Below are 107,310 nucleotides of genomic sequence, written 5' to 3' on the forward strand. Positions count from 1 at the left end.
AAAATATCATTAGATAAATAACAATATACATGTTTATTAGAACAATTAAATTGCTAAGGACCCTAAGGGAACCCCTACTCTTTCTCTTTGCTTGGGGCCACATGCTAGACCAAAGAGGCCCATCAAACCAGCCCTATACCAAACCTGCGATGAAGGACCACTTTGGTTAAGATAGTTATCCCTGCAAAGCGACCCACCCCCTTGGGGACTCAGCAATTCAATAGTTAATCTAGGCCATGAGTAAACATGTCATCTTCTGCAAAGGAGATTGAGGACCCAGTCTTGCAGATTTTGCAGGACTATGCACAGTCAAAGCAGATTCAGGACATATTAACTGTGCATGATCCTGCAAGGTCTGTGCTGGCAAATTTACAGAAGAGTATCCAAACAAAGTGGAAATTGGTGACTTTGAACTTCACTGAGTAAGTCTGCAGATTTACTGCAATTCGCCACACAGGGACACTTTAAAAAAGAAAAGCTATTGTGGGGAGGGAGCATGGGGGGGGGCAGTAGATGGAGCTGAGGATGGACTAGGGTTGGGTTCTCTTAACACAACATCACCTGGGCTTTGTGAAACATCGACATTCGACAAGGGGAATTTGAGCAGCTATAGCTGCAACACTAATTTCTACACAGAAACGTCCTTTTAAGCCTTGATGCAGAAAAGGCGTTTGACAAAATACTCTGGCCTTTCCTATTTCAGATATTACAACATAGGTACTTAGGCAACATTTTTGGAACATACATATGTAATCTATATACGAATGCACAGACTAGACTACTGATAAATGGAACCATAACAGACCCCATAAACATACATAGAGGCACTAGATCTTTAGAGGTATCAAAATAGGAGAACATGAAATGAAACTCACAGCCTTTGCGGATGATCTTCTCCTATGCAAATCCTAAGCAAGCACTACCAAAATGGTGGCGTTCCCTAAGCTATTATACAGACTACAAAGCCTCCCCCTATTAATCAAGGACAGGGACATCCAAGCACTCTATAAACTATTTAGGAACTTTATATGGAATGGGGAATTAGCCTTAAAAAACTTTAGCAAAACACTTTAAATGGAGGCCTAAATTTTCCCAATATTTGGCAATATAACATGGCAGCTACAATGAGGCACTTAAATGACTGGATTCACAACTCAGACATTTACACGAACACGTTTCAAGAACAACAGTTTATCCCCCATATGAAATCACAGACAACCCCTTATTATAAATCAACATTTCGAAAGAGAAAAATGTGAGTGTCCCCCAAAACAATGAATCAATCGGTTAAAAAGTGAAAAATTTATTAGGACATCAGAGCAAGACCTATCGCGTTTCGTGCCTGCTGGGGCACTTACTCATAGGTGAATTACTGATTAGTTTTGTGGTAGTACCTATATAGATTTTTTGGCACCAACAAAAACCATATTATTATTAACCCCTTATTATACTCTACATGGCAAACATGTAGAAAACAAAACAACCTAAACAGCATTCACTCTCTACATTTACCCTTTTTATTGAATACAGACTTCCAGAGTGGGCGGACACGAGCAATATATCAAAATTGGAGACAAGAGGGGGTGACGATGGTACGCTGAAGATAGCAATCGCAAACCTTTAACACTTACACAATTTCAAACCAAATTTCCATTCCTACAGCACAATACATTTGCCTTCCTACAAGCTCAGATGTATACCAGCAGGAGCATAAGACTCTTAACAGACAAAGACTGGAATAATTCTTTGGACAGATTCCTCTTAAGAACCAACTCCGCTAGAGGAGCTATATCTCAGAATTACAAATTTTTACAGGACGACATTGAATATAATAGTTTACCTACAGGACCCGAACAATTGACAATAGCTATACCGGAATTAACAATGGAAGACTTATTCAAGATGTACAAACAACTATGGTATACCCTACCTTCAAGTATATACCGGTATAGAGAAATGTTTCTAAATCTGCTACACAGAGCATATCTGAGTCCGGAAATACTTTTTAAAATGAATAGGAGGGAAAGTAGCGATTGCCCGAAATGTGGACAAACCAAAGCTAATCTCATACACTGTCTATGGGCCTGTCCATTTATCAGAAGGTTCTGGAATCAGATACGTGATTATGCAACAAGACACTTGGTTAACTATATTCCACTGTCAGCGGCCTGGGCACTCTGGGGCATAACCCCGAACATTCATACCAAAATTACACAAAATTGCATCTAAAAGAAAAACGTAGATACTGCACCTTATACATAAGCAGAAAAAAAACAGCTCCCCTGGAATGTAAAATGGCTTTGCACTGCCCATGTAAATCTGCAACTAGCATCTCCATTAAAAACAAGCATATGAACCTTATTGCTGCATTTATGTAGCTCCCATTCAGTGCAAAATCATATATCCCAACTGTAAATGCAGTCAACAGAAAGAATAGCCCCAAGAATGGCAATAACAAAAGCTGTCATAAAATCACCGTGGGAAAAAGCAGTAAAATTACTTACACACTAGGTAATGAATTCACTCTATACATAAACAGAATAAATCAGCTATTTAAAATTGGATCTCACTTGCTTCAATCATCTGCCTGTTAATCTCCTCTCTGACAAATGCTGCTTGTCAGTCTTGCTCTTTCCCTGTGCATTTAGCATGGCAGTTATAAACGGTCACTATTGCACGCAGCATCCCATAATATTACACACAACATCCCATAATATTACACACAACATCCCATAACTGGCACTTACCAGCATACATAATTAAAAATGTGCCTATTTGCTGGATTATCCCATCTCAGAAATCTTCCCTGACAAATGAAATGGCTTTTATTGCCCATGTGTAACTAGCCTCTTGTCCAATAACACAGATTTCTATGATTGGTGTGCTTTATGTATTTAGTTAATCAAACCAAGTCTCCCATTTACTGACAAATGCAGACTTAGTCCAGAAAAAGAACTTTTCTCAAAACATGTCAAAACAAAAAGCTGCTGCAAAATCACAGAACAAAATATAGCTAATTAACAAGAAAAAACCACCATATGCATAAAATCAGCTTTTTGAAATTGGATCTTACTTGCTTCACTCTCCTGCCTGCTCTTCTGCTTCGATTATTTCTTGATAATCTCGCTTTTCTGCCTAACGTTCTCCCCTTCTTTGCCATCTTCTCTCTTTTCTCTACGTTTTTCAGTTTTTTGAGGGCTCTTTCCTCTCCTTTTTCCAATTTTTGAGGGCTCAGGTCCAAAAGTGCTGAGGAGATACACCACATGATAGTCTGCTTACCAACTGACTTAACTGACAGAAAATGGCAGTTGGCTACAACTGGGTCATCTGACCCTGGGTCATGTGATCATGGCTAAGACTATTTCTTTACAGTTTATATCCTCAGATATTTTTAATTCAAAGTACACACTGTTAATCAGCAGGTATACCCCCTTCCAAGCCATGGCTCAGACTCCTGGCATCTCAACAGAAAGTTCCCGGGAAGTCTCTTAGTCAATATATTTTATCCCTGGTTCTGACAGAGAAATGTCAGTTGGAGCTCAGAGAAATGGCAGTTGGACCATGTGACCACTGGTCATGTGATCATGGCAACTTTTATCTCACTTAAAAGTTTAAATACATGGATGTTTTTAATCCAAGGTACCTGATGTTAGATTGCAGGTATAGTCCCCTTCCAAGCCATGGCTCAGGTGCCTGAATAATGTCATTCAGCCAGTTCAATAAAGACATATTCGGTCACATGACATTGTTTGACCACTGAGCTGCACAACTCCCGACTGCACTCCACGACAGCCAGCCTGTTGCACCCTTACTTAGTTTTACCTTTATATATTTGTTTTAGGCTTTAGGCAAATGATTTTGCTACAGGATCAAGTTACTATCTAGTTTCAACACTCACTGTTTCAAAATCCATATTTCACTCACTTTTCACTAAAGTGAATTGTTCCAGGGTAATTCGGCTTCAGCTATCGCATGTCCTCTAGTGGATACAGCCGGTACCGCCACCCAAGAACTCCACAACTTTATGGTAAGAGCGCAGGACTGGCCTTTCTTGGGCGGAGCGTGTGAGACTGCCGGTCACGTGAGGCCTGTGTACTTTCTGGCGCTGGCGGGAAGAAATGATGGATGTGGAAATGGTAGAAAGCTCTGCCGGGGAATCGGGCAGTAAACAGGCTGCCTCGGCAAGCAAGGGCCTGGCCGCAACTTATGAACTTCCTTGGTGACCTACTTGGGAAGTTTCTCACTCTTTGGGGATACTTACAAGGTATTGTCCACAAATAGGTTCAGCGTTACGTTATGCTGTATTGCTTTAGTACGTTACGTTATGCTGTATTGCTTTAGTACGTTACGTTGTGTTACGTTATGCTGTGAGCTGTAGTTCTGGTATAGCTTGCATATATGTGATAGGGCATCAGAGGGTAAAGTGAGATCAGATGCATTGTGGGAATTCAGAGGGCTAGCTGCCATTTAGCCTGATACTGTCCCTTCCATTTAGTATTATGTAGGTCTGGACTGGGATTCAAAACAGGGACACAGAGGCCCTAACAGCCCCCCAGCAGTCCACTAAATACTGACTATGGCAATTTACAGCAGCCCCTCTGGCATTTGCCAGAACCCACAGATTGCCAGTCCGGGCCTGGTATTGTGACATTGGCGCATGGATGGAGCAGCCAGGCTGCTATATAAGGTGGATGTGTTTGTGCCATTCTCTCTTATAGTGCAGACACAATCTGTGGCAGTAATATTGTAGTTGGTAATGTCTAATGAAGTTGGGAGTTGTAGTTCATACCTCCCAACATTTTAGAAGTAAAAAGAGGGACAAAAATGTTTTTCACACGTAGAACAGCAAAATGTCTTGACCACGCCCCTTTATGTGGCCACACCCCCTACTTACCATATTCGTTTTACAAAATTTGGCAGGTTATGAGAGTTTGAAAATATTTCTCCTTATCTAAACTGTTTTTGTTACGTCTCAAAATTGTGGTCTCCTGACTCCTTACTGTACACACACACACACACACACACACACACACACACACCTGAGGCGGAAGTCACACGTAGCGCTCTTTTACTGCCAAAGAAGCGACATCTACATAAACAGGAAGAGCTAAAGAGCCACTGGGAAGTGGGATATTGAGCCCACAACCCGGGACAGCGGGACAGGCAGCTTAAGGCGGGAATGTCCCGCGAAAAATGGGACAGTTGGGGGGTATGGTTGTAGTTCAACCACAACTTGTGCGGCCCTCATACTAAAAGTCAGGATATTTCATAGCAAAAAAAAAATAAACTGGGGTTGTTTGGTCAATTACTCACAGGCACTTTACTTTTTTATTATAAGGACTGTACCACTGCTATCATGATGTAACGCAGGGTTCTGGGCCCTGATTGGCCACTGTAGCTCACCAGGGGTTGGTTCCATGTGCTTGTGGAAAGGGCAGCTCAGTCTTTTGCTGGGGGCTCGAATTAGTCTGACCTGTCCCAATTATACCTAAGTCCTTAGTGCAGCACCAAGCTTAGAAATCATTTGCCAATTGTGTTCTTTTTTTCTTCTTTTTTTTTTTTAATCTCCCCCACAGGGTAGAAAAATACAGACTGTTAAAGCTAAATGAGATTGACGGAAATGAAGAAACAGTCAGTCGCCTAGAAGTTAGTAGTAGAACTTTTTATCAGTGGTTTTTATATTCTGGTATTTCTTGTTTCCTAAATACTGTCTTGTGGCTTTAAAGGGATTCTGTTATGGGAAAACATGTTTTGTTTTGGTTTTTTTCAAAAGTGCTGCTCCAGCAGAATTCTGGAATGAAATCCGTTTTGAAATCCGCAAACAGATTTTTTAATATTTCATATTGGTGTCTGGGGGACATGGGGCTAGACATATTGTCAGTTTCCCAGGTGCCCCCAGACATGTGCTCTGATAAATTTCAGTCACTCTTAACTGCTGCACAGCGAGTTGGAGTGATATGATTCAGGCATCGGAGTTCACAGGCGCTTCGATAATCTTCAGAATGAGAAGTTGTTGCAAAACAGAAAATTGCACCATCTGCACATGCGCCGCCAAGTTGGTCTGATTCCGAAGAGAAGAAGATGTCGTCCGTGAACTCTGATGCCTGAATCTGCACTGAGGGGTAAGTAAAACCTTAGGGGCATTTGCCCACTGTAACACTTAGTCTGGAGGGAGGGGGGTCTATGTAGGGTAAGGGAGTAGGGTTTTTTTTTTTTAACTTTAGGGTTGCATTCTGCTTTAAGGTGTGAGCTGTGTTTGTGCCACACATTTTGGCCCAAATATTCTGTTGCTCTCATCTAACCACAAATTTTATTTCTAAAATTGCAGCTGGGTAACTAATGTTATGTACCAAATCCTAGATGTGCTTTCATGTTTTATAATAATGAGTTCTTATGTGCCCTCCCACAAAGGCCATTGTTATGCAGGGTTCTTTGTATTGTTGTCTGGTGCACATTTAGGGTAATGGCACACAGGACATTTTATTGCCCTTGCAAATTAGCCTTTCACGCGGGTGACAAAATGCCCAACATATACTGTACCTATGCATTCAAAAGAATGAATGTCACCAGATGACTGGCTAATACTGGTCATATACTCTTCTCTACATATAAAGAGACAATCCCAGAAATTTCCAGAGATTATTTGGCGTCTAGAGGTTAGTTTCTCACCTTTGCCCCCTGGCTGAAACTGCACTGTCCGTTCTTTCTTTTCCTTGTGACATAAAAAATTGCATCGAGTGCTTTCAAATTAAAATATTACAGAAAATGCAATTTTATGGTAGAACTTGTAATTCAGTAAACGAGAGAACTGGTCAAGAGGCAGAATAATTTAGCAAAATGCTGTACATTGTACAGAGAAATGCAAACACCTACCTAACACTAAAGTTGCCTTATATATTAAATATGTTTTAGAGGTTCCAAGTAATGCAAAATCTTCTTTATTTAGGTCTTTGCAAGAGAAGGAAATATTCCAAATAGCAGAATTGTGGTAAGTGTTTCTACTACAGCTATGGGATCCGCTATCCAGAAACCTGTTATCCAGAAAGTTCAGTGTTACAGAAAGACCATCTACCATAGACTCCATTATAATCAAATAATCCAAATTTTAAAAAATGATTTCGCCTTTCTCTGTAATAATAAAACAGTATCTTGTACTTGATCACAAAATAAGATATAATTAATCCTTATTGGAAGCAAAAGCAGCCTGTTGGGCTTATTTAATGTTTACATGATTTTCTAGTAGACGTATGAAGATCCAAATTATGGAAAGATCTGTTATCCGGAAAACCCGAACATTCTGGATAAAAGAATATATATATATATATATATATATATATATATATATATATATATATATATATATATATATATATATATATATATATATATATATATATATATATATATATATATATATATATATATATATATATATATATAAAAAAAAACAACAAGTATTTTGTGTTTGGAACGTGCACTTCTGGGTCCCACCATGAAAGAGTCTGTCTTAGAGCTCAACGCCTCAAATGACCGTTCTGTTTTTCTGCTTGTTATAAATAAATATTTGCATAAATTAGTTTACAAGATTTTAAGCCCTGATATGAATTGCAAACCATTAGGCACAGTTGGAAAGTTTTAAAACTGGGGGCAGTGGCATTGGAAGTTCACTATAGATCATCTTTGCCAGCAGCTTTTATTTGCAGGAAAAATGCAGCATGTTGCTTCTTAACCTGCGTTCGGCGTCTACATGCGCCTGTGTGAGTTCAGCCCCGTTGGAAAAAACGTAATGAGTCTTTGTTTGTTTTATTCAAGTTGCCTTTATGTGGTTTATAGTTATGCAAAGTCAATAATTTGCTTCATTTTTCTTCTTAGAGGCATTGATGTAATGAGAAACAAAATTAAAATGTTTGCTCAGCAGAAGGTCACCCTTCCAAAAGGGCGTCACAAAATGATCATATTGGATGAAGCTGACAGGTATTTATATTCCCAGTTATTAAAGTTTACCATATACAAAAGAATGGGCAAGAATAAAAACACGATGTCTAATAATAACCCTGGTTTTGTGGGTTTGATCCGGAGATCTGCACTTCTGCACCTCCAACAATAAGTTACAGAGTAGATTCTGATAATCTTTATTGTTGATTCTTTTAGTAAATTAGCCTTATAGTTAGACTAAACTAACATGGGCACAGATCCTAAATGGCAACAGAACTTGTGTAAGATCTGGCTGTTCTTTAGTTCACTGTGTAGCGATTGCAAAAATATAGAAATTTTTTCATACTCACCGTAATTTCTATTTCCAAGTCACTTCCATGGCAGCATTCACCAACATGGGTTAATCCCGCCTATCAGGTCACTGGACAGGAAAGAGTTAACGATTGGTATAAATACCTTGCTCCTCCCAGCAATCCTCGTCTAGTAACAAGCTCCAGAAGAAGGGAGGGAAGTTGGTGAATGCTGCCATGGAAGTGACTTGGAAATAGAAATTACGGTGAGTATGAAAAAATTTCTATATTTCCCAAGTCACCCATGGCAGACAATTCACCAACATGGGATTTCCCCAAGCTTAAAGAAGGGAGGGATCATTATCGATCAACCAAAAAACTTTATTTAGCATGAACAACAGATTGCAAAATCTTTCTTCCAAACTTTGCATCTTGAGACAACATCACATTCAGTCTGTAATGACGAATGAAGGTACAAGAAGATGTCCACCTCGCAGCCTTGCAGATGAGGTCTGGCGGGGCCTTGGCTTCCGCCGCCCAGGAAGTAGCCATGGCTCTTGTAGAGTGAGCCCTCAGGTCCTTAGGAATCTCATTGCCTGTCAACCGATAAGCTAGAGCAATGCAGGAGACAATCCAGCGGCCAATCGTAGATTTAGCTGGTGCCATACCCTTTCTAGGGCCCCTCGGAATCAGGAATAACTTGTCAGATTTTCGCCAATCCTTCGTTCGCGTCAGATAATGCGAAACGGCCCTCACCAAGTCCAAAGTATGCCATTCTCGCTCCTTGTTAGACTTTGGAGACGGGCAGAAAGAAGGTAGTGTAATTTCCAAATCGGCATGAAATTGGGAGATTACTTTTGGAAGAAACTCAAAAGATGGTCTCATAATCACTTTGTCCGGATAGACAACTGTGTCTGGCTCTTTTGCTGACAAAGCAGAAATCTCACCAACCCTGCAAGCTGAGGTAATAGCGACCAGAAACAGGACTTTCAACGTCGCATGCCAGTCCGAGGCTTTCCGCAAAGGCTCAAAAGGTGAAGACATTAAGGCTCGTAAGACAATCGTAAGGTCCCAAGGTGGAACTCTGGATTTCTTGAAAGGACACACCCTTCTCATTGCGTTGAAGAACCGGTTAACCAGAGGCTCCTCCGCCCAGGAATGACCACACAATGCAGATAATGCGGAGACTTGACCTCGCAGGGTGCTTGTGCTAAGTTTTCTCTGGAAACCCACAAACAGGAACTGAATCACCTGTTGGACAGTAGGATCTTTTGGGTCAAACTTGTGTTGTACTGCAAATTCTGCGAAACACTTCCAGACCCTGTAATATTGAGCCGAGGTAGAAGCCCTCCGAGCCTTCAATAAGAAATTCACCAGATCTTCCTGGAAACCATATTCTGCTAGCCTCTGCCTTTCAATTTCCATGCCGTCAGTGACAGGGAATCCACTCCCTCGTAGACCACTGGGCCCTGGGATAACAAATCCGGCTGAAGAGGCAGTCTCAGAGGTGGCTCCACTGCCAAACTCTGCAGGAGCGGAAACCAAGGGCGTCTCGGCCAATACGGAATTATGGCTATGACCAAGGCTTTTTCGACATCCACCTTTTTCAACACCCTCCAAATCATTGGAAAGGGCGGAAAAACATAACCAAATATCCTGCTCCAATCCTGGAGGAGTGCATCCACTGCTTCTGCCAGAGGACATGGTGCCCTGGAGAAGAACCTGCTGCACTTGTGGTTTTTGTCCGTGGCCATAAGATCGATTTCTGGCCTTCGGAACCTCTGTACTACGCCTTGAAAGGTTAGCAGACATAAACTCCATTCTCCTGGTTGCAAGGTGTTGCGACTGAGAAAGTCTGCCTCCGTATTCTGACTGCCTGGAATATGTAAGGCTGTCAGCCCTTCTAGATTTTCCTCTGCCCACGTCATTATTGGGGCCAGTTCTTTTAGCAGTCGGGCGCTTCTGGTGCCACCTTGCTTCTGCACATAAGACACAGTTGTAACATTGTCTGACTGAATCTTTACCCAGGCATGTAGAATCTTTTCTGAAAAGGCCAGCAATGCCTCTTTCACGGCCCGTAGTTCCAGAATGTTTGAGGAGACAACCTGCAGGTTCCAATGACCTTGAACACTGCGGCCTTCCAGTACTGCACCCCAGCCTCTCTCTGAAGCGTCTGTCGTGATCACCACATACGGGGGGTTTGCGAGGACCATCCCCTGAGTCAAATTTCCTACAACCAGCCACCAACTTAAACTGTCTTTGGCGTCCTCTGAAACTACAATTCGTGAATTTAGTTTCAACTGTCTTGAAGCATTCTCCCTCAGGAAGAATTGTTGGAGAGGCCTCATGTGCCACCTGGCCCACTTCACCATCTGGATCGTAGATGCCATGAGACCTAGGACCGACATGCATGATCTTACTGAGACTCTTTGTTGTTCTTTGAACTGTCTTATTTGTCTCAATATATGCTGTATCTTTTCTTGAGGAAGTGAAACTATTCCTTCCTGCGTATCCAGGTGTGCACCCAAGAAGACCATCCTTTGTGACGGAAGTAAGCTGCTCTTCTCCCAGTTTATTACCCAACCGAACTGTTGGAGTACCAGGATTGTTCTGTCCCTGAATTTCAGAGCTTCCTCTCTTGATGAAGCCACCAACAGAATGTCGTCCAGGTAATGAAATATAGGCACACCTTCTACTCTTAGAAAAGCCACGACCGTGACCAGGACTTTCGTAAACGTTCTTGGGGACGTTGAGAGGCCAAAGGGAAGGCAGGTAAACTGGACATGTTGACCTCTGAAAGCAAATCGAAGATACTTCCGGTGTGTCTTGTGCACTGGTACATGGAAATATGCGTCCTTCAAGTCCAGATTTATTAGCCATGATTGTGGAGGAACTGCTTGTAGGATGGACGTCAGTGATTCCATTTTGAAGCGCCTGCAGTTGACAAACTGATTCAGAGGGCGTAAATCCAGTACCGGTCTGAATGCCCCCGAGGCCTTCCGGACTAGAAAGAGCTTCGAATAGAAACCTAAGCCCTGTTGGGACTTCGGAACCCATTCGACTGCCCCCGAGTTCAGGAGTTGATCTACATACTCCTGTAACACTTGGTCCGAACCTGGTACCTGCGGGACTGAAGACATCTTGAACACATTGCGAGACGGCACCCTGTGGAACTCCAACTGATATCCTTCCTGAATCACCCTCAGGACCCATTGGTCTCTGATTTTTGAGGCCCAGACCGCATAAAAGGATGTTAGACGTGCCCCCACTCTGCTGGTCTGAGCCGGCCTGATCTCATTGCTTCTTCTCCGTATGGCTTGAGCTGAAAGTAGAACTTCTCCTATTGGGAGGCCTACTTTCCCCCCTTGTAGGCTTCCAATTCGTCTGTCTTCCGGCAGTCCTTCCATATCTAGGCTGTCTTGAACCCCGAAAGGACCTGTTAATGGGGGAACTAGGCCTCCCCCCTTGACGCCTGAATCTCTTCTCCTGCGGCAAAAATACACTCTTGCCCCCGGAAGCTTTCTTAATGATGGAATCGAGTTTCTCACCGAAGAGCATCTCTCCCTCAAACGGCAACTGACATAAATTCCCCTTAGAGGCTGAATCCGCCAGCCATGGCTTCAACCACAAAGCCCTTCTTGAGGACACCGAAAGTGCCATAGTTCTTGAAGCTAGATGTACCAGATCTAGAGAGGTATCTGTCATGAAATCCACCGCTAGTTTCAATTCAGACAACATTTCACGTAACCCAGACCTTTTGACATTAGAAGAAATAGCATCTTCCAGGTTATTCAACCACACCTTCATAGCTCTTGATGTGGAGGTCATAGCTACTGCCGGTCTACAAGTTGCTCCTGCCGCTATAAACGTCTTCTTGAGGTTGGTTTCGATCCGTTTCTCCATTGGATCACGGAAAGCTGCTGCATCATCCACCGGCAGCGTCGTCTTTCTTGCCAACCTTACCACCGCAGCGTCGACTTTAGGCGGATTGTCCCACAATTTAGAGAGAGACTCCTCCACCGGATACTTTTTTGCAAACTTCCCCTGGATAACAAACTTTTTCTCTGTTCTCTTCCATTCAGAGCTGATGATTTCCTTAATTGAACCATGCACCGGGAAAGTCACCTGTCTTTTCCTGACCGATGGGAAGAATTTATCTGCTGAACTAGACTTAGGTAGCTCTTCCGAAAGACATAGCGTCTTCCTTACTGCCTTTACCAGATTCTCTATCGCTGTAGGATCAAATGCAATCTCTTCCTCAGAAAACACTTCTCCCTCCTCTGAGAGTTCTGAATGTGCGTCCCCTGGAGAATACAATTCTTCATCTGACACATCCGATAGAGACTCATATGGCAAATCTCTGACCCTCTTAGCTTTCCTCTGTACCCCAGAGGTAGAAGCAGTAGCCTCTTGCATGCCTTGTACTACAGCTTGCTTGATGATGGAGACCAGAGCATCCAATTGTGGGGCTCCTGAAGGCTGAGGGTCTGCAGACGCTACTGGGTCCGTAGCTGAAGCCGCTTTCTTTGAGAGAGTAGGCTCCCCTTTCTGCAATTCAGTTGACATATGTAGGCTGAAAATGGAAAAGACAACCATCAGCCACTAATTATCGTTCTCTCTCATTACATCCATATATCCACAGCCAGCTTACCTAGGACCTTTGGGCTGAGATCCTTTTCCAGAGCCAGGCTGATCCATAGTAACCTGTAACACATTATTCCATAAGCATAAATTCAATTACAAAAGCAAGATTCCACTGGAAAGGCACTCACAGTCTGTAGCCGAGTGAACCAACGCTCTCCAACTTCCGGCGAAGTGTACTATCACATCCAGCCAAAACGCCAGCCTTGCCCAGCGTCTTCTTATTGCGTCACTTCCTGACGCCGTTTTCCCGCGCGTCAGTCCGGTCGCGCGTCACTTCCGGGCGCGCGCGTCCATTTCCGGGCGCGCGTCTTCTTTGAGCGCGCGTCTTCCGCGTGCGTCACTTCCGGCACGCGTCACTCCGTTCGCGTCAACTCAGGCGCGCGTCTTACACGCGCTTCCGCGTCCGTACTCGACGCGCGTCCGCGTCAGTATTGGCGCGTGTGCTCTTCCATGGAACAAAAACACTTTACCCAGCCTCGAATCCATCTGAAACGGCTGATCCTCTGGACTGCTTCATCCTCCTCTCTACCTTTAGGAGGGAATTCTTACAGCAGCTCCAGCACACAACCCTGCCCAACGGGTTCTTCTCACCACAACCCGTATAGGGTGCACTTGGAGGCATCAGAGGGGAGAGAGAGAGAGAGACCCACTCTGGTATGGTAAGCTTAGCAGCCTTTTAGCCATCTGTAGCAGCCTGTAGCAGTCTGTAGCAGCCTGTCGTGACCTGGACAGGAAAAAAGACGAGGATTGCTGGGAGGAGCAAGGTATTTATACCAATCGTTAACTCTTTCCTGTCCAGTGACCTGATAGGCGGGATTAACCCATGTTGGTGAATTGTCTGCCATGGGTGACTTGGGAAATTATAACTTCTCCCATTCTTGTGCAAATGTATTTTGTGGACATTAGAATTTTTCTTATTTACTTGTTTAAAAGAACGTATACCAACAACCTTTTCATACATTTTTTTTTTTTAAAAAAATCAGGCACTTTTTTTTAACATTTTGGGCCATATTTAGACAACATTCAAATTTAGCAATTTTTTTGCATTAAAGGGGTTGTTCACCTTCCAAACACTTTTTTTAAATTCAGTTGTTTTTAGATTGTTCCCCAGAAATAAAGACTTTTTTCAATTACTTTCCATTATTTATTTTTTTTAAATTTTTTCCAAAATCTAAGTGTAAAGTTGAATGTCCCTGTCTCTGGTGTTTGAGTCTGGCAGCTCAGTAATTCAGGTGCAGATTCTGAACTGTTACAATTTTGCAACATTTAGTTGATACATTTCTCAGCAGCATCTCTGGAGTATTAGCAACTATTGTATCAAGTCTAAGAGCTGCCTGTAATGAAACCCAGAGATTCTGCTCAGAAGGGACAAAGATAAGAAATGTATCAACTAAATGTATCCATTTGGAACAGTTTACAGGATCGGCGACCCCCCCTCCCAGAGCTGCTTTAGAAGGTGAAAAATGACACTTTACACTTCAATATTAGAAAAACTGTGACACATAGAAAATAGAAAGTCATTGGAAAAAGTCGTTATTTTTGGTGATCTATCTGAAACCAACTAGTTGTTTGAAGGTGAACAACCCCTTTAATTTTTTCCCAGCATGACAGATGGAGCCCAGCAAGCTTTGAGAAGAACTATGGAATCCAATTCCAAGACGACACGCTTTGCTCCGGCATGTAATGCTTCAGACAAGATTATTGGTATTTTCCTCTTCACAGCATTCCAGATTTTGAACTTATTGGTCAAGGTGACTGCCATAATTCTTTTCTATTTTATGTAGAGCCCATCCAGTCCCGATGTGCAGGGCTTCGTTACACAAAACTGACAGACGCTCAAGTCCTTGCAAGGCTGATAGAGGTTGTTGAGAAGGAGAAAGTTCAGTGTACAGATGATGGGCTTGAGGCTATAGTGTTCACTGCACAGGGAGATATGAGACAGGTACTGGTGTCTAAAGACATACGTTTTACCCTGTACATTGTGGAATCAGCGGTGCTAAAGCTGACCATGACCAGATGTAAAGATTTTTAAAAGATCCAATCCTCATCGTGAGATCACGATTATCTCGGAATGATCATATGAATTTTCCATCAACTAAAAAGACCAATTTGCCAGGAAAACAAAGGGGAGCTGCCTGCTTGGCCCTGCAAACATAGATAGATTGCACTGGGACCGATAAAGATTTTTTTAACCTGGCCGATCAATATCCTGACAGATGTCGGCCGAAAAATCATAAGGTTTACGATCGTTCGAATCCCACTAACTTCACGATAATTTTGAAGAATTGGTCGGACTTCGGCAAAATCGGTCATTCGGAAAGAAAAATCTTTGCGTCTATGGGGAGCTTAACACTCAAATACCTGTGCCACAGATGCTGTATGTACTTGTATTGGTACATGTACTTGTGTTCTGTGTGAAAAACACATTGCATAGCAACTGCAGCAGATAGCACTAAAAGAGTTAAATATAAGTCTTCTCATTTTACTTAGTGATAGTTTTGAACAGTGTAATGGTAATATTTATTACATTTATAGTGAATTGTTAAAAAATCTCTGCTAAAGCTTGACTGTCGATAAACTTTTTTGAGTCTAATAGAAGTAATAAAAAAAAAAAAACTGGACTTGCTGAGTAATTATTGAAGATGTTTCACTACTCATCCGAGCAGCTTCTTCTGTTCAACTGACTGGTGTGGGAAGTTCTCGGCATACAGGCTCTTCACTTATCCAATCACAACGGCATATTGTAACTCTTCAGAGAGGTGACATCTGAATTCACAGAGGTGTTGGTTCTGCGTAGTTACTGTGATAGGATTATCCAATGTGTCATGCAACTCCTAGAAACAGATGTTACTTGTGAGAGTTGCATGAATGGATGTGTGAAGTGTTCTGATACCGCCGACGTACAGACCTTTTTTGAGGTTCCCCTAATGTAGACACCATCCCCTTTAATACACTGAAGTTTCTTTTTTCAACAGAAGTTAAAATTAGTAATACACCACAATCATTTAGGGGGTTATTTATCAAAATCTGAAATGTTCTCACTATTTTCTGAAAACCACTCAGACCATATCTGCAGACAGGTTTCCTCTATTTATCAACTGCGATGGGCGACTCTGTCCCATTTCACTTTGACAAAAAATCAGCGTAATGGCGAAAAGATAGCGAAACGCATTGAAGTCAATTGGCATCAAAATAATTTTGACAATTTTTTACGTGTGCAACAATTTTTATATGGGCGACTTTTGTCCAAATGCATAAAAGTCAATGGGTGTCAAAATTATTTTAACGTTCGACAATTTTTACATGCGCAACTTTTTTTCCGGTGGTTAATTTTTGCATTACTTTCCTGAAAAAAATGCTAGTGCAAATCCATGCCTGGCAAATAAATTCACTCATCACTATCGATAAAATTTCTTGTGAGGGAAAAAAACTTGATGAAAACATGAAGTCCAAATTTTAAGCTTTTTTCGGATTTGTCGCTAAAAACTGCAACTTTTTTGGAATTGATGCCTGTAACTTTATTTATTGAACAAAACCCCAAAGTCTTCGGATTATTGAAGTAAACCCAGCACAGATCAGGATTTCTTCAAAATGTCAGCAGGACATCTGCCATTGATTTCTAAATGAACTCGTCAGGTCTGAGATGGAGTATTTTTTAAATCTGACTTTTAACACAATCTGAGTTTAATACATTTTTTAAAATTAGAGGTTTTTTTCATGAAAAAATTGTGTTTTTACCGTTTAAAAGTCTCACCGAAAAAATCTGACTTTAATAAATAACCCCCTTAATGTTACGATCTCTGTACACAAATACAAAGGAAAGCTAAATAATGAAGGCATATGGGATCTATAGCAATAAAATTCATCTTTTGGAAATCCAAGTGAAAGGTGTACCCCATGGTCAGTGTTTTCTGGGTATGCAGTTCTAAATCGAACTAGATTCTGTTCTTCTCTGAACTGAATAACCTGCAGTCCACTTGTGCTGGATTTGGCTTTGTAAATAGCACAAATGTATTTAAGCAGTGAACATGTTACATTTTTTCTTTAATATTATGGTGGAGTAAGAACTGATGTGCAAGTGCTATGTTTGCTACAATATGTAGTAATGGCACAGTATACATTTTGTTGTGATAAATAAAGCATTAGAACATACAAGTTCCTTGCTTTATCGCTGCTGGATTAATTATGACTCCCTTCTTCCAGGTGTGTGATGAGCCTCATCCTTTATTAGTCAAAGAAATGTTACAGCGCTGTGTCAATGCCAACATTTAACAATTCACCATCAGCTAAATGTCGCCGAAGCCCATTAAAGTCTATGGGCGTCCAAAAATTGTTGCGCGGCAAAATTTGACGCACGTCTTTCTCTTGTCTAGATTGGGGGACACAGGCACCATGGGGATGAAGATCCTGTTGCTTGGAGAAAGGACACTAAAAGGTTAAAGTGGCTCCTCCTCCTCCTGCATTGGGCTTCATCCCCGCCTACCTCCTCAATCCTCAGTTTTCTTTTAGTGTCCTCAGAAGGAGGATGGACACTTCGTGGCTGGGAGCAATGGTACAGATTTATTCAGTATCATTCCACTACTAGGGGTCAGTGTTTCTCTTCCAGAACCCCTCCAGCCAAGGACTTCTGATCTGAAGATGCTCTATAGCCTTCCCGCTCTACGGAGGCTGCAGGCTGGGGAGCTCCCCCCCACACTACCCTGGGCACTGGTTCCCGCTCTCCGGAGGCTGCACCAGTAGCCACGACAGAGGGTATACCTTTTATTGAGCATTCCTGGCTGGCACAAGGAGGTAAGTCAATTCCCTCCTCCATCCCCCCATTACATGCTGCCTGTCAGCTCTGCAGAAAGGCATTTAGTTTCACTTTCACCCACCAATGCAAGATGGATTAGGTCAACAATCTTGAAGGCCTATGAGGTACGCGGTAAGGCCACACCCTTCCGGGTTCAGCTCATTCTACTTCTTCACTCAGCACTTCTTGGGTGGTTCGCCTCCAGGCTTCAGCAGAACAGGTCTGTAGGGCTGCAGTGTGGTCATCCACGCACACCTTTTCCAAATTCTACAAGGTGCATACATTCGCCTCAGCCGAAGGGGGCTTCGGCAGGAAAGTGTTGCAGGTGGTTATTCCCTGAACACTAGGGGTAAAAAGTCCCGCCCTCATGGGTAGCTTTGGGACGTCCCCATGGTGCCTGTGTCCCCCAATCTAGACAAGAGAAAAATATATTTTTGTACTTGCCGTTAAATCCTTTTCTCTTGTCCTACATTGGGGGACACAGGCCTTCCCTCCCTGTATTAGTTCAATTTAATGTTGATCAGGTAATATCTTATACAATTTTAATTGTTCAAATACCAACAAGTTCAAACAGCAGGTGGTTCATACCGTGCTTAGTTTGCATTGGGGAGGTGCACCTTCTCTTCACATGGGCAGTTGGTAGGGCTCGTCATCTCTTCTTCGGTCAGAAAACTGAGGATTGAGGAGGTAGGCGGGAGAAGCCCAGTGCAGGAGGAGCCACTTTAACCTTTTAGTGTCCTTTCTCCAAGCAACAGGATCTTCATCCCCATGGTGCCTGTGTCCCCCAATGTAGGACAAGAGAAAAGGATTTAACGGTAAGTACAAAAATCTATTTTTTTGGGGTTTTTTTTTTTTTGACGCACAACTCCATACAAGTCTATGGGCATAATTTTTGCGGCGAAATTCACCCATCCCTTGTATCCGGGACTATGGCTACACTGTGCACCTTGTGCAGAGTAAAACACTTTTGCCCATAAGGTAGCCACGTACCTAATAAAGAATGAAACTATGGGAGCAACTTTAAGCCCCTTCCAAAAACCTCCATCCCTAACTGCACCGCCGGAGTCTTTCAGCAACAGCTGCTGTACTGATATTAATCAACAATTATTATTTATAGTAGATCTTTTTATTTGGGGGAAAAGAATTCTATGAACTTCTGTTAACTGAAGATACCGTTTAATTTTACATTCTTATACTTTTTTTCCAGTCCCTGCATTCTCATAAACTCCTGATATATTAATAGTAGGAAATGTTTTTTATTAAATATTGAGCCATAATAAAGACAAGCCAGGCATATTGCATAAAACTGTATGGTGTAATGGTTCAATTCATGATTGGGAAAGCATGTTTCATTTTTACTTTATTTGCCTGTTCACCCTTATTTAATTATTGGCAACTTTTAATAAACAGATCATGGCCTCTATATCTATGAAGTCGTATTTGCTGTAAAAATTATAAGCTTTTGAAGAATTGAATGCATTTTGATGAGATTTGTTGAGATTTTTCCTGTAGTCTAGAAGAAATTTGGAATTAAGAGAAGTGTTTAATGATTTACACTACAGGTATGAGATCCATTATCCAGAAATCCATTATCCAGAAAGCTCCAAATTATGGAAAGGCCCTCTCCCATAGACTCCATTTTATGCAAATAATGAAAATTTTTAATAATGATTTCCTGTATAATAATAATAAAACAGTAGCTTGTACTTGATCCCAACTAAGATCTAATTAATCCTTATTGGAGGCAAAACCAGCCTATTGGGTTTATTTAATGTTTAAATGATTTTCTGGTAGACTTAACGGTATAACAATCCAAATTATGGAAAGATCTGTTATCCGTAAAAGCCCAGGTCCGGAGCATTCTGGATATCAGGTCCCATACCTGTATATGCACCTATTTGTGAAGACCATTAAGGCTTGAGCCTTCCAGAAAAATATGCTACTGTACTTAGACTGAACCCAAATGTCATATACCAGTAACTGATAAATGACAAATGTGGGAATTGAAGACATTTCCATATACTGATGCTCATCCAAAGTCTATAAAACAAATACAAAGGGAAAAACATTTCAATTCTTTTTTTTCATTAGCGTACCTTGGTGCCACATTCAGAAAGTGCCAGAAGGTAATCTGCCAAATTGAGAGTTTTGGTACCCACACGTGTTCCCATACTCATACAGTTTGGGAGGGTTTCAGTAAGGGTCCGACCAAATATTTCTTCAATAGAAAACAATAAGAAAATGACTTATGACTGGAGTCTATAAAGTTCTAGGTTGGCCCATGAGCCCACACACACTGAATACTGAGTTAACTGGTCAGGCCTGGAGTTGCATGTCAGTCAGTGACGTTTGGTCTGATAGACTCAATTTAATTGAAGCTCCAAACATACAAATGATTACACAGGTTTGGTCAGATAATATTCTGTAAGTAAAATCTGTGTGTGTAGCCAGCATTACTTGGCTACTATGAGAATCACCATTTAGGACTTTAGGCTTCTTTATGGCTTACCAAAATTGTACTCTGATGAAATGGAGTTTCTAAGGAAAAACAAAAGGCAGAAAATAAAATAGGGAAAAAAAAAATCAAGAGTTGACTGTCGGGCAAAGAGAACCCAATATAGCTTAAATAGTCTAAATATTGCAATCATGTACAGGTATGGGACCTGTTATCCAGAATGCTCGGGACCTGGGGTTTTCTGGATAACTGATCTTTCTGTAATTTGGGTCTTCATGCCTTATGTCTACTAGAAATTCATTTAAACATTAAATAAACCCAATAAGCTGTTTTTTCTTCCAATAAGGATTAATTATATCTTAGTTGGGATCAAGTACAAGCTACTGTTTTATTATTACAGAGAAAAAGGAAATCATTTTTAAAAATTTGGATTATTTGGATAAAATGGAATCTATGGGAGACAGCCATTCCGTAATTCGGAGCTTTCTGGATATCGGGTTTCTGGATAAGGGATCCTATCCTGTACCTGTAAAAAAAGACTTCAAATCTATAAATTGAGGAAATCTAGAGGGAAAGTGGAGCTTAGAAACTGTGGGGCCGCCAAGCAATAATTTTTAATAATAAAATGATGCTGATCTTGATGCTTATCTAGAGTCAGAATGGGCCAGTGGGATACTGTGAAAAAACCTGGTGGACCCCAGCCTTCATGGGCTCCAGTAACCCAGGCCTGCAATTTGTTTTAGGAGGAGTAGGGAGAAGCACAAGGTATGGACGGCCGGTGGTGTATTTGGGGGGCAGTGCATTGTGGGCAGGTGGATGAGAAGTGCAGTATGTTGGGTAGGTGGGTGAAGGTGCATGGGTGAATTTTCCATGGGGGTAGGAGGAGTGGGGCCTTATGATTGGGACCCAATGGGCCTCAGACGCCTAGTTGGATCATGTGCATATCCACAAAATATTGAAGTTGTATGTTCCCTCTATGCTGTGTGCTTGTGGGTGTGCACACAAACTTTGAGGCCAGCGCACACAACAAACTGTGTTGTGCAAGAAGAATTTTGTGTGAAAATACAAAATTTTGCATTTATTCTGACCAGCACACACAGTTTTTAAAAATGAGCACACAGGATAAAAATCTCCGCATCGAAGAATTTTGTTGCCACATAGCCAAGAAGGAATTCAGGGGAACATTGGTTGAAATTTCTGTGCCAGCCATGTTTAAATTAAATCAAGGCTGTCCAGCTGGATGCCAAGAGTCAAGGGTGGCTGTCCAAAGGATTTCCATGCCCCCAGCCTACTCAAAATCTCTACAGACTTCTTGATATGACATGTTATTTTAATATAATCTAGCCCTCACATACATGAAATGTCAAATAATTTGCTTACTGCATGGCACTGACCAAAACTATGAATAAAAAATAAAATGAAAATGTAGAATAATGGCAATTTTAACTTTCAAGTTAAATTTAATAACTTTTGATCTCAAAATGCTGATTATGAATATGGAGAATATGGATTGGAGAAACCTCCTTGACAAAGGCTAGTGTGCCAAAACGTTGGGGTATTCTCATCCTTTGGAAAAATGTATCCGTTCCTTGTGGTTTGCTTTTCTCCTTTTGCTTTGAAACTGGTAGTATGTATATTTTTGTCAGCAATGTTATGTATAAAATGTTTGGTGTAAGATATTGATGTAAATTTCATATCTATATAAAAAGAAATTTACTTTATATCACCTGTTTGTATATTAATCAGAGTGTGTGAACCCATTATATGTGACATTTTGTGTAATATATGTATATATACTTTATATTTGGCATGATTGTACCAATTAAAGCCTTGATTACCATACACAGGCTCCATCTGTCAGGCCTAGTTTAATGCTGTCATGTTAGATCTTGATAGAAGGAAATAATAATTTCCTTTAGTGACATCACATCAAACTATTTGCATACACTGGAAATTAGATGCATGTTTGATTACTATTCAACTCCATAGAGGTTTAAGAGCTGGCAACTGGTGATCCAACTGGCTGGACTACAAATGCATCATACAATCACATATGGAGAACAGACACGTCTCGAAGAAGAAGGTCATATTGGCAATACAATACATTTCTATAGGATTTTGAAATGTGATGTTAATTTCCACTTCCAATTTATCTTCTGACATTTATGAAACCTGCCTGAAACCACTGGTGCAGGGGGTTTTCAGACTGAAAATGCTCCAGCGTGAATTTCTAAGAGAATCAAAACACTTCATGATAGATTTATAATTTTTACAATTAATCTTTTTCCAAAGTCAATCATGAATAAAATGTTATTCTTTTATCAATATGATTTGTTTCTTGATTGCTTATTTACAATAAAGCTCTAACTGGAAACACTCAATGTTCGCCAGCGAAGACTCTGCCACACTTTGCGCCGCTTCACTAGGTGCAAATTCACTACCACTACACGATTTCACAAAAATGCGAAGTCTCGAACGGTGGCAAAGTTGTTAATTCGTCAGTGTGAGCATTTCATAGCGAACTTTTGCTAAAGTTCATTTCTGCCTAGCGAAACTTTGTTACACTTAGGTAAATTTGAATAGGGGGGGTACATATAGGTTATATATGTCTTTATAAGAGATGTTGGTGCAAATGCTTGAAGTGGCCACTTATTATTCCAAATGTCCAAGGAAGCAAAATAAAGACAAAAGAGATCGTCTAAAGCCCTAGACACGAGCCCACCATAAAACAAATGGGGCATGCCCCTCAAATGGTGGGGAAAAAAATGTTAACACTAAAATCTTTAATTCCCTTACGTCCCATACGGCAGCACCATGAGATCTATTTTGACCTTGAGTGGATAAAGAGTTAAAAAGTTAACAGCCTGTAACCCCACCTATAAGTAGGAGTAACTTGCTATGCATACTAGTGTTTTTTTGTCATACCTGCTGTAGGCAAGTGGTTGTTCTATTAAAAAAAAATTTCTTTTCTTCTAGGTGCTGTCCGGGTTCCTAGGGGGCCCGATGACTGCAGAACTGACTACCCTAGGGGTAGGTTCATTCGGGTGGACTAAGGTCTCCCTTAGGTCGTTTATATTTGTGGGAGTGTAAACCCAGGGTTTGCCCTTATCCAAGATGGCTGAGTCTGACAGCTGGAGTTCCTGCAAGAGGCATTTAATCTCAGACTATCTTGGACTGACGCACCTGTGAATGTGCGCGCAGGTTCGCACGTGAGCGAGATCTTGCGAGATTTTGCGTGAGGCAGTTAACACCCTTAAAGTCCAGATTTCGGCACTATCTGCCCTCCTGAACAGAAGTCTTTCATCATCTCCTTTTTTCAATAGGTTCATCAGAGCCATTTCTAAGCTCAGACCTAGAGTCTGTCGTCCCTTTCCTAGATGGAATCTTCTATTGGTGCTGGAGAAGTTATGCGAGAGTCCTTTTGAACCTCTTCAGGACTGTGCTATAAAGTGTCTATCTTTCAAAGCCTTGTTTCTTTTAGCTATTACTTCAGCCAAGAGAATTGGGGAGATACAGGCTCTTTCGATTCGAGAACCCTATTTATCGTTCCTACCGGACATGGTGATATTAAGACCAGAGCCATCTTTTAGACCTAAGATAGGGTCTTTTTCCAACCAGAATCAAGAATTGGTTCTTCCATATTTTCAGGAATCACAAGAGAATTTTACACGTCTACAACTTTTGGATGTGGGAAGAGTTCTAAAAATTTTCATTACTCACACTGAGGAATTCATGAAACAGGAAAACATCTTTATTTCCTTTGCAGGGAAAAATAAAGGTCTCAAAGCTTCCAAATCTTCATTGGCAAGATGGATTTAGGATACTATTCACATAGCATATATAAAAGGAGACCTTATTCCTCCTCTGGGGATCAAAGCGCATTTGACAAGGAAATTGTCAATTTCATGGGCTGAGGCAGCCGATGTTTCCATGGATCATATATGTAGAATGGCTACATGGAGTAATCCAAACACCTTTATTCAGCACTATAGAGTGGACGTTCTAGCCTCTCTGGAAGCTTCCTTTGGTAGTAAGGTGCTCCAGAAGGCGGTGTGACTGGCTGGCAGCCGTATGGAACGTAAGGGAATGAGTAAATTTATACTTTTCGTAATTTACTTTCCCTTAGTCCCTTCAGCAGCAATACTCCCTCCCTATTAAAATTTGAAGCATGTATTTGTGTGGTTACTTTTTAAAAAAACACTAGTGTGCATAGCAAGTTATTCCTACTTATAGGTGGGGTTACAGGCTGTTAACTTTTTAACTCTTTATCCACTTGTCCTTCACGGCAGGAAGGCCAAAATAGATCTCATGGTGCTGCCGAAGGGACTAAGGGAAAAGTAAATTACGGTAAGTATAAATTTACTCATAGTTGGAACTTTTGAAGACAATCCTGCTTTAAAATATGAATAAACGCCAGTGTTTTTTTAGAATTTTTATGACTTTCCAGCATACAGGATATGATGTCACTGACATAAGATTGAGGAGGATGTAGCTTCATCTTATCAGTTCCAGGGTCTAAGGTGGCAAAGGAAACTCTGGCGAAAGAGGTAACGGTCTGTAACATTCGCACTTTAGTGAATTTGTGATTGTTTTCCTGAGCGAAAATTTGACTGACGATAGGGCATGAAACTGCGCTAGCGACAGTTACATAGTTAAATTAGTTACATAGTTAAATTGGGTTAAAAAAAGACAAAGTCCATCAAGTTCAACCCCTAGTTCAACAGTCTCTTTCTCTACGCCTGTTAGTAAATTGCCGATGTCCCTTGGGATGAGATTTCTGGTGCATTTTCACTAGCGACGGCCACTTAACCCTTTCAGAAATCTGCCCCAATCACATCAAGTTGTGGAAAAATAACTCAAGTGCAAGGAAAGCATTGTTCCATTTATTTTGACAAGGTTTTAGTTGCCAAAGTAGAGTTTGAGATTGTATTGATTGATAAAACTCAGATTGGAAAATGTTTATAATTCTCTCAAATTGTGGAATCTCAATTACCGGTATAATAAATAGACCCTCTAGAAAAATATTTCTTGTACTCTGTGAAATGATTTATGCAAAAATGGTATTAAAATTTGTATAAATGTAATGGTGTTTTATAAAGCCCTGTAGTTAGCCTTACATGTGAATTAACTTTTTACATACATTTTGATCTGAGATTAATTTGTAAATTTCAAAGCACTAATAGCTTTATTTATAAAAGTGTGTAACTTATTTTACACGACACACTAGCCCCCTAACTTGTGTCATTATTGTACATCACCGTAGACCTGGCATAACCATTAAGGGCAGTAGGAAAAATTCAGGTGGGAAAAAAAAATAAAAGCTTTTCTTCAAAAAGAAATTTGAATTAGAAAATTAGTGAATCTGCCTCACCATGTCTCTTTAGAGACAAATTAGCAAATTAACACTAACCAGATAACTATGATGTTTAAAACAATATATATACAGAGAACAATAACAACCATATAACCAAATATACAATAAATGGCTTAAGGACAATGGTGTGCCACTTGTCTATTGTTAACTCAGTTGGGTATTTCCAATCTAAAAAAAAAAAAAAGAACAACAAACTTAAATACCTATTTACATTGTACTATATTTATTAAAGGGAGCAACACACCCATATTCAACTGGTACCAATTTATTCTAAATATTATTTGCTGATATATTTCGTACATTTACATGACTTTTGGAGTTATGGAAATCATTTTTGGATCATCATCTTTCTATGAAGCAACATTTACTCCAAAGCCAAAATAATGAAATATTGGTGTCAGTGACACTTGCACATACTATTATACTATACTTCCTATTGGTATGCCTGAGGCACCATGAAAACCATAATAAAATCATTTACACATGCTACTATACTCCCCCCCTGTGATGGAATAAAAAATTGGGGCCCTTTTTGAAGACTGATGATCATGTCCACACATCAAACCTATTTAGGAGGAGGAGGAGGATTTCTCAGTTATTAATCACTTGTCATTTATAAGTTTGTTACTCACTGTCTGTCTCTGAAGACTCCCTGATTGTCCCTGTAGGTACAGTAAAAAAAGGCAGATAATTAAGGTGCATTTATATAAGTAGCATGCATTAGTCACTGTGAGAGATATGACACTCAGGGCTGGCCTTTGCCTTTCTTTAGACTGGGCAAATGCACAACTTTTTTTCCAAAAAAGTCAGGACGCTGTGTAGAAATAGATAGAATTTAAAATAGTACAAAGACAACATATGAAATGTTGAATCTGAGCAATTGTTTTCTAAAAACAATATGCTCACTTTAAATTTGATGCCAGCAACATGGCAAAAAAGTCGGTACATGAGAAACAAAAGTCTGGAGAAGTTGTGTAATGCTATGAAAAACACCTGGTGAAACATCTGACCCAGTGGCGCAGGGCCGGAACTATTTGTAGGCAGAAGAGGCAGCTGCCTAGGGTGCAATGATTGGGGGGCACTGGGCAGCTACCTCTTCTGCCTACTCCCAAACCTGGCACTAGAATTACGCCTGAGTATGACCCTTCTGCATATGTGAAAGCAGTTGCCAGGACGCGAGCGCTGATGCCTCGCATGCGCGCTCAAGCACTGGTAACTCGCACGCGCTAATGGCGTGCTTGTGCACGCATGGGGCAGCAATGGGGGCGAGCTGATTGGCTGGACTGCGTTGGGCGCCCGATCAGCCAGGCCCGCCTCTGCAGTGGCGTAACTAGAAGTCCCAGGGCCCCCCTGCAAAAATACTTTTGGTGCCCCCCTCCACCTCAACTCATCCTAGTTAATGCTACCTTCTACAAAGCTTTGCTATATCCACACGCATCCTGTACAGGTATAGGATCCCTTATCTGGAAACCCGATTCCATTCCGTAATTTGGAGCTTTCTGGATGTCTCCCATAGACTCCCATAGACATTTTATCCAAATAATCCAAGTTTTTAAAAATGATTTCTTTTTTCTCTGTAACTAGAAAATCCTAAGGAATTCCCTACAATTCAATATGTCAGTTCATCAGAATGTGTTGGACAGCTCTTAGCAGAGAAATAGTATTCTATCTGAAGGATTTGGCAGTTGTGCAGCTTTTTAAATTGTCTAAAATATTACAGTTAGATGCTTTATTGCTTTACAATGGTGTGACTTGGATATACAGACAGGGCATGCAATTTGACTGTATGATGACAACATTGGAGCTTACATTTAACTGCTATTTGTCATTTGAACAAAACAGTCTGTCATTCTGCTGTTCTGAATGAGGGTTCCCCAGCTGGTGTTCGACATATTTGGCTCCAGCTTGTGTTCTCCCTATTTGAAATTAAACATTGTCAACAAGGCTTCCTACAGACCAGCACTATATAGGTATGGAGTCCATTATCCAAAAAACTGTTATCCAGTTCCAAATTACAAGAAGGCAATCACTCATAAACTCTGTTTTAATCAAATAATTCCCGTTTTTTTCTCTGTAATAATAAAACAGTAGCTTGTACTTGATCCCAACTAAGATTTAATTAATCCTTATTGGAAGCAAAACCAGCCTATTGGGTTTATTTAATGTTTAAATGAATTTCTAGTAGACTTAAGGCATGAAAACCCACATTACGGAAAGATCCGTTATCCGGAAAACCCCAGGTCCCGAGCATTCTGGATAACAGGTCCCATACCTGTATAATATGTAGAAGGAGCACATCCACACAAGTTTAAATTGCAAAATGTACTTAATGTATTTTAAAACGGTCTGTCTACCATCCTCACATTCTGTGCATCCTTCCTCTGTGCTGATTGGGTCTGCTAAAAAAAGCTGACTGAGTGGTACATTGATTCATGCTCTGATGCCCCATGTTGTGTGACTTTCTGGCCTTGCTTTGCCAGATCTATTTCAGCTACATAACCTTTATTTACTATTAGATACAACATACTAAAAATGACTTTAATAGCATCTGGTTGTCACTGCACACATAAGGTTCATTTTTTGCCAGAAAATGCACTAGCATTATTGGTGCTTTCTCATGGCCACTTTGTATTCACACCCAACAGAAAAAAAGTAACAGCACTACCCTGTCAAAAATATAGTGCAAAGCAAATATAAGTTAAATAATATCATGATTACACAAGTCACTGACTGGATGATAGGCCTCAGGTATAGCATTTAGCATGGGTATTACCAATCAATAGTCTAGTGCCATCACTGTAATACTCCCTGTCTCTCCCGAAAGATTTACAATTTTTAGGTGCCCAGTAGTAGCTGTTGCTGATAATTGCATGTGAAGACTCACCTGTGACTATCTGTGTGTCACTTGTGAAGACTCTCTGTGTGGGTGGATCGGTGGCTCAGCTGCTGGGAACTTTTAGGGGAGGCCCAGGCCAGGTCAAAACAGTCACACTTAAAGGGATCCTGTCATTGTAAAACATGTTTTTTTCAAAACGCATCAGTTAATAGTGCTACTCCAGCAGAATTCTGCACTGAAATCCATTTCTCAAAAGAGCAAACAGATTTTTTTATATTCAATTTTGAAATCTGACATGGGGCTAGACATTTTGTCGATTTCCCAGCTGCCCCCAGTCATGTGACTTGTGCCTGCACTTTAGGAGAGAAATGCTTTCTGACAGGCTGCTGTTTTTCCTTCTCAATGTAACTGAATGTGTCTCAGTGGGACATGGGTTTTTACTATTGAGTGTTGTTCTTAGATCTACCAGGCAGCTGTTATCTCGTGTTAGGGAGCTGCTATCTGGTTACCTTCCCATTGTTCTTTTGTTTGGCTGCTGGGGGGAAAAAGGGAGGGGGTGATATCACTCCAACTTGCAGTACAGCAGTAAAGAGTGATTGAAGTTTATCAGAGCACAAGTCACATGACTTGGGGCAGCTGGAAAATTGAATATAAAAAAATCTGTTTGCTCTTTTGAGAAATGGATTTCAGTGCAGAATTCTGTTGGAGCAGCACTATTAACTGATGCATTTTGAAAAAAAATGTTTTTCCCATGACAGTATCTCTTTAAGTTCACTCCTGAAGTCTCACCATCTATTTTATTTTACGGGGGGGGGGGGAATGTATTCCCTACATTCAATGTTATTGGTGGTCAAACCTTACATGTAGGTGGATGAATGGCCAGGCAGCAAGCCCCTCCACCACCCGTGGGTTAGGGCACTAATCAGACAGGAGCCCTGCCTGCAACTCAGTGGTTGGGAGGTGGGGGCAGGGCCATCCAGTTGCCAATTCGTAATGTAGCCCTCTCTCCAATACTGTGCGCTTTGCAATCATGTGGGCGGTAATTATGAGCGGGCCCAGTGGTGGACAGAGGTGGGACAAGCCAGGGCCTCTGCACCAGTTACTACTTTGTGTTCTGCTCCAAGCCCAATCCCCAGACTTTAATCCAATAGAAAATTTGTGGGTTGACATCAAAAATGCAGTTTCTGAGGCAAACCCAAGAAATGCAGAAGAATTGTGGAATGTAACAGGTGCCGGAAGTTGGTCGACTCCATGTAACACAGATGTGCAGCAGTTCTCAGAAACACTGGTTATATAACTAAATATTAGTTCAGTGATTCAAAGGAAAGTAAAATCTTGTAACATTTTTTCAGTTTATAAAGTAAATGTTTGAGTTTGTAAAGAAGAATGCAGACACTGCTATTTTTTTGGAATAGCCTTTGCCCATGGTTCAAAGCTGGAAAAAAAAAATGGTGCCAGCACCTACCTATATTAAGGCCCCTGCTGCGGCACTAAGGCCGAGACAAGTCCTCCTGGGGTACCATGGTAACGAACTTCTGCTCTGATGAAGGGTATGACCATGGCTAGTTATTCATGTCCCTGAGCTAGTCTGTCAGTATAAAATCCCTTGAAATCCCACATGACCTTCAAGCCTCCAGTTGGAGAACAAGAACCTACAAAAGTATTCCTAAGAAGGCATGTGCAATCAGTATTAATATTCTTTTTTAACTACCTCATTTAAAGGAAAACTATACCCCCAAAATGAATACTTAAGCAACAGATAGTTTATATCAAATTGAATGACATATTAAAGAATCTTACCAAACTGGAATATATATTTACATAAATATTGCCCTTTTACATCGCTTGCCTCGAACCACCATTTCGTGACTCTATCTGTGCTGCCTCAGAGATCACCTGACCAGAAATACTACAACACTAACTGTAACAGGAAGAAGTGAGGAAGCAAAAGACAGAAATCTGTCTGTTAATTGGCTCATGTGACCTTACATGTGGTTTGTATGTGTGCACAGTGAATCTTATGATCTCAGGGGGCGGCCCTTATTTTTTAAAATGGCAATTTTCTATTTATGATTACCCAATGGCGTATACTACAAAAAAGGATATTATTATGATAATGGTTTATTTACATGAAGCCGGGTTTTACATATGAGCTGTTTTACTCAGTATCTTTTAATAGAGACCTACATTGTTTGGGGGGTATAGTTTTCCTTTAAGACAGATTCTCTCTCAAGTTTGCTTTACAACTATTCTTGTTACGGTAGCTTGGCAAACTCAGACTGGCCCTGTAGAGTATATAATAAGCTACACATATCAACACTGTCAAGAGGACAAGGGAACACGAAGCATCTGAAAAACTTCTCTTCACCTGTGAAATTAAAATAAGGTGGAAAAGTGGATCAGCATAAAGTAGCACCTTCGTGTATTGGCACGGAAAATGTGTGGCTACATGAAACAGACTAGGGGTGGCCTGAATATGCCTGTGTTTTTCGGGCCGATGCCTGCTCTGTGGAGCCACATACAGGAAGCTGTACTTTTCAGTGCAGATAGAGAAAGTTAAATTAATCCAGGTACTAGTCCGATTGATGTTTTGGAGTCAGGAAGGAATTTTTTCCCCTCTGAGGCAAATTGGAGAGGCTTCAAATTTTTTTTTTTTTTTGCTCTGATCAATTTGCAGTTAGGCAGGTTAAAATAGAGTTATATGGTTGAACGTGTGTCTTTTTTAAACCTAACTTACTATGTTACTTGATCGGCTCCTCTATACCTTATTAAAATCCGCAGGCTGTGAGAAGCATTGCATAGATTAATGTGCCCTTGCCCTAATCATGCATACTGCAGGAGATTTGGATCTAGTCTTCTTTGTTGCCATTAGGGCACCTAATGTAACTAGAGTATTTGAAGAAGAAAAAAAAAAAAAACGTTTGTTGTGGTTAATACCGAAAGGAATAACTGCTATAAAAAGGCCTCATCACTGCACCACTACAAACGCACAGACATTTATTAATGTACATAAAACACAGTAAATATTTAGCACAGGATTTAGACAAGAAAAACTGTATTATCCATAATGTTCTTTTATTTAAAAGATCTTCACAAAATACCATATCCATAGATGTACTTTCTGTCATGAAGCAGGATGTGTCAAGTGTTTGGAATTTTTCTCTTATTTAAAAAAAAAAAAAAAGTCAATTGTTTAGACCAGATTGGGTTTTGTTTGGTCTGCCATTAAGCTTCCCCACAAAAGCAGTTGTGAATAGATTCTAGAGTAATCACCATCCAAAGCATGTCTTATTCTAGGTAGCATGTTAGACAAATGCTTCTTATAAAAGCAGAGCGTATCAAGGAAAGGAAGCAGAAAAGAAGCTCTTATTTGCGGAGACACTGCAGGTAAAAACATAAGTATTGACTTTAACACTGTAATTACACCCTCTGCTGACAAAGATGATTTTAAAATATTGTATCACTAAGGGATACAAGTCTGCCAGCAGAAGAGTTAAAGCATTGCATATAAATATCCAATTCATATTTTAGTACCACAACCTACTTACTGGAGGGTGGAGGGGTAAATAAAAAGCAAAGGGTTAACAAAATGATGGATTGCAAGGTATATGCACCTTATGTTGGCAGAATGTAGAAGCAGAATTCTTTTTCTGCACCAGCATATCCAGGCAAGTGAGCATCCCAGCCACGAGCAAAAGGAATGCTCGCAACGAGTTAGCTACAAAGAGCTATGGTACTAGACTACCTCAATGAGATCCACACTTTAAACAAAGAGCTGTAAATGTACAGCATGCATTTTTCAGGTGTAAAACTAAAACTGCATAATAAGCAGTATATTGTTTAAAGGCTGAATGGTCTTTTCTTTGAGGTACTGGAAGGGGGGGGGCACAAGTCTTCATTCTCCCATGTTTAAAACTTCATGTTAACTAAAAAGCAGGATTCGCTTCACTGAACAGTTTGATTTTCAGCAGCTCTAAATTCTCTTCGGCTACCTCATTTAGGTACGAATACAGAGAAGGTGCCTATAATATGTGAAGCAGTTGTGTGTGGAGGACAAAGCTACATCAGTTAAGATAATGAAGTGTTTTAAAGACAACTTTTCCACCATGCCAACAAGTGAACATTCTGTGCAGTTAGGGGTATGTACTTAAAGGAGAACTTAAGTAGCTAAAAAAATTGTTGTACATTTTTTTGAGCTTCTGAACCAGCCCAAGGAAACCACAACCCTTTAGCAGTAAATATACGTGTGTTCAAAGATGGCCCAGTAGCTCCCCATCTTCTTTTCTGCTGATGCACTGCACATGCTATGTATTGCCGTCAGTTACTGAACTTACGGGACCCACTCACAATATACCGTACACATAGAATATAAATGTCACAAAATAAGGCTGATTAGTAATTAATACAGATAATTACTACATGGCAGCACAGAAACCAGTGTAATTAGTATCAGAATTTAATAATCAGCCCTATAACCTCAGCTTCTGTTACAGACCAACCTCATTTTCTGCTTGATAATTAGTGATGGCCCCTAAGCTTAGCTTCTCAACAGCTGCTCAGAGCACACGGAGCATGCGAGTGCTGCAGACACTTTCCAAGATGGTGACCCCCTGTGACAAGTTTGAAGTTTTGGATCATTGCTGCTACGGACGAGCTGAAACTTTAGGCTGGTGCAATAAGTTCACTATATAAAATATGGCATTTTTAGCCACATTAATTTAGGGTTTAGTTGTCCTTTAAGAGAAGTATAATGTAAAAAAAAAAATAATAATTCACGTTTACATTACCAAGTGCCCCCTTTGTTAGAGTCCATGACACGTGTCACATTTACCTTCTTACAGAGTCTTGGCAACATAGAACAAAAGATGCAGAATAGAACTGAAAAGCATAATTAAGAACTTCATAAGCAAAAAGGGTTAACTTAATGCTAACATCGCTTCTGCTGAATTTTATAAAGAAAAAAGGGTGTGTGGGGACATAATTTTTCTTCCACTAATTTAGCTATTCAGCTCCTAAATACAAAATGAATTTCATTTTGTTGAGAGAAGCTTTCCCAGCAGGAAAAACATCCTTCAAATTGCAAAAGGTATTGGAAACAGCACAATGCAGGTACTAGTTACAGAAAAGCAGAGAACTTACTAAAAAAAAAAAAAAACACTTGTTAACAGCTGACATGCATTTACAAGCTCATTGTTTTCAGTTTTGAATAGGAAGGATAGAGGAGTTAATGTCAGGAGGCAAGAATGGCAATTGCAAGGATGGTAATCCAGAGTGACTAGTTTGGACTAGCTTATTCTTCCCTCTGTCCCTCCCGTTTATTGGCTCATTCCTTCTCTGTTTTCTCACTTCCCTCTCTAGGCTTGGCTCCACCAAAGATTGCAGAGTTTGGATTGGCTACTTGATTGAGAGGTGTAGCAACTGTCCTGGGTTTAAGTTGAAGTCTTGGTCTCTGCGCTCGTTCTTCTGTGGGAGGCAAAATACAAAATATAGTTAGACATGGAAAGAAATGTGTGAAGTCTTGAACTGATTATAAGGATTGGGGGGCACAGCCGTGTCTTTTAAAGACTGCTCAGTGTGTTTTTAACTACTGGAGCCACAGAAAGTCACATAGCTGTTCTAATGATCTGATAAAACAGTCTACATATCATTACACACCGACAGGGTGCAAACCATCATAAAAATCGGTCAGTGGATGGAACGATTAGATAATCATTGTTAAACATTTACTGGCATGTATGATCTTAGAGCCAACGCAACAAAGATACAAAGTCTTCTCATTAGTGATGATCCAATCAGACGCGTTTTGCCGAAAGTTCAAGAAACAAATGCATTGAAGTCTATGGGCGACAGGTGTTTTTTTTTTTTTTGAAGCATAATTTTTTTTCACCAATTGAAGTCTATGGGTGTCTTTTTCATGGCAAAACCTGGCAAAAATTTTGCTTATCACTACTTCTTATATATTGAAAGCTGTTCCTTCTGGATCTAGCAGCACTTGTGCCTGGCCAAGACACAGTATGATATTACTTAGAACATTCTATTTCTAACCATCTGATGGCTCTCTGAAGTCCACAGAGCCGCCACGTGGTGCATCCCTGTAACGACCAGGTCCTCCTGAAGGTGGTGGTCCTCTTCGATCCCCTGGGCCACTTCGACCTCCTCTGCTTCTACCGCCTAAGAAGTCATCATCCCTATTACCTATGAATAAAAACAGATCTATATCAGAAGATATTTTAATTAATTTCAAACATAACAAACCAGACATGTCTTGGTTAGGTCAGGATTTTTGCCCTGTTGAAAGGTAAAGATAAAAGCATTTAACGGCCTATTTATAAAAACATTAAGCCTGTTGCAGGACTGTCAGAACAGGAAGCATGTTCAAAGTAGAGCGGTATATGTAGAAAACCTGAAACTGAAGGACTACCGTATATACTCGAGTATAAGCCGAGTTTTTCAGCCCCCAAAATATGCTGAAAAACTCTACCTCGGCTTATACTCGGGTCAAGCGCAAAAACGGCGTCCAAAAAAGAGACGCCGGCGTCCAAAAAAGAGACGCCGGCACCTCCAATGGGAGCAGAAACCCTCAATTTTTTGATTGAAACTTACCAGAAGCTGCTGCATTTCTCACCCTCGGCTTATACTCGAGTCAATAAGCTTTCCCAGTTTTTGGAGGTAAAATTAGGTACCTCGGCTTATACTCTAGTATATACGGTAAACCTTTACACAAACCTGGTAAGTGCAAATAACACAAGCAGTGCCTATAAATAAATAAAATTGCCTTGAATCATTTAAGCTCAATTCACTACTGCAACATATGTCATAGGACAACACCGTTTATTTTTAGCAAGTAAACTCCTTCTGAACTTGTGATAGGATTCTGTTTTTAGTTTAGTAGGTTATTACTCTGGGCACCAAGAAAACTTTACATGCAGCATATTGCCAATTGGAGACTAACAATCAACATCAATGGGTACTCCAAAGCAGGGAACAACAGGTCTGTGGTTTGAGTTCCTTTTTCACAAACCCATACAGATGGTGCACATTTTACAATACCTTATCCTCCTTAATCAGATAATTTAGATGTGATCTGTCTAAATGGTGGGCCACAGAGAATATGCAATGCTTGACTAAAATACTTGTGTGCCAGTCTCTTTTGGAAGGTGAGAACTTGACTTTTATCAACCCATCTTCATGGACTGGTAAATTACCACAATTATATATTTTTCCAGAATAAGACCTTTGTGTGGAAATCCATAGCAATAACACATTCCTAAAAATGAGCCAGAGGGTCATATAAGGCTAGCTGCATGTAGGGAGATTAGTCGCCCACAGAAGGAGATTTTTTGCAGGTGGCTTATCTGCTCATATGTCATTACCCTTAAATGGGGAACACTACTTTATATTTTAATTACTTTAAAAAGTTCCTTTAACTTTACCCCCAAAATGAATACTTAAGCAACAGTTTACATCATATTACGTGGCATATTAAAGAATCTTACCATATCTTACCAAACTGGTATAAATATTTAAGTAAATCTTGCCCTTTTACATCTTTTGCCTTGAAAAACCATTTTGTGATGGTCCGTGTGCTGCCTCAGAGATCACCTGACCAGAAATACTACAACTCTAACTGTAACAGGAAGAAGTGTGGAAGCAAAAGACAAAACTATGTCTGTTAATTGGCTCATGTGACCTAACATGTATGGTTTGTTTGTGTGCACCGTGAATCCTACTATCCCAGGGGCCAGCCTTTATTTTTTATTATTTAGGATTACCCAATGGCACATACCACAAAAAAGTATATTATGAAAATTGTTTATTTACATGAAGCAGGGTTTTACAGATGCGCTGTTGCAATATCTTTTTAGAGAGATCTACATTGATCCGGGGGGGGGGGGGGGACGACAAATACTTTGATATGTGAAGATATAAAATGTGAAGTAAAATGTGAAATGTGATGAGTTAAAAACCATGTATTGTTAAAGCTTCAAAAGTTGAAGGGTTTACAATTTGATTATTCTACTACACAGAAATATCTCGTAGAGGATTTAGGGTTGAGACAAACTGGCAGATTCGGGGAGATTTAGTCGCCTCTTTGAGCGACGAAGCACACTAAAGCACACCCAGCGCTTCGTTTTCCAAAGTCGCCCGAACTTTCCTCATGAGGCAACTTCGGAAAACGAAGCGCCACGTGTGCTTTAGCGCAGGCGACTTTTTATTATAGCAGACGGGAAGACACGCAAAGGCAGTTTGGGGAGATTGTCTCCCAGAAGAAGAGGCGATTAGTCGCAAAGCGACTAAATCTCCCAGAATCTGCCCGTGTGTCACAACCCTAAGGCATATGAAATACCGGACTATTCTAACTTGGCACTACCCCCATCATTTCCAAGCGTCAACTTTGATAAACTATCAGGTTGACAAATGACATCACTGGTACAGCCAGCTGTCAATTTATAATAAAACACCATCATTTGTAAATTCAGCATCCTAGATCTCTGGATCTACGGTTTGTTCTAAAATGTAGTTTAGAAAATGGTAACCTCAGATTATGTATTTTATCATCCTATGATCAGTTTGAAGTGACTTCGGGTATAGGATCCGTTATCTGGAAACCCATTATCCAGAAAGCTCTGAATTACGTAAAGGCTGTATCCCATAGACTCCATTATAATCAAATTATCTAAAGTTTTAAAAATGATTTCCTTTTTCTCTGTAACAATAAAACAGTACCTTGTACTTGATCCTAACAGACATATAATTAATCATTATTGGAAGCATAGCCAGCCTAAATTAATTATTGGAAGCATAACCAGCCTATTGGGTTCTATTAATTAAGGTTTACGTGATTTTCTAGTAGACAAAGGAACAGTAACACCAAAAAATGTGTTTTAAAGTAATGAAAATATCATGTACTATTGCCCTGCACTGGTTAAACTGATCTGTTCGCTTCAGAAACACTACTATAGTTCATATAAACAAGCTGCTGTGGAGCATTGGTGGAAATTGAAAAACGGCTATATGGCACAGGTTAATTAATGGATAACAGACAACACCATTAACAGACAGACAGAGCTTATTTGCTAGATGCTGTATAACCCGAGCCTTTTCTCCTTTGAATGGCTGCCCCCATTGCTACACAGCAGCTTATTTATATAAACAATAGTAGTGTTTAAGCAAACACAGCAGTTTTACCAGTGCAGGGCAACACTGCATTATATTTTCATTACTTTAAAACACTTATTTTTTGACGTTACTATTCCTTTAAGGTATGAAGATCCAAATTACGGAAAGATCTGTTATCCAGAAAGCCCCATGTCCCGAGCATTCTGGATAGCAGGTACCATACCTGTACTTTGGTGACAGGGTCTCTAAGAACCAGAGCCATAGAAAATTTGCATAGTAGCACAGAAACTGTATAGAAGCAAATACCTAAAAAGTCTGGTCCCCTTACATTGCTCCAAGTTCAACTTCTTGTTATACACACACACACAGAGCATTTCTGGGTCAAAATACTATACTAGAATGATTTTAGGGAGGAGGGGAAAATGTAGACTAGGTAGAAAATCAGAGGGACTTGAAATGAGTTCATGTAATCTGTGAACCACCCACTATGTAAAGCAGAGGGACTTCAAGTACCAGAATCCATCCATCACTTCACAACAGAACAAAGTGCGGTTGCATTACACTGCAAGCCTAAGTATTTTAGTGAAATGGTCCAAAAGACCACAGAGACAGGCTATCTAGGAACAGTTCATTATAAAAAGAAAAATGTGGCTGTGTGGGAAAAAAAAAAAAAAAAAAAAAAACAGCTTCCCAATCTATATGGGCTGTAGTGAACGGGTGTCTAACACAATAACCAAAACACTAGCTCTTGCAGAGTTTTATTCTTTTTCTGCCCCCCCCCTTCAGTGCTCAAACTCTGATCCTATAATATTACAACTACACATACACTGTTCAAAATATTTCAGATTGAGGCTTATACGTTAATATATGGCCCAAATGCTCTGTGTGGCCATGCTGATAACTAGGACTAGCAGACAAATCAAGAATAGTGGCATGCAAGAAACTTTTTTTTTTTGGAGAGGAGTTGCTTTACATGGTCAACAAAATTTTGGTCAAAAGTAAGGTATAGTTTTTGGGGAGAATGCTGAAGGAATTAGAAAATGCATGCACACATTTAGATCAGACACCTTCCTACAATTATCCTTTGAGATGTTTTGCTGGTAATCTTGTGTCACAAATTCAATAATAAAGTCAGTGTGATGTGATATATTAGAGCCCAGATTTACTGCATGGTAATCTTATTTCAGATAACAGAATATGCCTTTATCATTTTTGTTATCACAAAAATTTAACAAATGGGTGTAACTCAGGATCCAAGACAGTAGGTTTTACAGAAGTGAAAATTCTGCACTTCAGTTTTGCTTAGGAAAAAAAATTTAAACAATGCCACAAATCAGAAAATCACAGTGAAGAATTGAAAGGAAAATAGCAAGTGCAGATTGGATGTTTACAATGAAGAAATAGTGAGGAATTCTTTCATAAGACTGTTCAGATAGAAAATAGATAAAGAAAAAAAAGAGGACATGCAAGTATAATTGAAAGAACAAGCCACCAAAAGACCCATTAGCAATTAGAGTCTTCTTTTACCAGAGTCGAAGTCATCTCTTGCACCTCCTCTAGAGCCGTAAGAACTATCGTTTCCTGAAAAACAAGGTAATATCAAAATGAAAAAAAATTGCCTAACCTCAAATCACACCTTTCACTGGAAGACAGAAATCACTTCCCAATTGGGGCTACTACAGGAGCAAAAACTCAAAATATATTCAGAACCATTCCATAATGACTCCACAAAATGTGGAGCAGCATAAACAACCAAATCAATAATACTTATACTTGAATGATAACATTTCCAAAGCGAAGGCCCACTATAACTTCACTGCACAAGTAGTCAGATTAAGATAACTAAAATGTGCCATAGAAAACCCCAAAACTTATTTTAATAAGTCTAGTCTGGAGAGAAAAAAAAAATGTGGCCCAACAAGCTACACATGCTCCAGTGAAGGTTGGCAATAGGTTGCACTGGAAATAAGCATCATAACAATACACCAAACAATTGTACCACTAATTCGGATATCACGTGGGAGAGCGGATTTAACATACTTTTTCACTCTTAAACCTGAAACAAATGCAAAATTCCAGTTTAGATTTAAGACTAAGTGTGAGGCAGAGCTTCACACAATACACTAATAAATACAATTCCTGGAATCAACAGACAACACAAAGAAAAAGCAGCAAAAAAAGAGTTAACATTTTTAGGGTCACTCAGTTTGCAAAAAAAAAAGCCCAAGGTATTTCTTAGCGATTCTGATAAAACTAGCCTGCTGACACTAATCAAAGAACCAATGACAAATACCAATCACCTGTTTATATGCTGGAAGAAAACTCCTTCATCTGACCCCTCTCTAAATTTTGGTATTTTAATAATGACTGCGGATTATGTTATCAGCTTCTATGACAAATCTAACCTCGCCATTTGCTAATGTTTTGCTTTGTTCAATAAAGCTTAGCATTTCAAAAGCACCAGAGCACAATTAGCACATGAAGTTATCACAAACACTCCAAATATTGCTTGACGAGATCAGAAAACAGCTGCCGTGGGAAACTTTAAAGGTATAGATCCTTAATGAGATAGGACTGTCAAACCTCTGGGCTGCCAAAATAAACCAGTATTTAAAATAGAACCTGTATAGCCATATTTCCTTAATAGAATTTAGTTAATTAAATTTGTTTCTGAAAAAATAAAATGTTAAATTCCCAAAGGAACAAAAGAACAAAAATTATTTTGTGTGGGGAGCTATAAGGTGGATGAAAATTTAAAGATGTTCTGCTGTTCTATATTGCAATACAAAATAATAGATTATATTGGGTGCTTGCCACAGGAAAACCTAATACACTGAACCTTGCACTTACTGCAATAAAAATTTCTCAACCTAAAACTATCCTGGCTAAACATTGTAGCTTATAGCAAACTACATTTTTATTAGTAATTTATGGGGACATGTCCCATAAATTAGGTTTATCTTCTACTAATTTCTCTATTAAATGAATATATCTGAATATCTCCATGAATTCAACATGAATGGAGTCTGTGCTGAATAAACTTTTCTTATGGTTTTAAATCACAATAAATCTGTGTGTTATCAGTTGAGCTTAACAGGGAGACTGAATATATTTCATATTTGATTCTTTCTGAGGTAGATATTTGATATAATCCCCACCCACTGCATAATGGACTTCTACTTATCTGAAAGTCATGACAAAGGATTAAGGTAGGGGTTGGTTTTTAAAATTATCAGTTAAAACTAACTAGTCATTAGTTAAGATGTGTGTAATTAATGCTGTTACGTTTTGTTTGTCATAAATTAAAGAAATATGGATTCAGTTAAAAATTTATTCTCAGAATAATTCCTATTTATTTTGCACATGCTTACTTTATGAGCAGCCCATTATTCTGCTGCATAGTAGCCATTACTTTCACAAAAGTAGTGTCATAGGAAGAGTGAACTCTAAGTCTTGCATATGACAGAATGGTGCAGTGCATTCTTATATAGTCAGGATAAACACGCCAGTAGTATCAGTTGCTCTGTTGACTGGTGAAAGCTTTCAAGCCTACTCATCAGGTCCAGTAGCTTTATACTGATCACTATTACATAGTATTACATAAAATATGTCCACGACGAAGACTGAAAACAGAGAAAAGTTGAAAATCTCTCAACATTAATGCTTCGCTATTTGCATGTAGTAATGTGTTCAGATGCCTACAAAATATTGCCTTATCTCTGTTGCATGATACATAGACCACACCACAAGTACAGTTGCGTTCAGAATAATAGCAGCCTGCAATCTCCAACCTGATCAAGCCTCTGTTTTTGGTAGAAATTATATTTCTACATGGCAAAAAAATTTACTAGTAGGTGTTGTAGAATAATAGAAACCAAAAAGACCCAATAGTCATAACATGCATCCTGTGGATTCTGTGTAATTGAATCACTAATTGAGGCTTGTTCCAAATAATAGCAGTGTTTAAAATAAGAATAGCTTGTTCCAAATAGCAGCAGTGTGGAGTCCAATTATTGAGGTAATTTATCCTGTGAAAAAACAAGCATCCGTTATGGCCCTTATTTAAAAGGAATAGTTCAGTGTGAAAATAAAAATTAGGTAAATAGATAGGCTGTGCAAAATAAAAAATGTTTCTAATATAGTTAGTTAGCCAAAAATATAATGTATAAAGGCTGGAGTGAACAGATGTCTAATAAAACAGCCAGAATCCAACTTCCTGCTTTTCAGCTCTATAACTCTGAGTTAGTCAGCGACTTGAAGGGGGGCCACATGGTACATTTCTGTTCAGTGAGATTGCAATTGATCCTCAGCATTCAGCTCAGATTCAAAAGCAACAGAAATGACCCATGTGGCCCCCCCTCAAGTCTCTGATTGGTTACTGCCTGGTAGCCAGGGTAACCAGTCAGTGTAAACCAAGAGAGCTGAAAAGCAGGAAGTAGTGTTCTGACTGACTTGTTATACATCAAATCACTCCAGCCTTTATACATTGCATTTTTGGCTAACTAACTATATTAGAAACATTTTTTATTTTGCACAGCCTATTTACCCAGTTTTTATTTTTATACTGAACAATTCCTTTAAGGAGATAGTGGGCTGTAGTATGACCAATTTTTCTACACCTCACCTCCCTGAGTTGTAGATCTTATTGACCTTGAGGTCAGTTCCCACCCATTGTTTCTAGCCTCCTGGGAGGTCAGCCCCACAAGTTGGCAACATTTACCCAGTTTTTATTTTTACACTGAACAATTCCTTTAAGGAAGGAAGGAAGGAAGGCAGCAAATGTACATGCTGGTTACAGTGCATTTGTCTCTGAAAATCGGAGAGTTTTTTTGATTAAACAGTTGAAGAGGGGAAAACATAATATTTTGTGGAACGATGAAAGCAATATTGCACTTTTTGGGTCTAGGGGCTGCAGACAGTTTGTCAGACGACCCCCAAACACTGAATTCAAGCCACAGTACAGTGTGAAGACAGTGAAGCATGGTGGCACAAGCATCATGATATGGGGATGTTTCTCAAACTATGGTGTTGGGCCTATTTATCACATACCAGGGATCATGGATCAGTTTCAATATATCAAAATACTGAAGAGGTCATGTTGCCTTATACCGAAGAGGAAATGCCCTTGAAATGTTTCAACGACCCAAACACACCAGTAAATGAGCAACATCTTGGTTCCAGCACAATCCACAGACCTTAATCCAATAGAAAACTTGTGGGGTGACATCAAAAATGCGGTTTCTGAGGCAAAACCAAGAAATGCAGAAGAATTGTGGAATGTAACGGGTACTAGAAGTTGGTCGACTCCATGCAACACAGAGATGCAGCAGTTCTCAGAAACACTGGTTATACAATATTAGTTCAGTGATTCAAAGGAAAGCAACATTTTGAAATATTTTTTATCTTATACGGGGAATGTTTGAGTTTGTAAAGAACAGCCAAATATTCCCCTTTCTTCACTTTCTGTAAAGGAATAAACACAAATTTGCAAAATTTCTAATAATCTACATGTTGATTTGGAATAGAGGATTGCAATTTATTCACTTTTTAAACACTGCTATTATTATAAACACAACTGTAGCTGCAACTGCTAGCAGTTTATTCCAGTGTGAGAAGAATAGAAGGGTTAATGAAATCACCTCTGTCATCAGGCCCTCCTTTCCGGAATCCAAAGCCACCTTTATCTTGTTTTCTGCCCTCTGCTATGTCTACCCGAATTGCCCGGTCAATAAAAATCTATTGAGAGAAAAAAAAAATGATAAAAGCCCATTTCCACACAGACAAGTACATCTTTTGTTCTTCTTTTGGTACCTGAATAATATGCCCAAATACAGGCATACAAACACAAAACAAACTTACTGCACCATCGAATGTCAAGGCTTCTTTAAGAGACTCCAGATCATCAAATTCTACATAACAAAACCCTGTAAGAAAATGAAAGTTTAATTAACTGTGGCAAGAACCAAAAACCCTCCCAACCCTTCAGTATACAGGGAGACTTTTTGCACATAAGGTTTAATAGAGCGTGACACAAAATTTAAATAAACAGTCCTAGCAAAACATAACCTAGTTAGCTTACATAATGTACAAGATTATCATTAATGTATTATTTATTTACATTTAGAGCAGGGCTGTGTAACTGCAGAGTGCAACTCTTAAACTAGTGCTATTCTTCTACAAAAGGCTAAACAATCAGCACATGCTCACAGGAAATATAGTGGCAACAGCAATTGCATCCACAAATCAAACATGGCTGCCGAAATGTAGAGGAATTTTTATTTGTATGAATGACAATCTTAGGCAAATAATCCTTTCAAAGGTAGACAAGTACAGTCTTTTATTGGGGCATCTGCCCTCTCTTGAATTGCAGAATGTGATAAGGGTTTTTCGTGTACTTTTAGGTCTGCTTGCTAAAAAGAACTTCTCAAAAATGTGCCAACAGTTAAAGCGGTAATTTTTCTGAAAAAAAAAAAAAAGGAGGATGACCAAACGTGGGCATAAAATGTGAGAAATGCACAGGCTTACAACTGCTTTTTCAGAAAAGAAGTTAAAAAAGGAAAGATATGTTCAAGTGTAGAATATGCAAGTAACAACTAAACTATTAGGTTCATCATCACCTTACAACTACTACAGGTATGGGATCAGTTATCCAGAAATCTGTTTTCCAGGAAGCTCAGAATTATGGAAAGGCCATCTCCCATAGGCTCAGATCTGTTATCCGGAAAACCAAAGGCCCCCAAGCATTCTGCATAACAAGCACTTGCCCATACTATGATCTGTATTTTTTTGAACCTTAAATAATGACCAGAACATAGTTCGATTTGTCATTTCTCTGACTAAAATCCAACAATGTAAATCTTTACGTTAGTTCTAGGTCGGTACTTTTGTACGAACGATCGTCCTCGGAACGTTCGTTATATGGCACACAAAATCTTTGCGTCTATGGCCAGCTTTAGGGTCGGTTTTGAAAGAGGTGCAGCCTGAAATCCTGCTATTAGCAGTCTAAACCGGTAATTTCAAACCACAAAAGTAAAATCTTTTTTGTATCACTTGAACATATTTTCTCACCAATGCTTTACAGTATTGCCAGTGAGAAAGCCTGGATTCAAAAATGAATGGGTTATTAAAAAAAAATGAAAATAAATTATATAAATCAGTAACTTCTCCAAACCTTTGAACTTGTCTGTCTCCTTGTCTCGAACTAGCCGCACACTCCGTACACTTAGGTCTTTAAATATGTTATCTATGTCTCCTTGTACAGTATTGAACGGAAGATTTCCAACATATGCTGTGAATGGAGGTTCTGTAGGTAGCTCTTTCTGTTTACGAGATCCTGGACCAGATTCGCCACGTCTTGGTCTGTGGGGGGGGGGGGGAGATTTAGCATGCATTTCCTTTAGAAAACTAAAATGAAGTAATAATGTGCATTGACGATGAAAACTGAAGTGTGGTTATAAAACATATTTACATTATGCAAGGGAGCACCGAATTGGGCTTCATTTTAATATTCCTGCTCTTTTTGAACTGTGCAAAGATCAGATCACTGATTTTCCAGTTCTTCATACTTAATAAAACAAATTTGTATTTATATGCACATGGATGTGTTTACAGTTTAGAACAGGGATCCCCAACCTATTTTGTTTTACATGTGAACCACATTCACTTCTAAAGATTTGGGGGGGCAATACAAGCATGGAAAAGGTTCTGAATAAGGGCTGTGATAGGCTATTTGGTAGCACCTATGTAAACGGTCAACCAACAGAAGGCTCTGTTTGGCATAACTTAAGCTGTAAGCACACAATGTGTCTTCTTGAGCTCTGACGCGGCACATGCGAGGAGACGGCGAATATAAGGTAATGGAAATGGCAGTCACCCTAGCCTTTATACATTACATTTTTGCCTAATTATATTGAAAACATTTTTTTTTATTTTGCATGGCCTTTTTATTTTTACACTGAACAATCCTTTTAAATGTATTTTAATTTAACAGACTTAAAAGGTATGGTGGTCCAAATTATGGAAAACACAGGTTTCAAGCGTTCTGCCTAACAGATGACATAACTGTATATACAATGAAACATGCCTCATTTCTCCTCCATTTCTCTACTAACAAAACCACCAGTAGATTTTATATCTAACATCAGCAATAAGTGTTGGAGGGATGCTGGTAACATGCATGAGTCTTTACCAAGAGAATTGCTCTGTAAAAACCAAGCTATAATAATCAATAACTCTTACAGAATTAGTCCTATTATACCGTTACATTGTTTTGTAAATCTTTTTATGTTTAAATCTTCAACTGGAAATATAATTAGTTGGGTTAGTAAACTGAAAGAGTGAAGAATTCTAAAGCTACCAAAACATTCCACTGAAATATTATTACAGGTATAGGATTAAATATCCAGAATGCTTTCCATAATTTGATCTCTATACTTAAAAGTCTGATAAAATATTAAAAGTAAATAAATCAAAAAAAGCAAATAGGATTTCTTTGCCGCCAATATGGATTCATGCAGCTTAGTTGCCATCAAGAACAAAGTAGCTTTATTACAGAAAAAGGACTTCATTTTTAAAAGTTACCAATATTTGCTAAAAATAGCCTTTATGGCATTCAATTAATTGCCACATTTCTACAAGGGCCAACTTCACCCTCATAAAGAAAAACATTTTTGAATCATGTGCAAATATCACTACATATCTAACTTAATACTTTTAGACTGCTCAGACGGTTTAACAGTGGCGTTCCTGCACTATCACAAGAAAAAATAAATAGTTTATTTTTACACCTTGACAAATGCAAACAGCACACCTGCAAGACATACTTGACCAAAACTGAGCTGACTTTATACTTAGAAAGTATTATGCAAAGAGTACTGGCTCATGCAATTTCTGAATAAACTTGCTTCCATGCAAAAATACTGGCTGAGCCCAGACCTCAAAGGAATGCTGCCTTCAGCATCAGTCTAATACAGATGAGAGAGACCTGCTGCTTGTACCAAACAGCCAGTAAAAGTACTTAATTCATTCTCTCGCTCTACCCTTTTTTTGGTGACAAAGTCATTGCATAGTGTGAGCAGTGCACGAAGGAGAAATTTTTTTGCAAAGTTGCACATACAGTAGGCAGGGCAGGTGTGTAACAATATGATGTTTTAATAACTGGCTACGTCTTAGTGGGTGGGTTTGTATGATAAATAGGTGTTAAACATTTCATATCAAATTAGCAAACAAATTTCCAGCAACAAGTCAGAAGAAATTACTTTTTAATTGGAACTATGGCTTAACAAGAGCACTGCATATAATGAAGCCACCTCCTTTTATAACTACAGGTGTAATTTCTCAATAAATATTCACTATAAAATAAAGTGTTATGGGTACGCTTCCAGTTCAGAAAAGGAACTGTTCTGCAAAATGAAGGCACTATGTCCACCATTATATGCTTTTAGTAAGTAAGAGGTTTTTAAAGGGGTTGTTCACCTTTGAAACAGCTTTTAGTATTATGTAGAGAGTAATATTCTGAGAATTTGGACTTGGTTTTCATTTTTTTATTATGTAGTTTTATTTCGTTTTTTTTTATTCAGCAGCTCTCCAGTTTGCAATTTCAGCAATGTGGTTGCTAGGGTTCAAATTACCCTAGCAACCACGCACAAATTTGAATAAGATACTGGAATATGAATAGGAGTGGGCCTGAATAGTAAGAGGAGTAATAAAAATTAGGAGTAACAATACATTTGTAGCCAGACAGAGCTTTTTAGAAGGGGTCAGCGACACCCATTTGAAAGCTGCAAAGAGTCGAAAGAAAAAGGCAAATAATTAAACTATAAAAAATAATCCAAACCAATTAAAGAGTTGCTTAGAATTGGCCATTCTATAACATAGTAAAAGTTACCTTAAAAGTAAACCACCCCTGTAATAAGTTACTCTGGTCAATCCCATTAATATATACAGTAAAATGCAATGTTTGCCTTTCAGCAAGGCGGTCATGCAGACCATTGTTCTTCAGCATTCTCCTAATGATGAGCACAGACATCACCAATGCAAGAAGCCTTTGGTTGCTTAGATGTTAGTTGTAGTTCTTCTGTAGCATTACACTTGTTCTTGTAGATTGGTGATGTCAAAACTCCAAAATTTCTGATCTTTTTAGAAGGTAGGACCACCCCTACTCACATCTTCCCACTGATTGGAAACTTACCCATTAAATGCACTGAGAAGCCTAGAAGTTTATACACTTGTGCCACATACAATTATGTAGCTTTGACAGCTTTTCCTTAATAACTGAGCAACCATCATCATTGTGACTTATTTAACTGGGTTTTCATTGCGTTTTGGAACTTGTGTGAAAACATAGCCTATTGGATTGCAGACAGCCACTGCGCCCTTTTGTTACCTGCAATGCTGAACATTAGTTTTTGCCCTGAACTGGATATGGATTCCACATGTATATAGACAGTCACATTTAATGAGCGGTGGGGTCTGTTTGGGTCTTCTGAATCCAGGTCCAGAACAAAAGAAAATCTCTAGAAATTACAATCATTTGCTTAAAATGGACGCTAAATCCATATTCGTTTTTATTAAAGCATTCATAGCTGTTGTAAACTAGTCTCAGCTATTGTCTTTTTGCTGGTTGGTTATGGCAGCTACTCGAAAATCCATATTTTTGTTCTGGATAAGAGAGAACCCCCCAACTATGAAAGATATGCTCTCCTATTTATATAACTTATGTACTCAAGAGGTAATTAGATTTAGAATGGATGATTTTCTCCAGAGAAATATAATAAAAGGTAGATGGTCCCTTTATATTTCATCTTTAGAAGCTGATAAAAAGAAATGTATTCTTAATCTTATGGGACAAGATGTCTGCCAATGAAAGAATTGGTGAACTTTTTAGTGTCTTCATTCACGAGTATTAATTTATTTATACTTGCTTTGCCAGGCTCTAATTTGTTATAAAAAGACAGGTCTATTTATTTTACTTTATTATTTTAATATTTCATGTTTACTGTTTATTGTACTCATGAAAAATTTTCGGAACTTTATTCTTATGTTATTTTCTTTTGCTTTTCTTTGAAACATTGTATGATTAACATATAGTCAAGTCAATGTATTTTAATGAAAAATTCAATAAAAATAATTTTAAAAGAATAGATAAAAAAAAATCTCAGCTGTCAATCAAATATTGTCTGCCCCTCCTTAAAGCCTTAGGCATAGAGGTGGGGCAGGCAATTAGTTTCATTTTCCATTCAGCACTTCCTAGACGTCACTTTCTCTTTACCATTTAATTGTGTAACCAGGGCATGGGGATGGACATCAGGTCCCCCATTCTGGTGCACAAACAAGATTATGAGCTGATACAAGGCTTGCCTTAATAACACTGCCCACAAAATGGCTCCTGTCTGCTTGCTATAATTATTAATTCCCAGACTGAAGGAAAGTAGATTCAAATAAATTTATTCAGTGTAATTAAAGTTTATTTTGCTTGACAAATGTGATAAAATAGGATTTGGGATATTTTTTTTCAGGTGACGGGTCCCCTTCAAACTATCGATTAAATTTTGTATGTTGCACTGGCTAAAGTGTCACAGCAGAATATTTATCACACTCAGACTGCGATATACATTCTCAAATACTCAATAGCACCCCTACAGGCCCATCCATGCCATAACAATGATGAAGGTGCAGGCTGCTAACACTACACAAAGCATGCTGGGAAGCATCACTTATAAACGCATGTGCTGCAGCAGAGAATTTCTCGCAGCCAACCCTGATTCACCTGTGTGTGTGCGCAGTGCTGAAGGGGAGCATCCAAGGGCAGGCTGGAATACCTTAGCCTTAAAATGCCCATATAAACGCTGGAGGCCTTGTGGCCATATAGGAAGTGTGTTAGACAAGAACAAAAAATACACATTTAAAAAAAAAAAAACACAATTGAAAATCGCTGCCGTAAACTGTAGCCACGTTTTGTGTTTTTGTTTGGTTCGGCCCAGCCTACCGAAAACAACCCCCCTTTGTATTGTCAACATTAATGGACCCGTCCGCGCGTGTAGTGCTCTGGGCACATGTGCGCACATATTTTCTGGATGTCTGATACAGTCGCAATACTTGCTGCAAATGAAGCGCTGGCCCCTGCGGCCCTTCACGCGCCAAATACCAGACTCAAACCCGATGCATAAACGTTCGGCGCGTTTCTATGGCTGCTAAAGAACACGGAGCCCACAGCATGAAGCAGCATGGCCGTACGCCCTTTTTCCCCCCGACCCGCTCTTCTCTCTCTTACTACTTTTTAACAAGCCTGTTAATTAGCCTCCAGTCTGCCTTAACTCCACTTCATCCCCTGCCCTCACACGCCTACTGAGAGCTTTCACTTCTTACCCACGGCTGCCACCAAAGCTGCTGTAGGCCTGATCGTCATAGGTCTCGTAATCCGCCATTGCTGCTCTTTCCTCTCTGCAGCCGAAGCGGCCCAGTTACTGAGGACCACGCAATATAGCACAGACAGGGCTGTCCTCAGAGATGCCTGAATCCAGCACTGAGCATGCGCAGTGAGACTGCTTGCAAGCACTATGTTTTGTGATAGTCTGGAGCACACGTATATTCATTTCAACCTGCTTGCACAAACTCAAGTCTGTGGGTCTTATCCCACTGTTAAAGGCGCTATTGTGTCCTTTCAGGCAGAAACCATTCTTCTGGAGTGGAGGGAGTTGCCTTAGCAATTGCAGTTCACATATCAACTTGGGATCTATAATCAGGGCCGCCATTAGAAATCACAGGCAGTACAACAACAGTTTTGGGGTCCCCCTGGGGTGCCGGCCACCCCGCCCCAAAAGCCCCACCCAGATCCTGCCCACACTCCACATCACAGTTCAAGGCCACACAGACATCAGCGTTATAAAAGGAAACCCTCCCCACCCACAAAAGTTATAAAAGCTATTGGTGACCAGGGCCCCCCTATATAGGCCCTGTAATTCCAAGTACACAGAAGCCCAAACAGCCTCCTACCAGCCCAAACAGACCCTTCCAGCCCACAATATGGTAACTTTCTATGGAGCCTTACAGCAGCCCTTCTGGCATTTGCCAGAACCCACAGATTGCCAGTCCGGGCCTGTCTGAGAATGTTTAGTTGATTATTTTTAGATCAGGCAATTCACAATTAGCATAGTTTAGACTTTCTATTTTTTTCCAGAGAACATAGTCACTACTGGGTTGAATTAAAATAGTAGAATGAAGGGGACACCTGGATTTGAACCAGGGACCTCTTGATCTGCAGTCAAATGCTCTACCACTGAGCTATACCCCCTGATATGTAATAATTATTTTTTTCACCCAGGTGTGATGTAGAACATAAGTTGATAAGACATGTTAGTCTTGTTTGTTCAGAATTACAGTATCTACTTTTGTTTCAGTTTGGCTGTTTGGGATTAAAATAATTAAAGTTATGTTTTCTCACCCTATTTAGTATGTATTGTCAACAACAGGGATGCTTGTCAGTCCTTGCATCTAGAAAATGAATGTATCTTGTTGTGAGGTGCACCAAATATTTACTTATTTTTTGCAGAGCCATTGAAGCTAATTAGGATTTCTGAAAAACAGCACAAGTACTAACACTTAAAAGACAGTGATTTTAGTCATTGAGGGGTGCCATACAAATTTACACCACTTAAAAGCATAGTAATTTTGCTTTTACTTTTTTCCCATAAGCTTTTGTGATATATAACTGTCTCAGCTTGTAGCTATCTCCTTACATGTCTGTAAGTGTGTTTATACACACAATATATGAAGCCAGAACAGGTTGTTGTGACCTGGCAATCACTTGGGGCAACAGAATAAAACTGCAACAGGTACTCTCTGTAGCAGTGGAAACCCCAAGGGTTTATTGTTAGAATAGTGCCAGACTGGGCTGTTTCTCGACCTGAGCCTAAAACAACCCCTATGTTCTGTATCTGTGCTCTCCTGTTTTAGCAACCAGAGTTGACTTGGATGCAGATTTCAGTCCAAAGATGTATACTCGACATTTTCTGCAACAAATTCCACTCCATGTGCAGGTACAGTACAATTTCAGATTTTACATAAGAAGGGATAATAGATCAAGTAGGATTAGAATAGAGAGGTAACTGGTGGTGTTGCCAACCAGAAAATAATTTGTAACTCTGCACAAAGCAGTTTCCCTATATGTATCCTCCAAGTTCATGCCAATATTATTATCCCCTGTGTTAACAAAAGTATGTTTCAAAATATGAGTATCTAGTGGTCCTTTCAAGCACTCTGCTGTTTATTTGCAAAAGGGGTAAGCATAAACAGTAGCCCTATTCCTGAATTTTCAAGTGATCAAAAGAATAAACAATGCTTTATAAAAGGAAAGAATTACCATCCTCTCGGGTGAATCTATGCCTTTTGATCCCTATCTTAGTCCCTCTGAGGTTGGCCTAGTGTTTGGTAACCAATTCATGTAAACATGGCAGTGGGCACTAATAGGTTAACCCCCTTAGTCACGTGAAGGAAAGGAATTTACCTCAACACATTCTGAAAAAAACATCCCTGCCCTGACTCCTCCTCCTATTTTTGGCTATACCAACATTCTCTCCTCAAGGGCTGGGAAGTTTTGCCCACCATTTTCCAGTCCAGAAAAAAAAATCACACTAAGTATGATATGATTTTCCACTTTCCTGGTCCTTCACATGGCAGCGGGCACAAACCATCAAGCAGAAAATGAGGGTTGTCATATAAAAGTTCATGTGACAGGGCTGATTATTACATTCTGATGCTAATTGTGCTAGTTCCAGAACTCCCATTTACTAATAATCTGAATTATTTACTACTCATGTTGTGATATTTATACTATAAATATTCAGTATATTGTGCCAGTTCAGTAAGTGACAGTAGCACAGAGCATGTGCATTGAATCGGCAGAAAAAATTAAGGGGATCTACAGGAGCATGTAGGGAAGCACAGATCCTCACTGCTAAAGGGCTGTGTTTGCCTTGGGCTGGTATAGAACCGTACAACATATCTGCCCTACTTCTTTGGTTAAGCTTTAACTGTACTTTAAGTCTAGGGCCACTCCAAACAAATTCATACCCTGTTGCTCCTCTTCTGTTGTGCTGTCTGCACCTGCAAACTATGTTCCACCTAAGGTATGCTCTTATGCGCACAAAGAATTTTGTGTGAAGACACAAACTTTTGTATTCATTCTGACCTGAGCATAGAGTTTTTAAAAACTGTGCACAAAAGTTTAAAATTTGGGCACAAAAAAGTTTTTTTGTGCCGAGAAGGAATTAGAGGGAACATTGGTACCAAAATTTGGAGAACCAGTAGGGGATGCATTTGTGAATGCAGGTCAATGCATGTTAAGCTTATTGGATGTATTTTTTGTGATCCAAAGTTATGATGATACAAACTTACCAATCATTTTACGAAAAACAAATAGAATTAAACCTCAATTTACACATTTTTTTTCCTGGGCCTCTGAAAAATGTGAAATGGGGGAAAATAGAGGAAACAGATTCTGCAACTGCTGGGGACCAATGAATTATAGGGGAGCCAGGGGGACTGATAACCAACTGCTATATATGTTCATGGAAAATGTGGTGTTCCCAGAATTTAGCGGCTCAATGATGTTGCTGTGGGGCCCAGTAAATAGTAATTTCTCTGCCAAAATGTTCATGTAGGAGATACTCATATAATTCATTTAAAAAATATACCAATATAAATAGTTTATGTTACTCTAGTGAGTACTTCATATAAATAGTTCCATTAATTAATGTGCTAATATGTAAGTTCATTGGGGGTCAGTGGAATTTGCCATAAGTTTAACCCTATGCTTCCTCTGCCTGTTTCTGCTGTCACTGTGCTCTACATTGTCATTGATTGATGCCCAAGTTACTGAAACCTGCTCAGGGCATGTGTTAAGTATATGGATTCCTGTGCTGCTGAGTGCTGTAATCTTGAGCAATATGCACCACTGCTTTGAATGCGGCTGTCACATGCAGTCACTAGTTACTAATGCTAATGTTACTAAATGAGTAGAACCACATGTGATGCACACAGAGTAGTGACAAACCTTTACTCAAAACCCCTTGCTTTTAATATTTTAGATGGGAGAAAAGTCTGTAACTGCTCTTTGTGCTTCACACATAGCACTTATTAAGCAGCATTAAAAGTTGTTACAGGTGGACAGAGTGCTTTGACTACTTTTGTTTTCTGCCAAAGCTGTGGCCAAATCAACCATATACTGTAAGCCTTGGAACATGGGTGGGGCCAGTCAAAGCAGTCAGATTTTGGGCAGAAAGTCCCCAATCCTCTGGCCATTAGGGGAAGTGTCATCATTTCCAGTTTACCAGATCAGAAAGTAAGTTAAATCATTGCAGGCCAGGTTGGGCAGTGTGTCTGGGTAGGGGGGTATTGTGCAGGACTCTAGGGACTCTGTTCCCTTTAAGGCAATATCATTTATGCCTACAGTCAGCTGACATGATTTTGAATCTGACAGTCTACCAAAATATGTGTGATTGTAGTTCATAAGGCAGTTCACAGAGTAGAAAATGCCTGCTTCCAGGGCCTGATGGCACATTCTTACTGAATGCCCATTCTCTTCATAAGGTGCCCCAGTGCTAACTAAAGCTGGCCATAGATGCAAAGATCTGATCGCACGAATCGAGTATTTGTACAATTTTCGGACCGTGTGTGGAGAGTCCCGACATTTTTCGTCCGGCGGAGATTGGTCGTTTGGTCGATCGGACCAGAAAAAGATTTCTGTCGGCTGCCGATGATATCTCTGCATGTATTGCCGATCGTACGATTTTCAGAGGGAGACTGTCACCAGCTTTGGTCGGACACAACTTTCGTACAATTGCTGTCAGGGGCAGAACATCGGCTGGTCTGTTCTTTTGTACTTTATTTGATTGGAATGGTTAGTGGCAGGTCGGGAGATGGGGAAGTCCGATCGTACGAAGATTCGCACGATCGGATCTTTGCGTTTATGGCCAGCTTAAGGATAACAGTGGATCTTTAGCTTATCCATACTACAGTTTTTCTTGCCTAATTCCATTTTACATATCCATGTCAGAATACTTATTTAATTTCTACCACAAAAGATTACAGAAAATAAATAAGAAAATCACCTGATGAAGACCATAACTGATCAAAATGCGTAGGGCCAATGCTTGATTTTCTTATTTATTTTCTGTAATATTTTGTGTTACATAAATAAATTTTTCCTTTGAGAGTGCAATCTTCTTCTTTTTGTATGTCCTTTACAATGTGGTGACTCTGTTGGGAAGTCCCTGTAGGATTGCAATCCTCCTAAGGGTGTGCTCCCTTTGAACCATTTCTTTTTTGATACTTATTTAATATCAACTGCACCCTGCTTTAGGGATACAGTTTTAGCTTTAGCAAATGCAACTTGGGACCTCTACTGAGAATTCTGCCAACTTTGTGTATATCCAGTACTTTGTTCTTTGCTCATGCAATTGGCGATGTAAGCATTAAATAGACTTGTCTGAAAAATGAGACACCGCTTTTTTCTGACTTGCTTATTTTCACTGGGGAACCTCCTTACAGTGTGGCTCATCTCATTTTGATAGCTGGATAGTGAATTTCCTTTATTAACAAACAATGCTCAAAATCTCCATAATATGTTTTTTTATTCTTCTAAAATAAATATTTCTTTAGTTATTGTCGGTAGTGGCTCAAACAGAACCACTACTGCTTGCAATGCTGGGGTCAAACCTAAATGCAGTCTTTGTGGATTTTACTAGCTGCTCTGGTTTCCTCACATGCTCCAAAAACAGTCTGGAAGGTCAAATAGCTGATGATAAAAGTGTGTGTTGTGGAAATATAGATCCACAGATACAGGAACTATGGAAATCTGTTGGGCGATTGATGTGGTCCTGGTCCATGAGGATTGGTGTATGAAGAATTATGAGGCAGATGTCAGCTGGGCAGACTGTTGGTTTGCCCTCATACATGGGCCAGTAAGCTTCTGACTTGGTCTGGAGGTCTCAAGTCAGCAGCTATTATTAAACCATGTGTGGCCAGTTGTAGGCTGACTACATTAGTCTACAAAGTCCGTATACATTGCTCCCTCTATGTTTCTATCAGCAAAACCATTTTATTTAATAAAACAACTTTTGTAGATCATTTGCTTTATTATTTTCAACAAAGTATTCTTTATCTGTAAAAAATAACTGACCAATCAGGGCACTGTATTGTGTCATTGAGTCAATCACTGTTATCAATTTTGAAATCACCTGCTAGGCTGATCTCAGATCTTACCAGTGACAAAGTGGTGAGTCTTTGTCTCTTCGGAGCAACTGCTGGATAACAGATTTGAAATTTTGCAATTGGAAACATCTTACGATCACTCGATACTGAGACTGGGCTTGCATTGGAGCATGTCCAGACACTGTTGAACCCATAGCTGGTTATTTACCCAGGAGAATTTGCTAAATACTCCATCAAGGCAACATGGAATAGAGAGTGAAACAGAGCATATGCACCAGCAACAAACTGCCTTTACCATTCAAGCTATGGGAGATATATTGAAAATTTCCAACCAGGCCAAAGACATTGTAGCTATTTATATGCAGCTCTTTTATATGTATTGCTATTTTTTCAACTACAACAGTAATAATCTTGCCAGCGCTGCTTTGCTGTTGGCTGCTAAAGTGGAGGGAGAGACCCTGTTTCTGAAAGATCTGGTTGCAGTGACTCATGTTATGGTGAGCGAGTTGCCTCTAGTAGGGCCATACATTGCACTCTACAAAAAATGCCAACTACCGGTAATTCACATGGAAAGAACACTGAGAATTGTAGATCAACATGGAAAAACCATTAGTATATGAAAGGAACACTAACACCAAAAATGAAAGCAATCAAAGTAATTAACATATACACTGTTAGCATGCACTGGTAAAAGCTGCGTGTTTGCTTCAGAAAGACTACTATGGTTTGTTTAAAAAAGATGCTGTGTAACCATGGGGCAGCCATTCAATCTGGAAAAAAGAAGAAAAGGCACAGGACATTACAGATAAACCCTATCCAATACAATGGTATTTTAACTGTTATCTATTATGTAACCTGTGAATTTTCTCCTTTTTTGTAGCTTGAATGAGTGCACCGTGGCTATACAGCAGCTTGTGATTATAAACTATATTAGCTTTTATGATGCATACACACCAGTTTTACCAGTGCAGAGCAACAGTACATTATATTGTATATTGTATTGTATTGTACTGTATATATTATTTACTTGGAGTATCACTGGGCAGTCCCACATTAAATGCATAAAGTTGGCGACAGAAGCACCACATCTAGGACAGGCGTGTCAAACTACTCTACCCATTACAAATAGTTTCTGTGGGGTGAGGTATGTTTGGTGTATGATCCTAAATTGGATAAGTTTGTCTCTAACACTTACTAACGGAGTGTAAAGGTTGTCTAAAATTTCTTCCCAATCATCTGGATCCACACTGACTCCACTACTTTCCCACTTATATTTCACTCTGGGCCTGGGGTCATATCTATTAGAGATCAAGTGCTTATACGTATGCGAAAGGAGTTTTGCTTTAGTGGGCTGAGCTATCAACTCCTCCACCATCGTGCGTTGTATTTGCACAGGGGAAGTTGGGAATTGCACTGCAAAAAGGTGGGCGATCTGGTTGAATCTAAATTCGGACAGGTCAGGCAGAGAAAGGAGCTGGCGAAGAGTAGCTAGCGTAGGAAGACTCCCCTCAAAGAACACTTGGGACAGTCGTTTTAAGCCTAACTTAGTCCAAGTTCCCACTTCTAAGAATGTAGCAAAATGCAGATAGTTACCGTTACCCCATAAAGGCGAGTCCGGAGATAAAGTAATATCGGCCGTAGTGATCTGTACCATTGCGTCCCAGGCTCTTTTAGTAGCATCCGTAGCAGGTAATAAGGGGCCAACATCTTTCTGAGTTCTATATAAAGCATTGTGTAGGCTTTCCACTGAAGTAAAATATAAGGCTTCTATTACGGAAGCCGGGTTTTCTGCGTCAAGCACTTTCCAGCTGGCTGCATGTGAGGCCTGGGAGGCAAGGTAGTATAGCTCAAAATTTGGAGAATTAAGTCCCAGCTGTGGGGCATTGAGAGTGACTCTGGATAGCGTGGGCGTTTTATTACCCCAAATGAATTCAGATTGTGCGCGGTCTATATCATGTAAGCCTGTTACTGTTCCTTTTAAAGGAGTTACCATAAACTGAGGAGTCGGAGTTATCACAAACTGATGAGTCGAGGGATTTATGTACTGACTCCACAGCCTGGCAACAATTATGGCCTAACAATCACTAATTAATACTCAATAAAATTATATTGTACACTGTGAGGCTGGGGCAGGGCCGCCATTAGAAAACATGGGGCCCCATACAGCAAAATTTTCTGGGCCCCCTGGTCCCCGCCCACCCCAGCTCGGTCCTCAAGACCCACACCACATTAAAAAGTACGTACAGACATCAGTGGTGGTTAGGGCTACCCTATGAATTAAAAAAAAAACATTGGCGTCAGGGGCCCCATAAAAGTTTTTAAAAAAACATTGGCAGCCAGGGTCTCCCATAAAAGTCTTCAAAAGAACTTTGGTGGTCAGGGCCCCCTACAAGTTAAAATAAAAATCATTTGTGGTCAGGGCCCCCCTATAAGTTATAAAAGAAACATTGGTGCCAGGGCCCCCCATAAAAGTTTTTAAAAAAACATTCGTGACCAGGGCCCCTTGACAAGTTAAAAAAAAAATAACAGCTTCGGCTCCTTTTGTGGATTTGGTTCTTTTTGCGGATTCAGGTCTTCGGCTTTGGCTCCTTTGGTGGGTTAGGGTCTTTTCGCTGCTTCGGTTCTTTTTGTGGCTTCAGGTCTTCAGCTTTGGCTCCTTTGGTGGGTTAGGGTCTTTTTGCTGCTTCGGTTCTTTTTGCAGCTTCAGGTCTTCAGCTTTGGCTCCTTTGGTGGGTTAGGGTCTTTTCGCTGCTTCGGTACTTTCATGGATTCTGGTCTTTTCGCGGCTTCGGGTCTTCAGCTTTGGCTCCTTTCATGGCTTCAGGTCTTTTTTCGCGGCTTCAGGAGTTCAACTTTGGGTCTTTTCATGGCTTTGGATCTTTTCGCAGCTTCGGGTCTTTGGCGTGTCGGGCATTCTGCTCTTTTCGGGACTTCGGCAGTTCCATGGCACTTCACTGAAGGGGGCCTGGCTAATTCTAAAACTGCAGCACAGCCGGGCCCCCCTTCAGGCCCAGCCCTAGTAGCCATGTCCACTGATTGAAACCCTTACAGCTACAATATTCAAATGTAGTATACATCATTAGCTCTGACCTATCAATTGTACTTGACAGCTTAAACATCCCTGCTAAAAATATCCGTCATGTACAGGTGTATTTGCAGACTTAGATGTGTATATATATATATATATATATATATATATATATATATATATATATATATATATATATATATATATATATATATATATATATATACTTCCCCAAAATCACAGCACTCGAGATAAATCCGTATACATTGCCTGGGTGCACGCATCAAATCTTCGGTGGAGGTATATATATAAATATATATATATCTATATAGATATATATATATCACAATATCAAATGTTGAAATGATGTAAAAACTAACCCTAGCCCCAATCACTATTTCTGGGATTACAGATTACCAGATTTCATAGCAGACTAAATGAAAAGAACAGCATCAGTAACAATATAAAAAATAAACCAAAGGCACTATTTTTCATTTGTACTGTATATTTATTACACTTTATTTTCCATGTTGTACAATGCAGTCATGCCAGTACATATTGCAGTGTGGTAGCCTCAAATGCAAATCACATAAAGTAATTTTTAATATTCCTGGAATGCAATACCTACCAGCATACAGAGCATATATTACAGCAAGGATTGTTATTGTCCCTTCTCTGACAGTAGGACTGTACAAGTGCCACATTATCCTCTAATTCTGAGTTCAGTAAGTGCAAATAGAAATTAAAAGTTAACATATTGTGGTTACAGTTGTACTAAATCCACTGCAGGTCAAGGATAAAGTGGTTAGCACAGCAAGGAGACACCTAGGGTACCTTGTTTGGGGGGACCACATGTAGTCATCTAGATTATTCTGATCTGTGGCACAACATAATTGTACCTTTTGTAGGGTGAACAGTATGTAGCTAACAAGGGGGACACAATATGCGGCTACACAGAGAGACCTTCCTAGGGGTCACAACATACTGGCAACTTGCACATAAGACGTAGCAAGCAACCTAAGGTACATTCCTGAAAGTGCACAGACGGCGCAATCATTTAGTGTACCTTACTTAAGGGGCACAGTATGCAACCATTTATGGTATGTGATTGAAAAGTTACAACATGCAGTCATCTATAGAACCTAACTTAGAGAGGAACTCCAGCAAAAATGAAAATGTAATATAAGCTACATGATACTATAATAATAAACCTTCTAAACATAATCAATGAAAGATTTTTAGCTGTTTCTTAAATAATCTCGTTACTCTTCTCTATCCTTCTCTATGCAGCAAATTAGGCCCAATACAGCCTTTGGAGGACTCTTTTTTTCCTAAACCTAAGTCACCAAAATCAGTTATTTTGTTAGACTATGTTTGTTTTGAAATCAGAAATTTGAGTGAACTTAAATACATCTGCTATTAAATGGACCCTCCCAAATGATATATTGTATCTTTTCAATCAAAAGAATGGAGAGAGACAGATGCTGTTTGAATGATAGTGACAACTAACTTGTTAATTTCAGAAACAGTACAGAATCTTTAATCGATTGTATTTAGAGAGTTATTTCAGTATCATAATGCTTATATTACATTTTATTTTGTGATAGTTCTCCTTTATGGTGGGAAGCATCTAGCCACTTGGGACACCTTGCTAATAGGCACAACTAGGACACTATACTGAGGGAGAGTACACTCACATATCTCCTAACATTTGAAAAATGTAAAGGACAAGAATATCACCTGCAGGTAGCTGACTATGCCCATTTTATGGTCATACCCCTAATTACCATGTCCATTTTTTTTTTAAAGGTAAGTTTTATTTCTTATTTTAAACACACACATCAATCATACATACAACAAATAAGTACACTCGCAGACTAAACTGTAGAAGTTAGGCAGGAAGAAAATATGGCACAGGCTATCACCAAGCATTACACAATACAGTTATTGAGAAGTTGAGATGGACACTATCAAACTCAGGTGAAGTCTGAAGGCTAGGTTGGGACCCTCGAGGATAGGTAGGAGAACAAACCATGAAGGATTTCATAATAGGAGATGGATTCAGTTAAGACGTGCTATAGAGGGGTCGGGTCAATGTCATTCCACAAGCCCCAAATTTTATCAAATTTTGTTGTTCCCCTAACTTCGTAGGTGAGCTTATATAGGGAATCTCTGTGTATCGCTGTTCAGCGCTGGCCCATCCTCCCAGCGCCGATTCGGACCTAAGCGCCGCCTGAGGCGGCTCCTGCAATGCCGCCCCCCCTTGCCGACTTACTTGTCGGGAGGGGAGGCAGGAACACTAATGCGGAGAGCGCAATTGCGCTCTCTCGCATTAGTAAAGCTGAATTTCCGGTTTAAAAACCGGAAATTCGGCTCTTAAAGGTGCAGGAGCGGCTTTTTGCCGCCCCTGGAAACCGCTTCGGCGTTGCCGCCTGAGGCGAGCGTCTCAGCTCGCCTCATTGGCGGCGCGCCCCTGCATCCTCCACATCAAGATTCTCTACACATATTCTTTGAGAAAACGGCTTTATTCAGGTTCCATAAGTGATAGCAGGCAGTGGGTAAGTGGTACAAACTTAGTGTACCACTTACCCACTGCCTGCTATCACTTATGGAACCTGAATAAAGCCGTTTTCTCAAAGAATATGTGTAGCGAATCTTGATGTGGAGGATGGGCCAGCGCTGAACATCGATACACAGAGATTGCCTTACAGATGCCGGCTTGGAGTTGCCGGAGTATCGCGAGAGCTGCGGCCAACACGCTACCTATCAAACTCAGGTGAACTTTACATCTGAAGGCTAGGTTGGGACCCTCGAGGATAGGTAGGAGAACAAACCATGAAGGATTTCATAATAGGAGATGGATTCAGTTAAGACGTGCTATAGAGGGGTCGGGTCAATGTCATTCCACAAGCCCCAAATTTTATCAAATTTTGTTGTTCCCCTAACTTCGTAGGTGAGCTTATATAGGGAATCTCTGTGTATCGCTGTTCAGCGCTGGCCCATCCTCCCAGCGCCGATTCGGACCTAAGCGCCGCCTGAGGCGGCTCCTGCAATGCCACCCCCCCTCGCCGACTTACTTGTCGGGAGGGGAGGCAGGAACACTAATGCAGAGAGCGCAATTGCGCTCTCTCGCATTAGTAAAGCCGAATTTCCGGTTTAAAAACCGGAAATTCGTCTCTTAAAGGTGCAGGAGCGGCTTTTTGCCGCCCCTGGAAACCGCTTCGGCGTTGCCGCCTGAGGCGAGCGTCTCAGCTCGCCTCATTGGCGGCGCGCCCCTGCATCCTCCACATCAAGATTCTCTACACATATTCTTTGAGAAAACGGCTTTATTCAGGTTCCATAAGTGATAGCAGGCAGTGGGTAAGTGGTACAAACTTAGTGTACCACTTACCCACTGCCTGCTATCACTTATGGAACCTGAATAAAGCCGTTTTCTCAAAGAATATGTGTAGCGAATCTTGATGTGGAGGATGGGCCAGCGCTGAACATCGATACACAGAGATTGCCTTACAGATGCCGGCTTGGAGTTGCCGGAGTATCGCGAGAGCTGCGGCCAACACGCTACACGAAAGGGTGAGCTCCGTTTAGCCTTCACTACCCGTTTTTCGCATTGAGCTTATATAGGGGTACTGCTTTGTTAACCAGTTGTATCCAAGCATTGAGAGAGGGTGAGAGCTTACCCATCCAGTGTAGGGCTACAGTTTTTTTTGCATAAAAGAGTAGGATACGAAAAGAGATTCGAGTATATTTAGCTGGGATTATCTCTTCTAGGACCCTCAAAAGGCAAACTATAGGTGAAATTATTCTCGGGAAGTCAAGATTATCTGATAGATAGTTTACGACTTGTGTCCAAAAGCTCAATATGTAGTGGCATTCCCAGATTAGATGGAAGAAATCCGCAGCTTGTTGGTGACACCTGGGACAGGAGTCGCAGGGGATCTGGCCCATCAGTTTGAGTCGTGTGGGAGTTATGTAAATATGATGCATAATTTTATATTGTATTAGTTTGTCTTTCAACGATATCAGGCCAGTGTATATGTGTTCTGTTGCTTCATCCCAGTTATCTTGCTCAAGGCCTACAATTTTGGAATTCCACCAGTCTTGTGCTGATCGAAAAGGTTTGGGGCTGGATAAAAGGAATTGCTGGTAGAGCCGGGACACCATCTTTGCTGGATTGGGATCATGAAGAATTTCTTCTATGACTAGGCAGGATTGCTGGGGGGTAAGACTGTTAAATTGGGAGTAGAAGGTATGTCGTAATTGTAGGTATTTAAATAGTGGAATTTGCGTTGGCTGGTACCATGTCCATTTTACAAAATTTGGCAGGTTATGAAAGTTTAAACACATTTCTGGGAGTTTAAGGGCCATGTTTTATGTTATAACAGTTTTGCTAATGAAGCTGAAATTGCCCAGCTGCGAGCCTCAGTTCTCCCAAGAGACTTGTTTATCTTATTAGTTACAATTGTATCTTTACATATTTTAAATTGTTACAAATATATCAAAGTGCCAAAAAGCTTCTTATTTTAATTAAGTTTCAGAATTTTTTTTTTCTGGTATCAGTGCAGGAGAAGAGAAACTAGGGGCTTTTCAGTAAGAAAGAGGGACTGCAGGCTGAGCTGTCAAAATCGGGAATGTCCCAGAAAACGGGACGTTTATAAACATTTATAAACACTGGGCAAATTTGCTCCTGGACAGTAACTCATGTCAACCAATCACATGATTGCTTTCAGTGTTCAACCTGCAGCTGATAGAAAAAAAGCGAATCACTGATTGGTTGCTATGGGTTACTGCCCAGGTGCAAATTTGCCCACTGTTTATAAATTAGTTGTATTAGTAAAGTGATGGATTCTCCCTGCTTTTTGTAAAGCAGAGGGAATTGAAGTCCCAGAATCTCTGACTTAAGTTGTCCCTATGATGTCCCTATGTTGTAATGTCCCCATAGTTGTACTATGAATGTCGTGAAGACACAGACTTCAGTCCGATCCCAGTTAATGTTGTGCTAGTGGGGAGAAAATACGTTTGCGCATGCTCAGTAACACAGGAAGAGGTTTTGCCACCCCGTGTGCTGTAGGGACATCATGGCAGTGGAGAGCAGCTTGCCCATGGATACCGGCCGGGGAATCTAGTGTTCAAGTTGGTTCACAAACAGCCTTAGACCGCTGCTGCCACTGCCGGGGGCATAATTCAATAAAACCGGCAGTTTCTGGATTTCTTTTGGGATATCGCTAAGCCGGAGCAGAATTTGCGACTGTCAGCTACCGAAAACCTCATCAAGTATCTGAAGTCCAGCGAGAAGGTAAGTACCAGATGAAGTAGAGTTGGTGATTCGCATGTTTTTTTAGAAATATATGTTCTTCTGATCACTTGTATATGTGTTCTGCTACCAGTTCATTTATTGAACAACAGCGCTAGCTGCATGGGCTGAATCAATAAGCAATTCATATGGTACTGTGGCAGCTTACATAAACTAAATCAATGACAGTAATGGTTTATGTTCATAATGAATTGTAGTGGTAACAATGCTTTAAAACTGTATGTAATCCTGCCAATGTTCCCTCTGATTCCTTGTCTGCTGTGTGTGCAAAACAAATGCTTTTGTGCCAACATTTTAAAATTGTGCGCACAGTTTTTAAAAACTGTGTGCTTAGGTGAGAATTAATACAGCATTCTTGAGTTTTCACACAAAATTATTTGTTGAAGCCACAATTTGTTGCGTGCACTGCCCTCAAAACTTGTGAGTGTACGTGCAAACTCACACATTAGATTAGAGGTAACATTGAATCCTGGATGTTGTGATGGGCACAAATGGAATAAAGGAAATAACTGTTACTGTAAATGAATTTCCAGCAGTTTATGATCAAGTGTTAAGTGTGCAGTGGCTTAAAAATTAAATGTGAGGACAAAAATTGATTTGAAATGAAAATGTAATTGAATTAACTCACTGCAAATACAGGCTTTAGGTGATGGAACATGAAACAATCTGTGCTTTTGGTAACATTGCCACATCAGCAGCAGGTCTTTGCCTGATCTTCACGTCTACTTGGTGGGCCATATTCGGCTTTTTTGATTGTTTGCACTCAAACTATAACAGAGACCTATGTAGATCTGTCTGGCGAGGACTGCATTGTTTCGTTGATGCAGTCTTTGCAAAATTGGAGTTTTCTATATCTTACCAGATATTCGTAATGACGGTTGTTGGTTGGCACCATAAGTGGCCCAATAAAGGGCCAAATCATCAGATATATAGTCATTTTTATTATGATTCTAAGAAATCTGTCCCTACACCACCATTATAGTCAAAAATCCCTGTGTGCTAAAGGTCTTCGAGTTTGCTTTCATCACTAGTACATGTTGTATTGCACTTATATATATAAATATACTTGCTATTGACACAACTGGCAGATAAATCTTTCCAGTTTTATGACATTAATATTAGTTAATAGTTCAAACAAGATAGAAAATAGAAGTGAAAATAACACCCTTTTGTTTGTTTCTGTTATGCAACTCTGGGTACAAGAGTTTTCTCTCTTCATGTAGATCTATATATTCCTATATATCTTTGGTACTTCTTGCATCTTTATTCTAATGTATCTAACCCTATAGTTCCTCTTCTGTTTTCTCTTACTCTTTTTCACTCATGACAGCTCTCTTTTCCTCATCCTCCTTTCTTTCTATTTTACCACCACCGAGTAATTTTGTATTGCTTCTCTATCTACTACCTTCCACAAACTATGGATTGTAAATTTTGGATTATTTTGTTAATTCACATTATAGCAGCTATCTAGTTGCTAGGCTGTGTGTGTACATGATTGCACATCTTAAGTACAAAATTGGTTGCAATATTTGCTCAGTACCATCTGATGTTTATTTCCTAACTTTTCCTTCCAGAAAGTGCTCAGAAATGCAGCCTTTGGGAACTTTTTTGGCCTCCTTGCACTTTTTCAGTCTGGTCGTCTTGCCAAGGTAAGAGGTTCACCTTTGAGGTGCAGTACAAAAAAAAAGAATGGAGGTCCATTCCTCTTGGTGGGCCATTTAGATGTGCATGATGTAGGGCTTTTTTTGTGTGCATTCAGCTAACAAATCTTATAGATCTCTGTCTGGCCTATCCATCAATAGTACCCAGTACCCATCATCATTTTTATGGTGTAATGATCTTGGACTTCAAGATGCTGTTTAGGTGTGTTAAGCAAAAGCACTTTATAAGAAATGTTACAGAGTGTGCAAGTTACCTCTTCTAGTACAGCATTTGGCCAGGTACTCCCCTTAGCCCATCATATGCTTACAGATATATGAAAACATTGTTATCACTTAGCCTTATTTTCAAGAATATCTTTCGCAGCTTATAGGCATTCAAATCATATATCTCCTAAAATTACATTCAGTTGGAATTGTACTGTAAATAGACATTTACCCCAAAGCTAACTCTAAGTGGTCTTTAGGCCCACTGAGGAGCAACTGTCTTTTGGTCATAAAGCAACATAATAAATATCCATGTTTATTGTGACCTCTTCACAAGTCTTTTAAATCATCTAAGTACAAGAAAAACTTTAGATTTATGAAATATGTATATCCATTATCCTAGCTGCAGTGCCAGCCTAAAAACCTCTGCTGTTTCAGACCTGATTACTCCTAATGAAACAACAATACTCTAACCCTTTAGATTGTAAGCTCTTGTGAGCAGGGTCCTCATATTTTTCTAATCATTTTTCTTAAAGACCAGTTTTCATAAATTAAAATAAAGGGGCAGAATTATCAAGGGTCGAAGTGAATTTGAGGGAATTTGCAAAGTAAAAAAATTCAAAATTCTAAGTAATTTTTTGGATACTTCAACCATCGAATAGGATACTACGACTTCGAATTTACTTCGACTTTGATTCGAAGTAAAAATCGTTCGAATTTTCGACCATTCGATAATCGAAGTACCGTCTCTTTAAAAAAACTTCGACTTCAATACTTCGCCAAATTAAACCTGCCGAAGTGCTATGTTAGCCTAAGTCTTTAGAGGTCGAAGGAAAATCCTTTGATCGATCGATGAAATCGATTTAATCGTACAATCGAGCGATTTTACTTCGATCGTTTGATTGCCAATTCGATGGTCGAATTTCGAAGTATTTTATACTTCGAAATTCGACCCTTGATAAATCTGTCCCAAAGCGTTGTGTAACTTGCTGTCATATAACTAAATGATGATGATTTTATACTGCTGACCTTTTAATTTCTTTTCAGTGAGTGGAAGAGGCAAGCAAAAGCACGTCACTCAATAATTTAACAGTCAAAACGCTAGAATTAATATGAAAAAAGCTTCACAGCAAAGCCCTGGCCTGGTATTATTTTGCTTTTAATACACAATATTTTATTGCAGGATCCAAAAGTCCTCTTACAAAGTATCATGCTGTACTTACTTCGGTCCCCCCCTTACCCTCGGGCCCCCTACAACTCTCCCCCCCTGTCCCCCCCTGATGGCTTCCTGAGTTTTGTAGTTTTGCACAATATTTATTTGCACAAACTGTGAAGTGTGCAAGCTGTGTAGTTTTATATTATATTCCATGTGTTAAAGAGATAGTGGGCTGTAGTATGACCAAATTTTCTACACCTCACCTCCCTGAGTTGTAGATCTTATTGACATTGAGGTCAGTTCCCACCCAATGTTTTTAGCCTCCTGGGAGGTCTGCCCCACAAGTTGGCAACATTGTTTTAAAGTGATGTTCACCATAACAATAACTAACAACATGATTAAGACAAGGATATCCTAATGCAACTTATTTTGATAACTTTGTGGGTTTTGCACTGCTTAGTTTTGTTCTGCAGATATCTAGTTAGTTCCGACAACAACAAGTCATTTGCTTTAAACATAGACTACAAGATGAATTAAAAGATAAGTAATAGCATAATATCAAGGCTTTTTACTGTTGGACTATCACGTTGTTGCAAAACTAGACCTTAATCCAAAAACAAAATTCTTCTATACATCATTAAGGATATTTGGACAACCAAACGTAAATTGAATTGTAAGTGTACATTCATTTATAACTGCTCTCTTAAGTATACTCTCTATTTTTAAATTTGCCAAATGTTTTAGTGGTGATATATCAATGCACTATGCACAATGTTCCTCTGCTTAAAAGATTAGAAATTGTGATATTTAATGAAAGTTAAGCATAAGTATATTTAACTCCTCCATGATTTGGATAATATGAAGGTTTAGTGAGAAGAATGATAATTCATATTTAAGGCTTTTTTTTTTGTCTGGATCCTTAGTTGAAAATCATGAGATGAGCATTATTATTTCATGGAAACTGTCCTATGCCTTTAGATTGGTGGAGCTGTTAAAAACTGCTGCCAAGTCTGTGAAGAAAGATCGCTGTCTGCCAGGTGTAGCTTTGGATGTCATGCAGATATCACTGCAGAAAGAGACGTTTGACTTATTTTGGAGAGAAGCTGTTGAAAATGGTTTGCTGAAGGATCCATCCGGACCTTGCATGTAGGTTTGCAATCACATACATCTACCCCTTCTTTGACATTTGTTGTACGAAAACAGCACAGAACCAGTGGCATAACTAGATATTACTGGGCCCCACAGCAAATTATTTTTCAGGCCCCCAATATATCTAGAAGTTGACTTGTTTTACCAATATTTATTGAAATTGTATATGAATTAGGGCCTCATGGGGCCCCCATACCTCCTGGGCCCCCCTGCAGTCGCAGGGTCTGCTTCCTCTATAGTTACGCCCCTGCACAGAACATTGTATTTGAAGGTCACTTTTGATTTCCACTCTGTAGTTCTTCAGTGCAGTTGTAATAAGGACCAGTAACACCAAAAAAAAACTTATTTTAAAGTAATGTAAATGTACTATTGCCCTATACAGCTAAAAATTGTGTGCTCACTTCAGAAACACTACTAAGGTTTATAAAAACAACTTGCCATTTAACCACAGAGCAGCCATTGTGGGATACAAGTAACAAGCTTACACATATTTGCTGGAACTGCACTACTGGAATTCTGAACTATGATATTTTTAGTAACACCCTAATATCCCATAAATACTCATACCAACATTCTACAGGTGCTGCAAGCTCATTCAATTGATTAATTAGCGGCTAGGTTGCTACAACATATTTTTATGGTTTTAGCTATTTTTAAAGCGCTCACCAAGGCGGCGCTGTGGTTCTGATGTCACTACCCCGAACCCGTCGCTCAATCGGATACAATTTTTAAAGATCAGAAGCACTCACCGCTTGTCGTCTGAGACCCGGGTGCTGCGCCCCGAATTCGTAGCTTAGGGGGAAATACTTCACTCGACTCCACCATAGGCACGAACTTCTCAGACGCAGCGTAAGATCAAAAAAGTCTTTATTTCACATCATAACAACCAACACGTTTCGTGTGTCTCCAAACGTATGTTCCATAATACTTAAAGTGATACTAACACAAAAAATGTTCTTTTCAAAATATTAATCTACATTAAGGGCCAGATTTATCAAAGGTCGAGGTGAATTTTCGAATGAAATAAATTCGAATTTTGAGCTATTTTTTGTATACTTGATTCGAAGTTGAAAAAAATTTGAAAATTCAAATATTGAAATTAAAAATTCGACTTTGACCATTCACCATCTAAAACCTGCTGAATTGCCGTTTTAGCCTATGGGGAATCTCTTAGAACCAAATGTTTGGAGTCAGTTGGTGAACTTTGAAAAATTAATTTTTTTTTGGGAAAAACTTTGAATCGAATTCGTTCGAATGCACTATTCCTCAATTTGTACAATTCAAATTCGGCCGAATATGGAACTATTCGATCGTAAACTGACCTATTCGACCCAAAAAAAACTTCGACGTAATTTCGGTTGGTCTTTTTGAATTCGAATTTCAACGTTTTTTCAATTCGAAATTCGACCCTTGATAAATATGCCCCTAAGAGGAATTTTTAATTCATGTGAGTTTTTCTTCAAATGAATTTAAATATCAGGAAGGCTACAAAGAACTCCAAATTAGTCACTGCACCTCTCCCATTGACTTTTACAGGAATTCAGCAGGTTTTAGGTGGCGAATATTCGAATTCAAATTCAAATTCTTAAAAGGCCAAGGTATGATAAATCTCAAAAATCTAAATAGAATATTTTTTAAAAACTCGAATCGAGTTTGGATAATTGCCTAGTTGAATTTGACAGTTTTGAACGTAAAAAAAAGGATCAAAAATTAGAATTGGAATTTTCAATTCAACCATTAATAAATCTTCCCCTAAAAGTTACCCATAGGTCATGTTGATAATTTTTCAATGATAGTTACTGACTGTTTTGCCAACCTGACTGTCCCTTCTTAACCTGTTAGAATTTATTTCTACTGCTGCACAAATATAGCAGCCCTGTCATAGAGGAACATGGTTAGGAAAGGTAATGTAAAAGCATCAGGAAAATACTTTCATGGCAACATTTTAAATCACATTCAAAGACAATGTTATGATAGATATAAAAAAAGATTATTTTCTGCTGTCAGTATCTCTTTAATACTAATCTGTAGATCCTGGAATCCTGGTTTGACTGTAAGCTCTGCTGTGCAGGAACTCTATATTTTTGTAGAATTATCTGTTTTTAGTAAAACTGGTAGCATGATGTAAAACACTAAACACTAGTGCCCTGCTTTTGTGTTGAAAAACGTGTGCTTGTAATTGTTATTCTTTAGTTTGTAACACATTTTGTTGTCCCTTAGGTACATGTGTTTTAGGCTACTGGGTGCGTCTCTGCCCTTGTTGGATGGGAAGCAACTGCAGACTGTTCTTCGGAGTGAAGTCATGCAACAGTACGGAGCTCATGTTGTTTCCACTCAGGTAAGGAGCTCTCTGGTCCATATATTTTTATAAATATATATTTCATTTTTGTGCCTGCTTTAGTTAGCTATTAGAAACATGACTGATAAGACAATATCCCATTCTTAGTTGCTTTTATGTTCTAAAATGTAGTCGTTCTAGGTGACCTGGCATGATATCAGTAATCTGTAAAACTATAAATTAAATTGATTGCACACAGCTCCTACAGTAAATAACTAGTGCTTTATTATTAAATGGTTAAAGGTCCTACAAAACATACTTGTGCTGTATTTAAAGGGGTGGTTCATATTTAAGTAGACTTTTAATAAATGTTGTTATAGAATGGCTAATTCTAAGCAAATTTTCGATTGGCCTTCTTTTTTTTTATAGTTTTTGAATTATTTGCCTTCTTCTGACTCTTTCCAGCATTTAATGAGGGTCACTGTCCCCATCAATACAAAATCTCTGTACAGCTACAATTTATTGTTATTTGTTATGTATTGTTATTGTTATCCAGTTTCTTATTCAAATCAGTGCATGGCTGCTAGGGTCATTTGGATCCTTAAAGGCAAACTGCTGAAAATGCAAACTGGAGAGCATCTGAATAAAAAGCTAATTAAAGGAGAAGGAAAGGCAAAAGATAATACCTATTTCCCTTTAATCTACTCCCCAAGACCTACCAAATCGCTATGTTTATAACTCACATACAGTATGTTAATCCTATTACGTAGAATCCATCTGCTTCTTCTGCTCGCATAATGAGACAAGCAGGCGCCATGTTTAGTAAGGTAGCATAGGCTTCTTATTCTTCTTCCACCTTACTGCGCATGCGCGAAACACCGATGTAATAATCATGCCATTTGTAGCGTGCCTCACCTTAGCCTGCCTTATATAAATTTATCCCCCACTCGCTGCGCACCGCAAGCGCTTGTTGTTGACTAGTTGCAGTCCCAAATGTAATTAAAAAATAGTTCCCGTGTCTCTCAGCTCCCTGACGCTGAGAATCTGATTGACTGGGGGGCGTGGGCGTAGGTCAATGATGACTTGCGCACATACTGATTTGCATGCGCGTCATCGTAGGCAGCTCCCTAGTACATGCGCATAACAACTGAATTATCCCCAATGCGCTTCAAGGCTGCCTCGGGCAGCAGGGAGCAAGAGCCTGAAAAAAGAGTGACGTCACCCAACTCACACGCTGCAGTGTTCAGACAGCGTAGCTGCTTCTACATGAGACCACCAGAAATCTTTAAAAACGGTCAGTGATTTCTATGTCTACAAGACTTTGTTTAGAAGGCTATTTCTGTTTGTTCCTTCTCCTTTAACTTAAAACCACAAATAATAAAAAAGGAAATCCATATGCAAATTGTCTCCGAAAATTACACTCCACATCATACTAAAAGTTTAATTTGCGTTCCTTGGGGGTCCTTCTATATTACAATAGCTTAAAACAGTTGCTGTTCTTTGTACTGCAATATGATGGAGTCACAATCAATTCCAATAAAATCAGAGAATACAGACAATACATTTTAAAAAGTAAGAATTAAATTAGGATTTTGAATATGCACATTCTTGTATTCTTAATTTTTAGCCTGCAGATCGGTTTAAATTTGCCTCAGAAATGGAGACCTACATGGACTCTTTCTTGAGCATTGTCCTAATCCTGAAAATCAGCTGGCAGTTCTTATTGGCTTCACTAAGCTAACTAACCAAGGTTACCCTGTGTGTGGAAAGTGATCAGACATCTGCAACCTAGTGCTCTGCAAAGCTATATTGACTGGCTGAAAAATATGTTCATGTTGCCAGACCTTAACTCCTGTCTGGGGTTTAGCACCAGAAGGCAGAAGCAGAATCAAGAGCAACAGAAAACGTAAGTGCCTTGAAGAACAATTTGTTGTAGTAAATGGAGGTTACACTTCCATTTATTATTTCTTTTTTTCTTTTAATGAACTGTTTCCTTGTTTAATAGCTTAGAATATTTTTTATCTCATTACTGTAGTTAAAAAAGCTAAATGTACACACTTTTAAACTAGATAACTAGACTTTATTAAACTATATGATAATTAAGAATAAGCTTTATTAAACTAGATGATAATTAAGAATAAGCTCTAGTTTAAGAGCTTGTTTCAGCTAAGTATATCTTCTTTCCTCTTCAGCACTGAGCATGTTGTAAGAAAATGGATTATTCCACGTCTTACCATCATTATTGAAAAGCAAGTAAAACGGGATGAGGACCAAGTCATGGATATTGCCCGGTGAGGAGGAGTTACTTAGCCTGCACTACTTTTCTGAATAAGTGACATTATTTTGAGCAGTTTTTAGAGTGGATGAATTCTCTTTTTTTGTATGTTTGTATCGTATTACTTTTTTTCTTAACTCAGGTTTATCTTTTTTCATGCATTCTTTGAAGCTAAGAAATCTGTCTCTGATATACCAGAGACAGAGTCTCTTGTTTCTGAGCCGTTGGATGACAAAACACGTACACTTGTTGCCGATGCATTTTTTAGGTAGGTTAAAATGCAGCCATTTGCAATTGTGATTGTTCATTAATTTTACTTTTAGGTGGCGTTTATCTTCTATAATGTTTTGTTGACTCTTAAACCTTTCACATGGTCTCCAGTTCTTTGTATAATTAACACTTATTTCCTCTAAAAGTCCCCATAAAACTGAGTATGCCCTTACTTTTAAGCTTGCTGGTGGCATTATTACCTAGTGAACAAAATACATGAATTCATGTCATGGAGGCATGCCTTTGAGATCTAAAAGTGGCACTGTAGGAATTATACCTGGTAAAAAGATATAGGAGTAACCCTATACATTCTTATATTTTAGAATTTATAGAGAGGTACCACTGTATGGTATAAGCATTTCCCATTTTCTTGGCAAGATAATGTCCCTCCTCCAGTGTGTCTTATTCTTTTTCTTTCAGTCTGTTGCTGAACCTGAACTGCATGCCTTTGTTAGGGGAGGGTTCTGGCATGGAAATATTAAAGGAGAAGCATTTGGCCGGTGTAACTGCTGATGGAAGACTTTGGATTCATTGTATGGTTCTCTATGCCATCACTGTTCTCTCACGTGGAAAGGCTGTGAAGGCGATCAAACCGTTTAACCAGGAACAGACAGAAGCTTGGGATCGGTAGGACCACACTGAAATTATTGCATTTTACCTTATATTATCTGGGGATATATTTTAACAAGTGTTAATTAGTATTTAACCCAACCTTTCTGGCTAAGGCATAGTTAATTGAAAATAAATGTAAAGAAAGAAATTGTGACAAGGAAGTTTTGCTTAAAATTAGTTACTATTATACTATAGGTATATAATGCTACATATCTGTCAGTGATACTGTAGAGCCTTTTTCAATTGTTATCCTTTATTGGCAGAATGTTGAAATATGTAGAAATCCTGCAGAAGAAATCCAAAAAGGCTCATGACATGGAGTTATCCGCATATCAGCAATTGCTTCTTTTAGTGGGAATTCATCTTTTCAAGGTACAGAAGCACCTGTTCGAATGCTGTTATGTATTGTTTGTAAGGTTGTGATTGCTTGCTGTTTATGATTTATTATTGTATATCATCCATTTCTTTCATTAGTTCGGCACAAACTAGCAGCAAGTTTGTGAAAAGTGAAATAAAGGGCAACACATTTACTTTTAATAGTGTTTTGGTGTAAGGCTACTGTGCTGCTTTATGTGGTGCCTATCGAATAGCACAGACTTACCTACAGTTTACTCTGCAATTGCCTTTCTTTTCCAATTTTGCAACCTAAGTGCAGTTCACTGAGTTTGAATGCAGACACATACCGTGCACTACGTGACCGTGTTCTGTGGAGGAAACCAGCACATACAAGATGAAGATGAAAGTGGAAGCTGCATTTGATGCACTTTGATATACCTTATAACCTCTTGGTGTGTTAGGTTCAGACACAGGGGCTTTTACGCTAGACTTCCTTCGCCACCTCAGATAGAGTAGATAGCATTTGTAGTGATTGTACGTATTCCTCCATTGAAATTTGAATTAACCATTGCTAGCGTAACTTCGCTTAGCGAACTTCGCAACCTTACGCTACCCCTGAGCGCAACTTCAGATTTTAGTGAATTTGCGGAGCACTGGCAAAACTACGCCTGGCGAAGTGCGGCGAAGTTACGCCTGGCGCAACTACGAATCTTAGTGAATTTGCCCCACAGTATTTTTCACATGCACCATGCTGCCATATCTGTCCCCCTTATAAAAAGAATAGATCACATTGTGCTCATGTTCAAGGAACACTTGTCTGCTTCACTCCTTGGACATAAAGTAAAAGCACTTATATGTGCTTTAATACTTTTAAGAGTGGCATAAATTGTAAGGAACTGGTGCAGGTTTATTGTCTCCCTGGTGAGAATACAGAAGAACAGCATTTATATGCTGCAATAAAAATTTATGGATAGTCATGGGTAGTTCTGAACTTCGCAGTGTTTACTTTACTCTCCCCCTGGTCTGCTCATTCAAGTGACTACTGAACAAATGGACCTGGAACTGTACTGATAACCACTGCTTTGTAGTCAAATTGGCACCTCAAAATATCACGGCCTACATTTAGTAAAAGTTCATTCAAATTAAGCAACCCTTTTAGGTATGGAACATGTTAAGTAGGACCATGTCAGCATCCTGGATTTGTAATTGGTTCAGCAACCTCTCTCTCTCCTGCTCTCTATCTCTCTCTCTATATCTTTATCTATCTCTCTCTCAACCCTATGTTCTCTCTCAACCCTGCAGGCCTCCAGTGTCTATATTGTAAATACAGCCCTGGCTGTCGGACTGATAAAACAGAAAACTTTGATGGTGCATAATGCATTTTTGCAGTGATCCATAAAATAGTCATTAATCCTTAAAGGGGAACTATTGTGAAAATTAAAATTGAATATAAGCTTCAGCATACTGAAATAAGACACTAAATACAATCAATTAAAAATTCTATACTGTTTCTGAAACAATCAAGTTTATCTTCACTATTTCTCTCTCAGCATCTTTTTCTTTTCATGCAGGAGTTGGGTTTCAGATATTAATTGACAATTTTATCCAATATATCTTCTATCCTTTTGCCTAGAAGATGTATTAGAGCTCACTTTTACCTAGAAGATGTATTAGAGCTTACTCTATTTAAAATCACCAGATATCCTGTCTCTCTACATGCACTTATTTTTTTTTTTTAGATGTTTTGTACTGGAATCAGTTATTTGAGTGAGCTCTAATTCATCTGCTATAAGATATATTGGATGTAACTGTCAATGACTATCTGACACCCAACTGCTTCATGAAGACAGAATGAAGAGAAAAAGATTCTGGAGGAATAGTGAAGAGAAACTTCCTTTTTTCAGAAATGGTGCAGAATATTTAATTGATTGTATTTACAAAGTTTCTTATTTCAGTATGATGAAGCTTATATTACATTTTCATTTTAGCGACAGTTCTCCTTCAAGCTGACTTTTTTTAAGTACCCCACACGCTTTGTAGCTGAGAAGTAGGCAAAACATAGTTTACGTTATGTTATTACTTTGAGTCAAGCAATGTTGTTGAAAATCATGGCACCAACTTGGATATATTTAAGTAGTAAGGAACAAATGACTGCTGGTGTTTTAGAATAAAATGTTCCTGCTTCATAACGGATATTGTCTCTAAAGATTTATGTTGCATTTTGTATAGTATTACATGCATTTGGCAAATTAACTAATAAACCTTGTAACAAGTGCATTGTAGAAATGGTCTTTTTTAAATGGATTGTGTTGCAACTCCGTCCCTTTTAAATCTTAATACCTATACATGCTCAACTCTTCTAAACTGATTTGCCCCCCATATAGTAGGTATATAAGATTCAACATTTCTGTCCTTTTACTGTCTTCTTCATCAGGCATTCTCCTGTAGATGGGTTTAGGCTTCCTTATTTTAGCAATTTGCACTAAAACCCTGTTTTCAAACATTCAGTCATTCTTGCATTGTTTGTGGCTTGGTTTTTCTTGTCCTGTGCAAGAGTGCTCGCTTCTGTATTTTAATGGTCATTTTATTTGTTTAGGCACCCAGGAGCCAGAGTGGGTAGAAGTGATGGTAGAGATCCTCCTGTCTTTATTCTCTCAACCAAGCAGACTTTTCCGACTTGTTTCAAGAAATGTTTTCAAGAAAATCTGTCCTTATGTGACAAAAAATGCACTTCAGCTTATTCTAAATGTAAGTCTCAATACTTTGGCCTGGTAAGGAAGGACAGATCATGTCAAATATTTAGGTACATGCCTCTTCTGACTAACCCTAATCCTGGCCCTGATTGCAGTGCTTTTCGGGTTTTTTTCCGTTACTTTTGACTTAAATCTACAGTACATTCCTTTGCCAATTTTCAGGTACTTGACCCAGATGAAGAACAAGATGAGGAAAGCGCTGTGGTTGTGACTGATAAAAAGGATCGAGGGAAGAGCACTTCTGATGAGCAGGTGGGAATCTCCATGATGGAAGTGAGGAGCAGGGCTTGCCCTGTGAATTATATGCATTCATTTGGCAAAGCCCTTATTGAAGCCATTCCTTTCTTTTCACTCCTTTGGTTACCTAAATTTGACTATTTGTATTATGCCACAAGACAATATGTATTACCTCAACAACAGTCTGCATTGAAAAGCACACACACAGGTCTCTATCTCAGCTGGTTTCAATGGTGTGCTTTTGCTCTACCTGTTCAGATTATTTTATCTGTTAATTATTTAGAGAATCATGTATCCTGTCACTGTAAAATAAAAGAATATTAAAAGGCACTGAGGAACTGTATGTTTGTAAGCCTTGAGGCTAGTTTCTGCTATATGCAGCTCATGAGAATATGAGATTACATTTAATGTCTTCATACTTTATTACAGGGTAACATTATTTTTTAAATTACACAAGTTTCAGTGATTCAAGGGATAAGGACAAGTCATACTGGGTCTTAGACTTGGTATTTTTGCACCTTGGCAGTTACCTAGCAACTAACTAATAGTGGCTTTATTATCAAGCTGCTGGGAGAACAATGCAGGCAAACATGCGATCCTGCTCTTTAGTCTGTGCTATCATGTGACTTCTCTCTGCTGCAGAAAGTTCCCACTTGTTCTGACTCTTGTTGCCCACACATTCTATTTTCCAGTCATTATCCTAACTCGGTACCAACTGTTTCCTGAGCAAACTGTTTGCTTTGTGCTTATATTTGATAACCGTTTTTCTTTTTCTTTGCTTGTAAAATCAAATGGAATTGTTCACAGGGGCATAGAACGTCCTTAAAGGAAAAGTAACACCAAAAAATGAAAGTGTCCTAAAGTAATGAAAATATAATGTGCTGTTGTGTATGCTTCAGAAACACAACTATAGTTTATTTTAATAAGCTGCTGTGTAGCCATGGAGCCAGCCATTAAAAGTTGAAAAAGGAGAAAAGGCACAGGATGCACAGCAGATAACAGCTATGTTCTGTAACTTACAGATGAGATTCTTCAATACTTATCAGTTATCTACTTTGTGTCCTCTGCTTGAATGGCTGTCCCCATGCAGTTGCACTTGATTGTGGGACAGAAACATTTGTATTTTGGAGGAATAGCAAAACATTGCTTGGCTTGTAGCAATTCTGTAAAAATGTAAAATGTTATTTGTTAAATCAATTATATACAATTTCTTCTGCACTTTGACTGACATACCTTTGCCCTGGTCATACAGTTCATTTGTGCTTGTTCCCTAGGAGGTTGATGGGGAGAGCAGCTCTGATGATAGCAGCTCTGATGATAGCAGCTCTGATGATAGCAGCTCTGATGAAGACGATGAGGCAGAGGATGAAAAGAAAGACTGATGAAGAAGATTTTGATCAAAGTGTTAACAAGCTTTTCCGCAAGCAGCTATTGCAGGTGCTGCAGGATGGAAGTGCAGTGGTAAGATGATAAATAAAGCAATGGTGCCTTGCGACAGAGGGAATAAAGTGATTCTCCTATATTCATCCCTTGGTTTAGTATGGAAGGAAAAATTACTGTGTAAAGACTTTTTTGTGTAATTCATTTCTCTTGTTGGATAGATCATATATAATCTCAGCATTAGTTAGCTGTAGGGGATCAAGGGAAATGTAATATTTTACTTATTCAAATAAGCTGTATTTAAAGGGATACTGTCATGGGAAAAAAATTTTTTTTCAAAATAAATCAGTTAATAGTGCTGCTCCAGCAAAATTCTGTACTCAAATCCATTTCTCAAAAGAGCAAACAGATTTTTTTATATTCAATTTTGAAATCTGACATAGGGCTAGACATATTGTCAATTTCCCAGCTGCCCCATGTCATGTGACTTGTGCTCTGATAAACTTCAATCACTCTTTACTGCTGTACTGCAAGTTGGAGTGATATCACCCCCCTCCCTTTCCCCCTAGCAGCCAAACAAAAGAACAATGGGAAGGTAACCAGATAACAGCTCCCTAACACAAGATAACAGCTGCCTGGTAGATCTAAGAACAACACTCAATAGTAAAAACCCATGTCTCACTGATACACATTCAGTTACATTGAGAAGGAAAAACAGCAGCCTGCCAGAAAGCATTTCTCTCCTAAAGTGCAGGCACAAGTCACATGACCAGGGGCAGCTGGGAAATTGACAAAATGTCTAGCCCCATGTCAGATTTCAAAATTGAATATAAAAAAATCTGTTTGCTCTTTTGAGAAATGGATTCAGTGCAGAATTCTGCTGGAGTAGCACTATTAACTGATGCGTTTTGAAAAAAACATGTTTTCCGATGACAGGATCCCTTTAAGTATTTGTTTTTTCCCCTCTATAATAAGTAGCCATTAACTTGATTATAGCTACACTATCATACATTCTGATGGCAAAACCATTCTTTGGTATTTCAATGTTTATTGCTAGTTTAGTCAAGGTGACCCAAATTACAGAAAAACTTTTTCCGGAAAACCCAGTATTTCAGGCATTCTGTATAATAGAACCCATGCATGCACTAGAAAATGTAAAAGAGAAAGATGCATCTTCATCTTTTTTTTTTTTTTTTTTAAACCAGGTTCATATGAAATCCGCATGATGCATTTCGAAGTAGCAGTATACTGTATGTGATGAAAACTGTGTTGTTTTCTATGCAACTATGCAGGCTCCAGTAATAAAAGGCATGTGATAGCAAGCCTTTGTGCTTTATAGATTTTATCATAGCCCTACATGGTGGTTAACACTGCTACCTTAAATCACTGGGGTCCTAGGTTTAATTTCAGCCAGAGTACCATCAGGTTTGTTGCTATGTTTGTGTGGGTTTCCACCAGGTATTTCAGTTTCTCCCACAAAAACAGGCAGGTTAATTGCTTAATTGATAATTATGCAGACCTGCAGTGCACTAGGGGGTTAAGCAATTAACGAGGGTTGTTTTCTCTCCGTTCTCATCACTTGTAAAATGTAAAGGAATTATGCAAAGTAGCTTCTTGTGAAGGTGCATGCATCAGTCTGGCAGTTGGCTTGCCAGCAACATATTTGAGCTTGTCCTTGAGCCCCTAACTCAGGGGTGCCCAAACTTTTTGCAACGAGGGCCAGATTTGGTGAGATGAAAATGTGTGGGGGACGACCATTCAGCTCGACACTCTTTGAACCATTAACATTAAATTACAGGAATCAAAAAATTGTAGCAGTAATATTTGGGCACATCAGTGAAATGATCTGCCACTTGGTCTATACTGGCATGTAGTGACGCCATACTTCTTTAGTTTACTGTACTGGCATGTCAGTACGTCTATTGACACCTTCAGCCCTAAAGATTTATGCGAAAACAGCGTGTCACTACGTTCCAGTACGTGTCTATTGCTAACACCTTCAACACACAGGCAGCAGTATAGACCAAGTGGCCGATCATTTCACTAATGTGCCTTAATATTACTGCTATGGGATTCCTGATCACACTGTGCTGGGGGGGCCTCATTATTAATAATTTCATGATGGAGGCTGAGGGCCGGTCTAAAATTGAAAACGGGCCGCAGTTGGCCCCTGGGCCGCACTTGGGACATGCCTGCCCTAACTGGAACATAAAGTTAATACGGTTTGAGTAAGGAATATCAGAAAACATTTTTAATTAATTCTTTGTGAACAATTTCTACTCTATTTATAGGACGGAGACAAAAGTGACGAGGATGTGGATGATGAAACCATGATGGCTTTGGATGAAAATCTCTCATCCCTGTTTGCTGAACAGAAAAAAACGTATTCAAGCCAAGAAGGATGAGAAAGCCAGAATCCGTGGGGAGAAAATCTTGCGCAAGGAGTTCAAAACAAAGGTCTGGTTTATTTTGCATGAATGCTTTTTATTTCTTAATGAGTGTAGGTTTAATCTGAAGCAACAGAATCGGCATTAATGTTTTGTGAATTGAAAATAGTCACTGGTTATCGAAGTTATCAAAAGACTAACAACAATTACGAACTCCTTTGTTCTTCTTTCAAATGTTTTTTTATGTAAATACTTTATGCTTTATGACATTCTCCTACACTATTATTGTGATAGTATGAATTATCAATACCTTTCTAAAAGGATAGCCCAGCATGAACAAGGCCATGTTTTAAAGATAGTTGATCCTTAATTTATTAGCATTAGCCTAGAATTTATTAGACAGCATTCATAGTTGCTTAGTCTGCACATACACATTTTTTATCTGTTCTTGATGTGAACATTCCATGCAATTTCCAAATGCATATAAAGGATTTTTCACCTTCCAAGCATATTTTTTTTTGAGTTGTTTTCTAATTATTTCTGTTGAACAAAGACTTTTTTCAGTTGTTTTCCACCTTTTATTTTTTTTTTACAATTTTTCCAAAATTGAAACATTAAATTGATTTAAAGTTGAATGTTCCTGTCTCTAGTGTCTCAGTCTTCTAGCTCAGTAATCCAGGCGTGGCACGTGGACTGCTACAATTTGCTACATTTAGTTGGAATTAGCAACTATTATATCAATTGTAACAGCTGCCTGTAATGAAACTAAGAGTTTCTGCTCAGTAGGGACAAATATATCAAATGTATCACATTACATGTATCAGATTAGAACAGTTACATGGTTGTGACCCCCCTTGTGAACCCTTTAAAATTTTCAATATTTTTATGTGAATGTGACCCAAAACATCATCTGATTTTCAAACAAGTCCTAAAAGTATACAAAGAAAACCTAGTTAAACAAATAAAACAAAAATATTATATTTGGTCATGTATTTATTGAAAATAAATTTACATTTTCTTTTAGAATTCTCTGCTATAGTTCAGAAATCCTTGTTCCATCAATGATGGCTAGCCGTCCAGGCCCAGATGCAGCAAAACAGGCCCAAAACATAACACTCACACTACCAGGTTTCAAAGATGGGATAATGTTCTTATGCTGGAATTTAGTGTGTCTCTTTCTTCAAATATAACACTCCTCATTTGATCCAAAAAGTTCATTTTGGCTTCATCCGTCCACAAAACACTCTTCCAGTATCCTTCAGGTTTGCCCACATGATCTTTAGCAAACTGTAGATGATCAGCAATAGTTTTTGGGGGGAGCATTGTCTTTCTCCTTGCTACCCTGCCATACACACCATTTGCTGTTCAGTTTTCTCCTGATGGTGGATTCATGAACAAAACAATTCACCATTGTGAGACAGACCTTCAGTTGCTTAGAAGTTACCCTGGATTTGTTTGTAATCTCTTTGATCTTTGATGGTCAACCACTTCTGGATAGGACTTGAACTTCCTCCAATTTGTACACAATCTGTTGACTGGTACAGTCAAAATTCTTTACAGTTAGTAGTGTATCCTTTTCCAGCTTTATGGACATAAACAACGCTTTTTCTGAGGTCCTCAGACACCTCCTTTGTTTTAGTCATTGTAAACATCCACAAATGTGTTGTATATGTGATAGGCTTTGCTGGATCCCTGTTCTTTAAATAAAACGGGGTCTCTCACACCTGCCTGTAACCCCAATGAACGAAAACACCAGACTCTGATTTAATCCTCAAATTGTATGATAATCCTAAAGATTCACTTTTGACACATGCAAGTATGTTATTGGATAAAGCTGGATATGGATATGTCCAAAAATAATATTTTTTAATAATAATATAATAAAGTTGAAGTGTCTCTGCGTCCAGTCCCTGTGTCCGTGGGATTTCGCTACTGCGCATGTGCCCCACGGACCGTCTCTGGCGAATTTTTTTTAGACTAGAACAATTCTGTTTTTATAAATGTTTGACTACATATGTTCTAGTGCCCGTTAATTTAACGGGCTTAATGTCTAGTAATAATATAATGTTTTCTTCATCTACTTTTAGCACCTGTTTGAAAATCAGATGATGTTTTAGGTCACATTCAACAATATAACAGTTCACAAACTTTCAAGCACCACTATAAGAAGGAGGGCGCATTTCTTATCATTTAATACTACTGTATCGTTGAAGTTAAGTAGAAAAAAAAATCCCTGGTATTGACAACTCATTCTGTATACACAGGTGCTGGATCTAATAGAGGTGTTTGTAAAAAAGCAGCCTGACAGTCCTCTTGTGTTTAACATCATTGAACCATTCATTTCTGTGATTGAGCAAAGTATGGGTTCTGAGTCTAGCCAACAGGAACAAGACTTTCTCAGAAAACAGCAGATATTTTCATGTAAGTACCTGAGAATGTTATGCAGAATACCGTGATGCAGATATCAAGATCAGCGGGATTCCATCAGTTCTGTGTTTATTTGCCTCAATCTAAAATTAATTTGATCTTTATTTTACCAAAAAGTGAAATCCAAACTAATGGAAATTGGAGCATTTTATAAAATACATCATTTAGGATTTTTGCAAAGGCTAGCGATCTAAAAAAGCACATGTTGTTTTACTGATGGGACAGTATCATGAATTCAATGCAAATAATCTACTACTCAGAAGCCAATGGTGGGAAAGTATCACAAAATATATAAATAAAAACATCCTCTGGTCTATTGTTTACAAAGACACGGGGTCATTTATCAAACTTGGGCAAATTTGCCTGTAGGCAATAAATCAAACGATTGCATTCATAGTTCTACCTGCAGCTTGCTGGTGGGTTACTGCCCCTGGGCAGATTTGCAGAGTTCTGATAAATAAGATAAATAAGTCTATAATGTGCTTGGGATTCTACCAAATAAACACAGGACTACAACTTTACTTTTTTTACTCTAGTTTAAGTGAAGCAATAGTGACAGTTTTGACCTTTTGAAGTGCTGCATCATCTGACAGAAGGTTTAAGGATGTAGCCCCTTTGCCTGCCTGACAGCCACTCTGTGAAAAGAGTATGGTTGTAGTGATATAAGTGGCTGGTATTCTACCAAAGTTCTAGTCATTCTTGCTTAGATCGGATATAAGGCGTTTTGCTTTCTCTCTCCCTTGTAGGAATGGTTTATGTAAAGCCAAGCGGTATTGTAAAGATGTTGGAGAGCTAAAGGAAGAACTGCACTGCATGATGGAAAGGCTTGTGACAAAAGCATGCAATTAGAGTGACTCTTCTGTGGCTTTATACTGTTTCAGGTGAGCCAGTCCTATAGTTAGGGAAAAAGTAAACTAAAAAGCTGTATGTAAGGGTCAGGTAACATAAATCAATATCTTATGCACTCGACCTGCTAGAAATAGCATTCTCTTAATAAAATTCTCCAGTTTGTTTCATGGAGGGCAGTATTTTACTGCTAATAAAATCTAGGTATTTAAAAGTGCAACCATGGCACACCTGCCAGTGTCCGGAACAAATACTCCATTATATAATACTGTATTAACCAAATAAAGACCAGGTACCAGATCAGACTGGATTTTTTTTCCAGATCAGCCTGTTTACAAACATGGCAACCAATAATGACAACTTTGTTATTAGACCCAGATGCAACCAAGATGTTGTACTGTGGACTAGAGATAATCCCAATCTAAATTGAGGCATGCATTAGGAACCCGATACAATGCCTTGATCTGCTTCTCAAAGTTAGTGCAAAGCCTTGGACTAAATTTCCCAGACCATCAAACCACTAGTCTCTGTATTCTTCTTCATTGCATAGCCATAAAATGTTGTATCTGCTGAATGTACCACACTCCCACTTAGAGGCTAAGTATAAAATTAAAATAAAATTAAAGTAGTGATTCTGCAGTCGTAGACTTCCATCATTTAAAAGATCAATTTAAATATACCCGTTAATGTTATTTCACTTCCTTTAGCTGAGGCACGTCTTCAAAGGCCAGTATAATGGAAATGCCCTAAATGTTAGAAACCCCTGGTTGAAATTTCTTCCCCTTAGGTAGCTGAAATCATTTGCATGACTTCTATCTCCCTGTAGATAGACAGGTTTTGCACACCCGCAGTTTCCTAAGCAAGGATTTTAAATTAAAACTCCACATGTGCAACACATTTCTTTTTCTAGGTTTGTTTTTGAAAGATAATATTTTTATGTGGTAAACTGAACGATAACATTTCTGTTTTAGTGCATCACTTTATTTGTTAAAAGTGCTAAAAGGCAGTGGGATTGAACAGCCAGAGGAGGGCACCAAAAAGCAAAGGCGAAGCAATGTGTCGCCTCAACAGGTAATTGAACCAGTGCAGTTTTTTTTTTTTTTTAAAGTTTTTATTTATCATTTTCAATACAAACAAAAAAAAAAGGCAAAGGAAAGAAAAAATAGAAGAGAGAAAAGAAAATACAAGACAGCAGTATGCACCATTGTACAAGACACACGAATTAACATACATTCCATACCATAATACAGTGAGGGTTAGTGGTCCAACATCACTGCCACAGACCCAACGAGAACTGGAGCAAAAGATGAAGCTAAACCTTTAGCTGAAGCAGTAGTTTAATTGCCCACATCCTCAATAGTATGAATGTCTAGCCAGGGGGACCATATTGCAGACCAGTGCAGTTTTAGAAGCTTTTGTGAATGGATTAGTCTGTTGTTAAATCCAGTCCTGCTGGTGTCTTACTGTCAATGTGTTCACCAACATGCTACTGAGTATAGGAAATGTGGTAGGTGATCGTCTAGATATGTGGCCTGATCATTCTCCATTAGCCAGCCAAACAGTAGCCCCCCAAGGCGTTTGCTTAGTTGCTGTAGTATATAGGGATATATGAAGAGAATGCCAGAAAGCAGAAACTTGTGCTGCAAAAGATTTATCAAGTGTGCCACTACATGCCTCAGACAACAGCCCTTTCTCTAGTGAGAAACATTTAGGGCCTTATTTATAAAAGTCTGAATTTATCTGACTATTTTAAATAAAAAAAGTCCGATAAAACTAAACCAAATCGTGATTATATCGTATTGGGGACAAACTCCAAAAAATTGAGTGATAATCCAAATTGTATGTTTTTTTCCCCCTCCCCGAATTGCTCGATATTTTTTCAGTCTTTCTCCTGAAAAGCCTGAAAGTGGTGGGCATATCGGAGAGAGATCCACATCGCCAAACGAGCGGATCTCTCCGTGTATGGCCACCTTTATATACAACCTGGGCAGGTCTGAGATGCCAGATTTACGGATTCTGACTTTTTACATCCTCTGGGTTTGATAAATCTTGAAAGATTTGAGTTTTTTCCCCACTAAAAATTCAGGTTTTTTTTTGTTGTTGAGGTTTTGACCTTCAGACTTTAATAACCCCCTTAGTCTCACACTTAATACGTTTCTACTTTCTGGATTTTTCTCCAAATTTCCGTATAAACTTCTTTCTAAAAACAATTAGCTGTCACTTTAGAGCCAGTTTTGAGGCAGATGTTGGTATTTTAAAGGAACAGTGACACAAAAACATTAGAGACACACGTGGAGATACGGGGAGATTTAGTCGCCCGGTGACAATTCGCCTCTTCTTTGGTACTTGGATCAAGTACAAGGTACTGTTTTATTATTACAGGAAAAAATGGAAATCATTTTTAAATATTTTGATTGGATAAAAAAGGGTCTATGGGAGCTGACATTCGTAATTCAGAGCTTTCTGGATAACTGATCTCATATCTGTACTGGAAACATAATGTTATCATACATACTGTTGCCCTGCACTGGTACAACTGGTGTGTTTGCTTTAGAAACTCTACAATAGTTTATATAAACAAGCTGCTGTGTAGCCATGGGGGCAGCCATTCAAAGCTGAAAAAGGAGAAAAGGCACAGGTTACACAGCAGATAACAGATAAGCTCTGTAGTTACAATGGGATTCTTCAGTTCTTATCTGTTATCGACTGTGTATCATGTTCTTGAATGGCTGCCCCCATGGCTACACAGCAGCTTGTTTATATAAACTATAGTTTCTGAAGCAAACACACCAGTTTTACCAGTACAGGGTAACAATACATTATATTGTCATTCCTTTTAAAACACTTTAATTTTTTGGTGTTACAGTTCCTTTAAGAATGGTGGCACTTTCACTTAGGTTTTGATGGGCTTTGAGAAAACACGAGGCCTCACTTTCTGCCTAAATTTCGAATTTAGGCAGAGGGAGTAGTAATTTTTTTTAGTGTTAAATTGGTGTGAAAATTCTGTTGTTTAACTTTTCACTTCTGCCTGAAATATCTTGTGGCACAAGTGCCTGCCCATCCACTGCTGCTAACTTATTTTTTCTATTGTGGATGTTTTAGGTTCATGGCACCAGGAATGGACTGGGATTCAAAATAGGCCCTGCCATTCCTAGTACACAGAGGCCCAAACAGCCTACACCAGCCCACTTAGTAGTCACTTTCTATGGCACCTTACAGCAGCCCCTCTGGCATTTGCCAGAACCCACAGATTGCCAGTCCGGGCCTGCATGGCACCCTGCCCTAGCCTAAAATTAATATTTTTTTTTTATATGCCAGGCTTTGTTAAAACAAAAATGTATGTAAAATGTATAGCTCTATCCAGACTGATGAAATCTGTCTTAAACCAAGGAATGACTTAAAATTTTTAAATCTATATATAGCGGAACTTTGATATTAGAAGATGCACTTGCAAACAATCTACATGAAGACCACTCCAGCGTTGTTATGCTTACACAATACTGTTTTGTTTCCTAGGACCAATGTCTTGGTTGTCTGGATCTTCAGAGAGCCACAACTGTTTATCAAGAGTCATTGAATTGTTTCCTAATCAAGAGAAAGAGCTCACTCACTGTTACCATGTTTATTGATCTCTTTAACCGCTTTCCTGTAAGTAGGTTTTTGCCTTGTTTAAAAAGGTTATGTGTCACTGCACTTGCACAAACATGGTACCTCCTATTTCATATGGTGTGTTCAGTGCATGGTATGCTGTTCCACATGCACCATATTGCAAACAGAGTTCATATACAGCAATCAACTGGGAAACGCTGTCAGTGTAATACCAGTACATTGTATAAGATATTCCTCTGATCTGTGTTGCTGTTCAGTTATCCCATTTGACACATTTAAACCTAATGATGCTTTTTTGTTTATTTATTTATTTTTACAGTTTATGTGCAGGCCTCTGCTGGATATAATAGTGAAATCTGTTAAAGATGGAGCCAGGCCACATCAGCAGGTGCGTGGTTCATGAATGTGCATTATTAGGATTTGATCTGTGTTGTGGGTTTCTATTACCACTATTTGTGAGGGAAATGGTATGCAGGGCAATTGAGTGTTTTGTAACCAAGTGACTTACAGACCAGCCTTACCTAAGCTTGAAACCCCCCATGTGGAAACTACGTGCACGCAAAGGTGCATTCACTTTAAAGCACTGGTGCCACATTTTGTGAGCTGTAATCACTAGACCCACCAGTGAATTCTGTCCCAGACAAATGAATGAGGGCTGATTGTGAGCACTTTCAGAGTTCAAAATGCCCTGATTTGCTTTGTGTGCCATTGCCTTTACAGTAATTACAAAATGCTGCATACTGTACAAATGAGGTGTTTACCTGAATGGCTTTGCCCACAATGCTGTCTCCTTTCTAGAATATGATTTACAGCTTTTGAGGGGAGAGAGGTTAATGATAACATGTTCAAGGCCATCTAGCTATATATTTCCTTACTTCTATTTCTGGCTGTTGGGGTTTAATAATTAGTGGGGGTTTATTCAGAATCAAAGGAATTCAGCTTAGCAACAGTTGTGGGAAAGCTAGACAAATTAACCCTTAGTTTGCTTATAGGTGTGTGGAACATGCAGAGACAGAACAGAATACTTTGTTGAATATGTGTTTTTCTGAACTCAGAAGTCTTCAGTGTAGGCTTCCTTTAGAAAAAAAAAACATATATATATTGAATAAATGCCTTTTTGTTCCCTCTACTATTGCATAATACTCACTCATAAAGTCACCAGTTCATGTGAAAGCCTAGCAGTTCATGTATAGCCCCACCCTGATTAACATTTTGCTTCCAGATGTCATTTTTTCTGTCCTGACTGGCTGTTTAGTCTGCTTGTCAGTAAGACAAGTTGGATGGGAAGGGAACCATGGTCATTAGCAATGTACAGTGGCAGATGTCAGAAGGGCATGTATTTTGCTTTCGCCTACCCTTTTCAATTGTGTACTGACATTGGATAGTCCTCTTCTCTGTAACTTTCGAGGGTCCTTATGCAGCAGGCTTATACCCCTATATCAACGACACCCCTTTACTTTCTTTCTCAATAGTAGACTAGATTCTTAACTGCCTGCTTTTTTTTGTGTTAAATTATAGGTAAACTGTGACTAGCTCTTTGTAATGGATTATTGCCCTGATCACAATACGTATATGGTGTTAATTCACTAGCCTACAAGGACAATTTAATATGTACATTGACTCCAACTTCTGCCCCTTATTTGTGTAAAATATTTTGCATAGTTTAATAAATATTAGACATATATCAAATCAATGATTCGGTGGAAACCTGAACTGAACTGAATTGAACTTTGCATAGCCAAATTAGTGCAAGCAGAGGTTAAAAAGCGCTGTGTCGTTTCCTTGTTCACTTTGCCAAAACTCGTGATATTAAGGGTTCAGCCACTTGAATTTGTCCGAATCATGCTGAAAAAGTTTCCAATTCAGCCCTATTCTGAACCAAATCTTAAACCAATTCCAGGATACAGTGCATTCCTAATAAATTGCAATTATAGTTCAGTAACTGGGCACAGGAGTATGTAACAATACCAGTCAAGCTTCAAGTAAAGCAAAAACAAGAACAGAACTGATCATATTTCCACTTTAACTTTCTCCCCAAATTACAATTTTTACTGAAGGCATGCTTATTAACCCTGTCGGCACATTGTCTAGGGGTAGCCTTTGACTTCTCCATCTCTTATATTAAAACCATTTCCATAGTCTGTATTCTTACTACTAAATATAGCCATTACAAATGGATGAATTTTGGTAAAGACACTGATCCATGCCCTCATCTTTAACTGCCTAGACTACTGCAACTTGCTACAAACTGCCCTGCCTAACTTACACCTCTCCCCACAAAAGCCTGCCTTAAATTATTTTGCTCATCTCATCTGAGAGAAAACAGGCTCATCCATTTCTGAAATCCTTATTCCTAGCTTGCCATAAAGCAAAGAACAGTTGTTTTCCCACCTTAAAACTTTCTCTCTTGGAGAGTTCACAGACTATCTGATTCAATCAATTGTACACAATTGACCTGGGTCTGTTACTCTGTTGTTCTGCTGTGCAGTGCTACAGGCACACATATTCATGTTTTGATTTTTCTTAGTATATTGTACTGTCCTCATTAGAGATGCCTGAATATCTTGTGTCCCTTTTCTGAATGTCAGGCTCTGCTGGGATTTGAGCCAGGGGCCTTTGGGTTTCTGGTCGAAGCTTTAATCATTGGGCCAGGTGAGTAGCCTGTAGGGTTTTTCACTATAGTATGTTACCTGGCCTCTGCAGCCCCAGCCCAGCAGCAGCCTGATTGGTTGCAGTCAGCCAATCAGTGCTGACTCTGCCCTACATAAGACCAGCTCTCCAAACACTCCTTGCCTGAGCATTGTTTCCGATCCTAGCAGTGCAGCATTGTCCCTAACTACGGGTTCCTGTTCTGGCCTCTTTCCTATTCTGCCTTGTCTTGTCTGAACCCTTTCCTGTCTTGTCCTGCCTGGCTCTGAACCTTGTCTTGTCTTGATCTGCCTTATCCTCCCCTTCCAGTTCTGCTCCGGTCCTGCTTTAAACTTTGATCTTTCCTTGCCTTAACCCTGCCTTGTTTGCCATGACTTCACCTTGCCTTTCTGGTTCCTGCTTCCTGTTCTGACATGTACCCTGTCTATATCTTCCCTCGTCTTGCTCTGCATCTTGCCCTGCCGTTTTCTTCCTCTTGCTATCCAGCCCTCTCGCTATCATGCCCTCCTGCTCCAGTACTCTCTTGCTTTCCTGTCCTCCTGCTTTCCAGCTCTTCTGCTCCCATAGTCTCCTTCTGCTCTAGTCTCCTTCTGCTCCTGTTTCCTTCTGCACTCTATCCCCAGTTTGATCTGATCTACACCTGCACCATCCTGTCCCATCCAGTCTGCTCCTGTTCCACTCCTGCTCCATCCAGTCTGTTCCTGTCCTGAGTCGTTGCCCTCTTCATCCTGTCTAGTCCAGTCCTGTTCTTCGCCCTCTCCATCCTGTTCCGCTCTGCAGCTGTTCCAGTCAGACTCATTGCCCTCTTCAACCTGTTCCTGCCTTCCCTTTACGTGTTCCCTAGGCACATACAGCTCCTGCCTCAAGGACTCACCCTTCCCTCATCAGTCTCCACAGTGCCCCCTACCTAATCCTTGACACTGAAGCAAAAAGTATTTAAGAAGACTTTCATTTTAACATTTATAACTTCAAAAAATGTATTCTAGGAAAAGGGAAGGAATTATTTTGACAATATTATAATGAATGACTCGGAGGACTAGACAACACCTTTTTTTTGCACTCACCCAGTGTATTTATAGGGCAATCATTTTTTAGTGGTTTCAGCGTTATTTAAGTGTACTGTTACATTTCTGGCATAAGAACAACCCATGTTGTTAACACTACTCAACTAAAGAAATCCTACCCCTTCCAGTATAGAAAAACAAAAGGTATTAAATCATTAACATGAAAGTGCACAAGTTCTAAAATGGGTGGTGCAGGTCAAATGAAAATAAATCCCTCAATGCAGAGGCTTCTACACTGTTACAGCTTATTTCTTATGTACATCAGAAAGAATGTGAAAATATGTGATTAGTAAAATGTTCTATTTAGACTAAGGGCCATGTGCATGAACTCCTGTAACACTGCCTTTTTATTCATGCGCCTAGAACTATTCTTTACAACTCCCAAATCTTTAGAATGTAGCAGTTAGCCAAGTAAGACCTAGCATTCCATATCCACTGTTCAAACCACAGTTCTTTAAAGTAAAGCATTGGATTGTTTTAATTTGATAGTATGATAAATCTTAATCTGATATATTGCTTGCGTTTTTTCTGTTGAACTTGACAACTCCTAGCCAAGTTTACAAACATAAATGTTTTAATAATTTTAACAGTCATGCTTAGTTTGGATCTTTGTGCCTAAAGCATACTATGCCATTTGTAATTCTTAGGGACAGGCATGTACTCTTCTTCTAAGGGCTTTGCAAACCCCCAGTCTGAAGCAGACACTGTCGGCAATGGAGGGATCTCCTTAACGACAGTGTTGACCATGTTAAAGAGGTAAGCCTAAGTACGAATTGTGAACATTTCATTTTTGTAAAGTGTTTTAAATCTCTTTTAATATCTAGAGTAGAAACTAGATATTGAGAGCCATACATTGTTAAAGGATGCTGGGAAATGTAGTTTTAACAGTCTGGACTGTTGTATGTTTGACATCTGCAGGATAAGAAAATTATTTATTTCCTCTACAGTGCAAGCTGCAACATATATACGTTCCATCTAGCTGTCGTTTGCAAGAACTTTCTCACAGTTTATGGAGGGCCTAACACTGCTACTGTGTAAATCACTATTTATAAACAAAAAAAGAGATTTGTCATTGATCTTCTGTTATGGCACAGTAAGGAATTAGTATTAGTATAGATTGTAAAAGTGGTGGTTTGCAGTGGCAAGTGCCTAGGTCACTGGTGTAGAAAGGATTACTTAGACTTATGGAAACACTGGCATGATAAAGCCTACAATTAAAAAATTATTTGAAAAATAGTTTGTGTTAACTGCAGGCTTCCCATTTGCTGCACAGGCTGGGGTTTGTCAGGAAATGCTAACTAAATATGACGTTATGTTTACCATGCTTACGATTTCATGACATCTGGACCATGTTTGGTACTGTGCAGAAGTTCCAGCAGCTGTATTAAAGGGACAGCTATACCCCCTTGCTCAACATGACTTCAACAAATAGGGCTTGTGCTGCACATTTTGCCTAATAACAAAAAAAAATCAGATTTTTATTTTAATCACTTGTGCTAAAGAGAGCAAATAGGGAAATTATGCTTATACAGGTCATGCCAAGTGTTCCAAATAAAGGCATTTTTCTATAACAAGATTTGTGGTGCTGTACTTCAAGAAGTTTCATGTAATAGGATTGGACAGTGGCCATTCAGGGTACGTGCACCAGGACTCTCCGTTGTAAAGTATTAGGAGCTGATTCCACCAACCAAGCAAATAGAGAAACGACTCCATATTTGGACCTTGCCAGGCATATAATTTAATTACCACTACACAGTCCCTCCCTTCACCCCTTGTTGTTACTGTCAGTTATGCAGGGTGTTTATTTTTATCTTATTTTCTACCTTCAAGGACCAAAGATGGAGTAGCTGCAGTTACCCTGTTTAGCTCAAGAAAAAACAAAAGCCATAGATGTTCAGCACAAGGCCTGTTCCCTGTTCATTTGAGCTCATGTTGGGGGATATACTGCCCTATTAAAGGGTAAATCACAAATTTACAAAAAAGTTAGTTACATTACAGACACATGATTCAGTTCAGGTATTAACACTATTGAATCTGGACTAGGATCGAAGTCCAGGAATGTGCCTTCTATTATGTTCTTTTACCTGCACATACAAGTCATTGCATCACTGCTTTTGAGGAGCACAGATCGCTTTATATGCAGGCACCCACCTTACCTATTAGCCCAAATTTACCTGTGTGACTAGAAGAAACTATATGGAATATTACTATATGCATAGGGTGGCACACTTGCGTGGATCCACTGACCTCTAAATACTGTGTACAGTGAATTGGAATTTGCAGGATTGTTACACTAGTGACTTTCCAAACAACTTTTGTACTTTCTGCTGAAAGGTGTATAATAGTTTCATATATATATTTACAGACCCGGGAAGCTGTGACTAAGATTAAGGTGAAAGTTGACCAGGAGAAGGTGATTAAGTGTTTTGAGCTGCTGAGCTTCCTGATTAAAACAGTAACACAACAAGTAGGTGAAGTCATGTTTCATCACAAGTCTTTGGTTCATTGCCAGGAAGACATTTTTGCATCTTGTGTATGTATTGTTCCCACATACCTTTGGATGGAAGGCACAGCACTATAGGAATGGCTAGTAATCCTTCCTGGCTTGCAACATTTGATTCATAAGGGTTAAGTCAGTCTACATTTTGCATTTTCTAGAAAGTTAATTTCTAAATATTTTACAGAAGCTGGACATCAGCCTGACAGAACTGCCTCCAGTGCTTGAAACACTAGGTCAAAATGAAAAGTTTGGAAAATCAGTCCGCCTAGAAGACATGTACTGGAATGTGATGAAGCTGCTAGGATACACGTATGTTATATTCTGTTGCATCAACTTTGTCTCTGTGAATGTAATTTATATATGTTTATAGACTGAATACACAATTTTGCGTTTCCCTTTTCAAACTACATGTTTATTTAATTTTATAAGTGAAAGATAGTAAACAACTAACTACTGCAGGAATCCCTGTGTTATAAAACAACATATTTGTAAATGTTAATGTACACATTACATACATTTATTTCACAAACTTTAAAACATAGGAACAAAAAATTGTAATTGCGGCACAGGCGAAAGTTTGGTCTCCCACTGATAAACACTGTTCTGGCAAGGTCCCTGATCTTAAAGGGATACTGTCAGGACAAAATTATCAAAATGCATCAGTTGATAGTGCTGCTCCAGTAGACTTCTGCACTGAATCCGTTTCTCAAAAGAGCAAACAGATTTTTTTATATTTAATTTTGAAATCTGACATAGGGCTAGACATATTGTAAGTTTCCCAGCTGCTCCCAATCATGTGACTTGTGCTCTGATAAACTTCAGTCACTCTTTACTGCTGTACTGCAAGTTGGAGTGACATCATCCCCCTCCCTTCCCCCCCCCCAGCAGCCTAACAACAGAATAATGGGAAGTTAACCAGATAACAACTCCCTGGTAGATGTAATAGGTAAAATTCATGTTCCACTGTGACACATTCAGTTACATTGAATAGGAGAAACAATAACATGCCTGAAAGCAGTTCCATTCTAAAGTGCTCTTTCTGAAAGCACAAAGGCAAAATGACCCGAGATGGCTGCCTACTGTAAGGAAAACCGTAGTTCCTTCCCAAAATGGCGTCCAAGATGGCAGCCCCCTGGATCCTGCTGGTCGCAGCACGATGACGTCAGCGTCTTCCAGGCCCCGGATTGGTCGCCGGCGTCGGAACGGACGCCGGCGTCAGAACGTGCGTCAACGTCAGGACGCTGGCGTCAGTGCGTCAGCGTCGGCGTCATGACGTCAGCGCGTCCAAATTTGGCGCCAAAACTGGCCTATTTAAGGCAACTCCGGGATTTCCTCAATGCCCGATTATAGGTTTAGTTTACTACTCCTGGGTGTGATTCATTGCTAACTTCTCGTCTATTGTGTACCGACCCTTGCCTGGAATTCTCGACCTTTGAACCTCTTCTGCCTGGACTGATCTTGTTGCCTGTTTCCGACCATTCTTCTGTCTCATCCTCAACTGTACTGCGAACTTGGACATTGTTATTTTCCTCCCTTGGTCCTCACTACTCCTGAGGCCTTTGGCCTTACATTATAATCGGGCCATGGACCCGTCGGAGGAGAATCCTGCGCCGCCTGATGTCGGTGGAGCGCTTCGTGGTCTGGCATCCCGGATGCAGTCCTATGAGGTACAGCAATCTCACTTTGGCCAGGCCTTAGAAACAATTCTTGCAAAGCTATCAGAGCTAACACCCGCTGACCCTATTCCTGCACCTGTACCTGTGGCTCCGCTTCACGTCTCCGAACCCCGCATTCCGGCTCCCCCACTCTACAGTGGTGATCCTACAGCCTGCCGTGGGTTTATCAACCAGTGCGAGGTCCACTTTGCACTCGCACCCAGCCAGTTCATTTCTGAACGAGCCAAGGTGGGCTTCATATTTTCCCGTCTGCAAGGGAAGGCATTGGAGTGGGCTTCGCCTCTCTGGGAGAAGGAGGATCCCATTATTGATAATGCCAGAGCCTTCGTCCGGGAACTTCGAGTGGTCTTTGATGCTCCGGGTCGTGCCACTGCTGCCTCCGCACGCCTGTTCCATCTTCAACAGGGAACTCGCTCAGTCTCGGAGTACGCCATTGAGTTCCGCACCCTGGTTGCAGAGACCTCGTGGAACAACGACGGGTATCACGCAGCCTTTACAACGGCCTGGCGATACGTATAAAGACTGATCTGGTGTCCAGGGAAATTCCATCCCGTTGGGAAGATCTAGTCGCCCTAGCCGTAAAGGTGGATACTCGGCAGAGGGAGTTTCAAGCTGAACTCGACAGAGAGCGCTCCCCAACCAAAAGATTCCACAGGTTCCAACCTACTCTGGCTCCTCGTTTTCAAAGACCCTTCCTTCCCAATCCGGCTTCTATCCTGTCTTCTCCTAATCCTGCGGTTCCTGCTTCTTCTTCCCTGCCTTCGGAAGAACCAATGCAGATCGGACGGGCTCGTCTGACCGAACAGGAAAAGCTTCGGAGAAGGGCTGCTGGACTTTGCCTTTATTGTGGTGGAAAATCCCACTTTGCCTACGAGTGTCCAGTGAAGCCGGGAAACGCCAACACCTAGGTAAGACTGGGGAGACTTACCTGGGTGGAATTGGTCCCTCTCCCCATTCTTCTGCTCAACGCTTCCTCCTTCCTGTGCAGATTCGTTTTGGAACCCAGACGATTTCCTCTGAGGCTTTCCTTGACTCCGGTGCAGCTGGGAACTTCATCGATAAAGTCTTCGCTGAAAGCCATTCCATTCCCCTACGTTCCCTGGCTGTTCCTCTTCGTGCACTGGCGATTGACGATCGTCCACTATCCTCCGCTACAATTTCCCACTCCACCGATGAACTATCCGTTATTGTGGGATCCATGCACCTAGAAAGATTGTCCTTCCTTCTAATTGATTGTCCCTCTACTCCCATTGTACTTGGTCTGCCCTGGTTGAATATCCATAACCCAGTAATCGATTGGGCTTCTTCTCAGATCTCCCGCTGGAGTTCCTTCTGCCAACAGAACTGTTTACCCACCAAATCCATCATTAAAGTTTCATCTGTGTCTTCCAATTCTTCTTTGCCCCTTGTTTATCAAGCTTTCTCTGACGTCTTCAATAAAAAGTCTGCTGAAATCCTGCCTCCCCATCGTCCCTATGATTGCCCCATCGAACTTCTTCCTGGAACCATGCCTCCCAGGGGTCGCACCTATCCACTTTCTCCTTCTGAAACCTGTGCCATGAAGGAGTACATTCAAGAAAACCTGCAAAGAGGGTTTATTCGTCCTTCCTCTTCACCGGCTGGAGCTGGCTTCTTCTTTGTTGAGAAGAAAGATGGAGGTTTGCGGCCCTGCATTGATTATAGAGGTTTAAATAAAATCACAATTAAAAACCGTTATCCCCTTCCTCTCATCTCCGAACTATTCGACCAACTCAAAGGGGCTTGTCTTTTCACCAAGTTGGATCTTCGTGGGGCTTATAATTTAATCCGGGTCAGAGAAGGAGATGAATGGAAGACCGCTTTCAACACCCGGGATGGGCATTATGAGTACCTTGTCATGCCTTTTGGTCTCTGTAACGCCCCCGCGGTCTTCCAAGAGTTTGTGAATGACATTTTCAGGGATTTACTGGGCCAGTATGTGGTGGTGTACCTGGACGATATCCTTATTTTTTCCAAAAATCTTGCAGAGCATCGTCTTCAAGTTAAAGAAGTACTTTCTCGTCTTCGAAAGAACAACCTGTTTGCCAAATTGGAGAAATGTTCCTTTGAAGTATCATCCATCTCTTTCCTAGGATACATCATTTCCCAACAAGGCTTCAGGATGGATCCAGCCAAGGTTTCCGCAATTCAAGATTGGCCTCTCCCCACCAGTGTCAAGGCTGTTCAAAGATTCATCGGCTTTGCTAACTATTATAGACAGTTTATTAAAGGTTTTTCATCTAAAATTGCTCCAATTCTTGCTCTTATACAAAAAGGGGGTAAACCACAGCATTGGCCTCCTCTAGCCTTGGAAGCCTTCAAGACTCTTAAAGAATCCTTTTCATCTGTCCCAATCCTCAGACACCATGAACCTCTCCAACCTTTCTTCATCGAAGTAGATGCCTCGGACATCGGAGCAGGAGCAATATTATCCCAAAGATCCTCTTCTGACGGTAAACTACATCCGTGTGCCTTCTTTTCCAAAAAGTTTTCCTCCTCCGAAAGGAATTATGACGTTGGGAACCGTGAGTTACTGGCCGTCAAGCTTGCTCTAGACGAATGGAGACACTTTCTTGAAGGGTCATTGATCCCTGTGACCATCTTCACCGACCACAAAAACCTAGAATATATCCAGACCCTTAAGCGCCTCAATCCCCGACAGGCCAGATGGGCATTGTTCTTCTCACGTTTTAACTTCATCTTAACTTTTCGTCCTGGTTCAAGAAACAAGAAAGCAGATGCTCTTTCCAGAAGTTTTATCCCTGAAGATCCCATCTCCGAAGACCCAGAATCCATTGTGCCTCCTACAAAGATCATTGCTGCCCTGTTCCCTTCCCTTGCCTCGCATCTTCTGTCCATTCAATCCTCTGCTCCTGTGGAAACTCCTGTAGGCGTAGCCTTTGTTCCTCCTGAGCTTCGTCAGTCCATTTTGATCCAGTCTCACAGCTCAAAGCAGGCCGGTCATCCGGGAATTAAAAAGACGACTGAACTGTTATCTCGTCTCGTCTGGTGGCCTTCCTTAAGAAAGGATGTTAAAGATTTTGTTTCTTCCTGCTCCACTTGTGCTGTATCCAAATCAAGACATTCTCCCCCTAAAGGCCTACTTTTACCTTTGCCTGTTCCATCCCGCCCTTGGACCCATTTGGCAATGGATTTCATCGTGGATCTTCCTGCTTCCTCTGGCTACACCGTTATCTGGGTGGTGATTGACAGGTTTAGTAAGATGGCACACTTTATCCCTCTCCGGAAACTCCCTTCAGCTCCAGAACTTTCTTCATTATTTATTAAACATATTTTCCGTCTTCATGGTTTTCCTGCTGAGATTGTCTCTGACCGGGGGTCCCAATTTGTTTCAAAGTTTTGGAGGTCCCTTTGTAAGGCCCTGGACATTTCTCTCCAATTTTCTTCTTCTTATCATCCCCAGTCTAATGGAGCGGCAGAAAGAGTTAACCAGGCTCTTGAACAATTCCTTCGGTGTCATGTGTCCCTGTGTCAGGATGATTGGGCTGACCTCCTCCCTTGGGCCGAATTTGCACATAATAATGCCATACACTCTTCCTCTGAAAAGTCTCCTTTTTTTTGTGTTTATGGTCTTAACCCCCTGGCCTTTCCTCAAGATCTACTGCTCACGAATGTCCCTGCCGCCAACGATCAGGCTGCCCACATGCTGGCCATCTGGCAGGCTACCACTGTCAACCTGGAGAAGAGCTCACTTGCACAGAAGAAGTTCGCTGACAAGAGAAGAGTTTCTTCCCCTCTGTATGTTCCTGGTGACAAGGTCTGGTTGTCTACCCGCAATATCCGCCTCAAAGTTCCCTCACCTAAACTTGGTCCCAAGTTTATTGGTCCCTTTCCTATCACCGAGATCATCAACCCTGTGGCTGTACGCCTACAACTCCCTCCTGAGATGCGGATCCCCAATGCCTTCCATGTTTCTTTACTTAAACCTGCAGTTTCGTCTTCTTCTTCTCCTTCTTCCCCAGCTCCTGTCGTTGTGGATGGACATCAAGAGTTCGAGGTTAAGGAGATTTTGGATTCTCGAATTTCTAGAGGCACCCTGCAGTACCTTATTGAATGGAAGGGATTCGGTCCGGAAGAGTGCTCCTGGGTAAAAAGCTCCGATGTCCATGCTCCTCTCTTGGTCCAGAGATTCCATCGGAGATTCCCGTCCAGCCCAGGTGGTCCTGAGGCCCCCCTGAGGAGGGGGGTACTGTAAGGAAAACCGTAGTTCCTTCCCAAAATGGCGTCCAAGATGGCAGCCCCCTGGATCCTGCTGGTCGCAGCACGATGACGTCGGCGTCTTCCAGGCCCCGGATTGGTCGCCGGCGTCGGAACGGACGCCGGCGTCAGAACGTGCGTCAACGTCAGGACGCTGGCGTCAGTGCGTCAGCGTCGGCGTCATGACGTCAGCGCGTCCAAATTTGGCGCCAAAACTGGCCTATTTAAGGCAACTCCGGGATTTCCTCAATGCCCGATTATAGGTTTAGTTTACTACTCCTGGGTGTGATTCATTGCTAACTTCTCGTCTATTGTGTACCGACCCTTGCCTGGAATTCTCGACCTTTGAACCTCTTCTGCCTGGACTGATCTTGTTGCCTGTTTCCGACCATTCTTCTGTCTCATCCTCAACTGTACTGCGAACTTGGACATTGTTATTTTCCTCCCTTGGTCCTCACTACTCCTGAGGCCTTTGGCCTTACACCTACACACCAATATTACAGCTAAAAAGATACACTCTTTGGGTTAGGAATGAAATTTTATATGGTAGAGTGAATTATTTGCAGTATAAACAGCATAATTTAGAAATAAAAACACCATAAAGATCATGACTGAATCCCTTTAATTACTTCATAAGGCCTTAAAAGAGGTTAATGGTGGATCCATTATGCTTTAGGTTTTGTGGCAGCCAATGGTGCAGGTAATGTATGTGTAGACAGAAAAGTGGATTCCACCAAATAGCAGCAAATTCTTGGTTGACTGTTTCACATTGCCATCCAAAAACTGAGGCTGAAAAGAGAATGGCTTCTACAACAAGACGGTGATCCTAAACATACCTCAAAAGCCACCATTAGCTACAACAGGAATGCAAGCTGAAGGAATGTGAATGGCCCTCCCGGTCCCCTCACTTAAACATCACTGGGTAGATCATAAACATGTAAGGCATCCAAGAATTACAAGTAATCTGCAAGGAAGAATGGGTAACAATCCCTACATGTACTGAAAGACTTTTAGCTGGATAAAATATTGTTAACAAGCTGCAATCTGTATTAAATACTGACTTACTAGAGTGTCCAAATGTTTGCACATGCCACAATTACTATTTTCTTTGTTCCTGTGTTTTAAAGTTCATGAGATAAAATATAACTGCATTAATGTTTGCAAATTATTATTATTATTTAACATATTGATTCCTGTAGTAGTTGTCTCCTACTTTTAAAAAAATTTACCATTTATGTAATTTGGCAATTGGTGCCCATATTTTTTACATTCCACTGTATGGCTGTACAGTACATACGCACATTGTTTCCTATCTACTCTGCTGCTGTATAAAGTACATTACTGCTGCCTCACTCCCCTAATAATTTGGTGCACACAAAAAAGATGTAGGATATGCAGTTTGCCAGGATCTCCATAGTCAAATATAAGGTATATGCCTTTTAAAAGAAATTCTCTCATCCCCCATGGTTAATTTGCTGCTCTGCTTCAAAGTAAAGCATGTATATTAATTACCTTGGGCTGCTGTCTAGAGCATATAGATCATAGGAAGCTTGGACTCCTGTCCTAAATAAACTCTGTGTTGTGCTTAACATGTTTGCCTTTAGCACTGTTTTCTAAAGTGTTTTTGACAGTGGTCATAGCTTTGTGCTCTGCTTTTGGGCCATGTGTTGACTGAAAGAAGCAGTACTTATGTGTTGAGCAGTAACTCTTGCCATTCCTTGTGAGCAACACACACATCTAGTTTGTAAGATTAGAGCCTAGTGCTTGCTTGACCTGAAACTTTGCATGCGAGAGAAGCCGGAACTGCTGCTTAGCGGTACAACTGCCAGTTTGCAGACCATCTACCCCATGTTCCATAGTACAGGCAGGGGACATATATGAAATACAAAAGGCTCAGAAATACAGCAATGCTAATTTTCATAGTTCTGTTGGAGGTAAGACAATCCTACTAGGGATCAGTAGACTTAACTCGCATGATTTCAAGGTTTCCCATTAACTTCGATTGAGCACTAAGGATTTGGTGATAGACAAAGAGGACATTAGAAAAGTATTTGTAATAGCAAAGCTATTTGCATTTGGCCAATGTCATGTCAGTATAAGCACATGTAATGACCGAACTGTGCCCATATTTAAGTGTAGTTTGCACGGTCACTAATCTGCCAATATAAATACTAGAGGTTTTGCAATTGTAAATGCTGGGATATCCATAATTCGGTTATCCGAGTGAGTTCAGGATTCATGCATTTACTGCAAACAAAACACTTCCATTACTTATCCTCACACAAAATTTTGGGATGGAACAGGAAAGGGAATTTGCTCTAAAACATTTATTTGCATAGAGTTATAATTATGTTTTCATCTATTACATAAATCATTGCCTATTAAAGAAAAACGTAATTATTGTGAGTTCCATAATATATACCTTGTACTACAAAAAAAAGGGAAGAAAGGTGTCTTGGTTGCACCCAAGAAATAGTACTGCGCTTAAGGCGTTTTATATTGTGTCTGTAGTTAATGACAGAGGAGAAAATAACAGTGTCTCAGCTGCTCTTGCGCTTGTTCTGGGCAGGGATAGTGACCCTAACCTGCAGCTATAGTTTTGTGTAGGAAGGAACAGCAGCACATGATCCATAGCGTAGGGGTAACTGTAGGACCACAGATTGGCTATATACAAGTGAATATTGGCATTCTGTGGGCTATAAGCAGAATTACATTTTCTCTGGCATTTAAAAGTGGGAAGGCCTATTTCTACTGTGGCTTGACATTGAAAGCTTTGCCTTTGCATCAAAGGACTTTGAAAGAGGAAAGATATGATTAAAGTTAATTTTCACCCCGATTTCCATGCAAGTTACAAAACATAATGGTCTAGGTGTAGCCATACATTTTTGTTGCATTATAAAATGAGTCCCAGGAGATGAAGTCAATCTCCAAAAAGGTTCCCATGGTAACTTTTCATTTTATTAAATTAACGGGAATGTCGTACACTGTTTTGAAGTAGAACAAAAAGTTAGCAAGTTTCTTTCCTTTTTATTTTTGGATCTCTGTTGGGCTTTGACTGTGCCTCATAAAACACTTGCCCATTTGGTGATAAGATGGGGAAACGGGACAGATTGGTGGCAGGACTCCCTTCCACAAAAGTCGGTTTAGTTCAATTAATTTGCTGGCAGAATTCATAAAGGTCACATTGAGGTCACCACAAACATTTGACAGCCTTGTTGCTTCAACTTACAGGCAGATTTTGCAGCTGAAACACAACATTCAAGCTCTCAGCTCCATTCTATGTAGGGACATGCACGTTCACTCAATAGTCTGCTAGTCAGTCAACAAACCCCCAAACAGTCAGTAAGAATGACCAGATGTGGCTCAGATGTAAAATCTACTTGGTGAGGTGTATTTCTGTGTGACTCTGTGCTACTTGGATAGTGACTTTGAACAGTGGTCAATCAGGCTGCATTAGTCCCTGTTTTTGTTTCTAAATGAAGTTTAAGACTCAAGGCTAGTAACAATATATTTTTTCTTTTTTTTTACTTTGTTGGCATGACTCTCCTATCCTACAGAACTGGCATGTTAAAGTTGTTAGCACTTTATCGTTTTCCTGGGCATGAGTTTGAATTATTCCTGTGGTGCTTAATGTAGTGTAAAGAACAACCTGAAAGGAAATCTTAGAACAAAATCTTAGTAGCTGGGAGATTATGTTCTTCATTATGATGGATGGCAGATTCCTTCAGCACTGCACTTTGCTAAAATGATAAAGAATGCCTGGTCATTGCCAAACATATAATATATATAATCAATATACGAATACTGTACAGATATGGGACCTGTCGTCAAATGTTCAGGACCAAGGGCTTTCTGGAAACAGATCTTTCCTTAATTTGGATCTTCATACCTGTAAACATTAAATACACCCAACAGGCTGGTTCTGCTTCCAATAAGGATTGATTATATCTTAGGTTGGATCAAGTAAAAAGTACTGTTTTATTATTTCAGAGAATAAGGCAATCATTTTTAAAACTTTGGATAAAATGGGAGACAGCTTTTCCATAATTTGGAGCTTTTCAGATGACAGTTCCCATACCTATATATTCATTATATAGTGAATAAAGTACCCCCTCTTGTAAAATATAAGGATATTATAAGTTACCGAGGAGTTTCATGACCATATAAAAACATGAGGCCGAAGGCCGAGTGTTTTTATACAGGTCATGGAACTCCGAGGTAACTTCTAATATCCTCATATTTTACAACTGTGGGTACTTTATTTATTATAATACACAAGTTTCAGTGAGTCATGTGACAGAAATGACATCACTACTCACCGTTTATAACTGATGACATCAGAACTCACTGTTTATAAGGATATCATTTACAGGATATTCATGGCTTTTGTGTATTATATAAGGCTATGTGGCATTTACAGCAGGTAAAGTATGTTATGATGTGCTTTAGGTTCTAAAAGCATGCTGAGCATTCACAACTTAGATATAAGAAGTTCACAGTCTGATGAGGACACATGGTCTACTTTTAGCACAGAATTATTCATTTTTCCCTCTTTAAATGAAAGCACTTTATGTAGCTTCAGATTTCCTCCTTACATCTTTTAAACTGGATTGAAGAGAAGAGATCTTTATTTAATTCTGTTACTGCAATATATTGTGCAGAAAAACTTCCCTCATCCATGAGTTCATGCGGGAAGAGCGCTATATTTCTAAAGGACTTTAAAGGAGAACTAAACTGTAAAAATGCCATATTTTACACACTGAACTTATTGTGCCAGCCTAAAGTTTCAGCTTCTCAATAGCAGCAATGATCCAGTACTTCAAACTTATCACAGGGGGTCACCATCTTGGAAAGTGTCTGCGACACTCACATGCTCAGTGGGCTCTGAGCAGCTGTTGAGAAGCTAAACTTAGGGGTCATCGCAAATTATTAAGCAAAAAATGAGGTTGGTCTGTAATATAAGATCATGCTACAGGGCAGATTATTACATTCTGATGCTAATTGCACTGGTTTCTGAGCTGCCATATAGTAATTATCTGTATTTATTACTAATCAGTCTTATATTGTGACATTTATATTCTATGTGTACTGTATATTGTGAGTGGGTCCCTAAGCTCAGTAACTGAAAGCAGCACAGAGCATGTGCAGTGAATCAGCAGAAAAGAAGATGGGGAGCTACTGGGGCATCTTTGGAGACACATATCTTTACTGCTAAAGGGCTGTGGTTGCCTTGGGCTTGTACAGAATCACAAAACATAATGTACAACATTTCTAGCCTACTTCTTTAGTTAAGCTTTAGTTCTTCTTTAACATACATTTTGTGTTTATGGATGTTCCCGTTTTAACAATGGCGTAACAATGGGTGGGCAAACCCCTACAGTTGCTGGAGGCCCAATAAGAGCCTGAGATGATCCCTAAAATGGAAGGTACATTGAGAAAGCTGAGGCATTGCAAATAGCATGCCTGGTTGAGATAGGGCCCAGAAATATTTTATGGTGTATACAGGAGTTGTGTTTGCCTATTCCTTTAATGTCATATAAAGTAAAGCAATATTATCTAGTAGTAGTAGTAATTTACAATTTTATTAGTCACAGCAATGAGAAATCTGGCTAGCAGCATTTATGTTCCTTCGTTACAAAACAAACTGACTCGGCTATAGAAAGTGCAATAGTAGAAGCTTTTTGTTTATTCATTGAACACTGTTGATTCATTTGCTCAGAGAGATGAGCTCTATTGTTTAATAAGAGTGCATTTTGTTTTTGCTGTAGGCGTCCACAGAAAGAGAGAATTAAACCTACACTAGATGCGGCAGCTCAACTTGTTAAGCCTCTTAAGAAAAAGAAAAGGTTTTTACCTGAGACCAAGAAACGCAAAAACTGCAAAAAGGCTCGACAAGGGGTACCCAAATCAGATGAGACCGAGATAAAGTTGGAGGCTCCAGATGAACAGGAGCAGGGCACCAAGCCAAAGAAGAAGAAAAAGAAGAATAAAAGAAAAAAGTCTGGGCAACAAGCCGAGAAACCTGAGAATTCTGCTGAGGGGCCCCCAAGCAAAAGAGCCAAATCCAGCACAGAAAGCATAAAGAAAGGAGGGAAATTAACGACTGCAGAAAACAAACAGAAACAGAAAAAAAGAAAATGAAGGGGAAAAAAAAATAACTAAACATAGACTAGGGCAAATTCACCAAGGGTCGAATATCGAGGGTTAATTAACCCTCGATATTCAACTGGGAATTAAAATCCTTCGACTTCGATTTTAGCGCAAATAGTTTGATCGAACGATCGAAGGAATAATCGTTTGATCGAACGATTAAATCCTTCTAATCGAACGATTCGAAGGATTATAATCCAACGATCGAAGGATTATCCTTCGACCAAAAAAATTTAGGCAAGCCTATGGGGACCTTCCCCATAGGCTAACATTGGGTTCGGTAGGTTTTAGATGGCGAACTAGGGGGTCGAAGTTTTTTCTTAAAGAGACAGTACTTGAAAGTGGGCCCTCAACCTAAGGTTTTCCGGTAGGCCCCTGGTATACCAGTCCGACACTGTTTATAATAATCCAGGCCTCATATACATGAAATAGTGGATAAGTGCCCACTTGTTTAAATGTTGAGAAACTGCACTGCTGGTTATCACAAACTTAAATAAATGTATGTCCTTAGAAAACTGAATTGATTCTAAACAAGAGCCTTCTTTGTTACCTCAGTGGCAGTAATTTAATTCATTTCACATTAGCGCCCAAATCCCCTATTACAATCTTTTGCCAGTATTACCAAGTATGAGATCATATGCCTTTTTCTCATCTTTAAAACCGACAATCCTCAGTATGAAACCCTGAAACTATGAAACTATGACAATAAAAAATGCATTTTAAAAACTGCTCTTTATATATATATATATATATATATATATATATATATATATATATATATATATATATATATATATATATATATATATATATATATATATATATATATATAATAGTGTAGTAGAACCGGCACTCACCCTCAAATCATCGAGCCCCGGGTGCTGCTTCAAGGGTTTGCATATTAGATCATTTAAGAGCACTCACGGGTGTTTGTGAAGAATACTTTTTATTGGAGTGTTACAATCTGTGATGTGGGGTAGATTGTAACACTCCAATAAAAAGTATTCTTCACAAACACCCGTGAGTGCTCTTAAATGATCTAATATATATATATATATATATATATATATATATATGATTTACTGTATATCAATTAATACATATTGCCATTAACCATTAACAGAGTTAATATTATTCCTTGTTAACATAAACCCTAGAAGTAAAGGTGTTAAAAGGGTAATGGGCTCCGCTTACAGATATATGGGGGTCAGGGAGAAGATAGAACTAGAGTTTGAAGTCGGAGCAAACCACTTTGTTGCATTGATCATAACCTGTGAGAGAGTTTTCTATTTATGTTTAAACTAAGCAGCGGCTCTTCCATACTTATATTGGGCAAACATACCAAAGTACAATAGCTGATAGGGACAGATCAGCAATTAACTGCAGGTAGAATATTTACAGCAAATATCAATGTGGTTGCTAATGGTTACTGCGCTATAAATGTACCCACTGACTAG

General features: G+C 39.6%; 2 protein-coding genes, 1 non-coding gene and 1 pseudogene across 5 annotated transcripts; 2 read left to right on the plus strand and 2 right to left on the minus strand.

The window, feature by feature from the left end:
• The first annotated feature begins 3,771 nt into the window (after positions 1-3,771).
• LOC108709658 (replication factor C subunit 2-like) lies at positions 3,772-15,009 on the plus strand. 2 transcript variants are annotated; one of them, XM_041584126.1, is made up of 7 exons: positions 3,778-4,219; positions 5,577-5,646; positions 6,947-7,002; positions 7,441-7,532; positions 7,875-7,974; positions 14,473-14,573; positions 14,654-15,009. In XM_041584126.1, the coding sequence occupies exons 1-7, from the start codon at positions 4,119-4,121 to the stop codon at positions 14,899-14,901; spliced, it is 768 nt and encodes a 255-aa protein (XP_041440060.1). In that variant the 5' UTR covers positions 3,778-4,118; the 3' UTR covers positions 14,902-15,009. The 2 variants fall into 2 exon arrangements, 1 of the variants encoding a protein (XP_041440060.1); XR_005965868.1 differs by lacking the exons at positions 5,577-5,646; positions 7,441-7,532; positions 14,473-14,573 and having other exon boundaries at positions 3,772-4,264; positions 6,947-6,988; positions 7,873-7,974; positions 14,654-14,792.
• A 16,375-nt stretch (positions 15,010-31,384) lies between these two features.
• Positions 31,385-49,971, minus strand: eif4h.S (eukaryotic translation initiation factor 4H S homeolog). Of its 2 annotated transcripts, NM_001090033.1 has the most exon segments (7): positions 31,385-33,789; positions 34,372-34,521; positions 38,974-39,027; positions 43,086-43,182; positions 43,306-43,370; positions 44,618-44,805; positions 49,813-49,879. In NM_001090033.1, coding segments are annotated over 7 exon segments (753 nt in total). In that variant the 5' UTR covers positions 49,872-49,879; the 3' UTR covers positions 31,385-33,649.
• Positions 49,972-50,665: 694 nt separating this feature from the next.
• trnac-gca lies at positions 50,666-50,737 on the minus strand. Its single transcript has one exon. It is a non-coding gene; the product is annotated as a tRNA-Cys (tRNA).
• A 12,830-nt stretch (positions 50,738-63,567) lies between these two features.
• Positions 63,568-105,938, plus strand: LOC108708939 (annotated as a pseudogene).
• Positions 105,939-107,310: the final 1,372 nt, after the last annotated feature.

The sequence above is a fragment of the Xenopus laevis genome, chromosome 2S (genome assembly GCF_017654675.1).
Source record: "Xenopus laevis strain J_2021 chromosome 2S, Xenopus_laevis_v10.1, whole genome shotgun sequence".
In the NCBI taxonomy this organism is placed as follows: domain Eukaryota; kingdom Metazoa; phylum Chordata; class Amphibia; order Anura; family Pipidae; genus Xenopus; species Xenopus laevis.

Bases quoted from the DNA above. Each gene is read 5' to 3' on its own strand.
- LOC108709658 (XM_041584126.1), top strand. From the start codon at position 4,119: ATGATGGATGTGGAAATGGTAGAAAGCTCTGCCGGGGAATCGGGCAGT. The intron at 4,220-5,576 runs GTGACCTACTTG...TCTCCCCCACAG, and splicing joins GCAACTTATGAACTTCCTTG to GGTAGAAAAATACAGACTGT. The intron at 14,574-14,653 runs GTATTTTCCTCT...TATTTTATGTAG, and splicing joins TGCTTCAGACAAGATTATTG to AGCCCATCCAGTCCCGATGT.
- eif4h.S (XM_018248158.2), bottom strand. From the start codon at position 49,871: ATGGCGGATTACGAGACCTATGACGATCAGGCCTACAGCAGCTTTGGT. The intron at 44,806-49,812 runs GTAAGAAGTGAA...CCCCCCCCACAG, and splicing joins AGCTTTGGTGGCAGCCGTGG to ACCAAGACGTGGCGAATCTG. The intron at 34,522-43,085 runs GTGATTTCATTA...TTTTATTCATAG, and splicing joins AGGAGGGCCTGATGACAGAG to GTAATAGGGATGATGACTTC.